Below are 144,179 nucleotides of genomic sequence, written 5' to 3' on the forward strand. Positions count from 1 at the left end.
TCAAAAACCCTACAGTATGCTCACTTCATTTCCACTAAGGTAAGAATTAGCGCAGTGCTCATTCTTACACAGTGAACCGAACATGAGCAGCACAGCAGCTCTGCACAGCCTAACCTTCACTGAGACTTAAAGTGCATTGACATTCAGGGATCCTTGGGAAACACCTGATGCTGATTTGAGCATAATCAGTATGCTGTTTTCACAGACACTTTGTGAAGTATTATGTCAGGTATGCAGCAGGAGACGGGCCTAAGTGCAGGAAGAGTGTTTATTAGCAGGTGTGATATTTACAAAAACAAAACACATACGAAACCAAAAGCAGAGTCATAAACATGGCTAGAAACAAATGTGATAGTGATAATAATAATAATAATAATAATAATAATAATAATAATAATAATAATACTTCCCAAAGCCTATCTGTCCTATGCATGTGCTGATTGCACTCAAATCAGCATCAGGTGTTTCCCATAATGACTGGGTCTTAAGTGCATGCACAACGTGCTCCGAAGGATCCCCGAATGTCAATGCACTTTAAAGGGGTACCAAATATAATATATACAGTTGCTGATGTGACAAAGTAACGTATTCTTAAGTATTCTATCAAATTTATTTACTAGAAAACAACGAAATATCTTGGTAATTGTAAATATAATAGTCTGTACGCTAAACGGCACAAGAGTCGCCATTTTTAAAAGACCGTGACGTCAGCCCTACCCACCGCACTAGGAGAGAAGCGTGTAATCATGTTTTGTAACTCAAAACACAAACGAAAGTAAAGTTTCTATTTTGGTTAGCTTTATTTGCTAACTGATGAATTAATCATAGAATACCATATATTTACCTTCTTCAGAGCACAGCCAGGTGAAGTAGAAGTAGCAGATACAAGCATCTCTTTCATCTGCAAAATCAATCAAATACACAACACTTACAATACTATTCCTATTCTTGCATATTACAACTTTTCAATGTGAGACGAGTCCTACCTCTTTCATTTTCGCTTCCTTTCGACGCTTTTTCAACCTCACAGAACGTGCAGAGAACTCGCTCGCTGCCGTCTCACTTGCACTTGGCCTATGACAAAATTCCGTTGGTACGGCATCATCCTTCAGAATTCGCCTGGGCTTCTTCCCTGGTTGTAGTCCAACGTATTTGGCAAATAAGTCCTCCTCATATGCCGAGGGCAGGAAATGTTTTGAACATAGCCTTGAAGCGCGTGATGGCTTGAAATCGCTTCTGCCGATCATACGTAGCCATGCTCGAACTCACTTGGTGTTTTTCAGCGGAAACGAGTGAAAAGACATGTCTGGAGGATCGTTATGCTTTCCATCGGTCCTGTTATTACACCCGAAAGCAACACACTGTGGCATTGTGTAGCCGATCACTTACAATTCATCCTACTTTCCGATTCACACGTGCTATTCCCAACCTCAATGAGCCAACACAACTGGGCACATACATAAGTCATGAGTGTTACGCAGAGAAAATGAACGTGCATTCTGATTGGATAAAATTAATATCATGGCGGGCTGTTCAAACTGCGGAAATAGTTTGCTCGAGCTACTTTCAAAACACTATAACTTTCCAACCTTAGAACAAAAAACTTTTGTAAGTCTTGAATAAGGTTCGTTAATGTGTGTTTTATTGTTATATTTACTCTATATATTGCCCTCTGTTCCCCTTTAAGTCTCAGTGAAGGTGGGGCTGTGCAGAGCCATTGTGTTGCTCATGTTCACTTCACTGTGTAAGAATAAGCACTGTGTGACAGTTGTGAAATTATTATTATTATTTTTTTTAATTCTTATCTTTGTGGAAATGAAGTGAGCACACCATAGAGTTTTTGACCTCTCTGTTCGACACCGAGTCCCACCAAATGTGTTTTCCCTATTTTCCCTCCAACGTTTAGAAATTTCTCTACTTTTTGTGACTACTGCCTCATAGTGGCTACTGCCTCGCTTTGCCTCTATGTCATCATGTTGTAAGAATGTAAGAATGAGTGTAATAATAGCGCACTGCGCATAAGCATTACAAGCAACAGAACAGCAAATCATGATCTCGTGATACAGTTGATCTCGCATTATCAAAAGTACACAAGAACGAGTGTCATCATGTTGTAAGAATGTAAGAATGAGTGTAACAATAGCAAACTTTCATAACCAGTCAGCACTTATCCTGATCAAGTTCAATTACCCATTTTACTTCTTCATAAACTTCGGAACTAATCAGAACTAGAAATGAAAGAAGAGAAACCTCGTTGTAACTTCATAGTATCGGAAGATAATCAGCAGATAAAAAGATAAACAAAATTCACCTCATGGTTCGCCAAGGCTACCGATTCGATATCGAGTAAGTGCTGTTTATTTGAAGAAAATTTACCTTTTGATGATCACAGCTTTTGTTTGGTTCTTCTGAAAGGTCAAATGAAAGGTTTTGTAAGATTTTTTGAGCTTTTTGGCAGATATATTGAGAAGCTGATATCAAACTTCTGCTATTCGCTTTAATTTTTTCATTTTAATTTTTATTTTACAGTCTTTACACTACACTTGTGAAACAAAATGTGCTCATTAGTACTAAATAATGCTTCTAAGACAATTCATGAACAAGTGCTTTCTTACTATTTTGAAAATAGATCTAGTTCACAGCACTGTATTTTGAGCAAAACACAGTCAACAAAATTGGTAACCAAAATACTACAAGCCCTGATGCTGCTCACAGCTTGGTGATGCTTGCAAGAGATGAAGTGAGTATCACTGATAACGTGTATATGTGCTATATTTAGTGGATGGACATGGAATAAGAAAACACTTTTATTTATAAACAGTAGCCACATGGACCCAAAGGGGACCTATTTTTTTCCCCCTGATGATGAATTACAAAATCTTCCCATACTGATCAATAACAACTAACTTGGCTGAATAAAGCACTACAAACGTGCCCCCTTGTCATGGCGGCGTAGTTACCATTGCTATGAGGGTCATGTGACAGTGCAAAGCGTCTATTATTGTATTTTTCTAATATATATATATATATATATATATATATATATATATATATGCCATGAGATACTAAATCAAGGTCATGAAATCGTAATGTGTGTGCAGATGTTGGTTATTTTAGCATACTTTTAATTACTCATTCATGTTGAAGTTGTTAACCCTTTGATGCAAAACATGGGTCAAAAGTGACCCGGCTGAGTTTTTATCTTCTATATCTTTGCAATAAATTAATTCCATCATTCAGTATTCAAGGTATTCCTCAATTAACTTGTTTTTGATCATCATACATCCTTATTTTATTTTTTCCTTTCTTACTTTTTGAATAAAAACCCTTTTTGTATCACTACCCTTCTAATGCACAACATGGGTCAAAAACGACCTGCATTCATTTTCCAGGTTATTTCATGTATGGCTGAGTGTTTCTATGATAGACTTTTGAAATAAATTCATTTTGTCATTTACTTTTCCAAATATGCAGTAAATATCTTGTTTTTGTTTAGCACAAATCATCATTTTTATTTTTCCTTTCTTAAGTTATGAACAAGCACAGCTTTTGTAATTCTACATCAAGTTTACACACATGGGTCAGAACCGACCCGCATGCATTTACTACAGCGTTTGGTGGGAACTGTGAATTGTGCTTGTGTCAGACATTTCACAGCTCAGCACAGCGCCCTTTGCCCATCTCATACACGCAAGTAATGTTTTTCAATTGTTCTAACGTTCTCATCTCATCATCTCTAGCCGCTTTATCCTTCTACAGGGTCGCAGGCAAGCTGGAGCCTATCCCAGCTGACTACGGGCGAAAGGCGGGGTACACCCTGGACAAGTCGCCAGGTCATCACAGGGCTGACACATAGACACAGACAACCATTCACACTCACATTCACACCTACGGTCAATTTAGAGTCACCAGTTAACCTAACCTGCATGTCTTTGGACTGTGGGGGAAACCGGAGCACCCGGAGGAAACCCACGCGGACACGGGGAGAACATGCAAACTCCACACAGAAAGGCCCTCGCCGGCCTCGAACCCAGGACCTTCTTGCTGTGAGGCGACAGCGCTAACCACTACACCACCGTGCCGCCCTGTTCTAACGTTACCTTAGAAAAAAATTGATTATGTTTAGGTTACCTTGAGAGTGAGTAGATTACTTGTCAGAAAGTCACAAGTAATTACTATTAGCTACCGAGCTGTTGACATATTCTACTTTAGTTAGCTAATTTTATTGTAGTTGGCTTAGCTAACGACATAGTTAATAAATAAATAAATAAATAACTGGCCCCATTCACTGCTAAAGTAATTACTTGAAACAAATTATTATTATAGTATTAAGACATTTAATTTTAAAATCGCACTTGGATGACCCATGTGTAGTAATATAAAAAGTATTTCTGTTAATAAAGTAGGAAAGAAAAAAATTAAATTAATGATTTGTGGTAATTAAAAACAAGATATTTAAAGAATACTTGGAATATTCAATCATAAAATAAATTGATTTCAAAAGATAGAGCAAAGAAAAATTCAGTCAGCATGAAATAACCTGGAAAATGAATGCGGGTCATTTTTGACCCATGTTGTGCATTAGAAGGGGTGTGCATATGTTTTGCATCAAAGGGTTAAATGAATAACACAGTTTAACAAATATAGATTTTTGTGATTTGATGGAAGGAAAGAAAGCATGCTCACTCATCAAACCCCGAGCTTCTCTTCTTATCCGTTAAAATTCGCTCCTTGCAGGATCATGTAAGCCATGTCTCTGATGAAGATGTCTTCTCTGATGTCCTCGGTGAAAGAAAAAAAGGAGATAATTAGTTAGTCATTAATTCATAATTAATGTCACATTTATGTATTTATTATTATATTCGTCCTAAAAGGAGTGTATTTACATGCAAGGTATACATTTCAACATGACATATTGTGGTTACATTAAACTATCAGGGCATGGTGTTGGATTTAATACTGCTGTTTGGTCGAGCCAATATCATGAAAGAAAAATAGGCTCAAGTCCAAGGTCAGAATCTCGCCTCTGTTTTCGGCAAACACCGTCCTGTGTGTGTGTGTGTGTGTGTGTGTGAGTGTGTCCTACATATCTAGTATTTGAGTAATCCTTAAGGCTGTTTTGGAATTAACTATCAAGGAAAGACAATGAGACAGAGAGACAAGTATGTTAATGAATAATGTGTGTGTGTGTGTGTGTGTGTGTGTGTGTGTGTGTGTGTGTGTGTGTGTGTGTCATAGCTTCATCAAGGCCTCATTACGGGCAGAAATCCAAAGGTGTGTTCCTCTGCCTGGTGCAGTTAAACCAAACTGTCCTCACCTGTCAATCATCAAGATGAACAGGAAGGTGCGGAGATAGTGTCAGACAGTGTACTCTGTGTGTGTGTGTGTGTGTGTGTGTGTGTGAGAGAGAGAGTGTGTATGTGAGAGAGAGAGCGAAAGAGAGAGAGCATGCACTTAATTCAAGCACAAGGTCTTTATTTATTTATTTTAATTTTGCATCGGTTTTACCATTTTATCTAGTATGCTCTCACATGGACAAAGTTATAATGATGTTCATGTTTTGATAAATGCAGTGACCTTGTATAAGTATTCACGCCCCTTAAATGTGTCCTCATATTGTTGTATTCCAACCAAGAAGACTTGACTGGGATTTTAGCCATATTAATTTATTTGAAAGTGCATTTTTTGTGACACTTTTTTAAAATGTTCTCCTCAGTTTGGTCACCTGACACTTCCCTCCCCGATCATACATTACATTAATGGCATTTAGCAGACACTTTTATCCAGAATGACATGCAACATATCCAGAGCAGCTTGGAGTTGGGGGTTACGTGCCTTGCTCAAAGGCGCTTCAGCCATTCCTGCTGGTCCAGGGAATCAAACTGGCAACCTTTTGGTCCTAAAGCTGCTTGCCCATACAACAGCTACAAACAAGTGAGGGTAAAGACTAACACATTTTTCCATAGTCATACCCAATGCCAGATAACTACATCTTTTCAAAATGCTGTATCACAGGACAGAGTAACACACTCTGTGGAAATCTCTATCCACCCTCTGCTGCATACATACACTTATAGACACTCATGATTGGCTTGTGATGCTGTGATCGACGGAGGAGAATGACTGTATCCCCCCCACACACACACACACACATACACCTCCCAACCAGAAAGATCAAGATTTGAACTTGCGATGTCCTGCTGATAAGGCCCCAATCTTTTGCTACAAATGTTAATTAAACAAAAACGGAGACATTTCTTGGCTGCAATTACAGATATTTCTTGATCAGTTTCGCACATCTGAACCCTGAAACAACTTCTATCTTCTGATTGTTCTCAGCAAAACTGCTCAAGCTCTGTCAAACTGGATGGAGATCATTTCCTGAATGGCAATTCCCAAGTCTTGCTGCAGATTCATAATCAGAATGAAGTCTGGGGCCATTCTGCAACATCGACCTTCATGGTTTGAACCACTCGAGTCTAACTTTGGCAGCACGCATAGATCCATTGTCCTGTTCACAGCTGAAGTTCTGCCTCAATCTCAAGTACAGTGCTCAGCGTAAATGAGTACAACCCCTTTGAAAAGTAACATTTTAAACAATATCTCAATGAACACAAACAATTTCCAAAATGTTGACAAGACAAAGTTTAATATAACATCTGTTTAACTTATAACATGAAAGTAAGGTTAATAATATAACTTAGATTACACATTTTTTTTCAGTTTTACTCAAATTAGGGTGGTGCAAAAATGAGTACACGCCACAACAAAAACTACCACATCTAGTACTTTGTATGGCCGCCATGATTTTTAATGACAGCACCAAGTCTTCTAGGCATGGAATGAACAAGTTGGCAACATTTTGCAACATCAATCTTTTTCCATTCTTCAACAATGACCTCTTTTAGTGACTGGATGCTGGATGGAGAGTGATGCTCAACTTGTCTCTTCAGAATTCCCCATAGGTGTTCGATTGGGTTCAGATCAGAAGACATACTTGGCCACTGAATCACTTTCACCCTAGTCTGGTTAACACCAGACCATATCACAAGTGAAATATGGTCTGGAATCCGCCTATTGAATTTCTCGTAGGGGAGGTGTGGTTTACGATTGTCAACGGCCGTTTATTGGACGTTGCGAATGTCTATCATTTGGCGTATACGTAGCCCATGGCCAGTCATGGCAGTTGTACCCGGTGACGTAGTTAGAGCGATGAAGAAGACGAAGAGGCGGAGAAGAGAAGGAAAGAGAAAGAGAAGGCAAAACAAAAATAGGAAAACAATGGCACCGAACGATTACTGCCAAACGCTGTTCTTTTTTTAAAACAAACTTTCGTTCTAATTCAGAAGTGTCTAAAGCTTGATTGAAAGTTTGGTTCGTATCGCTCGCCGCCATGTTAAATGTGATCCGTAAACAGTCCCAAATAAACTACAAGCTTCCGTTTGTCGAGTAGTACACGTCACCGTCTTTCCACCCCTCCCCACTCTCTGATTGGCTCCCTAACTCAGGCGAGCCTTTAGACCATAGTTTCCATGCTGTCTTTTCAGATCGGAATGATTGTGCAAAGCAGCATGGGATTTCCCAGGCTACTTTCACCCTGTTCTTCTTCAGAAATCCCACAGTGGCCTTAGATGTGTGTTTAGTCATGTTGGAAAAGTGCACAACGACCAAGGGCACGGAGTGATGGTAGCATCTTCTCTTTCAGTATAGAGCAATACGTCTGTGAATTCATGATGCCATCAATGAAATGCAGCTCCCCGACACCACCAGCACTCATGCAGCCCCACATAAGGACACTGCCGCTACCATGTTTCACTGTAGGCACCATGCATTTTTCTTTGTATTCCTCACCTTTGTGACGCCATACAGTTTTGAAGCCATCAGTTCCAAAAACATTTATCTTGGTCTCATCACTCCAGAGTATAGAGTCCCAGTAGTCTTCATCATGTCAGCATGGGCCCTGGCAAACTCTAGGCTGGCTTTTTTGTGCCTGGGCTTTTGGAGAGGCTTCTTTCATGGACAGCATCCATGCATGCCATTCCTCTGCAGTGTACACCGTATTGTGTCACGGGAAATAGTCACCCCAGTTTGGCTTTCTACTTCTTTAGATAACTGCAGTGAACTTGCATGCCGATTTTCTTCAACCCTTCTCATCAGAAGACACTCCTGTCGAGGTGTTAACTTCCATGGATGACCTGGATGTCTCTGTGAGATGGTTGCATTTCCAGCTTTCTTCAATTTTTGTACCACTTTTGCTACAGTATTCTGACTGATAAGTAAAGCTTTGCTGATCTTATTTTAGCCTTCACCTTTGTGGTGTAAAGAAATTATTTTCTTTCTCAGGTCTTGTGTCATTTCTCCTCCATGTGGTGCCATTGCTGACAGCATGAAATGGGAAGGGCTTTTCTTTCAGTAACACCCTTTTATAGTCAACTGTCTGGTGGACACCTGTGTAATGACTAATTAGACTCACCTGTGATTGCATTCTTGTTAAATTAGACATTTGTAGTCTACAATTGAGCTTTGCTCCAGAGACTTTCAGTGGGGTGTACTCATTTTTGCACCACCCTGTTAGGACTGGGACTGTTTTGGCCTCTAGAGGCCGCTGTTATTTCTTTTTCTGGTCATGTTTGTTTTGGCCTCTAGAGGTCACCACTGTGTTCTGTGTTTTGTTTTTATCTTATTGCCTGTTTCCTGCCCCGCCCTGTCCTTAATTAGTTTGTGTATTTATACCCCTGAGTTCAGTCCTCGGAGTCTTTGTGCTGTTATGTTTAGCTCCAGTTTCCTCTGTACCGTGTTCCTTGTCTTTTTTGTTTTGCACTTTGCTTTTCTTTTTTAACCTAGTATTTACTGTGTTTTTGGATCTTCTGAGCGTTGGTATTTTTGCCTTTTATTTTCTGTTTTTTTTGGCTTTTGTTTTGTACTTTGGATATTTCTTATTTTTCCCTTCATCTTCTGAGCGTTTTGGATTATTTTCGTTTGGACTGTATATATTGTAAATAAACCTTTTGATACTTTTCTACTTCTGCCTCATGCCTCTGCATTTGAGTCATCTCCCTGGTGGCCTAGTGGGGGTTTGCTGGATTATCACACCAGCGAACCAGGTTTGAATCCCAGCAAAACCCTAACAGAAAGGCTCTGTCATGACCGACTCAGCAGAGGCTGCTTCAACTGTCTACCTGGCCAACCTTCAGGGAATTATGGCAGCTTAGACACGCTTTGGAGTGTCCATGGACGTACGCTTACCAGCCAATGTGAGGCCCTTGCTCACCACGAGGAACTGCTTCAGCAAATTGGGAAAACCCTGACACCTGACAGCTGACACCTCTGCCTGCATCTCCTGATCCGGCTCCCGCTCCAGTGCCTCCTACCATGCTGTCTCCTTCACCTCGCGAACCCAGCGTTCCTGCACCACAGAGGTATGACGGCAAGCACAGTGAGTGCCGGGAGTTCCTTACCCAGTGCCAACTCACCTTTGAGCTCCAGCCTACCACCTACACTATGGATCACCGCAAGATTGCCTTTGTGATAACCTTGTTAGCTGGTAAGGCACGAGCTTGGGCAATGGCCATCTGGCAAAGACAGGGACCCGAGTGTTCTGACTTTAAGCTATTTACGGAGGAGATGCTTCGGGTCTTCGATCAGGCAGACATCAGTAAAGATGCAGCCAGGAAGCTCATGTCTGTCCGACAGGAGGGAAGCGTTGCAGACTACGCCATCTCGTTCCGGACCCTCACAGCAGTAAGTGGATGGAACGAGACTGCCCTGGTGTCAGCCTTCCACCATGGTCTGTCTGACCCCATCAAAGACGGTCTGGCTTCTATCGGATGCCCAAGTGACCTCGAAACTCTGATCTCACATTCTACTTGCCTTGACAACAGGATGAGAGAACGCCACCAAGTCCTGAGCCTCCCCGGCCTCCCTGCCTCTACCTGGAGCCTGTCTACCTCCTCCAGTGACTGTCCAGAGCCCATGCAAGTTGGCCGTACTCGTCTCTCCATAGCCGAGAGGGAGCGCAGAAGGAGGGACAAGTGCTGCATCTACTGTGGCAAGCCTGGTCACTTCTGAGCATCATGTCCCGAGCTCTTGGGAAAAGGACCGCCCCGTCCAGCCGAGGGAGGGTTGTGACGGGGCCTACCCTCTCTCCCGGACTCCCTGGCCAAGGAATCTACATCCCGGTCTCCATCTCCTGGGGTGAGTCCATCCACTCTTGTCAAGCCTTGTTAGACTCAGGGGCGGCTGGAAACTTTATGGATATCCACTTCACCCAAAGCATCAATGTCCCGACTGCGCCTCTTGAAGTCCCACTGTCTGTGTCTGCCCTCGATGGCCAAGTGTTAGGTGATGGAAGAGTCACCCAAGTTACTTCTCCAGTCTTCCTCCAGTCTCAAGGTCACAAGGAAGAAATATCCCTGCACCTGATTCCTTCACCTGAGTTCCCAGTTATTCTAGGTCTTCCTTGGCTTACCCGCCACAACCCTCGTATAGACTGGGTCACTAGCCAGGTTGTGGAGTGGGGTCCTGCTTGCTATGCCTCTTGTCTGCTCTCTAGCTCTCCTGTGTCTCCTGCCGAGCCTCCCAATCTCACCGAGTTATCTCAAGTTCCCACAGAGTACTGGGATCTCAAGGAAGTTTTCAGTAAGAGCAGGGCCGCTGTTCTCCCTCCGCACCATGCCTACGACTATGCCATCGACTTGCTCCCTGGGACTACCCCTCCTCGTGGCAGACTGTTTTCCCTCTCTCAGCCAGAACTCAAGGCCATGGAGGAGTACATCAAGGAGGCCTTGGCCTCTGGGTTCATTCGACCCTCCACCTCACCCGCTGGTGCCGGCTTCTTCTTTGTCGGCAAGAAGGATGGGGGGCTCCGGCCATGTATTGATTATAGGGGCCTGAACAAGATCACCGTGCGCAACCGCTATCCCCTTCCGCTGATGTCCACAGCATTCGACCTGCTCCAAGGCGCCACCATCTTCACCAAGTTGGACTTACGGAACGCATACCATCTCATCCGTATCCGACAAGGAGACGAGTGGAAGACCGCCTTTAACACCCCGTCAGGGCACTACGAGTACCAGGTCATGCCCTTCGGACTCACCAATGCACCAGCTGTTTTTCAGGCCCTTATCAACGACGTCTTGAGGGATATGATTAATCAATACGTTTTCATCTACCTCGACGACATCCTGATATTCTCCAAGACCTTACAGGAGCACCGCCACCATGTCCTCCAAGTCCTCCAGAGACTTTTACAGAATAATTTGTTTGCTAAAGCCCAGAAATGCGAGTTTCATGTCCCCGAGGTCTCCTTCCTGGGATTTATCGTACGAATGGGGCAACTCCAAATGGACCCAGCCAAGACCCTGGCCGTCCGGGACTGGCCTACTCCCAAGTCCGTTAAGGAGGTTCAGCGGTTCTTAGGATTCGCTAACTTCTACCGCAAGTTCATCAGGAACTTCAGCTCCATAGCAGCACCTATGTCGGACCTCACCAAAAGGACTGGTGGTTCCTATATCTGGTCCCCTCAGGCGGAAAAGGCATTTAATGACCTCAAACACTGCTTTTGCACGGCACCTATTCTGGTTCTCCCGGACACCTCCCAACCATTCATTGTGGAGGTGGACGCCTCGGACAGTGGTGTCGGCGTGGTGTTCTCTCAATGCTCGGAAGGGAAGCTGCACCCCTGCGCTTACTTCTCCCACCGCCTGAGCCCTGCGGAGTCCCGCTATGATGTGGGGGATCGGGAACTGCTAGCGGTTAAACGAGCCCTTGAGGAGTGGAGGCACTGGCTGGAGGGAGCGCAACATCCATTCCTGGTGTGGACGGACCATAAGAACCTGGAGTACCTCCAGCAAGCCAAGAGGCTGAACCCACGACAGGCTAGGTGGGCTTTGTTTTTCAGCCGATTCAATTTCACCCTATCATACCGCCCGGGCTCTAAGAACACAAAACCGGACGCACTCTCCAGGCTGTTCTCACCCAACAACAGGGAGAGTGAAGTTGGGCCTATCATCCCTGTATCCCAGATTGTGGCTCCTGTCTGCTGGGGTATTGAGGAGACCGTTCAACAAGCTCAACACCGGGACCCTGATCCTGGGACAGGGCCACCGGGCCTCCTGTACGTCCCTCATCAAGCCCGGGCCAAGGTTCTCCAGTGGGGTCACTCTTCCCCTCTCACCACCCACCCGGGAGCTCGGAGGACCCTGGACTTCCTGAAAAGATGCTTCTGGTGGCCTAACATGGAGAAGGAAGTAAGGTCATTCATCCTGTCCTGTGAGGGCTGCACCAGAACCAAGAACCCGCGACAGCGTCCCCAGGGTCTCCTGCATCCTCTGCCTATTCCCCGGTGTCCCTGGTCCCACGTGGCGGTTGACTTCATCACGGGGTCTCCCTGAGTCTCAAGGTAACACTGTCATTTTGGTCATTGTGGACAGATTCTCCAAGGCCTCCTGCTTTATACCACTGTGCAAACTCCTTTCTGCCCTTGACACTGCTAAATTGCTATTTCATCACGTCTTCCGAGTCTTTGGTCTTCCACAGGACATCGTCTCTGACCGGGGGCCGCAGTTCTCCTCCCGAGTGTGGCACGGCTTCTGCAAGCTCATCGGGGCCACTGCCAGCCTCTCCTCTGGGTTCCACCCACAGTCCAATGGCCAGACGGAGAGGCTCAACCAAGATCTGGAAACCACCCTGCGAGGCCTGGCTATGGATAACCCGACATCGTGGAGCACCTGGCTGCCATGGGCTGAGTACGCCCACAACACCCTGCAGTCATCAGCCACCAAGCTGTCGCCGTTCCAGTGCCAATTCGGGTTCCAGCCACCTCTGTTCCCGGACCAGGAGGAGGACGCTGGGGTGCCCTCGGTCAACCAATATGTGAGACGGTGTCGCAAGACCTGGAGCAAGGTCAGGAGGACACTCATCCAGACCTCCAGTACCAACCAGACTCAGGCCAACCACCATAGGAGACCTGGCCACACTTTCCGCCCTGGACAGCGGGTTTGGCTGTCCACCAAGGACCTTCCGCTGCGGGTGGAGAACCGCAAGCTTGCTCCTCGCTACATTGGCCCCTTCAAGGTTGTACGCAGAGTTAACCCTGTCTCCTACCGGCTCCAGTTACCATGTATGCTAAGGATTAACCCCACATTCCATGTTTCCCTGTTGCGGCCCGTACTGATGTCCACGTATGCCCCTGCCCCTAGGAACCCCCCGCCCCCCCGCATCTTCCAGGGTCAGACTGTTTTCACCGTGCGCCACCTGCTGGACTCCTGCCGGGTTCGCAGGGGTCTCCAATATCTTGTGGACTGGGAGGGCTATGGTCCTGAGGAGCGCTGCTGGGTCCCAGCTCGGGACATACTAGACAAAGAACTTTGTCGGGACTTCCATTCAGCCCATCCTGATCGTCCTGGGAACGTCGGGAAATGCTCCTGGGGGGGGGGTCCTGTTAGGACTGGGACTGTTTTGGCCTCTAGAGGCCGCTGTTATTTCTTTTTCTGGTCATGTTTGTTTTGGCCTCTAGAGGTCACCACTGTGTTCTGTGTTTTGTTTTTGTCTTATTGCCTGTTTCCTGCCCCGCCCTGTCCTTAATTAGTTTGTGTATTTATACCCCTGAGTTCAGTCCTCTTGTCACGGAGTCTTTGTGCTGTTATGTTTAGCTCCAGTTTCCTCTGTACCGTGTTCCTTGTCTTTTTTGTTTTGCACTTTGCTTTTCTTTTTGGACCTAGTATTTACTGTTTTTGGATCTTCTGAGCGTTGGTATTTTTGCCTTTTCTTTTCTGTTTTTTTGGCTTTTGTTTTGTACTTTGGATATTTCTTATTTTTCCCTTCATCTTCTGAGCGTTTTGGATTATTTTCGTTTGGACTGTATATATTGTAAATAAACCTTTTGATACTTTTCTACTTCTGCCTTACGCCTCTGCATTTCAGTCATCCCTCTGGTGGCCTAGTGGGGGTTTGCTGGATTATCACACCAGCAAACCAGGTTTGAATCTCAGCAAAATCCTAACACACCCTAATTTGAGTAAAACTGAAAAATGTGTAATCTAAGTTATATTATTAACCTTACTTTCATGTTATAAGTTAAACAGATGTTATATTAAACTTTGTCTTTTCAACATTTTGGAAATTGTTTGTGTTCATTGAGATATTGTTGTTCCTTTTCAAAGGAAGTGTACTCATTTACACTGAGCACTGTATCTTGCGGACTGGAACACATTTTCTGCCCTGAATTTGGTTCCATCCATCTCCCTCTCTCAACCCTGACTGGTTTCCCAGTCCAAACTGAGGAAAGGTATTTCCAAATGATGCTACCACTACCATGCTTCACACTAGGGATAGCGTTCTCAGGATGATCAGCAGTGTTGGATTTCCATCAAATGTGCCAAGGATAAAAAGTTCAATCTTGGCCTCATCTGACCAGAAAACCCTTTTTGAAAATATTTGCTGAGTCTTTAACATGCCTTTTGGAAAATGTTCTCTTCTTGTGACTCTTTGTGGAATCTCCTATTTATTCTTGTCTTCGAAACAGCTTCTCTCATCTGACCTGTGGATCTCTCGAGCTCCTTCAAAGATTCTCTTGGCATCTTTGTTGGTTGGTTCTCTGACTAACGCCCTCCTTACCTGGTCAGTGTGGATAGCCTCCTCTAGACAGCATCATAGTTATCGTCATGGGCAGTAGTCCAGGTTTATGTTTGACAGCTTAATTTTACTATGAACAATGTTTGGGATAATGTAGAGTTAGCTGGTCATTATCACAAAATAAGCCCTGACTGAGTGATTCAGGACCCCGACGCGAAGTAAGGTCACCCTGAAGGAGTTTATTTCACAATAAAGGCTGGCTCGCTGTACATTATCCCACTTATGACACGGCTACTTATGAAAGAAATCAATAATTTGACACGATATTGATTTAACAATGATGTTATTGATTCCACTAATTACGTGGTCCATAGCAATGGTCTGTTATCCAGAAATAAGAGACCACAGAATGCTGTAATTGACCAATCAACAAAGCCATGTAAAAGACGAAACAACATCAGTGAGCTCTCAGATCTTGGATCGTCTTATTTCACCCTGGTGTCAGTTCAGAGTCAGTTCTCTTGGCCAATGACTAGCTCTTGTGATTAAATACAGACTGCTCCTATGAGGCTATTAGCTCATGCTTGAATGGTTCTCAGTATAATGAGTGTAACTGTGAAGCCATCAGGAGTACTCAACAAAAGAAATGACTGCTTGCATGCCAGTGGCCAATAACGATTAGTTCACCATAGTGACTCATTCAAAAAGGCTGAATTCAAAAAGACACAAATAAAGTGCTCAGCATAAATGCATACACCCCCTTTGAAAAGTAACATTTTCAACAATATCTCAATGAACACAAACAATTTCCAAAATGATGAAAAGACAAAGTTTAATATAACATCTGTTTAACTTATAACGTGAAAGTAAGGTTAATAATATAACTTAGGCTACCGGTACATCCACACGACAACGGCAACAAGATTTTTCTTTTTTTAAATATCGCGTCCACATAGGCAACGGATCAGTAAAATTTCAGGCACATATGGGAACGCAACGCTTGCTGAAAATGATGCAATACACATGCCACACCTCTACGTGCGCTGTAAGACGGTCCCATCGGAGACACCAGAACAATAGAAGAAGTAGACGCATGCACATAAACCCCTTCTTCTGTAGCATTAGCCACATAAAGTTTTGATTATTAATCAGTAGCGTAAAACGAAAGACGTGGAAAGAGGAATGAATGGGGGTAGATGGAAGCCGGTATGCCAACATTCTGATATCCTCCAGTATTCTTTAATGGTCCTGAATAAATTGAATGCTACACGTTGATGGATTACTTTGTTCTTCTACGCCCTTTTTGAGGAATGTATTGTCGGACTTAAACCAACATCTGAAGAGGTGAGATCGCTCCTTTTTTTCCTATTTTTGCTGGCGGGACTGTTTTTGTTTTTGGAAAGCGCACGGGCGGTGCGCGGTTTGGTACTGCTTCCGCAGTGTTTGGACTAAAGACTCTGCCCTAAGGGCTATTCTCTCACTCTCTCTCTCTCTCTCTCACTTTGCACCATTACACAATAAATATTCACAGTGAAAATATTTTGTAAGTGCGTTTCATGAACCAAGTTATAGGATTTCTTGACAACTCGCATCGAGTTTGTTACACTTCTACCCGGTGTGAAGCACTGACAGTCATGTGGTTGTGACATCATCGTAAACAAATCCGTTCTACTCATCCAGACGATTTCGCAACGGTGCCGTTGCCAGATTTTTTCACTCTGGAACCCGTTCTCAAAAGATTTCGTTTCGGGGCACCCAAAACGCCGGTGCCATGTGGACGCCAGGACGAAACGATAAACAATTTTATCAGATTCACCTGAATCCATTGCCGTGTGGACAGGGCCTTAGATTACACATTTTTCAGTTTTACTCAAATTAGGGTGGAGCAAAAATGAGTACACCCCACAACAAAAACTACTACATCTAGTACTTTGTACAGCCTCCATGAGTTTTAGTGACAGCACCAAGTCTTCTAGGCATGGAATGAACAAGTTGGCGACATTTTGCAACATCAATCTTTTTCCATTCTTCAACAATGACCTCTTTTAGTGACTGGATGTAGTAGCTTTTGTTGTGGGGTGTACTTATTTTTGCACCACCCTAATTTGAGTAAAACTGAAAAATGTGTAATCTAAGTTATATTATTAACCTTACTTTCACGTTATAAGTTAAACAGATGTTATATTAAACTTTGTCTTGTCAACATTGGAAATTATTTGTGTTCATTGAAATATTGTTTAAAATGTTACTTTTCAAAGGGGGTGTACTCATTTACGGTGAGCACTGTAGATCTATTGCCCAGTTCTTGTGGTGTCTTCAAGCTATGGTTTGTGAATTCTGTGTTTCACCTGTATTTAATTATATGAAATATATCACTCCCTGGGCGGCACGGTGGTGTAGTGGTTAGTGCAGTCACCTCACAGCAAGAAGGTCTGGGTTTGAGCCCTGTGTCCATGTGGGTTTCCTCCGGGTGCTCTGGTTTCCCCCAAAGACATGCAGGTTAGGTTAGCTGGTGACTCTCAATTGACCATAGATGTGAATGGTTGTCTATATGTCAGCCTTGTGATGCCCTGGCGACTTGTCCAGGGTGTACCCTGCCTTTTGCCCGTAGTCAGCTGGGATAGGCTCCAGCTTGCCTGCGACCCTGTAGAACAGGATAAAGCGTCTCGAGATAATGAGATGAGATGAGATGTCACTCCCTAAAAGTGAAGCTTGTGATGAGTGTATAAGTGAAATATTTACAAGGGCACAAAATCATCCTGTATAGAATAATAATATGATATCACTATAAATGAACCACTGAATTGTGTCATGTCGTGTATTTCACCTCAATAAATCACTGCATTGTCTTGTAACAGTGAGACCAATAATGAGATACGCATCGCAGTTATGAATACATATTTATTCCTTGTTTTGACACCGCATGCCATCTGCCAGAAACAAAACATTTATTCTGGTGTGACTCTGTTGGGTGCCTGGTGGACAGCAGTAAACCAGCACTTTCACTTTACATCACTACTGTAGAGTTGCCATCCAATATTCTCACACATAAGAACTAATCGATATCAATATTGATCTGCAGTAGGTTTAGATTATTGTCAACTAAGGAAATATGCTCATATTGCTATTGAACTGTACAGTAACTGGTTGCTCTGGTTACAACAGACAACTGTCCAACAAGCTAATAGACTAATAAAACTGTTTTAACTTGTTTTATATTAAACTGTTGTGAATATTTTATGGAAAATGTGTGAGTACATAATCCCACATTATTTTTTAAACAGCAAACTAAAAATAAATTCTGGATAAAAACCCACCTATCTTATGGAAATAAAGATACAAATTTCATTGTCCAGTGGTCAAGTGTTTATAAGATACGTTACTTTGCACTTATGATGAGGTTCCCTGTGCTGGGACACGGACGTCATTTGTACATATGGTCACAAAAGACATCAGAAATCAAATTGATGCATTACCATTCTCTTAAGTATAGAGCTCCACTATTAATTTGTGTCTTGTGTTTATTTCTCATTTATCTTTTTCTGTCTGCCTGATTAATCCTCACCTCACCTCACTGCTTTGTGCTCTGTTGCACTTCTGCCACCTAACTCTATCCTTGGCCCCAACTCTAGCCTTTGCATTATCCTGAGATACCTGGCTAGCCTGTTTTTCCTGCCAATATCTATCTTGAAGTGTATGTATGGCTTCAGTAATGATGAGAGTTTTACATGGATGGGTCATTAGCCCATTACCCAACCAGAAACCTGGAGTGCCAGGTGCTGCAGTTCGTCTGGCCTTTCACTTGGAACCAGGCCAGGAAGATTGAACCTGCCAGGGATGTTAGCCCCAGCTGATAGCACTCAGAGGGTCACTAAGGCACACAAACCTCCCCACCACTATAAGGGGCAGCACTTTGGGAGGTTACCTGCTGCCTGTTTAATAAGAATGGTTAACCCCTCATGAGTCATATTTGAAACCAGTGTTGTAATCAAGTCACTAAACCTCAAATCCGAGTCTAGTCTCGAGTCCCCAGTGTTCAAGTCCGAGTCAAGTCCAAGTCATTAAAGAAAATTTCGAGTCGAGTCCGAGAACAAGACTTCATCTGTACCATTTGACGGTGGCTGTTGCTGCCTTTATGTGAACTGTCTCTGCTACTGTGTTGGACTAACATTACTGCTCAACTGCCCCATTTTAGTTTATAGGCTACAGATAAAAAGCTTGTTCATTGCTCAGCAAGCCCCACCCAATATCAACAGGGCAAATAACATGAGGGAGGGTTAACACGAGCTAGTTCATTGGGCAGCAAGCAAGCCCCACTATCAACAAAGCAATGAACATAGCGTGTCACTTCCTTCTTTGGGTGGAGTCTTGCCAAATGACGATTGAAGTTCGAGGTTGTCCCCATCATCTCCTCGATAGTTCTTCTACATATGGAACACATAGCAATGCAGTTGTTCCCACTGCACAAAAAGTCTGTAGAAGCAAAGCGGACAATCCTAGGCGCATTCTCTCCAGGCATTTTAGCACCATTAATGTTAGTTTGTTCCTGAACATGACGCATGAACAGATGAATGTGCATTCTGTTGGACAAAATTAGTATAAAAATTAATGTAGATATAAATATCTTATGCCAAATTATTATGGAATGTTGCAAAAAATAAAGAAAAAATCCGAGTCCTCATCTCCAGTTTACAAGTCTGAATGAAGTTAATGCACGAGTCCGAGTCCAAGTCCGAGTCATCAGTGCTCAAGTCCAAGTTAAAGCACAAGTCCTTAAAATTAGGGCACAAGTCAGACTCAAGTACTACAAGTCTGTTTGAAACAACAACATGAACTGGAACTTTCTAGGTATTCATTTGCACTCCCAGCTACCGTATTTCAGTCCTACAATTGAGACAATGTCAGTGTTATCCCAATAGAGATCTTGCAGTCACGTGACCGGAAAGTACACAGCTGCCATCTTGTCGGTAAAAAACACAGCTGAATACTGCTGCACTCGTGTACAGAATGGATCAATTTCAACCGACGGACTACACGGCTCATTTTTCTAATGAACAGATAACTAGATATATGTCTAAAATAAACGATCTACAGATTAGTGACCCTTATCAATTACCGGACGTAGTTTTCACGACCGTGTCAGTGGATTTTGAACTGCCAGAGGTGGAATACCCAGACATGTATAATTACCTCATTAACTTTCCATTGCTGTTCAGTGGTGAAGCACTGCGTGCTTATAAATCTCTGGACAGTTACCTTTACAGAAATTCAGGATTTGTCAGCGACTCAGATGTGGCATCTTGTAAACAAGAAAATAATCCTCATTGGACGGGTAAGTCACTTAAGTATTGAGTATAGCAAAAAAAAAAAAAGTATTGAGTATAGCACTGACCAGCCGATTATAGAATAGAATAAGGTAATTCCAGCTGTAATTCCAAATCGTCCGTCTTGTTTACCATGGATCTGGCATTGGAGAGGTAGAGGCTTAGCAGTGGAGGTTTGAGTGGCTGTTTTCTGAGCTTAGTCAACAGGCCGGCTCTGCCTGCAGCCTCGCTTTTGCTTCCGCTCCCGGCACCGCCTCCTTCGCTTTGCTTCCGATAACAATCCACGGAGACCCCGCTGGTCTCGCCATCTCGTCCGGAATGTTGTGCATGTGATGGAAATCGCTACAAACCGTTATTTTCTGCTGGAAACCAATGTCCAGTAAGTCCATATGGTTGTAGTGGATATTGAAGTCCGGTACAGATGAACAACACGCAAAAATACACACAAAAACTGTGCACAGGTAGGGAGAGCTTGTAGCCACACCCATTGTAGTAGAATTGTATATAGTAGGGTTTTCCAGAAGAAAAGGTAGAAGTAGAAGCAGAACCAGAAATAGAAGTAGAAGGCGGAAATATGGCGTTTGACCAACAAGATGGCGTCTGTCACAATCTGGATCGGCTGTGACGTCACATGCAAGTGCTCCATAGTCCTGTTTCTGGCTCTTCCTCAGTAGGGCATATAGACATAGACATACATTTAATTTAATTTAATATACATAAAAGAACAAAGTACAAACATTAGGTTAAAATCTGTGATATTGATAGAGTTAAGGACAGTAACTCTTTCTTTCTTTAGGGTTTGACCTTGTGTCGAGTTCATTTTCCTTTTTCTTCAGAAAGGCATGAAGAGGTGTCTTTATTATTGGCAAGCTAATTAGCCTTTGCAGTTTGTCAAGAATGATTAATTAAGCTTTTGCATTCACCCTTTCTGACTTTGATGCAAAGTTTAAACCTGCATGTGAACTGTAGAGACATACGCTTGAACGAAGTAAAGTACAGAAAGGACATTATGGCTTGAACAAAACAGACAAAAGAGTGTCCAGTAATCTGAGTACTTTAACTTTCTCTAATCCTTTTATTTAATGTGAAAATCTAACTGAAATTGAGACCAAACAAGGTTTTAATCTGTGGTGAACTTTTAACTTTTGCTTATGATGAAAGGATTGCATCAGTGTTTGTAAGCTCTGACAACATTTCAACAAGGTTTATAGCAATAGCTACATTTACAGTGTCTTGCAAAAGTATTCATCCCCCTTCATGCTTGTCCTGTTTTGTTATAAGATGGAATTAAAATGGATTTTTGGAAGGTTAGCACCAATTGATTTACACAGCATGCCTACCACTTTAAAGATGAAAATTGTTGTTTTATTGTGACACAAACAATAATTAAGATGAAAAAAAGAAAGCTGGAGTGTGCATCAATACTTTGTAGAGCCACCTTTTGCTGTAATTACAGCTGCAAGTCTCTTGGGGTATGTGTCTATTAGCTTCGCACATCTAGCAACTGGGATTTTTGCCCATTCCTCAAGGCAAAACTGCTCCAACTCCTTCAAGTTAGATGGGTTGTGTTGGTGTACAGCAATCTTCAAGTTATGCCACAGATTCTCAACTGGATTAAGGTATGGGCTTTGATTAGGCCATTCCAAGACATTTAAACATTTCCCTTTAAACCACTCCAGTGAAGCTTTAGCAGTATGTTTAGAGTCATTTTCCTGCTGGAACGTGAACCTTCATCCCAGTCTCAAACCTCTGGCTGACTCAAACAGGTTTTCCTCCAGAATTGCCCTGTATTTAGTGCCATGCATCTTTCCTTCAGTCCTGACCAGCTTTCCTGTCCCTGCAGATGAAAAATATCCCCACAGCATGATGCTGCCACAACCATGCTTCAATGTAGGAATGATGTTCTCAGGGTGTTGGGTTTGCACCATATATGGTATTTCCCATGATGGCCAAAAAGATCAATTTTAGTCTCATTTGACCAGAGACTCTTCTTCCGTGTTTGGGGAGTCTGCCACATGCTGTTGGGCAAACTCCAAACATGTTTCTTAAGCAATGACTTTTTTTTCTGGCCACTCTTCCATAAAGCCCCACTCTGTGGAGTGTGTGCCTTAAAGTGGTCCTATGGACAGATACCGGTACTCCCATCTCTGCTGTGGATCTCTGCATCTCCTTCAGTGTTATCTGTGGTGTCTTTGTTGCATCCTTGATTAATGCCCTCCTTATCTGGTCTGTGAGTTTTGGTGGGTGTGGCCTTCTCTTATCAGGTTTGTAGTGTTGACATACAGTTAGGTCCATATATATTTGGACACTGACACAAATTTTGTTTTTTTTTACCTGTTTACTGAAACATATTCAGGTTATAGTTATATAATGGACATGGACATAAAGTCCAGACTTTCAGCTTTCATTTGAGGGTATCCACATTAAAACTGGATGAAGGGTTTAGGAGTTTCAGCTCCTTAACATGTGCCACCCTGTTTTTAAAGGGACCAAAAGTAATTGGACAATTGACTCAAAGGCTATTTCATGGGCAGGTGTGGGAAATTCCTTTGTTATGTCATTCCCAATTAAGCAGATAAAAGGCCTGGAGTTGATTTGAGGTGTGGTGTTGCATTTGGAAGATTTTGCTGTGAAGAAAACATGCAGTCAAAGGAGCTCTCCATGCAGGTGAAACAAGCCATCCTTAAGCTGCAAAAACAGAAAAAAACCCATCCGAGAAATTGCTACAATATTAGGGGCAGCAAAATCTACAGTTTGGTACATCCTGAGAAAGAAAGAAAGAAAGAAAGAAAGAAAGAAAGAAAGAAAGAAAGAAAGAAAGAAAGAAAGAAAGCACTGGTGAACTCATCAATGCAAAAAGACCTGGACGCCCACAGAAGACAACAGTGGTGGATGATCGCAGAATAATTTCCATGGTGAAGAGAAACCCCTTCACAACAGCCAACCAAGTGAACAACACTCTCCAGGAGGTAGGCCTATCAATATCCAAATCTACCATAAAGAGAAGACTATATGAAAGTAAATACAGAGGGTTCACTCACTGCACAGTGCAAGCCACTCATAAGCCTCAAGAATAAAAAGGCTAGATTGGACTTTGCTAAAAAACATCTAAAAAAACCAGCACAGTTCTGGAAGAACATTCTTTGGACAGATGAAACCAAGATCAACCTCTACCAGAATGATGGAAAGAAAAAAGTATGGTGAAGGCGTGGTACAGCTCATGATCCAAAGCATACCACATCATCTGTAAAACACGGCAGAGGCAGTGTGATGGTTTGGGCATGCATGGCTGCCAGTGGCACTGGGTCACTAGTGTTTATTGATGATGTGACACAGGACAAAAGCAGCCGGATGAATTCTGAGGTATTCAGAGACATACTGTGTGCTCAAATCCAACCAAATGCAGCCAAACTGATTGGTCGGCGTTTCATAATACAGATGGACAACGACCCAAAACATAAAGCTAAAGCAACCCAGGAGTTTATAAAAGCAAAGAAGTGGAATATTCCTGAATGGCCAAGTCAGTCACCTGATCTCAACCCAATTGAGCATGCATTTCACTTGTTGAAGACTAAACTTCAGACCGAAAGGCCCACAAACAGACAGTAACTGAAAACCGCTGCAGTAAAGGCCTGGCACAGCATTAAAAAGGAGGAAACACAGCATCTGGTGATGTCCATGAGTTCAAGACTTCAGGCAGTCATTGCCAACAAAGGGTTTTCAACCAAGTATTAGAAATGAACATTTTATTTACAATTATTTAATTTATCCAATTACTTTTGAGCCCCTGAAATGAAGGGATTGTGTTTAAAAAATGCTTTAGTTCCTCACATTTTTATGCAATCATTTTGTTCAACCCACTGAATTAAAGCTGAAAGTCTGAACTTCAACTGCATCTGAATTGTTTTGTTCAAAATTCATTGTGGTTATGTACAGAACCAAAATTAGAAAAATGTTGTCTCTGTCCAAATATTCATGGACCTAACTGTATTCTGTCAATTTTGCTTTAATGGTGCTCTGTGGGATATGCTCTGTGGTTCTCATGTTGCTTGCTTAGTAGTGTTGCAGAGTCAGGGTCCTTCCAGAACAGGTTGAGTTATACAGACATCATGTGACAGATCATGTGACACCTTGATTGCACACAGGTGGATCTTAATCAACTAATTATGTGACTTATGAAGGGAATTGGTTGGACCAACTCTTCTTTAGGGGTTTCATATGAAAGTGGGTGAAGACCTATGCACACTCCATATACACTATATTGCCAAAAGTATTTGCTCACCCATCCAAATTATCGGAATCAGGTGTTCCAATCACTTCCATGGCCACAGGTGTATAAAATCAAGCACCTAGGCATGCAGACTGTTTTTACAGTTTGGAGCTGGCCCCTTCCTCTTCCAACATGACTGTGCACCAGTGCACAAAGCAAGGTCCATGAAGACATGGATGACAGAGTCTGGTGTGGATGAACTTGACAGGCCTGCACAGAGCCCTGACCTCAACCCAATAGAACACCTTCGGGATGAATTAGAGAGGAGACTGAGAGCCAGGCCTTCTTGTCCAACATCAGTGTGTGACCTCACAAATGCACTTCTGGAAGAATGGTTAAAAAATTCCCATAAACACACTCCTAAACCTTGTGGACAGCCTTCCCAGAAGAGTTGAAGCTGTTCTAGCTGCAAAGGGTGGACCAACGTCATATTGAACCCTATGGATTAGGAATGGGATGTCACTTAAGCTCATATGTGAGTCAAGGCAGGTGAGCAAATACTTTTGGCAATATAGTGCATGTTTTTTTTAATCTTAATTATTGTTTGTGTCACAATAAAACAACAATTTTCACCTTTAAAGTGGTAGGAATGTTATGTAAATCAAATGGTGCTAACCCCCCAAAATCAATTTTAATTCCAGCTTTCAATGCGACAATACAGGACAAACACCAAGGGAGATGAATCCTTTTGCAAGACACCATATTTACTACATTTTCCTCTGGAGGGCCACAAACAGTTCATCAGCTATACACATTCAGTTTGAGAAGATGAAAAGAGCCAGATGGCTAACTTTCACTTTTTTCGCAGTAGCTCTCCTCCGTTGTTGTTTTGTGGCACTGCCGGTGCTGGCTGATGAAGACAGTGTTTAGCACATGAGGCAAAAAGACACATGAATTCCAATCTGACTGTTCTGAGAGAAGCCATGGTCTAAAGGTTAGAGAAGCAGCTTTGGGACCAAAAGGTTGCTAGTTTGATTCCCTGGACCAGCAGGAATGGCTGAAGTGCCCTTGAGCAAGGCACCTAACCACCAACTGCTCCCCAGGGTGCTCTGGGTATGTTGTGCATCACTCTGAATAAGATTGTTTGCTAAATGCCTGTAATGTAATGTAATGTTCTCATTCATGTCACATGGCCAGGCACTGGATATGTATCCGAGTTAGGACCACATATGAAAATAACTCAAATCTGATTTGAAAAGATCATATTTCTGGATCGAGATAGCCCTGAAAACATCAAATCTGTGTCACATTAAGGCAAAATATCAGATTTGGGTCACTTCAGCCTGGACATGTGAACATAGACAAAGAGAGACTGGTCAGGTAATGAGCATTGGTTTCTGCTTTCATGTTAAATCTAAGTATTGTTCATACTAAGGTATAAGATACACTGATCAGCCACAACATTAAAACCACTGACAGGTGAAGTGACTAACATTGATTATCTCATTACAATAGCACCTGTTAAGGGGTGGGATATATTAGGCAGCAAGAGAGAGAACAGTCAGTTCTTGAAGTTAATGTGTTGAAAGCAGGAAATCTGGGCAAGCGTAAGGATATGAGTGACTTTGACAAGGGCAAAATTGTGATGGCTAGATGACTGGGTCTGAGGCTCTCCAAAATGGCACATCTTGTGGGGTGTTCCTGGAATGCAGTGGTTAGTGGTTCTCTTTCACACACACACACACACACACACACACACACACCGCACACACACACTCTGTCTGTCCCTCTGAGTTACATGTCGATCCTAAGAGAGAGATGCTGACCTATTCTGCTCCTCAAACCTGCCTGTTCCAACCTGGTGCCCTGCATCTGGCTGGAGTTTCATCACATTGCTCCTATGGAGAACAGCCCCATGTGGACAGTTGGGGGTCACACTTGGAGAATGGCTCTGGATGCTTGTAGTGGTGCTTTTGTGGCTGAGGACTACAGTTGACTTGCTAACTTTGGGACTGCAGTTGTCATGAACAGTTTTGCACTCAAGTTTCCATCAATGAACAGTTTATAACTTCAACAAAACAAACTTCATGTTAAAAGTATGATGAATTTCATGGTTTCACAGTTATACTTTGTGACTATATAGGACAATGTTATAGAAGTGAGATTTTCCTTGCCACCATTGCCACAGGCTTGCTCATCAGGGATAGATTAAGGATAAAATTAGCTCATGTTTAAAGTCTTTAATTTTCTGTAAAGCTGCTTTGTGACAAAGTCTATTGTTAAAAGTGCTATAAAAATAAACTTGACTTGACTTGAGTTAGTGCCTACCAAAAATGGTCCAAGAAAGGACAACTGGTGAACCGGGGACAGGGTCATGGATGTAAAAGGCTTGTTGATTCGCATGGGGCACGAAGGCTAGCCCATATGATCCAATCCCACAGAAGAGAACAAGTTAATACTGGCCAAAACAGAAAGGTTTCTGTACAGTAGCTCTTCTGAAGGATTGGACAATATGGTCCAGCTTTCATGGCCCATGTGAATCAGTGAGCCTTCGACAACCATGACCCTGTTGCTGATTCACCGGTTGTCCTTCCTTGGACTACTTTTGGTAGGCACTAACCACTGCATACTGGGAACACCCCACCAGATGTGCCATTTTGGAGATGCTCAGACCCAGTCATCTAACCATCACAATTTGGTCCTGGTCAAAGTTGCTCAGATCCTTATGCTTGCCCATTTTTCCTGCTTCCAACACATCAAGAACTGACTGTTCTATTGCTGCCTAATATATCCCACCCTTTGACAGGTGCCACTATAATGACATAATGTTATTCACTTCACCTGTGAGTAGTCATAATGTTATGCCTGATCGGTGTATATTACTTACAGTTGTGCTTGAAAGTTTGTGAACCCTTTAGAGTTTTCTATATTTCTGCATAAATATGACCTAAAACAACATCAGATATTCACACAAGTCCTAAAAGTAGAGAAAGAGAACCCAGTTAAACAAATGAGACAAAAATATTATACTTGGTCATTAATTTATTGAGGAAAATGATCCAATATTACATATCTGTGAGTGGCAAAAGTATGTGAACCTCTAGGATTAGCAGTTCATTTGAAGGTGAAATTAGAGTCAGGTGTTTTCAAACAATGGGATGAAAATCAGGTGTGAGTGGGCACCCTGTTTTATTTAAAGAACAGGGATCTATCAAAGTCGGATCTTCACAACAAGTTTGTGGAAGTGTATCATGACATGAACAAAGGAGATTTCTGAGGACCCCAGAAAAAGCATTGTTGATGCTCATCAGGCTGGAGAAGGTAACAAAACCATCAGTTCACAGTCAGACAGGTTGTGTACAAATGGAGGAAATTCAAGACGATTGTTACCCTCCCCAGGAGTGGTTGACCAACAAAGATCACTCCAAGAGCAAGGCATGTAATAGTTGGCGAGGTCACAAAGGACCCCAGGGTAACTTCTAAGCAACTGAAGGCCTCTCTCACATTGGCTAATGTTGATGTTCATGAGTCCACCATCAGAAGAACACTGAACAACAATGGTGTGCATGGCAGGGTGGCAAGGAGAAAGCCACTGCTGTCCAAGAAGAACATTGCTGCTCATCTGCAGTTTGCTAAAGAATACGTGGACAAGCCAGAAGGCTATTGGAAAAATGCTTTGTGGATGGGTGAGACCAAAATAGAACTTTTTCATTTAAATGAGAAGCATTATGTTTGGAGAAAGGAAAACACTGTATTCCAGCATAAGAACCTTATCCCATCTATGAAACATGGTGGTGGTAGTATCATGGTTTGGGCCTGTTTTGCTGCAACTGGGCCAGGACAGCTTGCCATCATTGATGGAACAATTCATTTTGAATTATACCAGGGAATTTGAAAGGAAAATGTCAGGACATCTGTCGATGAACTGAATCTCAAGAGAAGGTGGGTCATGCAGCAAGACAATGACCCTAAGGACACATTTCGTTCTACCAAAGAAGAATAAAGTTAATGTTTTGGAATGGCCAAGTCAAAGTCCTGACCTTAATCCAATTGAAATGTTGTGGAAGGACCTGAAGTGAGCAGTTCATGTGAGGACACCCACCAACATCCCAGAGTTGAAGCTGTTCTGTATGGAGGAATGGGCAAAAATTCCTCCAAGCCGGTGTGCAGGACTGATCAACAGTTACCGGAAATGTTTAGTTGCAGTTATTGCTGCACAAGGGGGTCACACCAGATACTGAAATCAAAGTTTCACATACTTTTGCCACTCACATATATGTAATATTGGATCATTTTCCTCAATAAATAAATGGCCAAGTATAATATTTTTGTCTCATTTGTTTAACTGGGTTCTCTTTATCTACTTTTAGGACTTGTGTGAAAATCTGATGTTGTTTTAGGTCATATTTAAAAATTCTAAAGGGTTCACAAACTTTCAAGCACCACCGTGTGTTACTGTTCATATATCAAACAAACATACAGTATTTCTGAATTAAAACATGAAAGGTGATGGAATGAGAAATATTCTGAAAGAAAGCAATGTTATTGTTTTTTATTTATTTAATTGGGCTTCGGGTGCTCCGGTTTCCCCCACAGTCCAAAGACATGCAGGTTAGGTTAACTGGTGACTCTAAATTGACCGTAGGTGTGAATGTGAGTGTGAATGGTTGTCTGTGTCTATGTGTCAGCCCTGTGATGACGTGGCGACTTGTCCAGGGTGTACCCCGCCTTTCGCCCGTAGTCACTTGGGATAGGCTCCAGCTTGCCTGCGACCCTGTAGAACAGGATAAAGCGGCTAGAGATAATGAGATGATGAGATAATTGGGCTTCCAATTTACACTTTTTTGCCTATATTCCTTGCTTTGTAGCTCCAGACAGGAGAAATCAATGGTAAGTACTTGGCAAAATCCGATGCTCAAATCCACCAAAGTGTCACTTTAAACAGCTCACTTATTGATGTGTTGTTTGTGCAGCTGCTTCGCTAGTCACTGTGCTTAATGCTTCTCTGCGTACACCTCAGGATGTGAATACTGAATAAACATCAATTACAATGTTTTGTACTTCACATTCTTAAATGTTGATGTTTCAGCCAGTGTAGGATACCTGATTTCTCACAGGGGTGATTTGTCTAAACATTTGACCTCTTTATCATTTTGGAATCAAAATTAGGAATCGATAAGGAGAAACAGAATAAGAATCTGTAAAATTCAAACAATACCCAACCCTACTCTCATGACTAGGTTATGTTACTGGAAATGTTTCAAAAAGTTGTAAAGACTCTTTATTGACATCTAGAATACTGAACATTATAACCACCAAATAACGCAAGAATGCACGTTGTGTATGTACAACTGGAATATTTTGGATGGGCGTCATCACTTCTGTTCATGTAGATACATTGGGCAAATCATGGAACTGAATTATTCTTGCCATCCGAAGTACGAGTCTGTGTCTTCATCTTGTCTTGGTTGTCTTGTCTTCAGCTCGTCTTGTCTTGTCTCGGTTTCTTGGTTTAGGTCAGAAGTACAGTCAAGTAGTCAAGGGGGGACCATTTAGCCAATTGGTACATGTGCGCACACTTACCAATCATTTCACACAAGCTTTTCTTTAACTCAAAATAAAAAAAATCACAGATATGGATTCAGCATATCACAGATTTGTAATCAGCCAATCCCAATTCCTTGACAGCAGCACAATGCATCAAATCATGCAGATACAAATCAAGAGCTTCAGTTAATGTTCACAATGTTCAAACATCAGAATGGGAAAAATTGTGATCTCAAAGTGTGACTTTCTTTCACTGTGGCATGGGTGTTGGTTTGAGCTAGATGGACTGGTTTGAGTATTTCAGAAACTGCTGATCTCCTGGGGTTTTCATACACAACAGTCTCTAGAGTTTACACAAAATGATGTGAAAAAAAAATACATCAAGTGAGTGAGAGATGGTTCTGTGGGTGGAAACAAACGCCTTGTTGATAAGAGAGGTCAGAGGAAAATGGCCAGATTGATTTGAGCTTTTTGGCCAGGAAGGATATAATAACTCATATAATCACTCTTCACAACCGTGGTGAGCAGAAAAGCATCTCAGTATGCAACAGCAGAAGAACACATTGGGTTCCACTCCCACAGCCAATAACAGGTATCTTAGAATCAACAAGAAGTTCCTATTAAAGTGGCCAGGGAGTGTACATGATTAATAAAATGGCCTCAACATATTGGAACTTTGCATTTATTTGTTTATAGAGCTATTTGTGTCTGTGCTTGCAATTTTAAAGTGACTAGACATTACTGTCTTGTGTTTTCATGTCTTTCTTTTGCCAAATGATTACCACAAATGACAACTTCTTGCCACACTCTTTAATGAGACTTAAGATAAAATAACACTGCCAACTTTAAAGCACAGGTCAATATAGCACACCTTCAAGCCCCAAATCTGAAGAGCCCCATTATTATTCCTTTAATCATCTCCTGTACTTTACACTCTTAAAGCAGCAAATAGAAATAATCCCACACTGTTCCTGCTAACGCTGACCACTGTATAATGTCTTGTTAAAGACTAAATACACAGCTTGGAGTGTTTTTATTCAGCCTTAAAAGTGTGTTTATGGATCAGAAAAAAAGGCCAAGTGCAAATTGATAAGTGCAAATAAAGGGAGATGGAGATGATGAGCCTTAAACAAAGAACCTAAAGACTGGAATGGAATAGTTCACTTCATTGCCAGCCATTTCCTGTGTAACACGAGAAAGGCATTTAACTGAAGCGATTCAGCTTGTTTATCAAAGCAAAGATGTGAATTAACATTATGCTTGGTTTGTCTAGCAGCAGAAGTGCAAATTCCAATCTGTTCCAAGACAGATGTGTTTGCAGCACATTGGGATAGTTTACAAACAGAAAATAGTAGAGATGAATTAACAGCTAATGCAAAAAAAAAGGTATGTGCTGCATAACCATGTGACCTTGCTTAGAAGTAGAAGAGGATATATATATTTTGTGAGTCATGGCTCATTGTATGACTCTTCTGAGTCTAAACATAGGATGTGAAAATCACTTAATTAGGCAGCTGGGCCATAGAAGGTTCACGCTGCACGCTGCATGCTGCACACTACACGCTACACGCGTGTAAAGAAAAGTGGACAAACGTAGCATGACTTGCTCTGGGCCATAGAACGGCGTTCACGTTGCACGCTGCACACTTCACGCGTGAAGCGTGAAATGAACATGCACACTTTTTTCTAGGCGTGAAGATGGAAATTCCAGTCAATGCATGCGGTCACCGCCGCGCCAGCCAATCAGAACGGGTCTAGGGAGATAACTCTATGCTTTCAGGGGAAAACTTCAGAAAAAATATAATTGAATGGTATAATTGAAAAATAGTTCTTCATCGGGATTGTCAAGCAGATTATAGAATGTTCGGTGAAATTCACCACGGGTTTCTCTCAGAAGGAAGTGTTCTCGGCTCCAAATTCTGTTCCTTTTTCTCTTCCTCTGTCTCAGTAAAAGCAGAATGAGGCAATCGTCGTCATCCGAAGAGTCCATATTGTTGGTTACTCGGTCAAAGTAGAACAGACGCAACACGTGAACATCCAAGCATGAAGTTTAATGGCCCAGGGTCCGGTTCTTCACGTGAACGTGTAGCGTGTAGCGTGCAGCATGCAGCGTGCAGCGTGAACCTTCTATGGCCCAGCAGCCTTACTCACTTATGCTTAAAGGACCCATGGCATGGTGGTTTGTTGATGCTTTAAACGGGATCGTGGAGGCTTCCGGATGTTATATCCGCAGCCTTTCTCGAAATGAACCCTCAGAACATAGATATAGCCTCCTGGAAGAAAGCCCCATTTCAGCCCTTTTCCCAGTGCATCGTTTTGCTAATGAGAAGCATGGAGGCGGGGAAGGGTAGAGGGTGGGGGCGTGCCATGGGGGGAGGGGCTGCCGTCTGCCTCCCAAGCCGGCTGAGAGCGCTCCTCGTCGGGCACGGCCAGGCGGGCGAATGCCCTGGTCCATCCGCCCTGTCTAAAAAAATGGTACAATTCGAGCCCATGGTAAAACTGGGACTTTGTTGGGTTTTTTTCAGCCTGAGGCCCATGGTAAAACTGAGCAGTTTTACCATGGAGGAGTGGGGACTTTGCCGTTTCCTCCCCCCAACTCACCCCTGGGAGAACCGCTGCCTCCACGGGCGGCCGGTGCCGCTAGATGGCCGCCCGCGCGACCTCGGCTCCCGACAAAAGATTGGATCTAGGGCTGACTTTCAATGGATCGCAGCGATGGAGCTGCTCTGCCACTCACGACACCCCGGCCCAGAATCAGGGAAAAATACAGCGCGCTGACGTCATTAAGGTGCGACGCGAGGAAATAAAATAAATTCAACAAATGTTTGGGTTTTTACTGAACAAACAAACAAATAAAATGAACGAGTGACTTAAAAAAAAGAATGTGGGTGTCTTTGTAAAAACTGTTTTGATTGGCTATTATAACAGAGGTAGCGCATAGTACCTGGCTAACTGCAGGAAGCGGTTAGCTGCACAGCTAATGTAGCCATTGCAAATGCACCGATTTTAAAACATGGCAAAACGACTTAACAGTTATACACTTACTTGTTGGGTGTTTGTGGCTGATGCGGCAGGGATGCTTAGTACGGACCCAGGCTTCAGTGACAGTTGATGTGCAAAACCTGCCCTGTACTGTCCCAAGTTGTGGAAACATTCCTCAGGAAAATGCTTCCGACAAACACTGTCTTAGGTAGACTCGACGGCGTATTATTGAAGTAAATAAAATTAAGCCACTGCGTCTTCAGGGGCTCTCCTATCGGCAGTAAAAACAGACTCTTTTCTGTGTTGTCACATCCATGTACAGCGCAATTTCCATGTTTCGCTCGCTTAGGTGATGCCATGTTGTTGTGTCCTCTATGGTCTCCTCACTACAACTGGGCAGGGCAATCCATACGGTGGGTGGGAATCCAGAGTGGGGGCGTGGGGATCATCTCCCTTGCTGACGCAGTAAAGGGAAGAGCTTATCAACGCGCCATTTTGACGCGCCATTCTCAAATGTTGGGCATAGTTTGGTTTACACATTATGAAATTTCTAGCCACTGGGTGACTTAAGAAGGTCAGAGGAACTCATTTTAACGTTAAAAAACCTCAGAAAGTGAAAATTTCATGCCATGGGACCTTTAATGGACTTAATGTACTGAGGAATGAGTTATGTATGTGTTAGTTAGTTAGCTCCTTAAGCCCTGGGATGGTCAAAGGGCTACAAGTTCTCTCCATCTTTCTCTGTCAGCTGCAAGAGACTCTACTGAACGCCACTGAATGTTCTATCTATCTATCTATCTATCTATCTATCTATCTATCTATCTATCTATCTATCTATCCATCCATCCTTCGGCCTCGGCCGAGATGCCCACACAACCCTTCACCACACCTCTCTATCAGCTGTTGCGTTTGGCAGGTCATTCGCATCTATCCCAGTATCCTTCAATATAGACACAGGGAAGGTGAGTTTTCTTGACCTTACTGGTCGGTGACCCGGGCTCCACAACAAGAGGCAAGATATCGGTTCATCCCTAGCATGGAACCAATGCCTGGCAAAGAGCACCCTTCTGTGTTTAAGTCTTAGGGAGACAGGTGGTAAGTCCCAATAAATTTCCTCTCGGGTAGCCTAAGCAGACCAGTGGATACTTTGAACGTGGCGTAGTAGGTTAGTATAGGTTCCATCTAGTCGCTGCTGTTGTTTGACTGTCAGCATCCAGGTCTCAACTCCATAAAGGAGGATAGGCTCTATGACAGATCTGAACAGGTCAATTTTCAGATTGTTTTCCAGGCTAGAGTGCCATATCTTGTCAAGGGCAATACAGGCTTTCCAGGCCAGAGCTGAATGTTACTGTACATCTGAGATCTTCTTTAAATGTCTTTTTTGAACATCCTCTGGGGTTTTTTCCACCTTTTGGAGTCCAGATGAGTGCAGTTTTTGATGGTCTGCTGTTTGGAAGTCTTAAAATATGGCCAGCAAAGTATAGTCTCCATTTTTTAACAATGTCCTACAAGTCCCTCGTGTTTGTGCGCCTAAAAACTACTTCCTTGGTGATGTGTTCTGTCCAGTGTTTCCCAAGAAATTTTCGAAGGCACCTCCTATGAAGCACATTTAACTTCTGAACCATTTTCTCTGTCATTTTCCAAGTTTCACCAGCATAGATTGCTGTAGGTACAACTATTGCAAGATACAGTCTAACTTTGGTAGATATACCAAAGATTTGGATGACCATACTGATTGTAGTCAGTTAAAAGCTGTGGTTGCTTTACCAACTGTCACTGCATCTCCATTTTTTGAAAAGTTACTCCCTAGATATGTGAACTGGTCTACTTCTTCAACTGGTGTTCCATCTATTAATATAGGTGTACTGTATCTTCATTCATACTGATCTTCTGAACTTTCATTTTTCCTACACTGATGTGAAGACCAACCTTCTCTGCATTTTCCTTTAGGCTACTAGTTATTATCTGTAGCTCTTGACACTGCTTGGCTAGGGCCCTGTTTACATTAGTTCGAATCAGCGGATCATCAGATTAACGTTTTTAAAACGATTCGCGTACACACAGCAACGCCAATACACGATTCGCATGCACACAGCAACGCCAATACACGGATACGCTAATCACATGACTAATTAAACGGCACGTCACATGATCCTAGTGCATATCGGGCATGCGCAAGTCACTCACCACTTGCAAGTGGAAGGATGGCAAGCGAACACCTTCTCCAGCAGATAAACACACCTGGCTGTGATGTTCATGTTCTCACTGAGTTTAAGCGCCTGAAGGAGGTTGAAATGTGTAAATAAACCTCAGTGCAGCTCAGCGCTTCCTCCTGTGCTCCAAATCACTCCACCCTGAACAGCGAGTGCCCTCTGGAGGGTGCGCACTCCGGCCCTGCGCAGCTCACAGAGCGCGAGAGTGAAGCGCACGAGCAGTGATTCGGGACTGAGCCACTGTGTGTGTGATCCCAACGCCAGCGAATCAGGAAGGTGGATGTCACAGTGACGTTGTCCAATGACGACGTCAGCTAGAGCTCAGCACAGCGTATCCGCGTATCCTCAATGTTTACACAGCACCGGACCAGACACGAACTGGATTGAATACGTGGGCTCTGGCGGATTCCCGTTTCCCGGCGTTTTAATGTGAACGGACAGTGCATCCACGAAGAAAACGAGACAGATACGGTCTAATGTAAACTTGGCCTAAGAGAGCAATGTCAGCTGCAAAATCCAAATCTGTCAAGCACCCATTGTTCCATTCTATACCACCCCTTTACAATACAAAGTCACCTACCAAGAGGAATTGGAAGAGAGGGGCCATACACCATTGACACACCTCTGACCCTATTTCAGAAAAGTCCATTGTGCCAGAAGAAGTTTTAACACAGCAACTGGTATTTTGTTATAGTGCTTTAAAGATGTCAATATACTGCTGTGGAATACCAGAGATAAGAAGGATGTTTCACAGTGAAGGACGGTGGACAGTGTAAAATGCTTTTTTTATGTATGTGTAGTATCATCGCGCGTCCTTTGGTCGCTTGCAAAAGAGGGTATGGAGTAGCTATACCATAACTTTATCTACAAAGGTAGCTGTATATCGAGCCATCATCCTGAGTACCCTACTCTATGGAGCTGAATGCTGGACAACATACTGCCGCCACCTCAAGCAGCTTGAAGCCTTCCAGGAATGTTGTCTCAGAAAGATATTGAAAATATCTTGGAATGAGAAAGTGTCAAATCTTGAGGTGTTACTGTATGTAAAGCAAACTGCTCATTTGTTGAAAGTGTCATCATCAAGTGACAACTTCAATGGATGGGGCACCAAGTCCATATGGAGGATCATAGAATTCCAAAACACCTGTTCTATGGTGAATTAGCTTGTGGCGAGCACGGAGTCGGAAGGCCCAGAAAGTGCTATCAAGATTCTGTGGAAGATTCTCTCAAGAAATGCGGCATTACTGCCTGTGATCTAAAAGCAGAAACCCGGCCGTGATGGAAAGCCACCATCCGAGAGGGGGTATCCACTTTTGAGGAAAATAGAACATACCAGATAAATCAGGCCTGCCTAAGGAGAAAGGCACCAGAAACTGCTGACACCCCCTTCAGATGCAACATGTGCTCAAGGCTGTGTGCATCGGCTGCTGGCCTCACTGCCCACACTTGCACTATCCATCAGTAGTCTCATCTCATCTCATTATCTCTAGCCGTTTTATCCTGTTCTACAGGGTCACAGGCATGCTGGAGCCTATCCCAGCTGACTATGGGGGAAAGGCGGGGTACACCCTGGACAAGTTGCCAGGTCATCACAGGGCTGACACATAGACACAGACAACCATTCACACTCACATTCACACCTACGGTCAATTTAGAGTCACCAGTTAACCTGACCTGCATGTCTTTGGACTGTGGGGAAAACCAGAGCACCTGGAGGAAACCCACGCGGACACGGGGAGAACATGCAAACTCCGCACAGAAAGGCCCTCGCCGGCCACGGGGCTCGAACCCGGACCTTCTTGCTGTGAGGCAACAGCGCTAACTACACCACCGTGCGACCCCCCATCAGTAGTCAGCATTGAAATTACGACATGACGTCCATGACATGACATGATGACTATGAGTACCGTCCCTTTAAATAATTATTATTTTTTTCTATCAGTAAGCAAAGCAGATGAGTCAGCTTATCTTTTAAACCAGTGGCACATTTTCTTTACATGATTTTATTCTTTACTTGCCCAGCCTGCTCAAGACTGCTGTCTGTTCTGGTTCCCCATTGGTGGAATGACCTTCCCACTGAGGTCAGAACTGCCGACTCCTTCAAATACAGACTGAAGAATCACCTCTTCAGGCGGCACCTTTCCCCTTTTTCCCTGCCCACTGTGTAACTGTGTTTCAGTCTAGACCAACCCAGGCTGTGTACTGTCTAGCCTGGGGTTAGCTGTTTTGAGTTCTCTATTTAGTTGTACTTTAAATATAGTGGTGCTTGAAAGTTTGTGAACCCTTTAGAATTTTCTATATTTCTGCATAAATATGACCTAAAACATCATCAGATTTTCACACAAGTCCTAAAAGTAGATAAAGAGAACCCAGTTAAACAAATGAGGCAAAAATATGATACTTGGTGTAAAGAAGCTGGAGCAGACCACAGTGTAGGATACAAGTCCACTGGATGTTTATTTACCAGGTGTGTTCCTTCGTGGATAACAGGCAATATATAAATTAACACCTGGGGTCGCCACCTAGTGGCTTCTTCCAACTGTGGCCTATCTGATTTAAAGTGATAGTGTCACAACTCTACATCCCCTTTCTTTCAGATCAGCACAACACAAAACACTGCACACAAAAGTTTAAAACATATGTGACAACTACTGGATAAACAAAACACTGCACTGCACACAAAAGTTTAAAACATATGTGACAACTACTGGATAAACAAAACACTGCACACAAAAGTTTAAAACGTGACAATTACACTGCACACAAAAGTTTAAAACATATGTAACAACTCCTGGATAAAAAGACAATAATGACTCAGTGCCTACTGATAATTAATGCCTATCAGCATAACATGATAAGGCACTAACAATAACATAGGTTCAGCAACAGCAATTACGCAGAATCAGCACACATGGAATCACAATGTTCAGGATATGGGTGGGTTATTCAGTGACATAGTCCTGATATCACTGGCTAGGTTGGCTGAGTCTTCCTGCACGTGTCACTACTGGTTGCCTGCCAGATGAATCACCCGTAGAGACCACCTGAGTGGCACGGGTGGTGTAGGTGGTGGTGCATCATCGTGGTCAGTGTTGGGGTCAGATGGTGCTGAAGAGGGCATTAGTGGCATGTCTTCTTCTGTGATGGCTTGTGTCGGTTCATCAACACGAAGGAGATGTCTTCTGTTCCTGATGTACGTGGCACCTTGTGATGTTATTGTGTAGCTGTTAGGTTCCAGAGCCGGGCCCTGCACTCTTGCTACCCGGTCAAAACCACATGCAGTCTGCACCCTGACTGTTTGACCTGTGTTTAATGCAGGGAGGCACTGGGCAGTGCGGTCATAATATGCTTCCCCCGTCATTCTATGTTTTGTGATGGTGGCAGTGACATTTGTTTGGATGGCTGGCTGCAACATTGCTTTAGTCGCTGGCAAGAAAGTTCTGGTCCTCCTTGATAGTAGACACTGAGCAGGAGACAGAAGTCCAGCACGGGGGATGTTGCAAGCATGCAGGAGGGTTGCTTGAATGTCTGTGCGATCACAACAGCACTTCTCCAGAAGGTGCTTTGCTGATCGGACTGGTCACTCAGCAAGGCCGTTGGATTGAGGGTACTGTAGACTACTACGGATGTGTTTAAAGTCCCAAGCATGTGCAAAGTCTACAAAGTCCTTACCTGTGAACTGAGTCCCATTATCAGTCATAAGAGTGTGAGGGACTCCATGTGTTGCAAAGTGTCGCTTTAATTTCGCAATCACTGTGGTGCTTTTCAAGTTTAGCAGGTAGTCTAGCTCAAACCACCCTGAGTAAGAGTCCACCAGTACTAAGTGCATTTTGTCTTGCCATTCAAATATGTCAGCTGCAGTGAATGACCACGGCAACTCAGGAATATCGTGGAGGAGCAGGGGTTCCTTTGTGTGGTGGGGTGTCAGAGCGTTGCAGGCAGCGCAATGAGATACCTCCCTCTCAATGTCTACATACATTGATGGCCAATACATTGTCTCTCTGGCCCTGTGTTTAGTAGCTTCAACTCCAGAGTGGCCCTGGTGCAGCTGTGTGACGTAAAACCTCAGTAACAATGCAGGTATGATGAGCAGGGGCGGTCCTGGGGGCGGTCCGACCGGGCAGCTGCCTGGGGCGGCATTGCGGGGGGGGCAGCATGAGCGCGGGCGCGAAAAAAAAAAACGGTCCCCCCCCAAAAAAAGGTCCCCCCCAAAAAAAAACCCGAAAAAAAAACAAGACGGGCAGGGTGTGTGTGAACATTTTGGATGGGGAAGCCCAATACCAAATTACACAGGTGACATCATCAGTGTGTGTGTGTGTGCCTAACTTGTCGTAGCCCCATAATATGCACAATCCCGCCAGCGGAACGTTGTACTAGTCATCAAAAAGACTTTACTACCATAGTACTACACTACTATGACATTACACAGAGTCTTAAGTAATACATTACGACTTGATCATTGCCACTCTGGTAACAGCAAATTTATAACGGGCCGTGTCCGCGACGTACAACACACGACGAGAAATGTTTAAACGACCATGTAAAGCTGTTAACATTCTGTTGGCTAATACAGAGCCCAACACAGGGGGGCAGCACGAACGCGGGCGCGAAAAAAAAAACGGTCCCAAAAAAAAAACGGTCCCCAAAAAAAAAACCCCGAAAAAAAAAACAAGACAGGCGGGGGGGGGGGGGGGGGTTGGGCGCCAGCAGGGGGTTTCGCCCGGGGAGTAAATCACTCTAGGATCGCCACTGATGATGAGTGTTTGTCCACGCAGTATAAGCCCATTGTCAACAGTCAGCTTTTCTTTCATAGAAAAGAAGGGACGCAGTACATGAGGCACTTCCTTGCACTTCTTTGGCCAACCCTGCATGATGATATCAGAGAGCTGTTGGCAGATGAGATCATTCTTCACAGCATCCCTGAGTTCATCTATGTGATGAGAGGAGAGAACCTGAACGGTCATAACCTCCAAGAGATCATCAGTAAGTGAGGGCTCAGTCACAGGCAAGAGTGCACGTGATAAGGCATCCGCAACATACAGTTCTTTCCTACATTTGTATGTCACATCAAGGTTGTAGCGATGTAGTTTCAACATCATACCTTGCAGGTGAGGTGACGCAGTGTGTAGAGGTTTCCTCAGAATGGTTATTAATGGTTGATGGTCTGTTTCAGCCATGACAGGGCGGCCATAGATGAAATCATGGAACTTCATCGCAAACACCAGTGCCAACATCTCTTTTTCAATCTGAGCGTACCTGGACTCAGTCGGAGTTAAAGCTCGTGATGCGAACGCCACAGGCCTCCCTTGTTGGAGGCACACTGCACCTAGCCCATGTTGTGAAGCGTCCGCTGATATGACCACTGGCCTTGAGGCATCAAAAAACTGCAGGACCGGTGGGTTTGTTACAGCTTGTTTCAGCTTGTTGAATGCTGCATCATGTGCTTCATGCCAATTCCATTCAACATCCTGGTGTATCAGCTGTCTCAAAGGGCCAGTGAATTCACTGTACTGAGGGATGAACTTTGAGAGATAATTTGTCATGCCTAGGAACTGCTGTAGAGCATGCTTATCCTGTGGTTTCGCCATGTCACAGACCACTTTGGTTTTCTCAGGGTCTGGCTTAACACCGTCAGCAGTTAGTAGATGGCCCACATATTGGACAGAGCTGACTCTGAATTTACATTTATCTGGGTTTAGTTTTAAGTTGATGGTACGGATTCTGTTCAAGACTTGTTTCAGGCGATCATCATGTTCTTGTAGTGTACGCCCCAGATCAGAATGTCATCCACCACAATCTCACAAGGCTGTCGAGTGAATAGTTGTTCCATTACATTTTGAAAAACTTTGCTGCCTGTACAGATGCCATATGGCATTCTGAGGAACCTGTATCGACCATAAGGTGACATAAACGTTGTGAGTGTTGAGGAGGCTATCATCCAGGGGGATTTGCCAAAACCCACATTTTGTATCCAGGATGCTGAAAACCTTAGCACCCGGCATATCTGCAATGATCTGATCAATTGATTTCAGAGTGTGACGTGGTCTGATCAGGGCCTTGTTATGGTGCACTGGGTCAACCCAAATTCAAACAGTTCCGTCTTTTTTTTTGTGGCTGCAACCATGGCCGACACCCATTCTGTGGCATCATTTACTGGTGTTATGACACCCAGGGCAGTCATCCGATCTAGCTCTGCTTTGACCTTTTATTTCATGGCAATTGGAACTTTGCATGGTGCACATACTGTGGGAACAACAGTGTGATCCAGTCTCATATGATAGAGTACGGGTAGTTTACCCATTGAATTGGTGTCAAAAAGGTCTTGGTATTCACGCAGCTCTAATGTATCTTGTTGTAAAGTATGGACATCAGGTCCGAGATGTATGAGTCCCATGTTAACACTATCTTGTAGCCCCAATAGTGGCTTCACATGTTTGTTAACAATATGAAATTTGAACTGATCCTGCATGCAGTCCAAAATCACTGTTCCCTCTGTGTTTATTGTTTCACCACCATATGCGACTAGGTTAACTCTCTCTGCTGTGTTTACAGAAATTGTATGGTCAATATCATGCAGAATGTGTTTGGCCAGCATATTACATTTGGCACCAGTGTCTACTTTAACTTTCAATTGGCCAAGTCCATTTTTTAGTTTCAGCGTGGTGAAGATTTCTCCCTTGTTGGTGGGTAAGTGAACAGTGTCACAATAAAAAGTATCACCAGAAACCCTATCCGTTTCAGTGGTCAGCTCATTTACCCTGCCTGTCACTCATTTCCGGATCTGATATGTGGCTTTCGATCGCGCTGCAGACTGTAGGCCTAACGGTGTTAAGCGGCAACATTTGGCAAAATGGTTAAGTTTACCACAATTATTGCATTGTTTGTTAAATGCGGAGCATTTACTGTGCTCAGGGGAGTGTTGGCCGTTGCAGTTGCCAGAACTGGGCTTTAGAATTGCACACGCTTCGGCGTCTTTTTTAAGCACCCTTGAGCTTTTCTCAGAATGTTCATGAAGCATACACGTGCTAACTACCAATTCCAGGGTGAGATTCTTCTCACGTAATAGTTGCTTGCGAACGTAATCACTTTCTATGCCACAAACAATTCGATCCCTGATTAACTCATCACAGAGTATACCAAAGTCACACTTCTTAGCTAATATTTTCAAAGTAGAGACGTAAGTCTGAACTGACTCACCAGATTTTTGGCTAGCAGTGTTAAAAGCATGGCTGTCCATGATGAAATTTTTTGCTGGCAAGCACAAATCTGCAAACTTTTTCAGCAATACCTCCGGATCTTCGTGACTTTCCTCTTCTCCAAAGATAAATGATTCTGATTTTTCAACAGCCTCAGGGCCAGTGAGGTTCAGTAGCGTGTAAGCTTGCACTTTCTTGGATTTGTCCACCAGTCCCGCGTTGCAATATATCCTCCATTCCTTTTCAAACTTTCGCCAGTTGTCGGCAACATTGTCATCAAAAACCAAGGGGTCAATACGACGCAGTCCATGAGCCATATCTGCGCACTTCTGACACCATGTAAAGAAGCTGGAGCAGACCACAGTGTATGATACAAGTCCACTGGATGTTTATTTACCAAGTGTGTTCCTTCATGCATAACAGGCAATATATAAATCAACACCTGGGGTCGCCACCTAGTGGTGTCTTCCAACTGTGGCCTATCTGATTTAAAGTGATAGTGTCACAACTCTACACTTGGTCATTTATTTGTTGAGGAAAATGATCCAATATTACATATCTGTGAGTGGCAAAAGTATATGAACCTCTAGGATTAGCAGTTAGTTTGAAGGTGAAATTAGAGTCAGTTGTTTTCAATGAGTGGGATGACAATCAGGTGTGAGTGGGTGCCCTGTTTTATTTAAAGAACAGGGATCTATCAAAGTCTGATCTTCACGACACATTTTTGTGGATGTGTATCATGGCACAAACAAAGGAGCTTTCTGAGGACCTCAGAAAAAGCGTTGTTGATGCTCATCAGGCTGGAAAAGGTTACAAAACCATTTCTAAAGAGTTTAGACTCCACCAATCCACAGTCAGACAGACTGTGTACAAATGGAAGAAATTCAGGATCATTGGTACGCTCCCCAGGAGTGGTCGACCAACAAAGATCACTCCGAGAGCAAGGCATGTAATAGTTGGCGAGGTCACAAAGGACCCCAGGGTAACTTCTAAGCAACTGAAGGCCTCCCTCACATTGGCTAATGTTAATGTTCATGAGTCCACCATCAGGAGAACACTGAACAACAATGGTGTGCATGGCAGGGTGGCAAGGAGAAAGCCACTACCCTCCACAAAGAACATTGCTGATCATCTGTAGTTTCCTAAAGATCACGTGGAAAAGCCAGAAGGCTATTGGAAAAATGTTTTGTGGATGGATGAGACCAAAATAGAATTTTTTGGTTTAAATGAGAAGTGTTAAGTTTGGAGAAAGGAAAACACTGCATTCCAGCATAAGAACCTTATCCCATCTATGAAACATGGTGGTGGTAGTATCATGGTTTGGGCCTGTTTTCTGCATCTGTGCCAGGACAGCTTGCCATTATTGATGGAACAATGAATTCTGAATTATACCAGTGAATTTGAAAGGAAAATGTCAGGACATCTGTCCATGAACTGAATCTCAAGAGAAGGTGGGTCATGCAGCAAGACAACTACCCTAATCACACAAGTTGTTCTACCAAAGAATGGTTAAAGAAGAATAAAGTTAATGTTTTGGAATGGCCAAGTCAAAGTCCTGACCTTAATCCAATCAAAATGTTGTGGAAGGACATGAAGCAAGCAGTTCATGTGAGGACACCCACCAACATCCCAGAGTTGAAGCTGTTCTGTACAGAGGAATGGGCTAAAATTCCTCCAAGCCGGTGTGCAGGACTGATCAACAGTTACCGCAAACGTTTAGTTGCAGTTATTGCTGCAGAAGGGGGTCACACCAGATACTGAAACCAAAGGTTCACATACTTTTGCCACTCACAGATAAGTAATATTGGATCATTTTCCTCAATAAATAAATAAATGACCAAGTATAATATTTTGTCTCATTTGTTTAACTGGGTTCTCTTTATCTATTTTTAGGACTTGTGTGAAAATCTGATGTTTTAGGTCATATTTATGCAGAAATATAGAAAATTCTAAAGGGTTCACAAACTTTCAAGCACCACTGTAGTTGGTTTGTTTCTTGGCTGTTTGAGTATTGGTACTTCAACAACATATTACACTAGGTATTACTGTCACTTGTTCAGTTGGCACTAAGACTTTCTTGTCTAGAAGTTCAGCACTTTGTGTACCTGACTTTTGCACGAGTACGTCACTCTGGATAAGAGCATCTGCTAAATGCCATGTAATGTACATGACAGCACATTGAATTAACAAATATATTGGCATCATTTTATGAATTAAGTCAATCACAATAATAAAATTTCCTGCCTTGATTTAGTATCTCATGGCTTGATTTTGTCCATGAGCAACTGTTGAAACACAATTTCCTATAAAATACTAAAATGCAAAATAATAGGATGCACTGGATCAAGTGCTATTTTATAAGCTGTGGTGGGTTTTTTTGTTTGTTTGTTTGTTTTGGGGTTTTTTTTTAACCCAAATTTAAAGCATCATGTTTGTTATTTAAGGTGTTTTTTGGGAAGTTGCTACAAAGCCTTAGCTTGCCTTGGATGCTTATAATCAGTAAAATCTGTCAATCTTTAAGGTGTGAACTGCATGTGGTTGTTTGTAATGATCTGAATGGGCTGCTTAGAAAATTGACTTGACCAGCTGCATAACATATGGAGCCTCCTCAGGGTCATGGTGGGGGACTTTTTTTTCAAGCTACTTTTTCATTAATGAGCAATACTTTTGTGTTCTTTCACGTTTGTGTTAATCCGAACCCTAACCCTTATTGCAAGGGAATGCAAAAGTATTGTGAGAGAACACAAAAGTAGCTCAAAAAAAAAAAATCCCCACCATGACCCATCGGGGGCTCCATAGTATCCTGGCTCTGAATACACATACAGTGGTGCTTGAAAGTTTGTGAACCCTTTAGAATTTTCTATATTTCTGCATAAATATGACCTAAAACATCATCAGATTTTCACACAAGTCCTAAAAGTAGATAAAGAGAACCCAGTTAAACAAATGAGGCAAAAATATTATACTTGGTCATTTATTTATTGAGGAAAATGATCCAATATTACATATCTGTGAGTGGCAAAAGTATGTGAACCTCTAAGATTAGCAGTTAATTTGAACGTGAAATTAGAGTCAGATGTTTTCAATCAATGGGATGACAATCAGGTGTGAGTGGGTGCCCTGTTTTATTTAAAGAACAGGGATCTATCAAAGTCTGATCTTCACAACACATGTTTGTGGAAGTGTATCATGTCACGAACAAAGGAGATTTCTGAGGACCTCAGAAAAAGCGTTGTTGATGCTCATCAGGCTGGAAAAGGTTACAAGACCGTCTCTAAAGAGTTTGGACTCCACCAATCCACAGTCAGACAGATTGTGTACAAATGGAAGAAATTCAAGACCATTGTTACCCTCCCCAGGAGTGGTCGACCAACAAAGATCACTCCAAGAGCAAGGCGTGTAATAGTCAGCAAGGTCACAAAGGACCCCAGGGTAACTTCTAAGCAACTGAATGCATCTCTCACATTGGCTAATGTTAATGTTCATGAGTCCACCATCAGGAGAACACTGAACAACAGTGATGTGCATGGCAGGGTTGCAAGGAGAAAGCCACTGCTCTCCAAAAAGAACATTGCTGCTCGTCTGCAACTTGCAGACAAACTGTGGACAAGCCAGAAGGCTATTGGAAAAATGTTTTGTGGATGGATGAGACCAAAATAGAAATTTTTCGTTTAAATGAGAAGCATTATGTTTGGAGAAAGGAAAACACTGTATTCCAGCATAATAACCTTATCCCATCTGTGAAACATGGTGGTGATAGTATCATGGTTTGGGCCTGTTTTGCTGCATCTAGGCCAGGGTGGCTTGCCATCATTGATGGAACAATGAATTCTGAATTATACCAGTGAATTCTAAAGGAAAATGTCAGGACATCTGTCCATGAACTGAATCTCAAGAGAAGGTGGGTCATGCAGCAAGACAACGACCCTAAGCACACAAGTCATTCTACCAAAGAATGGTTAAAGAAGAATAAAGTTAATGTTTTGGAATGGCTAAGTCAAAGTCCTGACCTTAATCCAATGGAAATGTTGTGGAAGGACCTGAAGCGAGCAGTTCACGTGAGGAAACCCACCAACATCCCAGAGTTGAAGCTGTTCTGTATGGAGGAATGGGCTAAAATTCCTCCAAGCCGGTGTGCAGGACTGATAAACAGTTACCGGAAATGTTTAGCTGCAGTTATTGCTGCACAAGGGGGTCACACCAGATACTGAAAGCAAAGGTTCACATACTTTTGCCACTCACAGATATGTAATATTGGATCATTTTCCTCAATAAATAAATGACCAAGTATAATATTTTTGCCTCATTTGTTTAACTGGGTTCTCTTTATCCACTTTTAGGACTTGTGTGAAAATTTGATGATGTTTTGGGTCATATTTATGCAGGAATATAGAAAATTCTAAAGGGTTCACAAACTTTCAGGCACCACTGTAACTTTGTGGGTTTTGCTCTTTTATTAAGTTCATGGATCTATTTATATCCTGCATCTTTGTTGTGAACATATTTTTGAATCTCTTTGCACTGGCGGCTCTGACAACAGCTAATCTCAGTGTATCTTATTTGCAGGAAATATCCTCACAAGGATTTCCATATTGCTGCTATGCCGATGACACTCAACTCATCCTCTCCTTTCCTTCCTTAGATGCTCATGTTTCTGCACTGATCTCATCAGTATGTCTGGCAGACATCTTGTCATGGATGGCAGCTCATCAACTGAAGCTAAACCCCAGCAAGACCGAGCTGCTGTATATCCCCCAAGATGCATCCTCATGTCAGCATGTCAAGGTCTTGTGATCTACATGGACAACACTCCGATCACACCATCTAACACTTCACACAACTTCAGGTTAACCATGGACAACCAACTGTCTGTCTGTCTTCACATCACTAGCCTGATTCTGTAAAGGTTTCTCCTTTCCAATCGCCATTTCTATCCAAGGATGGCACTCATGTGCTTGTTCAGTCCCTTTTGTTCATCTTGAAACCGCAGTACTATTGCTTGCTCCTGGCAAGTCTGCATTTGATCCAGAAAGTAGGTGCACTTCTTTACAACCTCCCCAAGTTTTCATAGCTACACTTCCTCCACTGACTTCCTGTAGCTGCCTGCATCAGACTTAACACTTTTGCTTGCCTCCAAAGCCAAAAATCAACCAGCATCTACCAACATTATCAGATCCACCTTCCTTCAAGGTACGAGGAAGGCATGACTTAAGACTTGTCTTTGTCCTGGCACGCAGTTGGTGAAGCAAACCCCCCCCAGCTATCTGAATATCCGAGACACTGACTGTCCTGAAACAAAGATTGAATACCTATGACTTCATCAAGCACTTAATTTAGTGTTGAATTAATCTCTAAAAAGATCTCTTGTGTTTTTTCTTCTCATTCTGTACTAACCTTCTCCAATAGATGTTTTTTGCTTGATAGTCCTCTCAATCCTTGATCTAGTGACCTCGCATGAGGATGTGTTTTTGGTGACTTCTATAAGTCACTCTGGACAAGGATGCCTTAAATGGAAATGTTTTATTGGCTCATATTGGGGCACCACAGTGAACCCAATATCTTTTGACTGACAGAATTGAGCCCGAGTCTCAGAGTTATGATAAGATCTGATTGTGAAGAGTTAAGAATAAAACAAATATTTTTCGTGAAATTTTTTTGTAAATAATTGGCCATTTCTTAGGATTGGTTTTTAACACCAATTTCCCATGAAAGTTCATTCTAAAATATTTCTGTCATATTTTTACATACCAGTGAACCATGTCTTTTGATTTTTACACAGGATATATTATCCTGGAGTGATATGAGAAAAGAGAATTATTTTCACAAAAAACATTTTCACTTACACATTTAGACAAAGCTGTTTTTCAGGGTCAGCCTCAGAAAAGCTGCTGTTTTCTGTCTTGCATCACAGTTGTGGTGTGCTAAAGGAAATAAAAAAAAGACTTTGGAAAGTTAATCTCTTTGTGTAGAGTCATTAAAGAGAAGGTCTCTGGCCTTGTCTTTTAAATTAGCTTATTATTTTTTCTCTTTATTTCACTGTTCCCAAGTACATGCACTCAAGATTGCTCTATTTTATCCATTATTTCACCTGAAAGACCAATTAGAGACAATGAGATGTGATAGATACACGAGGCACAACAGAAAATTGCCAGTGTTTTCATTCTCTCATACACTAGCCTCTTTAAAATTCTTTTTTTTTTCTCTAGGCACTGTATTAAAGTGTTATATAGGAGATTTAGTATGGTGTAAAAGTGATAACAAAGGATTAATCTGATTAATTAGTAATTAACATACAAAAAAGAAATTGGAATGGCAATTACAGTCATAGGAAAGAAATATGAATGCAAACAAGTTTTTAATTAATTAGCTTTGCCGGAATGCTAATGTAATAGTCTAACAATTGTGACATGAATTAAATATTTACTGACTATCACATTCATATGTCCTTGTTAAAGATCCCATTTGAGATTGCTCATTGCTGTTAAAATAAGCTCCACTCTTCTGGAAAGGCTAGATATTAGGGTGTGGCTGTTCTGATTTGGGTTCATTCATGACATTACATTACATTAAAGGCATTTAGCAGACACTCTTTTCCAGAGTGACATACAACATACCCAGAGCAGCATGGGGAGCAGATGGGAGTTAGGTGCTTTGCTCAAGGGCACTTCAGACATTCCTACTGGTCCAGAGAATTGAACCAGCAACCACTTGGTTACCATGAATTGAACCCAGCAACCATTCAGTTCACCGAGAAGACCATTAGTGAGATCAGGTGTTGATGTTGGGATCTTGAGATGTTGAGGAGGCTCCAGTTCCATTTCATCCCAAAGGTGTTTAGTGGTGTTGAGTTCAGTCAGGGTTCTGTGCAAGAACACTCGAGTTCTTCCACTCCAACGTTAACACACCATGTCTTCATGGAGCTCGCTTTGTGCACAGGAGCATTGTCATGCTGGAACAGGTTTGGACCTCTTCACTCCATCCATCATCCATAACTGCTTATCCTGTGCAGGGCCACAGACAAGCTGGAGCCTGTCCCAGCTGACTATGGGCGAGAGGCAGGGTACACCCTGGACAAGTCACCAAATCATTGCAGGGCTGACACATAGAGACAAACAGCACTCACATCTATGGTAAATTTAGAGCCACTAATTAGCCTAACCTGCATGTCTTTGGGGGAAACCCATGCAGACATGGGGAGAACATGCAAACTCCACACGGAAAGGCCACTGTTGGCCACTGGGCTCAAACCTCTTGTTGTGAGGCGACAGTGCTAACCACTACACCACCATGCCACCCTCTCTTTGTTCCATCCATCCATTATCTGTAGCCGCTTATCCTGTTCTACAGGGTCGCAGGTAAGCTGGAGCCTATCCCAGCTGATTATGGGCAAGAGCTAGGGTACACCCTGGACAAGTTGCCAGGTCATCCCAGGGCTGACACAGAGACAAACAGCCATTCATACTCACATTCACACCTACGATCAATTGAGAGCCACCAATTAGCCTAACCTGCATGTCTTTGGACTGTGGGGGAAACCAGAGCACCCAGAGGAAACCCACACCGACACGAGAAGAACATGCAAACTTCACACAGAAAGGCCCTTGCCAGCCACTGGGCTCGAACCCAGGACCTTCTTGCTGTGAGGCGACAGTGCTAACCACTACACCACCATGCTGTCCTCTCTTTCTTCCAGTTGATGGAAATTGTAACAATACAGCCTACAGAGATTCTGTACAATTGTGTCCTCCCAACTTTGTGGTAACAGTTTAGGAAAGAACCAGACATGCATGGGTGTGATGGTCAGATGTCCACATACAATGCTTTTGACCATATAGTGTATGTCTAGAAGGAACAATTCTACAGCATATTTATACCCTGGTATGTCTGTGATACTTTGTGAAGTCTTCTGTTTGAGTTACTTTAATCCAGGCCTTGTTTCCATGCACTTCCGAGTTTTGACCTCATTTTAATTATGATTATGGATTGCCCTATGTTCTGCCTGTCTGTCATCTTTTGGCTTCCACTTAGATCTCTGATTATGATTACCAGTTTGCCCTAGATAAAACTACCGCTGAGTTTGAGTTTATGCACTTGCTCCTTGCCTGGCTCTGCCACACATTACAGGTCTCAAAGTACTGTGTGTGTGTGTGTGTGTGTGTGTGAGGGGGTTATGAAAACCCATTGCATGCCTCTGTGAAAGATAAACAAATCAAAATTTTCCAAAATTGTCTCATTGACACTTTAAGAAACAATAAATATAAATCCATAAAATTTACTTTGTAACCTTTGTCATATAGCCAAGTTGGATGCAGGTGCAGGAAATTTATTAAATAATAGACAAAAAAGTATGTCAAAACAAGGACATGATGACAAAAACTCAGAAAACACATTATATTAAAGGCATTCTTATCCAGATGACATACAGCATACCCAGAACAACCTGGGGAGCAGGTGGATGTTAGGTGCCTTACTCAAGGGCACTTCAGCTACAGTATTCTTGCTGGTCCAGGGAATCAAACCAGCAACATTTTGGTTCCAAAGCTGCTTCTCTAACCATTAGTCCATGGCTTCCTCATGATATAAAGTATGCAACATCCAAATGAGTACAATACAATGTTGCACTCAGCACTCTGAAAATTCCAAGTCAATGTTCTTGAGTTGCAGCATGGTATTGTAGTGGTTAGCACTGTTGCCTCACAGTAAAAAGGTCTTGGGTTTGAGCTCAGTGGCTGATGAGGGCCTTTCTGTGTGGAGTTTGCATGGTCTGCCTGGGTTTCCTCTAGGAGCTCTGGGTCCCCCCCAGTCCAAAGACATGCAGGTTAGGCTAATTGGTGGCTCTAAATTGCATGTGAATGGTTGTTTTTCTTTATGTGTTAGCCTGCAATGACCTGGCAACTTGTTCAGGGTGTACCCCACCTCTCGCCCATAGTTAGCAGGGATAGGTTCCAGCTTGCCTGCAACCCTGTACAGGATAAGTGGCTACAGATAATGGATGGGTGGATGGATGTTCTTGAGTTCCGATCTCATCATTGTTATTACTCTTTGAGGTTTAACCGCATGAGTCTGAGGACTCTGACCAACTGTAATAGTCATGAACCCATCGTTTGACTTCAGAGCATACCCTTTTCAGTCTAAGAAGCTGCCTTCTATCTCCGAAGCTTCTTCTATCCCACATCCATTTCCATTGTTCTTATGAGCCTTGTCCATATATCCAGCTGTTGTCTCTTCCCTTTGCTTGCCATAGGAACCATGAACAATGTCTGTTTGTTTTTGTAGTGTTTTGTCAATTCAGACACAATGGCCTAACCACACTAGATGTTGTCTTTCTTGGTATTCAAGGTCTGTTGTTGTGCCAGCCAGTCTGTGTCTGTCTTCATTGGAATAATATATGAAGGTATAGTCCCAGTTCCCTGCTCCACTCTCAGCTTCAGACCTGCCTATGGGTGGTGCATTGCATCATTTGAAGCCTCCTTGTACCATTTTCCATTGCAGATGTACCCACTGAACCTTTAACTTGTCCATAATGCCAGTATTCAAATCCCACATGGCTGAGTTCTACATCAACCTTGATCTAATGAAGGCAACCATGTCCTTCCCTTTTGTCTTGAGCTTCACTCGGTAGTCTCTGTGCCCTTTTTTCAATTCTGTGAATTTTCCTATGGCTGATGCAATGCTATGTTGGACAAATTTCTTGGGGTCAAAATGGGGAAATATGATACCAATGTATTTAAATGATACCTCAGTGGAATTAGTGATGTTAACATTGTCAAGTTTAACCAGACTTTTAGATCTTGTATCATCCTCATTTCCATTGAAGATCATCGTTTCTGTTTTCTTTTGGCTGACCGTGAGTCCTTACCTTCTGTAGAGCCTGTCTGTTATCTCCAAACCTCGCTGCAAGGCCTCCTTACTTCAGAAAATGATCTGAAAGTGAGCAGACGTGTGCTTCAGTTCAGAAAACATGGATGTCCAGAGCAAGGTCAAATATGTACAGTGTTGCTTGAAAGTTTGTGAACCCTTTAGAATTTTCAATATTTCTGCATGAATATGACCTAAAACATCGTCAGATTTTCACACAAGTCGTAAAAGTAGATAAAGAGAACCCAGTTAAACAAATGAGACAAAAGTATTGTACTTGGTCATTTATTTATTGAGGAAAATGATCCAATATTACATATCTGTGAGTGCCAAAAGTATGTGAACCTCTAAGATTAGCAGTTCAATTGAAGTTGAAATTAGAGTCAGCTGTTTTCAATCAGTGGGATGACAATCAGGTGTGAGTGGGCACCCTGTTTTATTTAAAGAACAGGTATCTATCAAAGTCTGATCTTCACAACACATGTTTGTGGAAGTGAATGAATGAATGAATGAACCCTTTATTGTCACTAGTCACAAGTACCAGCAAAATTAGCCGTCAACCTGTCCGTACATATACATACATACACATAATTAACCAGGGGCGCAGATACATTTTTTGAACTGGGGGGGGACAAAGCTGCCAGCAAACCAACCCCACCCCCACCCCCAACATGTGTTGTGCGAGGAATATACTCTGATGCCCTCAGGGCGGCGACATTACTCAGCTAAGACAAAAAAAAATCACTCCTTCATCCCTGCAACCGTTAGCTTAGGCCTACTAATAAATAAAGAGGAGGAATAGAGCACACCTGTGATGTCTGGTGCTCTCATGTGCTATTTACCACTGACACGACAGGATGTCATGTGGGTTGAATGTGTGTGTGTGTGTGTGTGTGTGTGTGTTAAACTGTTAAACATAGCGAGAGGCTGGGCTACGTGTGTGTGTGTAAAGTGTAAACCAGTGCATCCTGACTTTCTAACTATGCCTGTGTGTTGCGTGAGCGGCAGTCAGTCAACAACTCTTCGCAAAGTTTCCTTATGAAACAATATGCTCGCTGAAATTATGGCAGGGAACACCAGATTAAACATTAAAACTGCCTTCTGAGCACTATATCTACAGGCTACCACCGAAAGAAGGAGGCTACCAGAAAGGCATCTCTACTCCGTATGATTTTACTTTCACTATGACATTATTTTGAACAGACTATCAAAAAAATTGCAAGGTGATATGATAAAGTAAGGCACAGTTTACTTACAGTCGTTGTTTTTTGAAAAAAATGATGCAATCGTTTTCTGCCTTTTTTGGTTTGGCACCCTTCATCATGCCGTGTTGGGGTCCTGAACTAGGAGCTGTCCCCGATATGCCTGTCAAATTTGTTGTGGGTAACCATAGCAACCAAGCTCGAGCTCGCAACCTGTGCAGTCTGCGCAGCTCAACCAACCGAATATCAGTCTTTGTTTTGTTTTATGTGAGTTGTTGCAACTATGTACAGTATTTGTGTTTCGTTAAATCAGTTGTATACATAGTACTGTCCAACTTCTATCTGTGGATATGTTGTTACAGTGTTTGTAACCAGAAAATACCATGCAATGCCTTATCAACTGGTATTGTTAACAATGGCTAGAACTGGTTTTGATAATTGCTGGTATTGGAATGGGGCACTTTGAACAAGTTATGTTGACATGCCGTAATGAAACAGAGATGAACTTGACTGATTTGTGTATAACCACGTACGGTATGATGAAAGCCATAGCCTAATGGTTAGAGAAGTAGCATTGGGACTAAAGGGTTACTGGTTCAATTCCCTAGACCAGCAAAAACAGCTGAGGTGCCCTTGAGCAAGGCACTTAATCCCAAGCTGCTCTGGGATGTTGTCTGTTTCTCTGGATAAGAGCATCTGCTAAATGCTTGTAATATGATGCATTGTAGTTGGAATGAAGTCTTTCAATGCAATTGCCTCCTTTCTCATGCTTGCAACATTTATGACCAAACTTGAAAATGCTCGATGTTCAAGACTTTAATTTGTCATTGAGCAGTTGCCTGAACAATGAAATTTAGCCAGCATGGCCACAAAGGTGCAAGAGAGCATATAAAAAGCATTCATAATAAATACAACAACATACTAAGTAGAAGTAATACTAGTGTAACCATACTGAGGTGCTACTAAGCATGTAACAATTTCACCTACTAATTGCCTTAGTGCAGGCTGTTCACATGAAGGAACAATTGGGACTGATGCAAACTGTAACAGATGTTTATTAACATACAGTAGCCACAACACATACAATAACAATAAACAAAAACAAATATTGGCCTACTGATACTCATGCACAGGTCTAGCACTGCAGACACACACTAGCCTCAAATAAATATATTGCACATGACCCTGAGCCAATAAATAGACAAACACAAACAGACAAATCAACAAACAGGTAGACTAACAAGTAAACAAACACAAACACCAAACAAACACAGGCAAGCTGCTGGAGCTGGGCGTGTTGGGCCACTTTATGGCTCACCTATTAACTACAGGCCCACAAGCTAACCAGACAACCCCACGTATGGGACACTGAAAAACCGGCTACTACTTAACAGAAAAACAAGAAAATAACAACAAAAATAAAAAAAACACTCCAAGGAAAAACAGTGACTGTGGCTCCTAAAATGGTCCGCCTCAAAACTACAGAAATGTGCGCACACCGGCTTCCTTTCCGTCAGCTGCTGACACTTCCTTCTTTGGATTAAAAGCGGCGTAATTAATAACTGGTGGAATATTCCAACGATGTTTAAACAGTGTAGTGCAGGAAGGGTTAACGCGAGCGTCCGTGACTCTATGCAGTGTCTACCAACACACAAGAGCAGAGGAACGGGTCAATGATGCAGCAACCATCCAGTATATTAAACCATGACGAAAGAAAAGTCACACTTACATCAACTGCGATCCAGACACTTTCTGTACTATTCCGGAGAAACTCCGGTAAGACAATGTAGGCACGTCTTGAAGACTCCCGTGAGACAATATAGGCACGTAGTATGTGGCTTAATGATCAATAAGCCACAAATCACCTCGCATTCTCGCAATGCTGACAAAATGTCCTGATTACACGGCCCGCACCGAAAACACACAACCTCTCAACTACACCGCACCACCATTTAAAAAGGGATATCACCTGTACCACCCAATTACGCTCGGTACACAATTAGTTCACGCCCCAGAGGTACAAATGGCACCTCCTACTTGACACTTCAAGTCTGCCCGCTACATTCACCCCCCGCTTTAACCGTCACCATCCCGGTGACAGCACAACCCACTATGTCCACGGCCTGAACGCAGCAGTGATAGTACTAGCTATTGAGTGTGCTGCCGGCCCCTCATCACGATCACCCTGCCTGATGGTAGTACATGGGAGGTTATGGGGATTGGGGTGGTAGCCTGCCGTTGCCCTAGTAGTCCTCCTAAGCACTGGCATATTGTCAGGCATCATAGTGGTCTCATCTTCCTGCCGTGCAATTTCAGTATCCTCTTCGATGGCAGGATCAATCACGCCTGTTTGTCTTAGAACAGGGGACTGGGGGTCAGCAGAAGTAATCCCAGATACAGGCTGCGTGTCTACATAGGGTGGATTGACTGCAACCAGCAATACAAGGTCACCGTCCTCTTCCACACTGCCCTTTGGAGCTTCGATTCCAAGGTCGAGCACTTCAGATGTAGGGGGCAGATCCCCTGCTGTTGCTGTATTTGACGATGGCTCAATCAGAAGTGGGCGCAACTCCTGACGATGAATGTTCCGTTCTGGCCCCAATTGATCCCTCGGCCTGATTTTATACAATGTGCCCACCTCATCTAAGCACCTTACGACTTCGTAGAACGTGCCGTCCCAATGGTCTTGGATCTTATGACGTCCAGGTAAGTGTGACCGTCGGTACACTAAAGTACCTGGAGGTAATATGGGCAAGGGAATTGTTTGGTGTCTGGCTCTATCGGCTGCCGCTGCCTCCAAACGAGCCCGGGCCTGCCGATACACTTCAGAGAGGTGTTTGCGATGCTCAGCAACCCATTGCTCAGTTGTCAGTTCATGTGATGGATCTATGTTACCCAGCAGTAAGTCAACTGGAAGGGTAGGCTTACGGCCGAACATCAATTCATATGGCGAAAACCCCGTGGACTGATGTACTGTGGTGTTATAGGCAAACAACACCTGTGGCAGATGGAACGGCCACCTCCTTTTCTTCTCTGGAGGCAAAGTGCGAAGTAAATCGTGTAATGTCCGATTAAATCTCTCGCACTGCCCGTTTCCCTCCGGATGATACGGGCTTGTGCGGGATTTCTGTATACCATACAGCTGACACAGACGCTGAAAAAGCTCTCCTTCAAAATTCCGGCCTTGATCAGTATGAATGCGTTGGGGAACCCCGTAAATATAAAACCATTGCTCTGTAAGAATTCGAGCAACAGTAGCTGCTTTTTGGTCTACTGTAGGGTACGCCTGAGAGAACTTAGAAAACACATCGGTTATAACCAGAAGATTTTCCTTCCCATCACTGGACTTGTCCAGCAAGGTAAAATCAATGGCCAAAATTTCAAGGGGCCTGAAGGCCAACAGGCTTCCCATGAATGTCCGGAGCTTAGGTTGCACAGCCTTCGCCTCCAAACACCGTGTGCATTTATGGCACCACCGCTCAATATCCTTCCGCATAAATGGCCAGTAACAGCATTGGCGGACAAGAGTGGTAGTTCGTTCCACCCCTTGGTGGCCATGATTATCATGCAAGGCAGTAAGAACCTCTGTTTGCAGTTGCTGAGGCAACAATACCTGCAACACTACTTCCCGACTACCCGGCACATGGCTCTTACGATATAACACACCCTCTTGTTCCTGCACACTGGACCACTGACGCACCAATTCAGCAACTGCAGGTGACTCCTTGGCCCTCTCCGGCGCAGTGGGAGGCCTACCCTGCCTCCAGTACACAAGAAAAGCCCCAAGAACTGGGTCATTGGACTGGAGTACTTTAAGATCTGCCCGAGTGTGTACCGGGGAAGCATCTATGGCATGGATGTTTGCTACAGGAGTAGACTGAGCATCCATGGTCATCGCTCTCATTTCTGTTGGAACCTCAAACCCTGGAACAACAGATGACACCTGATCAGGAACTGGAGGTGCAGGCAAGCGAGAAAGAACATCGGCATTCCGATTACACACACCTGGAAGGTACTTGATTTTAAAATCAAACAAGGCCAACTGGGCAGCCCAACGCTGCTCCACAGCGCCCAGTTTGGCCATCTGCAGATAGCAAAGAGGATTGTTGTCAGTCAAGATGGTAAATTTTGCACCCAGAAGGTAATCCCTATACTTCTCGGTAACTGCCCATTTCAAGGCTAACAACTCGAGTTTCATTGCCGAGTAGTTGGTCATATTACGTTCTGGTGGCCGCAGTCCCCTACTTGCGTAAGCAATAGGCCGCCGAAGACCCCCCTCCTGCTCTTGGGATAGAATGGCTCCCAGCCCCAACCCACTTGCATCTATCTCAAGTACGAAAGGCTTGCTGAAATCAGCATAACCAAGAACCGGTGCACCAATCAACATCTTCTTCAAGGTGGTAAAAGCCTGCTCACAACCCCAGTCCCAATGATTTCGCAGGGAAATACCCGGCCCCACCCTTTTCTTCTTTGGGCCTGGCTGCAGCTTTGCCACAAGCTTGTGCAGAGGGGCTGCATACCTAGCAAATCCCTCTACAAAGCGTTGATAGTATGACGCAAACCCAAGAAAGGATCGGAGTTCTGTTACTGTCACCGGGGTTTTCCAATCCCTTACCACACTAATCTTATCGGGGTCTGTCGCCACACCGGATGCAGAGATGACATGTCCCAAGAATTTCATCTTTGATTGAAAGAAGTGACACTTCTCCAGTTTTAACTTCAGACCCTGCTGAGCCAACCTCCCTAGCACCAATTCAAGACGTTCTAAATGCTGCTCAAAAGTACAGGAGAACACCACGACATCATCTAAATAGAGGAGAAGAGAATGAAAACGTTGATCGCCAAAAATTCTTTCCATAAGTCGTTGGAAGGTTCCGGGAGCATTGCACAACCCAAATGGCATACGCTGGAATTCAAAAAGACCAAATGGGGTGCAAAATGCCGTCTTTGCCCGGTCCCTCTCCAACACAGACACCTGATTATACCCGCTTGCCAGGTCAAGGGTAGAAAACAAACAGGCACCTGTAAGGGCATCCAAAGATTCCTCTATTCGAGGCAAGGGAAAGGCATCTTTTCGTGTCTTCGCATTTAATTGTCTGTAGTCGACACAAAGACGTATAGACCCATCCTTCTTCTGCACAACAACGACAGGTGAAGAATAGGGGCTACAACTTGGCCTCACTATGCCTTGATCTAATAGTCCCTGAATGTGTGCCTTAACGACCTCATACTGTGACGGTGGAAGCCGGCGATATCGTTGCCGTACTGGTGCATCATCCACTAGATTGATCTCGTGTTCAATTAGAGACGTACAGCCCAAGTCCCCATCCCCAGAACTAAACGCTACGCGATATTTCTGAAGCAGGGACTTGGCCTGCTGCTCTTGTAAGTCTGTCAAGTTAGGCCAAGAAAGGTCAGCAAGACCAGGTATCTGAGGGGAAGTGACTTCCATTGATTGTATTAAGACAGAGGTGCCCTCTTCCTCCTGGAAGCAAACAGATGATGTCGCTGGACACACATCAACCATGTGTAATTGCCCTAGGATGGTGCGTGGTCTTATCCATCAGTCTTGATGGCCCACATTGACAACTGGAACCTGAACAGTGCCATCGCCCATGGCCACCAAAGAACTTGGGATAATCAAGTCGGGTGGCAATTGCCATTCTTGCTCGCTGGGCTCAAAAAATGCCGAGGCCACAAGGGGATAGAGCCCCTGTCTGCATGTCACAGACACAAATTTCAAGGACCCTGCAGGAACATAAACTGATGGCCCCGGGGGAATGGATACCTTGCCTAAATGTCCAGAGCCAGACAGATCTTCGTAGCTTTGACATGCTAATAAAACATGTTTCCACACAGAAGGGACTGAGGACATAGAAGGAGAAGCAAATAAGCCAGAGCCCTCTTGACAGAACATTTCTTGCAAGCAGCACCGGAGAATGTTCATCCCAACCAACCCTGGGACCGTGCTCTTCTTCTCCCGGGTTGCCATGTCTGAGGTGTCTTGGACCACAAGAATGCCCATTGAGGGAATTACCTTTCCCAAAACCTCCACGTCCAGTTCTAAATAACCTTGATAAGGAATATCAAGACCATTGGCTGCCTTTAATTGCAGCCATCCGCATGATCACAGCTGTTCCTGTCCCAGAACCTGAAAATGTTCCTTAAAAAATGTCTTGGTGATGGTAGAGACCATTGAACCTGTGTCAACCAAGCAGGTCACCATTACTCCCCCCATTTTAACATCCGCCACAGGACATTGGCCAATCAGTCCACGGTGAGAGGTTGATTTACTCAAAGAAGGACCTGAGCCTGACAAACCCCCATCTAGTGCTAGGCTCCAAACACTAGAGGGCGCTAGTTTCCCTGTTGCCCACTTGGAGGAGCACTGATGTTATTTCGCGCCCCTGGCCCAGAGTCTCTGCGTGCCCCCTGCGCCGGTTGCCGCCCACCTCCTCCCACTGGACACTCCCTTACCATGTGGCCAGCCTGTTCACAACGTAGGCAAACAGGCTGCCCAGTGGGTGTAAAACGATACCGGCGAGATTGAAAATTTGGCCTATTATTTGAGGCAGAGGGTCCAGATCCAGAGGATAAGTGCTTCAGAATGCTATCTAACTGAAGTTGTTGTTTACGCAAACATTCCTTGACCTCAGCAAGATCATCATTTGGTTTGGCTACCACTGCCTGGGTCATAGCACCCCACTCACCTGCTGCCCCTGAACTCGCATCACAAGAAAAAGCTCTTGCGCGTACTAGACGGGCTCCGTCCCCCTCTTCAGCCCACCGAAATGCTTCTTTCTGCACTTCAAAGAAAGTAGCATCAGGCTTCAGCCTGAGAAACTGTTTAAGCTCCCTGCGCAACATTTTGTCTCTCACGTATTCTACAAATTGATCACGCAAGACAACATTCGAGTTAGAGATGGCATTTACATTCCTTCGCTGCACTATTTCCATGAGAGCCATTAAAGAATGAGAAAACTCACGTAGAGATTCCCCTTCCCGCTGATGACACTGAAAAAACTTTTGTTGGGCCTCAATATAAGAGTGGAAACAGCCGAAGGTCTCAAGCAATATTGTGAAAATTCTCTCGGGGTCAGTCCTATCACCGGCTGGACGGAGCTTTATCTCCATCTTAGCCTCCCCATCAAGAAGATCATGAAGAAAATATGCTTGTTCACTGGGGGACATATGTCGCAATTGTAGGCATTTACGTGCCTCTTCAACCCATTCCTCCACAGGGAGGCCCTCTGGGCCTAAACTGCCCGAAAATCTAGGATATTTATGTTCCCTTGGCACATAAACATACCTCACACCAGATGAACTTGCCTCCTGCTGGCTGGCTAATTGTGGTTGCCTTATCTGTTGTCCCTGGCCTGATGTCTCTCCTTGTTCTGCCGCCCCTACATTTCCCTGACGAAGCTGTTCATTATCGGCATGTGCCTGTCGCAACTGCTCTGTTAGGCGCCTAACCTGCTCTTCCAGCTCCTGTGACATAGTGGACCAAAATGCACAAAAAAATTATTGGTTAAATCAAACAAAAAAATCAAATACTTATCGTGTACCGTTAATCAGCCTCCTTCTACAGCCACTGTTTTTCCTTCATTCAACTTCACCACAATATAGAAACAAAAATTAAGAGGAAAAAAAAAAAAACTTTACCTCAGCCCCAATAGATCCTGCCGACTACGCCAAATGTAACCATACTGAGGTGCTACTAAGCATGTAACAATTTCACCTACTAATTGCCTTAGTACAGGCTGTTCACATGAAGGAACAATTGGGACTGATGCAAACTGTAACAGATGTTTATTAACATACAGTAGCCACAACACATACAATAACAATAAACAAAAACAAATATTGGCCTACTGATACTCATGCACAGGTCTAGCACTGCAGACACACACTAGCCTCAAATAAATATATTGCACATGACCCTGAGCCAATAAATAGACAAACACAAACAGACAAATCAACAAACAGGTAGACTAACAAGTAAACAAACACAAACACCAAACAAACACAGGCAAGCTGCTGGAGCTGGGCGTGTTGGGCCACTTTATGGCTCACCTATTAACTACAGGCCCACAAGCTAACCAGACAACCCCACGTATGGGACACTGAAAAACCGGCTACTACTTAACAGAAAAACAAGAAAATAACAACAAAAATTAAAAAAAACACTCCAAGGAAAAACAGTGACTGTGGCTCCTAAAATGGTCCGCCTCAAAACTACAGAAATGTGCGCACACCGGCTTCCTTTCCGTCAGCTGCTGACACTTCCTTCTTTGGATTAAAAGCGGCGTAATTAATAACTGGTGGAATATTCCAACGATGTTTAAACAGTGTAGTGCAGGAAGGGTTAACGCGAGCGTCCGTGACTCTATGCAGTGTCTACCAACACACAAGAGCAGAGGAACGGGTCAATGATGCAGCAACCATCCAGTATATTAAACCATGACGAAAGAAAAGTCACACTTACATCAACTGCGATCCAGACACTTTCTGTACTATTCCGGAGAAACTCCGGTAAGACAATGTAGGCACGTCTTGAAGACTCCCGTGACACAATATAGGCACGTAGTATGTGGCTTAATGATCAATAAGCCACAAATCACCTCGCATTCTCGCAATGCTGACAAAATGTCCTGATTACACGGCCCGCACCGAAAACACACAACCTCTCAACTACACCGCACCACCATTTAAAAAGGGATATCATCTGTACCACCCAATTACGCTCGGCACACAATTAGTTCACGCCCCAGAGGTACAAATGGCACCTCCTACTCGACACTTCAAGTCTGCCCGCTACACTAGTAATAATAATAAAAGAAATAAGAATAGAGGTCAGCAGGTAGATATTGCACATTAGTATTGCACATGATATGGGCATGATCAGTAGCAGCAGTGTGGTGACCTACACACACTCACACATGATCAATCAATAGTGGTAGTATGGTGTCCCACACTCACTCATAGCAGCCTGTAAAAACAGTTTATTTTTTTAAGTGCATTTAAAGTTCTGACTGCCCAAGGGAAGAAGCTGTTCTTGAATCTGTTGGTTTTACATCTAAAGGAACTGAACTTTTTCCCAGAGGGCAGCATGCTAAACAGGTGATGGTTGGGATGAAAGTGGTCTTTTATGATCACCTTGGCTCTGGTGAGACACCTGGAGCTGGTGATTGCGTCCAGGGAGGGGAGTGGACAACCAATCACCCTCTCTGCAGTTCTAGTGACCCTCTGTAGCCTCTTTCTGTCGGCCACTGTGCAGCCAGCGTACCACACTGGGATGGCATGCACCAGCACGCTCTCAATTGTGGCCCGATAGAATGAGACCAACAAGTCGGTCTGCAGCCTGTTCCATGTCAGGACCCTCAGGAAATGGAGGCGCTGCTGGGCTTTCTTTACTAGGGCAGTTGTATTAGCCGCCCAAGACAGGTCCCCAGAGATGTGGGTCCCCAGGAATTTAAAGGTGGGCACTCTCTCCACTGTGTCACCTTTTATGCGGGGGGGTGTCCTCTTACAGAAGTCCATGACCACCTCCTTGGTCTTTCTGGTGTTAAGTGTGAGGTTGTTGCTGTCACACCACTCTGTCAGTCTCTGGACCTCATCTCTATAAGCAGTGTCATCATTCTTTGTGATGAGTCCTACCAGAGTGGTGTCATCAGTGAATTTTATAATGATGTTACAGGGGTGTGTAGGTGTGCAGTCATATGTGTATATGGTATACAGGAGAGGGCCTGTGGAGAGCCAGTGCTGAGTGTCAGGGTGGATGAGCTCCTGTTACCAATCCTGACAGACTGTGGGCGGTCGGTGAGGAAATCTTTGATCCAGGTGCACGTGGTGGGGGGGGGGGAAGTCCAGGTTGACCAGCTTGGCTATGAGGATATCTGGAATGCTGGTGTTAAAGGCTGAGCTGAAGTTGATGAAGAGCATTCTTACAGAGGTCCCAGGATTCTCCACGTGGTGCAGGGCAGTGTGGAGGGCAGTGGAGATGGCATCCTCAGTAGACCTGTTCGCTTTATAGGCAAACTGGTGGGGGTCAAAGCTAGGGGGGGAAGCAATTTTTGATGTGTTTTAGGACCAGCTTTTTGAAGCATTTTGCCACCACAGGTGTTAGTGCAATGGGTCTATAGTCATTGAGACTACTAATGGTGGAGGACTTAGGGACGGGAACTATGAATTGACGGGAACAATTTCAGGCAGTGGGGGACGGTGGTTAGTGACAGAGAGAGATTAAATAACCTGGTGAACACGGGAGACAGCTGGTCAGTGCAGGCCTTAAGTACACTGCCAGGTATACCATCTGGGCCAGCAGCTTTCCTCTGGTTCACTGCCCTGAACACACTGCTGACCTGGTGTTCCTGGAGGGTAAGTGTGTGTGGACTGGGCTCAGGAGAGGCTATGGACAGAGGTGTGTGTGTGGTAGGGATGTTTACAGTCTTCTCAAAGTGAGCGAAGAAGTGGTTTAGCTCTTCAGCTAGAGAGAAGTCTATGTTTCCTGTGCTTATCCCATTGCCTTTATAGTTGGTGATATGTTTCAGGCCCTCCCATACCTGCCTGGGGTTGTTGTCTGAGAGGTGGTCGGACAACTTATTTGCAAGCTTTGCCTCTCTGATGGCCTTTTTTAGATCTGTCCTAGCTATGCTGTACTGTGCCCGGTCCCCAGATTTATATGCAGAGTTGAGTACTCTTAACAGTGACTGGACCTTGCCCGTCATCCAAGGTTTGCTGTTGGAGTAAACACAGACCCACTTTTCCGTTGTGACAGTATCCATGCAGTGCGTGATGTAACTTAGCACTGTATCTGTATGGGTCTGCAGGTTGTCGTGTTCAAAGACACTTCATTCTGTGTGGGCAAAACAGTCCTGCAGCTGGGCCAGGGCCTCATCAAACAGGGTGTTAATGGTTCTAGTGGTAGGCTTTGACCTCTTCCTAAGTGGTGTGTATGCCAGGATGAGAAGCAGGGAGATATGGTCCGACATGCCCAGATGGGGAAGAGGTACAGATCTGTAGGCTAGCTCGATATTTGTATAAACATGATCCAAGGTGTTGTTCCCTCTCGTGGGGCATTTCGCATGTTGAACAATCTTTACTTCAACTTGAGATTCATTTTTTTTAGAACTAGAGTAGAAAATGTCAAAATCAAACCTTGTGAACGGTTTCCCCAGACCACCACACAAATATAAACGGGAAAGCAATCTTACCAATGATTGTGGGTGTGGTCAGGGCGGAGCTGAGTCAAGACAAGACCAAGGAGAAATGAAACATTTTTTTTTTCAAAATGTTACACAACATTGTTGATTGTTTATGGTTAAATACCAATAGCAGACTTTGACTTGGACACTTTTTTTTTTTGGCAGTTGTCTTCTATCCTGTTCAGAGATTCTTCTATCTCTGTTTTGCACACACACACACACACACACACACACACACACACACACACACACACACACACACACAGTCATTGTGAAGACAGAATAACTGCTTACTGAATTATTAAATATGTGTATGGAGATAAAGTGCTGAATAAACTGTCCGTAAAGTGCTGTGCCTTATCTGTCTGCATTCTCTCTCTCTCTCTCTCTCTCTCTCTCTCTCTCTGTTTTCTCTCCTTTATTCCCTCACTCCACTCCTCCTTCCACAGTGAAAGTGTTTACCCTTGAGAAGACAAAGCGAGAGCCTGAAGCAGATGGCCCTGCCGAATGTCTGCCCAGTGAGCTGTAAAGAGAATTAAAGCAGAACTTCAGCATTTGTTCTGGTGAAAGGTAGAAAATTAAAGGCACATAACATCATAAGGACAAAGAAATGAACAATATTCTGTATATGCTGTAACATATGCTCAATAACAAACACAATCTATGGGCAATTTTATATCCTGTATACTCTAACTGATCTGCATAAATTTGTGTTCAAACCGAAAGACGTTCAACTTGGACATTACATTTCTGTTGTCTGTATTTGCACGGATCAGCATTTTTACTTTTATTGCACAATGAGTGTTGAGATAAAATGCTGCTAGCTTCTCCTCCAAGGGTATGTTGGTAATAAATAAATAAATAAATAAATAAATGATAGAGTAAATAATCCATGTCGTTCATGTACAGACTCGGGGGGGGGGTCCTCTTAATTTCTATGTACCTATATTTTATCCCCAGAAATTGAGAAGGGACATGAAAGAAAATCATAAATAAAATGCAAATTAATGTGCATTAAAAGTGAAAAAGTTCAAGGAAAAAAAATAATAAGAAAGAAAAGTAAAAAGTGAAAATAAAAATAAGAAAAGAGAAAATAAATAATTATTGCTTCCATAATGCTTTATGATTTTTATTTTAAAAAGTTTAAATGCTTTATTTATTTATTTATTTATTTAAAATCTCCTAGTAATCCTTATCCTCCATACCAGCTATGGAGCCCAACATATTTTCTTCAGTATTCACTTACAAAATAGCCAGAATCAATTCACTTCACTTCAATCTGGTTAATGAACTACACTGAAAAAAAAATATTTATCAGAGTTATTTCACATTAAATTAAACATGTTTAATGAATGGGTACCTTCAGCAAAAAAAAAGTCGCGAGGTAAAGAATGGCAGGTTTTATGTACGACACCCTCATTTTTTTAACTGTGTATAATTTTTTGGTTTTATTATTTTGCTACAATTCCTTTCTTACCAGACTTCACATTCATTTTATGCTTTTTTTTATTTTTATTTTTTGTTCTATATCGTCTTATGAGTTCATGATCGATTTGACAATTTTTGTTCAATTTTTATGTTTCTGTTTGGTTTTCTGTCTTTAGTCTTGCCTCATTATTTCTCTCCTTCCATTTTTATTCATGCCTTTTATGTATTGAATTGTATTTGGCTCAACTGTAAAGTGCTTTGGGTCAACTCCTGTTGGTTTTAAATCCTCTGGAGAAATAAAGTGACTTGACTTGACTCATTAGATAAAAATACTGTGTGTACATTTACACACACATGCACACACACACACACACATATATATATATATATATATATATATATATATATATATATATATATATATATATATATATATAGGTTTTTTTTCGGTATCTAAAAGCTACCTAAGGCCTTAATCACTTTTAGAGTCCTCACGTTACAATACCTGAATATTCACTGTAATGGTAGTATTTATAGTATTATTAAATCATAGTCATAAAATAAATCTGGCATCAGCTGATTATTGTAAATTTGATCAGAGTAAAAACATCAAATCATTGTCATAATTAAAAGATCTCATGTCAACTGTACAAAGTAATGGTGAGTGCAGAAGAGAAGTGAAGAGAGAGAGAGAGAGTGTAAGCAGGTTGGAATGGATGGAGGAGAGTGTCAAGAGTGATTTGTGATAGAGGGATACCAGCAAGAGTGAAAGGGAAAGTGTAAAAGACACTAGTAAAAGCAGCGATGCTGTATGGTTTGGAGACAAAAAGACAGGAGGCTGAACTGGAGGTAGCAGAGTTGAAGATGTTGAGATTTTCACTGGGAGTCATCATCATCATCATCATCGTTCGTATAAACTGACCAGGAGTCACAGTGGGAGGTCGGGGCGAAAGAGCCAGTTGACAGTGGGGCCATCAAGAGTCTTTAGCCCCAGGATTCCATTGGGGGCACCGAAGACAGGACAGGGTTTGAGTAGGTGGCTCACAGTTTGGGGGGCACTACAGGAGCAGTTCTCAGAAGCTGCCACGCCAATGGTGTAGAAGAAGGCCTGAGTTTTCCCCAACCAGTGTGAAAATGATTCAGCCTGACCCAGGCAGGGCATGGGATGGAGTGCCCAGCAGGTTTAGTGGAGGGCTCAGGGGTGTAATTGTGCAAGGTGGAATTAGCACCCTCCCATTCCTTGCACCACTGGTCCATGACCCAATTGGGGGTGAGGGGGGTGCTGTTCTCAAGCTCTGCAGCACATGCAGCAAAGTGCTTGTGGTTAAGGAGTGGTTGAGTATTAACTTTGCTGATATTTGGCACCAGGCTGACCAGGATATGGGATTTCTCTGCAAGTTTGAGAACCAGGTGGTTCCTTCGGATGCTGGCAGACAGGATGCCTGCAACAACAGGCAGCATAGCAAAGTTGGACAGAGTATATTCAAGGGACCGGACATGTAGGATGTCTTGGAGACAAAGTGAGAGAGGCGAGATTGAGATAGTTTGGACACCTACAGAGGAGAGATCCAGGGAAAATTGGGGAAAAGGATGCTGGAGATGGAGATGGACTTGGCAGGAAGAAAGAAAAGAGGAAGCACAAAGATGCGATTTATGGATGTGGTGAAGGAGGACATGGGGACGTGGTGTTGGTGTGACCAAAGAAGATACGGAGGACAGGAGGAGATGGAGGGATGTTATCCACTGCGGTGACGACTAACTGGAACAGATGAAAGAAGAAGAAGTAATAAAAAATAAAGATTCAATGTTACTACATTGAAGATGACATTTTATTTTATTTTATTTTATTTTATTTTATTTTATTTAACCAGGAAAAGTCCCATCGAGTTACAATAACTCTTCTCCCAGGGAGACCTGGCCAAGACTGGTGGCAAAAAGTTTCAAAATACATAAAAAAACAAGACAAAGTTACATACTACACCACAAATCCCATACTATACATACTAAAACACAAACAAGGCATTACACTTAATATGACAAATAACAAGCTGTCTGAAGATGACAATAATAATGCATTAAACCCTGGAAGAGTGTAAGTCACTTATAAGGCAGTATATTTTAAATAATTCAATTTCAAAACCCAGACACAATAAAGTCGACACTTCAGACGCCAAAAGCTTCATCATCATCATCATCGGCGATGTCTGTCTGAGACACTGGAGACAGACGAGAATCCTCTCACTTGATTCGATTCGACTGCCCAGATTTATCCTCACCTTGATTTAAAATGCAAACAAAACGCTTCATTTTTCCCCCAGCTGTATAAAGTAAGATCCGAGGACGAGATGAGAATCCAGAAGGAAATGCAACCTCAGCTTCATACACACTCTTATTATTTGTGTGTGTGGGTGTGCATGTGATTTTTTTTTTCTGATTATATTGTTTTGAAGATACACAGCATATTAGAAACATCATTAATCATCCTGCTGTATGTACCACTCTCTTTCCTCCTAACAGAAACATTGTGTTTATTTATTCACCACTGTGCTTCCATCCTCACATTTACGCTAATTAAATCCTTCCCGATGTTCAGTTTGTTTGCTTTGAAAGCAGTTTCTTGTGCTGTTGTGACGGGATTCTGATTCACGTGCCTGTCAATGGGGGTGCGTGTTTGTTTATACGGCGAAGGTGCCATGTATTTTTAATGTGCATTCTCCATATTAAAAAGCAATAAACATGATATCGCACACAAAGCGAACACTCAGTTTCGTTTACAAGGAGGATGTCCTCCTGCTTCAGATAAACGAGGGTCAGGGGAAGGATATAACTGAGAGCCCAAAATGGCTCTGTAGCTCGAATGCTTAGAATGTTTTATTGTGATCTGATTTAGTCTTGTGGATCTGATTACATGGGTGGAGGAATTATTATAATTATTCTATCCACATGCACTGGATATGAGCAATCACATGCTCTGATTGGCTATTCTACTACTAGTATATCAGCTCATATACCATGAGTAGAGAAAAACAAAATGGTGGAGCATTTTGCTGAACCAACTGAGGACGAAATGAAAACTCTACTCAAAAACAAAATCCCCCCAAAATTAAATAAAGTTACAAAATATGGAATACAAATATTTGATGGTAAGAACGTATCTTTTTAAAAATTTTCAGTAATAATAATAATTATTATTATTATCACATTTTTCACAAATCGCTACTGTCATTTTGACGGTTTGTTTACATTCTAAGCAGAAATGAATTTGTCTGACATTTTGTGTAAAGTTTTAATTTATCGATTTTGCAAAAAAAAATAAAAATGCTCTGTTTCTCAAAATCCAGTGAATGTGGATAGAATAAAACAGCTATTCCACTCAATCGAATCATGCACAGCTTAGAGCCAATTTGGTACTACATGCCTCAATTTCGTGGAATAGTTGTTAATTATATAACATCATTGTTTAATTCTGGATTCTGATTGGTCAGAAACAAATCTGACAGTAGATTATGTTCATGAGCTCATTCTGATACGTTATGGTTTCTATAATAACTGTTAAATCACAGGTATTTGTACAATGACTGCGTCAAATAAACATTAACATTAAACATGTGTAATTGTTGATATGGTGATATTTTATGGAAGAAAATGTTTAACATTTATGGAAGGAGTCGCCAGTGTCAGTGTTTTGTAACAGTCTGAGGTAAAGCTGTAACTTCAACTCTAGTTTTCCAACATCTTCAGGTCAGAAGAGCTTACACTTTCTCTGTAATGTAAATCATTGAGTGTTTGTTTTATTTTTGCTTGGTTTTTTTACCACACAAAATCCTGATTTTGTCATGGCCGACACATTTCCAGCATTGAATATAAATGTCAGGAATGATGAACGGGTCTTGTAGTGTGATACAATTGAAGAAAAGTGATGTGGAATCTGGGACGCCCGATGAAACCCTGACAAAAATCTAGCATGTCAGATTTTCAGGCCATCCGGCTGTTGGCCAGGCCAGATGAGCTTCTGTGATCATGCGTCATCCGTCCGCATTCGTCCATCATCGTTGTCCGTCCACAATTTAAAAAAAATCACGAATCCTCCTATAAGATTGATTGGATTTCAATCAAACTCATAAACAATGTTCCCCAGGTGGGTGGGCATAAAAGTTGTCAGATGGTGGTGCCACCTGTCATAAAATCATAAGATTTTATGACCGTCTGAAATTTTTGGGTGACTCATCACAATCAACGCTACTCTTTGAAACTCACCCAGAAGACTCTAAAGACATATTCCAATCAGAGTTGTGCACCAGGTGGCGCCACTTGCCATTGATGAGGCTACATAGGTGTCACGTGCAATTTCACAAAAATCTCTACTCCTCCGACAGGAGTGATCAGATTTTGATTAAACTCATACTGAATGTTCCCCAGGTTGGTATGTATAAAAGTTGTCAAGACTGTAGTGCCACCTGCCATATTTAACATTTTATAGGCATTTGAAAATTTTGGGTGAATTGTCACACCAAACGCTACTGTTCGTAAACTGCGAGGATATTTTTACTGAAACTCACCCAGAAGATTCTAAAGACATATTCCAACAAGAGTTGTACACCAGGTGGTGCCACCCACCATGGATGCGGCAACACAGTGGTCATATGCAATTTCACAAAAATCGCTACTCCTCCCACAGGATTGATCGGAATTTCAAACTCACAACAACAACAGTGGCTGGTATGAGCTACAGTCTCATTGAGGCTATTTTTTATGTCTTCTTGCCTAGTTTGACATCTCATACAATGTGTTCCTTCAGAGCCACGATCAACAATTTCTTGACCCTCCTCCTCCCTGAAGACACGTGAACGATGATTGGTCAAGGTCAAACTTGCAGCATTTCCAGTCTCTCAATCAAGACTTGACAATTCATGGCACTATGATTGTCTAATCTGGCACACTGACCTTCATGAAAGATAAAAATGTCACATAGTCTGATCCAAGCATTAAACATTTCAGAGGATTGATCATTAAGATCCCTGACACTGTAACCTACAGTGGTGCTTGAAAGTTTGTGAACCCTTTCGAATTTTCTATATTTCTGCTTAAATATGACCTAAAACATCATCAGATTTTCACACAAGTCCTAAAAGTAGATAAAGAGAACCCAGTTAAAGAAATGAGACAAAAATATTAGATTGGTCATTTATTTATTGAGGAAAATGATACAATATTACATATCTGTGAGTGGCAAAAGTATGTGAACATTTGCTTTCAGTATCTGGTGTGACCCCCTTGTGCAGCAATAACTGCAACTAAACATTTCCGGTAACTGTTGCTCAGTCCTGCACACCAGCTTGGAGGAAATTTAGCCCATTCCTCTGTACAGAACAGCTTCAACTCTGGGATGTTGGTGGGTTTCCTCATATGAACTGCTCGCTTCAGGTCCTTCCACAACATTTCAATTGGATTAAGGTCAGGACTTTGATTTGGCCATTCCAAAACATTAACTTTATTCTTCTTTAACCATTCTTTGGTAGAACGACTTGTGTGCTTAGGGTCGTTATCTTGCTGCATGACCCACCTTTCTCTTGAGATTCAGTTCATGGACAGATGTCCTGATATTTTCCTTTAGAATTTGCTGGTATAATTCAGAATTCATTGTTCCATCAATGATGGCAAGCCATCCTGGCCCAGATGCAGCAAAACAGGCCCAAACCATGATACTACTACCACCATGTTTCACAGATGGGATAAGGTTCTTATGCTGGAATGCAGTGTTTTCCTTTCTCAAAACATAACACTTCTCATTTAAACCGAAAAGTTCTATTTTGGTCTCATCCGTCCACAAAACATTTTTCCAATAGCCTTCTGGCTTGTCCACATGATCTTTAGCAAACTGCAGACGAGCAGCAATGTTCTTTTTGGAGAGTAGTGGCTTTCTCCTTGCCATCCTGCCATGCACACCATTGTTGTTCAGTGTTCTCCTGATGGTGGACTCATGAACCTTAACATTAGCCAATGTGAGAGAGGCCTTCAGTTGCTTAGAAGTTACCCTGGGGTCCTTTGTGACCTCGCCGACTATTACATGCCTTGCTCTTGGAGTGATCTTTGTTGGTCGACCATTCCTGGGGAGGGTAACAATGGTCTTGAATTTCCTCCATTTGTACACAATCTGTCTGACTGTGGATTGGTGGAGTCCAAACTCTTTAGAGATGGTTTTATAACCTTTTCCAGCCTGATGAGCATCAACAACACTTTTTCTGAGGTCCTCAGAAATCTCCTTTGTTCGTGCTGTGATACACTTCCACAAACGTGTTGTGAAGCTCAGACTTTGATAGATCCCTGTTCTTTAAATAAAACAGGGTGCTCACTCACACCTCATTGTCATCCCATTGATTGAAAACACCTGACTCTAATTTCACTTTCAAATTAACTGCTAATCCTAGAGATTCACATACTTTTGCCACTCACAGATATGTAATATTGGATCATTTTCCTCAATAAATAAATGACCAAGTATAATATTTTTGTCTCATTTCTTTAACTGGGTTCTCTTTATCTACTTTTACGACTTGTGTGAAAATCTGATGATGTTTTAGGTCATATTAATGCCGAAATATAGAAAATTCTAAAGGATTCACAAACTTTCAAGCACCACTGTATAATCTATAAGCTACTGAGATATTAATGGCCGATTAGAAAAAATAGTGGAGTTCTGCTCTGGGTTACAGAAATCCACTGTAAAGCCAGAAGAAGCTCCAGCGTCCCAAAATTGTGTCTTCTTCTTTCATCAGGCAAATAAAATTTGATTCAGCAAAAATGTTGAATTTAAATTGGTATTACACTCCAGAGCAAAGTGATACAGGCTGGTGTCAGATGATAATAAGGACTGAGCATCAACTTCCCCATATTGGAAATGTAACAAGATTCCACTGAGTTATTGATGATCATCGTGTTATGTCCATAGTGTCATTTTTCATCATAATGCATTTGGACCTACATGATTTCCATCCACATGTCTTTCAGTTTGCTATTCAGTGGGTTTTTTTTCAATTTCTAAATCATTTTCCCCATAAAATATCTTACCGGTATATATATATATATATATATTTTTTTTTTTTTTAACTGATTTGACATAAGAAGGCATTTTATTTACCTAGTACCACCACTAATACATAAACATAAACTGAACATAAAAATTCAAGTGCATACTGGAGCAGTGAGCCAATTATTCTTGAACATATGGGTCCCGGGACTCGCGACTTGAGAATTTATGATAATTGCACCAGGTGAACTGACAAAGACTGAACTTAAAACATGTGTTAAAATTAGCACTGTATAGAATCTGAGTTGCACCACAAACACGACAAAGATCCATCATAATTACTGCATTATTTTTTTTTTCAAATCAACAGGAAACACTACATTGATGATTTTTGTGTTGCAATTCTCACATTTATCATTTATAGAGACATGTATTGCAATGTTATAACACACCAACATCAACCAACTCTAGGAAGAAATCATAAATATCAAATAAATTCAAGTCAAGTTTATTTGTAGAGTGTTTTAACAACAGAGATCGTCATAAAGCAGCTTTACCAAAAAATTGAAGACTTTAAACATGAGCTAATTTTATTCCTAATCTATCCACAATGAGCAAGCCTGTGGCAATGGTGGCAAGGAAAAACTCCCTCAGACAACACAAGGAAGAAACCTCGAGAGGAACCAGGCTTAAACGGGTACCCATCCCCATTTGGGTGATAAAATATACACTTTAAAAAAAAAAAACATGGGTGTCTGTTACATGAACCTAAGTCTAACATGTAACGGGTGACATTTAGGTCACTCAACAAAATTGTTTCTGGCTAAGTTAATGCATTTTACTTGGGTGGAAATACTTTCCATAATTTTATTACGTTCACTGAGCAAGTTATTTTTTTGAGTGTAGTGTGATCATCAATAACTCGCTTCTATAAGTGTGTCCTCTATAGTCACAAAGTATAACTGTGTAACCAGGAAAATCATTAGAGTTTTAACATGAAGTCTGTTTTGTTGACATCATAAACTGTTCATTGATGAAATCTTGAGTGCAAAACTGTCCACGACAACCGCAGTCCTAAAGTTAGCAAGTCAGCTGTAGTCCTTAGCCATAGATGCATTACTGTAAGTGTCCAGAGCCATCTTCCAAGTGCGACTTTCAACTGTCCATATGGCCATGTGGTCATCCTCCACAGGAGCAACATGATGAGTCTCCAGTCAGACATAGGGCATCAGGATGGATCAAGCGAATCAAGTGCATCTGAGACCTGATTTTTTTTTTTTCAGGGAATTATAAACATGCCCCCCATGCCAGGGCCTGATCTTCCCAGGCTGTCTCCTGTCCCAGTACTAACCAGGCCATTAAGTGCAGCACCAATCTATGTTTCTATAGCCCTTGGCCTCTCACCTATTACATAGCTAGGGTTACAGTGTGTGTGTGGGGGGGGGCTGGTTCTCTGGTAACTGCATGAATTTGAGTCCCTATTCCCATCTATATTGTGGCATGCCTCGTCAGATGTCAGGAGGTACCATTTTGATGATGGTCTTTGCTATGACCTGACAACAAGTAGAACTTACAATCTCCTGGTCAAGACGCAGACACACTAACCACCAGGCTAGTTCATGGTATTGTAATAATGGCAGATTTTAGTCTCTTTAAACAGAATCCTGGTGAGGTTCTTCCCTTGGTGGGGTTCTTCAGGTTGGTGAGGGCACAGCTATCTTACTGAGGTCCTAGAACATTTGATTGAGGTGGTCTCAATCTGGTTGCAATTGAACTCTGAATTGAGTCACCTGCAGGAAGTGAATCATAGGCCCTGTTTACACCTGGCTTTACTGTACATCCTGGGTGATCAGGTCACAAGTGGACAACTCTAAGTACAGGTGTGAACAGGGTCAAATGCTTCCCAAAGACTACATTTGGATGTGGTCTGAACCACATATGGACACATTCTTTTAACCATGTGTATGCAAATGTGAATGACCTCTTAATCAACTGATATCCTCAGTGGAAATGGAAGTACATACTCGTTCACACGCTGGCCACATCATATTAAAGTGCTACAACAAGCAACAACTGTATTGTTTTGATTCCTTCTTCAGGGACGTGTGCTCTATACCCTTCCTCTTCACTCTGTACACCACAGACTTTCAGAACAGGTCAGATCGCTGCCACAATTAAGAAATTTTCTGGTGATTCTGTAGTGGTCAGGTGCATCCGGGATGGACAGTAAGAGGAGTACAGGGACCTGGTGAATAACTTCATGATGTGGTGCAGGAAGAACTAACAGGTTCCCATCTGGAAGCATCATCAATGTGGTTCAGACCAAGGAGATGGTGATGGAGTACAGGAGGGAGAGGACCACAACCAACCCCATGACCATCATGGGTCAGGACGGTCACCTGGTTGACACCAACAGATACCTTGGTGTCCACCTGGACTAGAAGGTCAACTCGGAAGTTATGTACTGTATAGGAAATGGATAAGCAGACTATTATTTCTGAAGAATCTCAGGTCTTTTCATGTTTGGAGCAAGATGTTTGAGATCTTCTAGCAGTCTGTTGTAGCCAGTGCAGTCTTGCTTGCAGCTGTAGGATGGGGACGTGGCAACAGAGCTGGATTTTTTTTTTTTTAAAGAACCTCAACAAATGGATCAAGAAGGCTGTTTCGGTCTTGGACTGCTCTCTGGATGGTTTTGAAATGATGGTAGAAAAGAGAATACTCAATAAAACTACAGCTATTCTGGACAATAAATAGCATCCCCTCCATGATCTACTGGTTAAACAGCAGGGCTCCTTTAGTAGAAGACTCATTCAGCTTTGTTGTACAAAAGAGCATTACTGGAGGTCATTTGTACCAACAGCGATCACACCGGACACCTCATTGAACAAAATGACAAAGTAAATTGTGTGCATGAACAATTTCATCAACTCTGGGGTTGTTTTGGAAAAATCCAGTATTATGTCAATTCACCAACCATCCAGTCCAATCCAATCCAATCCAATCCAATCCAATCCAATCCAATCCAATCCAATCCAATCCAATCAATTCCATGAATCCATGTACAACCCCAATTCCAAAAAAAAAAAAGTTGGGATGCTGTGTAAACTGTAAATAAAAACAGAATTCAATAATTTGCAAATCATGGAAACCCTATATTTCATTGAAAATGATACAAAGACAATATATCAAATGTTAAAACTGAGAATTTTTTTATAAGCTCATTTTGAATTTGATGTCAGCAACAGCTTTCAAAAAAAAGTTGGGACAGGGGCATGTTTACCACTGTGTTTCATCACCTCTACTTTTAACAGCACTCTGTAAACTTTTGGGAACTCAAGAGACCAAGTGCTGTAGTTTTGAAAGATAAATGTTGTCCCATTCTTGCCTGATATCCAATTTTAGTTGCTCAACAGTTTGGGATCTCATTTGTCATATTTTGCACTCCATAATGAGCCAAATGTTTTAAATAGGAGACATGTCTGGACTGCAGCAGGCCAGTTTAACACCCCAACTCTTTTACTACAGAGCCATGCAGTTTTATTATGTGAAGAAAGTGGTTTGGCATTGTCTTGCGAAAAGAAGGAAGGCCTTCCCTGAAAAATATGTCATCTGGATGGCAGCATATTGCGCTGAAACATATATCATTCAGCATTAATGATGCCTTCCCAGATGTACAAGCTACCCATGTCATGTGCACTAATGCCCCCTCATTCCATCTCACATGCTGGCTTTTGAACTGTGTGCTGATAACAAGCCGGATGGTCCCTCTCCACTTTAACCTGGAGGATGTGATGTCCATGAGTTCTAAAAATAATTTCTACTTTTGATTCATCAGACCTCGGGACAGTTTTCCACTTCACCTCAGTCCATCGTAAAAGAGCTCGGGCTCAGAGAAGGCGGTAGGGTTTCTGGATATTGTTTATATCTGGTTTTAACTTGCATTTGTGGATGCAGTAATGAACTGTTTTCACAGATGATAGTTTTCTGAAGTGTTCCTGAGCCCATATAGTGATTTCCACTCCAGACACATGTCTGCTTTTAATGCAGTGTCGCCTGAGGGCCTGAAGATCACAGGCATCCAATGTCAGTTTTCAGCCTTGTCTCTTGCATACAGAGATTTCTCCAGATTCTCTGAATCTTTTAATGATATTATGTACCATAGATGATGTGATCCATAAATTCTTTGCAGTTTTACATTGAGGAATGTTATTCTTAAATTGTTGCACTGTTTCCTCACTCAGTCTTTCACAGAGCTGTGAACCCATCCCCATCTTTACTTCCGAGAGACTCCGCCTCTCAGGGATGCTCTTTTTATACACAATCATGTTACTGACCTGTTGCCAATTAACCAAATGATTTTATTTATTTATTTATTTATTTATTTATTTTTAGCATTACACAACTTTTTCAGTTTTTTGTTGCACCTGTCCCAACTTTTCTGAAACATGTTGCTGGCATCAAGTCGCCAGGTCATCACAGGGCTGACACATAGATACAGACAACCATTCACACCTACGGTCAATTTAGAGTCACCAATTAACCTAACCTGCATGTCTTTGGACTGTGGGGGAAACCGGAGCACCTGGAGGAAACCCATGCAGACACGGGAAGAACATGCAAACTCCGCACAGAAAGGCCCTCGCCGGCCACGGGGCTCGAACCCGGACCTTCTTATTGTGAGGCGACAGCGCTAACCACTACACCACCGTGCCGCCCTCTAAATATCATTTCTTAAGTAAAATTTTGAAACTTACCTGCGTTTGACTGCCTCCTGAAAAAACCACCTAGAACTCTTCTGATCAGCCCAAATTGAGACACAGGTTACATACAGTACGTCCTCTCCTGAGCAGTAGGTGAGAATGCGGAGAGTTTCACTGCTTGGTTCAGATGTTGCTGAGTCTGATGGCAAACTTCACCACATCACAAAGTAGGCTACAGGCCATGGACTTAACACCCACCACTTTCGTTGCCCTCTCCAGCTCCTCTTTTGTTTCTTTCCGGAAGTCGTTATGTTTATTTTGTTCTTGCCCTTGTCAAACAGTGCTGGGTTTTGAGACACAAGCTGAATAAGAGGCTCTGCTAAGCCTGCACCCATTTCCACAAACTGCTCCCTGATTGGTTGAATGTGTTCCTTTTGCAAATTAAATGTTAGAAAAATAAAACCTGCTGTGAAAAAAAAAATAAACGTCACTTTTTTGCAAATGGACATTCATCTTTGAAGTTAAGATGTTCATTTACAGGATAGTCTTTCAAAAAAAAAATTTGGATGAAAAAATTGTCATAATAAATCTCACTATAGACCCCTTCGCATGTTTGTAAACAAACCGACCGTTGCCAGGATGCGCACGCAGCCTGGACCCAGAAACAATGGCGCTGCCCATAGACCGGCATTATGAGCTGTCAGATTATGCCAAACAATTGTCGTTACAAGATCGAGAATGCTACATAAATAAGTTAACTCTAACAAATGGACATCGCCTGCCGGATCCGTATTTAATTAAAGAGTGGACGGATGATGTTAGTAAGTTCCCAGGTATACAATGGCCAGATATATACTCGTACCTTATTGACAAGACTTCAGTGTACACCCACGAAAAACTTCGTGCCTACAAGTCTTTAGACGCATATGATTATGTTATGTGCGGGCATGTACAACTTGATTAACAATGGGACATTCATATTCATTTTGTTTTAATCAAATTATGCCAGTGATGTGATGGCAATGTGGCTTTAGCTACAACAGCAAATACCAACACTAAACAGCAATTTGCAGGAGGTAATGGCATGAAAGGAATGATAGTGTAAAGAGTGCAGCTAAGAGAAATCAGAGCTGCGTAAAAAGCGAGAGGCAGAGAGCAGAAATGAAACTGAACGGGGCGGGAGCTAGGTTAGAGCAGTCAACGTAAGTTGGCATTTAGAGTGAGGGCACACAATTTTACCTTTCCATCCTTGCTTTAAAATTGTGATTTTCGGCATACACAAATAATGATGGCACAAAATCTGGACTGCTTGAGTCAAGCGAGACCTCTCCTACAAACAAAATTGCATGCAAAGCTAAGTTAACATGCTAACAATATTCATTACATTGTGTAACTATGACCCAGCTAATCAGACAAACGTTACCAAAGTATTTTGCTACATCAATAAACGAAGACTAGAAAGAATAAAAAAGAAAGATTTAATAAATAGCCTGATCTTACCTGTGATGAAGTGGGCACTGCAAACCCACACATTTTTGATAGTGCTTTCATCCCAGTCTACACGTTTGATGGCTTGTAGCCATAGACGTCGGCAATTTTTTTGGAATGGGTGAGATCCTGCTGGAATTCTGAACATTTTAACCCCATCACTGCTACGATTCTGACACCCGAAAAAACAACAACTAGGCATTTCTGAGTCTTTTTTGGGTCCAGGCTGCGCGCGCAATTTCCGCTTACGTATTAATGACGTTTACTGCGAAGGGGTCTATATGCATAAAGATCTTTACACTCTATGCTTGTGATATATATTTAACAGTTATTACATGAAGTCGAGTCATACGGTACCGTACAGTACATGAGCTGATAGCCGATGAGGCGCATAGCACCAAGTTGGCTATAAGCCATGTACGACAAGATTGAGTGGAATAACCGTTTTATTCTATCCACATTCAGTGGATTTGGAGAAATTGAGCATTTTTATTTTTTGCAAATTCAATAAATAAAAACTTTATAGAAAACGTTTGACAAAATAATTTCTGTGTAGAATGTAAACAAGCTGGTGAAATGACAGGAGCAATTTGTGAAAAATGCTATAATCATAATTCTTAAAAAATAAAAAGATATGTTCTTACCATCAAATGCTTTTATTGCATATTTTGTTGCTTTTTTTGGATTTTGGGGGGAATTTGTTTTCAAGTAGTTTTTATTTCACCCTTGATTGGTTCAGCAACATGCTCCGCCATTTTGTTTTTCTCTACTCATGGTATATGAGCTGATAGCCTAGTAGTTGAGTAGCCAATCAGAGTGCACGATTGCTCATATCCACTGAATGTGGATAGAATAATTATTCTTACTTTGTTTAATTTATAATTTGAGTTACTTTTAGTATACTTCCGACTATCAATGCTGATGTACAGTTGTGTTCAGAAGTTTGCATACAATGACATGAATGTCATCTTGGATATGAATGTCATGGCAATATTTGGGCTTTATGTAATTAAAATAAACAAAAAAAACTAGAATTTGTGCACAATTTTCTTTGGGTTTTCTGAAATTAACACAGGGTCAAAGGTATTTATACAGGGTCAAATATTTACATACAGCACACCAAATATTTGGGTAAAATGTCTCTTCGCAAGATCCACCTTGATCAAACATTTTTTTGTTTACGATGAACAAACTTCTGGCAGAATTCTGGTTGGATATTTCATGACTCTTCATGGTAGAATTGTTAGAGTTCAATTATTTATTTATTTTCCTTGGCATGGACTCGACTTAAAAACAAGGTCCAAAAATTTTCAATAGAGTTTAAGTCAGGACTTGTTTTAAGCTTAATCTTAGCCTACTTTATCCTCCACAACTAGTTCTGATGTGTGTTTGGGTTCATTGTCCTGTTGTAACTCCCAATCATGTTCAAGTTTCCAATGGTTTGAGGTTATGCTGAAGAATTCTGAGGTAGTCCTCATTCTTGATTATTCCATCCACTTTGTGCAATGAACCAGTTCCACTGGCACTAAAACAGCCCCAGATCATGATGATCCTACCACCACCAGCTGATACAGTATTCCTCTGTACATGGTGGTCATTGTGGCCAAAAAACTCAATCTTTGTCTCATCTGACCATACAGCTTTCCTCCAGAAGGCTTTTTCTTTGTCCATGTGGTCAGTTGCAAACTTTAGTTAAGCTTTAAGGTATCAATCTTGGAGCAGAAGGTTATTTCTTGGACAGCAGCCTCTAAGTCCATTGTGATATAAAACTCACTGAACTGTAGACAGTGATCCATCAGCTTCCAGTTCTTGGCAGGGCTGTGCCATGGTGGTTCTTGGGTTATTCCTGACCATCTGAACCAATTTCCTTTCAGCTGAGGGTGACAGTTTGGGTTTTCTTGAAGCAAAGTGGCTTGGCAAAGTGACTACACCTCACAATAACTTTCATACAATTGTTTAAACTGATCTTGGGATCTGCAGTTGTTTAGAAATGGCTCTAAGAGACATTCCGGAGTTGTGTACATCTGTGATCCTCTTTCTCAGGTCTGCACTGAGCTCCTCGGACTTTCCCATTTTAGGGCCAATTTATGCTGACAACCCAGTCCTCGCAGATGGCGTCGCAGATGGCGTCTGCAAAGCCCCCCCCCTTTGCAGACGCTCTGCGCGCACCTCCCAAAAATTGTGACCACCGCAGACAGCCTCGCAGACAGCATCGCAGACAAGAGGGCTCTGATTGGTCCACTCTACATCCGCTGTACACGCACTTCCGCTTCCCTACTTTCCCAGTTTGTTTTGTTTTCACGACCGCCATTTTTAAAAACACGAGCGAAGATGGAGCAGCACGAAGAGCGGTTGATCGAGGAAGTGAGGAAGTACGTACATCTATACGACTCCAGTTCTAGTCATTATAAGTAATCAGAGGATAAACACTCCACTAACCACACCCACCAACTACTCCTAGCGATTTCGCGACTTCGCGCCCCCTTGCGTTGTGGCGGTGAATAACATCGCGCACGCCTATTACTCCCCGCTCAACGATAAATTACAACTGTCTGCGAAAAGCTATCTGTGAAAGCCTTGTCGCAAGAGCATGCAGAGGCCTTTACTGTGTGTTGGTCAATCCAATGAATGCTGTAAACAAATCCTTTTTATGAAGGCACAGAGAAGCTACCAGCTGTAGTCAATCATGACCACTAACAGAAAGTTAAGAGACCTCGGCCTTGGCAAGATAAGAGGCATTTTGGAAGTTTCAGCACCTCTGGATTAATAATCTAAGTGAGCATGTAAATTTTTGACCCTGTATTTAGAATTTTGACCCTGTGGTGATTTCAGAAAACCCAAAGAAAGTTGTGGACCAAATTCTTTTTTTTTTAAAGATGTATGCTGTACAGTCATTCTGCCACAGAAAAAAAGAACAGTTCAGAGAAATCATTGAAAGCCCAAATATTGCCATGACGTTCATATCCAAGATGACATTCACGTCACTGTATGTAAACTTCTGACCACAACTGTAAGTAGGTAAACTTTTGTCTGAGATGAATACAGTGATCTATCTATCTATCTATCTATCTATCTATCTATCTATCTATCTATCTATCTGTGATACCTGTCTCAAATGTTACAGTCAGAAAAATAATGACCAATCAGGTTTGAGAATTCAGCTCCATTGTGGTACAAAATGGTTTAAACCACTTATTTATGTAATTATTTAATTGTTAATTTTGTGCTGGCTTTGTGTTCGATGTACTTAGTTTAATTTTGTGATTTCTATACACAGTTTGTTTTTGTTGACCTTTTTCCATAGCCAAATTTCTGACCAATGCAAAAAAAAAAAATTCAAGGACATTTTCAGCTCAGGCATTTTTAAATAACCTGTTTAATTCAACACATAAAACCAAATATCACTTGTCCAGGGTGTACCCCGCCTTTCACCCGTAGTCAGCTGGGATAGGCTCCAGCTTGCCTGCGACCCTGTAGAACAGGATAAAGCGGCTAGAGATAACGAGACGAGAAACCAAATATCAAACAAACCAATTTTCACTCCAATTCAAACTGACTGGATTCATGTGTGAAAGCACAGTAAGTCAGATCCAGTTTTCAGGTGGATGTGATGTAAAAGAAATGAATCGTGGCTCAATCCTTTCTCAGCTCCAGAACTTGGAATTCATAACCATTTAAAATGCAAAATCAGCCCAGAAAAATGACTGAACATAGAAGAAAAAAATATGTGGATGATGGCACAAGGGAGAAGGAAAGGAGTGTAAATGTGTGGTGATGTTTAACAGGGAGGAACTGTAGGAATTTAACAGAGATGAATTGTCTCGGGTGTGATAAGAACTCCTGTAATAGAACATGTCATAAATCACAGTTCATCACTGACAAAGGTTCAGCTGCTCACACGTGGCCTTTATAATGAGAAATTTCCAACTGACCAAAATACAAGACAGTTATTTATTTATTTTTACAGAAGTGTTGCACATCAGTAGGGCATAACTGATGAGTCTGTCTATTAGAACGATAATGATCTCGACAGTGTTATCAGTTATCTCAGGTTGTAATTCAGAGTGAATGTTTGAACATAGCAAATCTAAAAGTAGAAGGGAACACGGTAGAGTCCATACCTCCAACAAGGTGCATGTTATCAACATCAAAATCAAATCACTTGAACGTAGGATAATACTGAATCTATCCACCAAATTTCACCCCAATCCGTTCACTACTTTTTTTTTTAAATTACATTGGGAAGACTAAGAAAATCCTGGATCCACATACATGTCTGGATTTGCATCAAAATCTATTCAATTGGGGCGGCACGGTGGTGTAGTGGTTAGCGCTGTTGCCTCACAGCAAGAAGGTCCAGGTTCGAGCCCCGTGGCCGGCGAGGGCCTTTCTGTGCGGAGTTTGCATGTTCTCCCCGTGCCCGCATGGGTCCCCTCCGGGTGCTCCGGTTTCCCCCACAGTCCAAAGACATGCAGGTTAGGTTAACTGGTGACTCTAAATTGAGCGTAGGTGTGAATGTGAGTGTGAATGGTTGTCTGTGTCTATGTGTCAGCCCTGTGATGACCTGGCGACTTGTCCAGGGTGTACCCAGCCTTTCACCCGTAGTCAGCTGGGATAGGCTCCAGCTTGCCTGCGACCCTGTAGAACAGGATAAAGTGGCTAGAGATAATGAGATGAGATGAGATGAGATGAGATCTATTCAATTGTTCCTTGGCCCTGTCAGCCTTGCGATGACCTGGCAACTTGTCCAGGGTGTACCCCGCCTTTCGCCCGTAGTCAGCTGGGATAGGCTCCAGCTTGCCTGCGACCCTGTAGAACAGGATAAGCGGCTACAGATAATGGATGGATGGATGGATGTTCCTTGGCCCATGGACCACCTTTCTTCCAAATTTCATCAAAATCCATTTACTACTTTGTGAGTTACATTAGGAACAGACAAACAAATAAACAATGGAGGTGAATTTGGTGAAGGTAAATGTCTATCCAATTATAGACGCAAACAGAGAGAATAAGACTCGAGAATTTATGTAACCATTTACAAACTAAAAAAAAAGATTATTATTATTATTATTATTATTATTAATAATAATAATAATAATAATAATATTTTACATACTGTAGCATCTTTCTCACACCTGAGGTTGCTTTACAGTTACAAAAACAAAACAGGAAGAAAAAAAAAGTCCACCAAAAGTGGTGAGGCTGGAACTCCAGTGGTGTTGTTGCTAAGAGTCCCACCAAAAGACACACACAGTTACAGTCGTGGTCAGAAGTTTACATACAGTGACATGAATGTCATCTTGGATATGAATGTCACAGCAATGGGCTTTCAGTGATTTCTCTGAACTGTTCTGTTTCTGTGGCAGAATGATTGTACAGCATACATCTTTAATTAAAAAATAAAATAGAATTCGGTGCACAATTTTCTTTGGGTTTTCTGAAATCAACACAGGGTCAAAAGTATACATACATGGTCAAAAATTTACATACAGCACACCTAATATTTGTGTAAAATGTCTCTTTGCAAGATTCACCTTGACCAAACATTTTTGTTTACCATGAACAAGCTTTTGGCAGAATTCTGATTGGATATTTCATGACTCTTCATGGTAGACTTGGTAGAGTTCAATTATTATTATTATTTTTTTTTTTGGCATGAACTCGACTTATAAGCACGGTCCATACATTTTCAACAGGGTTGAAGTCAGGACTTGTTTTAAGCTTAATGTTAGCCTGCTTTATCCTCCACAACCAGCTCTGATGCATGTTTGGGTTTATTGTCCTGTTGTAACTCCCAAGTCGTGTTCAAGTTTCTGATGGTTTATGCTGAAGAATTCTGAGGTAGTCCTCCTTCTTCATTATTCCATCCATTTTGTGCAATGAACCAGTTCCACTGGCAGCAAAACAGCCCCAGAGCATGATGATCCCACCACCACCACCTGCTGGTACAGTGACTACGTTTACATGCACGTCCAAATTGAGCTGCTGTTGGTAATTGAGCAAAGGGTCCCAGCAGGGGTGCCAGAGAAATCCAACCCTACATGCACAAGTGAAATCGGGCTATTGTGCAAGGTGCATTGTGCACCCAAGCCACACGTGGCGCTACACGCCCCATTGTGTTGGTACACTTCCAGTTGTCGTCATGAAGAAGAGCTATAGTGTTGCCAGATACTGCTGACGTTTTCCAGCCCAAAACATGTTCAATTCCGCTAAAATGCACTTAAAACCCCCAATCTGGCAACACTAGCAGTTCCGTGTTCAAGCTGTTAGGCTTGCTCTAACAGACTATGGCTACAAACTGTCCGGCGCAGACCACTGTTTTGTAAGACAACTTATTTTGCACAATAATATTTTTCTAAAGTCCATTTCTTGCTTACAAAAAAATATATTTTTTTTTTTGCTTACAATTTAACTTATGTCTTAATAAACACACAAAAAGTTCAATTGTTTTGTTTTTATTGACATTCTTCAGATGTTGGACATATATATATATATATATATATATATATATATATATATATATATATATATACACACACACACACACACACACAAATACAATGACTTGTTTATATACACAATTCACAGCTATGCAACAGCTGTACAGATGTATTTGGTGATACAGTAAGTGAGCTAAATTTTAACAGTGCAAACAATGCCACAAAAAGAAAAGATTCATGCCGTTGTCATGATTCGTTGTCATGCCGACCGAGGCTGTTGTGTTTCCCGCTTGTGGTCTCGTCACTCGTCACTTCTGGAAGTAGCTCGACAACTAGCTCGATAGGGTATACATGCGCAAAGTAGCTCGGCAGAAATCGCATAAACTAGGTCGTGTAGCTCGATTCCGAGAAATCAAGTTCGGTTCAATTTCAGCCGAATTAAGGTGTATACATGGCATTTTGAACTTCGATTTCAGTCGAGCAATGGCAGAAATTCGATTCTCTCTATGTGCATGTAAACGTAGTGAGTGTCCCTCTGTACATGGTGATCATTGTGGCCAAACAAATCAATCTTTGTTTAATCTGACCATACAGCTTCCCTCCCGAAGGCTTTTTCTTTGTCCATATGGTCAGTTGCAAACTTTAGTTAAACTTGAAGGTATCAATTTTGGAGAAGGGGGTTATTTTTTGGATAGCAGCCTCTGAGTCTATGATGATTTAAAACTCACTGAACTGTAGACAGTGATCCATCAGCTTCCAGTTCAAGGCAGGGCTGTGCCATGGTGGTTCTTGGGTTATTCCTGACCATCTGAACCAATTTCCTTTCAGCTGAGGGTGACAGTTTGGGTTTTCTTGAAGCAAAGTGGCTTGCAAAGTGACTCCACCTCACAATAACTTTAATACAATTGTTTGAACTGATCTTGGGATCTGCAGTTGTTTAGAAATGACTCCAAGAGACATTCTGGAATTGTGTACATCTGTGATCATATTTCTCAGATCTGCACTAAGCTCCTTGGACTTTCCCACTTTACTGTGTGTTGGTCAATCCAATGAGTGCTGTAAACAAATCCTTTTTATGAAGGCACAGAGAAGTTACCAGCTGTAGTCAATCATGATCACTAACAGGGAGTTAAGAGACCTCGGCCTTGGCAAGATAAGAGACATTTTGGAAATTTCAGCACCTCTGAATTAATAATCTAAGTGAGCATATGTAAATTTTTTATCCTGTATGTATAATTTTGACCCTGTGTTGATATCAGAAAACCCAAAGAAAATTGTGCGCCGGATTCTAGTGTTTTTTTTTTAAATATGTATGCTGTACAATCATTCTGCCACAGAAAAAAGAACAGTTCAGAGAAATCATTGAAAGCCCAAATATTGCCATGACATTCATACCCAAGATGACATTCATGTCACTGTATGTAAACTTCTGACTGCAACTGTATGTCCCACTCCACCTGCACAGCCTCTGCAATGTCACCGGGCAAAAGCGCTCAGAACACCACACCATGGATCCACAAAGTGAGCACAGAAACATCTCTGCACAGAGTGCTGGGTAACCCTGATTTTGAAGAAAGCAACAAGCACCATAGCGAGTCCATAGCAAGCAGAACACACATCACTCCTGATGGACCGAGGCCTGAGGAAACTGACACTCAAGACAGGGTCTGAAACTACACCACACCTGGTGAACAAGAAGACCAAATCAGCGAAACATTCAAACAGAGAACAAACATCAAAACATACAAACGCAGAAAGAAAGAGAAAAGAAAAATCTCTGGTACACTTGGTTCAACTGGAAACAAAGAGTTGAAACATTAATGTTAATATAACCTTCAAGTTCAAAACGCATGCTGACATTTTCACTGTGTCAGATCTGAGTTGTGGCAAAAACACCAAAAGTTCAACATAATTACTGAATACGAATGTTTTTTCATCATCAGTTACACAATCATCAACAGGAAAAACTACGCTGATGATCTACATTGCATTATAGAGATATTTATCACAATATTATAACAGTTATAAACTAACATCGACCAACTCCAGGAAGAAATCGGAAATAATGTCAGATATAAAGTGCGCCTGAGACCTGAAAAATATAGGAACAATGTATTGTGAATGGGTGGCACTGTGGTGTAGTGGTTAGCACTGTCACCTCACAGTAAGAAGGTTCTGGGTTTGAGCCCAGCGGGTGATGATGGCCTTTCTGTGCGGAGTTTGCATGTTCTCCCCGTGTCCCCGTTTCCTCCGGGTGCTCCGGTTTCCCCCACAGTCCAAAGACATGCAGGTTAGGTTAACTGGTGTCTCTAAATTGACCATAGGTGTGAATGGTTGTTTGTCTCTATATGTCAGCCCTGTGATGACCTGATGATTTGTCCAGGGTGTACCCCACCTCTCACCCATAGTCAGCTGGGATAGGCTCCAGCTTGCCTGCGACCCTGCACAGGATAAGTGGTTACGGATAATGGATGGATGGAAATCAGATTAATGTCAATTATTATTAGTAGTAAAGATGACATCCTTTACAGTTTAGCCATAGAACATTTGTGATCTATTGCTATGGTGATGAGAGACACTAAAGCAGCAGTCAATAAAATTTACTTCTGGTCGGGGTTTACTTTCACTTCACTCAACTTGAATGTGAAGCCGTAAGCCTCGGTCTTGTGAGCCAACAGAAAACAAGTGGGTGGGACTGTGAGCTCATTGATCATTAACAACAATAGATAATCTGTTTATTATTCATTCACATTCACAAAAGACTGTTTTCTTTCAGTTGGTCAGCAGAACAAAATTAACCAAATAAAGTAGTGAGATAATATTACTGCAAAAATCCAAAATGGAGTTTTCATGACTACCTGTGATTACTATCAACCGATATTAAGGATGCAGGAAGTAGGGGAAGTGGGGGTGCTGTGGGTGCTGCCATATTCTTTTAACTGCAACTGCTAACATGCTACATGTTCTGGATACATAGAACAAATAAATATTGTATCTTAAAGGTAGACAGCATTTCGATTTCATAAAATCAGTGAAATTTAGTTCCTTCTGAAATTCAGTCATTGTGATATATGTTTATTTCTGTAATATCTCACAAAATATCAGGCCATTCTGTGGCTGGGAAGTTATTTAATTTGAGTGGATTCCCGAGCAAATAATGTGCATGAAACCACTCACGTCACGCAGCCAAGCAGACAGAGGAAGTCCGTGTGCGCATGCGCAGGTTTACCTTTGACCGTGTACTGACAGTTCCATCATTGTAACGTGCCATAATAATTTGGCATAAGATATTTATATCAACGTTAATTTTTGTACTAATTTCATAAAAGAGTGTCACACTTGCATGCCTTGGCGCATGCATCAGATAGATTCTCGGGTGCGTTCCGGACGGTGTGCGCCATAAACAACTCGCACCTGCATAGGATTAAGGCGCAATCAGCGCACCGATATAAAAACTGTGAAAACGCACTTACTTTGCGAAGTATTGAGCTGCATTGCTGACACATTGCCAAGCCTTATTTCCTTGTTTGGTTTTCTGATCCCTGATTTCCTGTTTCTCGTCTTTGATTCTGCTGAGTCTACGATAGCCTGTTTGTGTCTCAATCGACCTATTGCCTGTTTCACCGTTTTACGATTTTGCCTGCTGTTCTGGATTGCTTACCTGTCTTCACTTGTATTCATAAACACACCTTCTACACTTCAATCCATCTCCCACCCATCTCTGACAAAATACTTCACACTCCTTGCCAAAAAGAAGCACATTCACCTGTTCATACGTCATGTTCAGGAACAAATTAATGTTAATGGCGCTAAAACAGACACCCTCAAATGGTGCGGTTGGAGTCTTATTCTCGACTCAGACTCGGATCAATAGTGGACTCGACTCAAAACATTTTTTTAATGACTTGGACTCAAACACTGGGGACTCGAGACTGGACTCGTTCTCGAGGTTTAGTGACTTGACGACAACACTGGTACATGAGACTACTATTTTTAATTTATTTTTTTTAAACGAAAGGGTCGTCTCACACCAAATATTGACTTTTTTCATTTATTACAGCTTACTGATTCCTGTTTCTAGTATTTTTTTTTTTAATGTTGAAACATTTAATTATTTTTAAGTCATTTTTGGTCGACAGCATATCTTTACATGTGCCTAAAACCTTTGCACAGTACTATTTGTTATTATCGGAACTCCTGTAATAGCCACGTTGTTCAAGAAAACTTAAAATTTGAGTTCTCATTTTGTTAAAAGAACAATGATTTGACTCTTATTGCACGTATGTTGTTTAAAATTCCAGCACCAGATCCCAGTTCACCAGGAAGGAAAATAATGTGGCTAAAATCTAGCATGGTATTGGTTTATTCACCAGAACTCATACGCTGTGGACTCCATGGTACCCCCATGTGATGAGTATATCTGCGTAGAACCAAAAAAAAAAAATCAATAAATAAAAAAGGCTGATTGGATCAAAGTGAAAGAAATTGAACTCGGATAAGTGTACACAAAAGGAGGGGGGTTTTAAAGAAAAAATAAGATTTTTTGCATTTCAATCCAGTATACATCAGAATTTGTTCATTTTCTTTTTATTTATTTATTTATTTATTTATTTATGGTAAATCTCTCTCTCTCTGCGTGATTTATTTGTTGGCAATGTTGACACTTTTATAAATACTAGATCGGCACCTACAATTATCAACACCTTAACGATCTTTTGGCCGTTGCAAAAGTAGAAAAGACTTTCAATACGTAAGCTGTGCATGAATAATTACTCAAAGTTCCACTGGAAAAAAAAAAATTAGTTGATTCCTGATTACTTCACGTATCAGATCCCGTGACACCATTCCGCAAGTATTGACACCTTTGTCTTATCGACACCGTTCCACAATTATCGACACCCAGGTGATTATTTATTAAAAAATCACTGGTATGTGGTATTAAGTTAACAGAACATAATATTTATTTAAATGTTGTTTTAAAAGACTTATATTTAGTAGAAAATATATTTTATATAACTATATCGATGTTGGTGTTTACGTAGGAAGTAATTCTAATGTGTGTAAACAAATGAACTGATAATGTTTAACCTGTGTCAGAAAATCTTTTTGTTCCACTTTCTATGTATTTTCATAGATCACATTTTGTTAATCATTCACTGTTTGTATTAATTTCTAGTTTTGTGGTTTACCAATAAATGTCAACAGGCGAAAATCCAGGTCAAAGGTCGCATGTCATTCCTCGAACCAAAATATAAAATGTTTACTGATATTGTAATATGTGGTAGATATTTACAATAAACTGCAAAGAAAAAAAATCTGAATGGAATAGAAAAATCTGAATATTTCAAGCATGTAATTTTTTATATGCCAGGGATTTAATTCTGGTCTAATTCTATTTATTGCAATAGGAGTCCAAATACTCTATAAGCATTCCATTCTGTTATGAATCAGAAAAAAATATATATTATAAATCACAGCACTTTTATTTTTTTAAAGTACTTCATCTACTTCAACAACGTTACACAAAGATCGATCCATAACAGTTGTAAAGGTCACTTAATTCCACAGGGTGTTGATAATGGTGGACACCAGTGAAAGTGATCGTTATTATCGACACCTCACTAGATGCAAAATGGCGACTGTCAAATGAAAGAGGAAGAAACAAAGTAGGTTTCGACGAGGAGATCATGAAATATCGGTGAATTTGATGGGTAAAAACATGTCCATGATCTTTCCACAATGCTTACCTGCGATGACAACATCCAGGTTTTCTTCAAATTGCTGATCATGCAAACAAAAAAAAAAAAACCCTCCATCTCTGGTAACGAGCTGTGTCATCAGACGACAAGGTTAAAGAGCGGGGGGGGGGGGGTGTCTTCTGGTTGATTAATTAACCAATAATAACTGTTGTAACTGAAACTCACCTTTGTAAGATTGTTTTTTATTGGTAAATCTGAAAAGGTGTCGATAATTATGGACTGTCAATAATTGTATCCACTGCTCTACTTGTATTACGGCATGTTGAAGTAATTCCACACCAGTGTTTCCACTTGTTTCCAATGTTACCCCAAATCCCACACTGAGAACACAAAGTGATGCTCACTATTTGGACAGTTCACTAGTTGGACACCTGTCCAACACACTCATATGTCCTTGTTAAACATCCTGTTCCAGATTTATTCCTTTTTTGCTGTGATAACCTCCACTCTTCTCTTCTGCGAAGTCTTTCCACTAGATTTCGGGGCGTGGCTACAGGGATTTGTGTTCATTCAGTTTGCCGACAAGAACTTTAGTTAGATCAGGTACTGATATTGGGATGATGAGATGTTGAGGAGGCTCTGGTTCCAGTTCCAGTTCCACTTCATCCCAAAGGTGTTCAGTGGAGTTGAGTTCTGGAGGTCAGGGTTCTGTTCAAGACACTCGAGTTCTTCCAGTTCAACTTTCACACACCATGTCTTCATGGAGCTCGCTTTGCGTACAGGAGCATCGTGATGCCAGAACAGGTTTGGACATCTTCGTAATTTTACAGCTATGTAGCAACACAAACTTATCTGTCGGTGTGAAAAACCATCACGGTAATGAAAACTGTAAGGAAGCACAGGTTCTTTGATAGACTTACATCCTTTTGATCATTATGACATCTTTGATATTTGTTGAATGAAACTGCAGAAGATCACAAAGCTTCAAGCTGAGATCACAGAGTCAGACTTTTTTATTCGTTTCAGGCTCTGAGTTTAAAATGAAGCCAGAGATGATTTGTCAGTTTTCGGTGAATTTTGATTCGGGGGTATAAATAATAACAAAGAATTGAAAAATAAAGCATATGGTTAATTTAAAAGCAAAGGTGTATGTTTCCTATCTGTGTATGCTCTGTAATGTAATGCAAAAAAAAAAAACTGATTTGAATTGAATTAATACATTTCAAAATCAGAGGATTTATGACTATGTTGAAAATCACATATTTAACACTTTACAGTTCAAGTGTCTTTAGAAACTAATTTGAAGTGCATATAAACATGACCCATTGAATGTTCACATATTATTCCAGCTGAGTTAATCCTGAAAGCATCACTATGCAGCCAGTTTGAATCAAAGTGAAGAAAGCTGATGAAATTTGAACAAATACAGTATCAGGTCATGTGACAACCTCGACCTTAGACCTCACGGGACATGAAATCAGGTTGTAGCATTAAAAAAAAAACCAACCCTGTCGAAGTGCTGTGGTCATGAAAATACACTCATACTCATATACATGGCTTGCCCTCGTTCCTATCAAATTGAGCTCTGAATTGTGTGTGAAATTCACAGGCTGCTTCTCTCACAGTCATTAAGCTGCTGGCCAATCAAACACTCCATGTGGAAGAGGATTCGGTTTGGCTGAGAGACACCATCAGGGATGGATTGTAACGGGGAAATGGCCGTAGTGGACCGTACGGATGCCAACATCATGATGTGTTCAGCATGCTCATCCAACAGACTGCTGGATTGGAGCACAAATCCAAATTGGTCCATACAATGCAGAGTGTCTAATTTCCATTTTTTTTGGATGACCGTTATGGGGCGCTTGTGCCCAAATATTTGGAACTGAACGGAACAATGTGGCATTTCACCGTTCCCATGGAGCCAGAGCCTGTTTTTTTTTTTTCTCCAATCCAAGTCCATGGTTTTTATTTTACGCTCATTACTTTTTAATCCTACAGAATAATTCTATGTAAAATAAGAGCATGGAATGTTCCGGGATGCAACAGAGTGCCTGAACATCTGGGCGAAGATGTTTCATGAACAAGATACCACTTATAACAAACAGCTAAGCAAAATGCATAATTAATTCTTCCATATTCAAGCAAATAAAGCTGTTTTTCATATGCTCATATTGTATATTTGTAACCTCTGACCCATGTTTTTTTTTTTTTTTTCAGAATATTTATGTTATGTACCGGTACAAAATTTACTGGTTGATATGGTACAGAGTGAAGCTTTAATGTGTAATCATAATCAGAGATGGACAATACTTGAGTATTTGTACTTCATTTCACATGTTGGAACTTTACTGAAGCATTACTGAAATGAATACTTGAACTTATACATAATTACATTTCCAAATAAAAAAAGTAACCTTTTTTTACAGCTTAGCATTTTAAAGGTCTAAATAAAATTGTCATTAGGAATCACAAAAGGTCTTGTTTTTTCAGCTTATGACAGTATGCTGTGCACCGATCAGCCATCACATTAAAACCACTGAGAGGTGAAGAAGGGAATAACATTGATTATCACATTACAATGGCACCTGCCAAGGGGTGGGATATATTAGGCAGCAAGCGAGAGAACAGTCAGTTCTTGAAGTTGATGTGTTGGAAGCAGGAAAAATGGGCACACATAAGTGAGATACTTTGACAAGGGCCAAATTGTGATGACTAGATGACTGGGTCTGAGCATCTCCAAAATGGAACATTTTGTGGGGTGTTCCTGGTATGCAGTGGTTAGTACCTACCAAAAGTGGTCCAAGGATCCAAAGGACAACTGGTGAACTGGCGACAGGGTCATGGGTGTCGAAGGCTCATTGATTCGCATGGGGCATAAATAGCCCATATGATCCAATCCCGAAGAACAGAAGAGCTCCTGTAGCACAAACTGCTGAAAAAGTTAATGCTGGCTAAAACAGAAAGGCTGAATGAATGTAAAGTAAACATGAAACAGCACATCTGGTGGGACACCTGCCTGCTTCAGTACTTGACTCTGTGGTTGATCTTTGTTAATAAGGTAAGCAAAGTGGTCATCATATGTTAGATCTCATCTAATCTGGATGAGGCCTTAAAAGATTCCACTCTCCACATCTTGACCATGCAGGAGAAGAGTGAGGGGATCTCTTGAAAGGATCTTCTAAATATCTGCTTCAGGTGCCAATATTGGGGAAGCCATGGTCTCAAGGTTAGAGAAGCAGCTTTAGAACCAAAAGGTTGCCAGTTTGACTCCCTGGAACAGCAGGAATGGCTAAAGTGCCCTTGAGCAAGGCACCTAGCCCCCAACTGATCCTGGGGCTTGATAAGAGTGTCTGCTAAATTCCTGTAATGTAAAGTTGCAGGCTGAATTTTACTATGAAACGCTCCCGTTAACTGTTCAAACAAAGTAATGTCATAGATATGCATACGTACAGAGCTCCACACCAGAAGGCAACATCTGATCTTCATGGAAGCCACAAAATGAAGAGAGCATAATAAGCACTCTCAGGGGAACTCCAGAGGGAACAGGTTTGATGTCTTCCCATCAGAGGTTTCCATCAGGTTAACCACAAATACATGGAGATACCGAGTGAGGCTAATGTGGATAAAAGCTGCTCATGATCTATAATGTCAAAAGCCTTGGAAAAAAATCTATAAAGATATTATATGCATCAAATTTAAGTACTACATGAGCCTTGGACAACATGCATTAAGGCAGAGACAGTGGATCTATTCTCCATAAAGTCATGTTGAGAGCCTTTAATACTTTAATAACACATTCTCTTTCGAACAAAAAAAGATGTTTTTCGACATGGATGTCTGTCGAAAATTCTCAGGGAACTGTGGTCTGATTTTCTTTGGCACTGAACAAATGACTGACCACTAACCAGGAAAGTCAAGTCAAGTCAAGTCAAGTCAAGTCAAGTCAAATTAAGTCAGTTTATCTGGATAGCACGTTTAACATTAGATATTATTACAAAGCCGCTTGACAGAAAAAATAAAGATTTTAAACATCAAGTCAAGGTCCCTTCCACACCAGGATCTGGTCTTCCCAGGCTGTCTCCTGTCACAGTATTAACTAGCTCTTTGAGGCACATGGGTGTGGTGCTGATCTCCACAGCCCCCAGCCTCTCACCTAGGGTTACAGTGGGGGGCTAGTCCTCTGGTAACTGCAAGAGTTTCCCTACTCATATCCCTATTGCAGCATGCCTTACCAGATGGCAGTAGGTACCACTTTTACGATGGTCTTTGGTATGATCCTACCATGAGTAGAACTCACGATCGCCCAGTCAAGAGGCGGACACACTAACCACTAGGCCAGCTCATGGTGGTTTTAAAATTAGGAAGTAATAAATTTATCTAGAATGAGCAAGCCTGTGGTGATGGTGGTGAGGAAAACCTCCCTGAGACGAAATGAGGAACAAACCTTGAGCGGAACCAGACTCAAAAGGGAACCCATCCTCATCTGGGTGATAACAGATACAGTAGCATGATTATAAATAACTCGCTTCTATGTGTGTCCTATATAGTCATAACGTATAACTGTGTAACCAGGAAATTCATTATAGTTCTAACATGAAGTCGAGTTTGTTGAAGTTATCAACTGTTCATTGATGGAGCCTTGAGTGCAAACTGTTCATTGCAACTGCAGTCCTAAAGGTGATTGCAGTCCTAAACCATCATACCAAAACTGTCAGTGTCCAGATCCATCTTCTAAGTATCCTTTGACTGTCCATATGAGGCCATCCTCCACAGAAGTGAAGATGAGACTCCAGCCAGAAGTAGGGCATGAGGATGGATCAGCTTTCAAAATTAACACAGTCTTTCAAGTACATACATGTCAACCCCTACGGATTTTCCGTATTCCCTACGAATTTTGGCATTTTAAAAATGGTACAGGCGTAGTGGTATTCAACTACGGATTTTTCTACATTTTCATCTTAAAATTATTTTGATTTATTACCATCAAAAATATCGTCATGAAATACGAAAATGCATGGGAGCCGCCATTTTCTACATTTAGAATTACTCAACCGGTACTTCTGCTAGTACCAACAAGCCATTCCGAATGTCTGAGCATGCGCAATTGTGATTTTCCTGCACACCGAGCAGGAAATAACAGCACATGTAGCATAACAATAGACAGGTCAAGAGGTCAAGATGTCGGCGCCACCGAAGAAAAAATTCAAAACATCTAAAACTGGAGGTCGCTTTCTTCCCGAATGGACAGAAACATTCAATGGAATAATTATCGCTTCCAAAATGGGTGCTGAGTATGTCAACTGCACAATTTGTTGTAGAGATGTGAAAGTGTTTGCCTCTGGAATTTATGACGTGAGGGAACACATGAAATCTCAAATGCATGTGAAGAATGCAAACCAGAAAAAAGTGACAGCTGTCAATTAATTTCTTCATGCAAAAGCCAACAATGGTTGTATCTGACACTATCTTAAAATCAGAAGTGGCATTTTGCAATTTCATTGCTCAACACAACCTCCCGATGTCCGTTGCAGACCATTTCACGGAACTCGTCCCTACACTATTTCCAGATAGTGATCTAGCAAAGAAATTCAGCTGTAAACGGACCAAGGCAACTCAGATTATAAAACGAAGTCTAGCACCAGAGGCCACTTCTCCAGTGATAGATCATTGTAAGACTATGCCCTTTTCTGTAACGATTGATGAAAGCAATGATAAAAAGAGTGACAAGAGACTGGCAGTGCTTGTCTGAATTTTTGATGTGAATGTTGGGGCTCGATCCAGAATTTTAGACATGTCAATGTGTAACATTGGTACAGCAGAGTCAGTTTTCAAAACTTTGGATGAAGTATTACAGTAAGTATGTTGTGTCCATTTCATGTTATGTCCACTAAATTTTGTTGAACTGATATAGGGTTAAGAAAACACTGACTGTTGTTTAATTGAGTGTTAACAGTACATACCGTATGGATGTACAGAAATAAACCAGTGCATATATTAGGTAAGATCTGATACATTTTTTTATGCATTACTATGGATTTGGTATGGAAATTATGGATTTCTTTACCAGGGAGTACAGGTGAGAGCCGTGAGGGGTTGACATGTATGCAAGTAAAGGTTGGACAGTAAAATCAAGTAAAGATGTGTCGCATTAGATGGCTTTTTAATTTAGCTAGCTTCTTAAATTTTGGTATTTTGGTCTTTGCTATGGATTATTGATGAAAATCAAACGGTTTGGTGGCAAAGTTTTCCCGAGCTTTGGGAAGTATTTCCAAACCCATCGGCGAGTACTCACGAATTAGTTTGCCAACATAAACATTGCCACCAAATTTCAGTGCATGCATTGAAATTTTTTGTGATGTTTTTGGTCACTCATGAGGTGGAGACACACCAAAAAACAACTTACAAAGCTCAGAGAACATTCGCTGTGCATTGCATGATTGGTGGTGATGCTACCAATTCTTCATTGCCAAGTATTCGCAAACCTATCATGAGCTGTAATGTGACCAGGGCCTTAGAGAACTGTGAGCTAACCTTGAATTCATTACAAATGGAGAATTTAAAGTGCTTACAGCAGCATGATAGCAAGACTAGAAAATGAGAAAATGACATCATAAGCTTCTGTTAAACTGGTTTTGCTATATGCTGAATAATTTGTCACTCTGTCCAGTTTTTCAGGATCTCCAACTCCCAGAATTCCCTATTCATAACAACACCCACTTTCCTGGTTTTTTTCCACCTACAATCAATCTAACTCTACTTTGATTGATCTCGGCTTTTACTCATTATATCCTAATCAGTAAATACACACACTTTTACACCCTCAGTTCTTTGCTAAGTTATGTGTCCTGTCCAGTTTGTATCCGTGTATGAGTCAACTTTCATTTTATCATTTTTCCTCTCCAGTTTGACTTACAGTGGATATAAAGTGTACATACCAGGTTAAAATGATAGGTTTTTCTGATGTAAAAAAAAAAAGAGACTAGGATAAATAATTTCAAAACTTTTCCCATGTTTAATGTGACCTATAACCTGTACAATTCAATTGAAAAACAAACAAATCTGTTAGGGGGAAAAACATAAAAAATAAAAAACGTACAATAAGATGGTTGCATAAGTGTGCACACCCTTAAACTAATACTTTGTTGAAACACCTTTTGATTTAATTACAACATTCAGTCTTTTTGGGTCGAAGTCTATCAGCCTGCCACACCTAGACTTGGCAATATTTGCCCACTCTTCCTTGCAAAAGCGCTCCAAATCTGTCAGATTGCGAGGGCATCTCTTGTGCACAGCCCTCTTCAGGTCACCCCACAGATTTTCAATTGGATTTAGGTCTGGGCTCTGGCTGAGTCATTATTTTGTTGATTTTGATTTATGCTTGGGGTCACTGTCGTGCTGAAAGATGAAATTCCTCTTCATCTTCAGCTTTCTAGCAGACACCTGAAGGTTTTGGGCCAGAATTGACTGGTATTTAGAACTGTTCATAATTCCTTCCACCTTGACTAAAGCCCCTGTTCCAGCTGAAGAAAAACAACCTCAAAACATGATGCTGCCACCACCATGCTTCACCCTGGGTATGGTGTTCTTTTGGTGATGCACAGTGTTGTTTTTGTACTGAAAATACCTTTTGGAATTGTGGCCAGAAAGTTCAACCATGTTTTCATCAGACCATAACCCATTTTCCCACATGCTTTTGGGAGAGTTGATGTATTTTTTTTTTTTTTTGCAAAATTTAGCTGGGCCTGGATGTTTTTCTTTGACCCTACCTCATAGTCCAGACATATGGAGAATACGGGAGATTGTTGTCACATGTAGTACACAACCAGTACTTGCCAGAAATTCCTGCAGCTCCTTCAGTGTTGCTGTAGGCCTCTCGGCAGCCTCCCTGACCAGTTTTCATCTTGTCTTTTCATCAATTTTGGAGTGATGTCCAGTTCTCGGTAACATCACTGTTGTCCCATATTTTCTCCACTTCTTGATGACGGTCTTCACTGTGCTCCATGGTATATCTAATGCCGTGGAAATGTTTTTGTACCCTTCTCCTGACTGATACCTTTCAACAATGAGATCCCTTTGATGCTTTGTAAGCTCACATGGCTTTTGCTGGAGGATGCAACTGAGGAAATGTCTGAACTTTATTTGGGGTAAATCAGAGTCATTTTAATTGATGGCAGGTGTGAACCCAAAAAGACTGCTGTAATTAAATCAAAAGGTGCTTCAACAAAGTATTAGTTTAAGGGTGTGCACACTTATGAATCCAGCTTATTGTATGTTTTTTTTTTAAATGTTTTTCCCCAAACAGATTTGTTTGTTTTTCAATTGAATTGTACAGGTTATAGGTCATATTAAAGGTGGGAAAAATTTTGAAATTATTTATCATGGTCTCGTTTTTTTTTTTTTACATCAGAAAAAACTGATCATTTTAACGGCGTGTGTACACTTTTTATATCCACTGTATAAGCCCCTTACAAAAGGAGCAGGACACTCTGCTCGCCTACAGTCTCACATATTTTCCCTCCAGTGTAATTGTTTTTGACGTTGATTTCTAAACTCTGAGTAAAAATTCATCTGGTGATTGGACACACCAATTTCCAAACCACAGGATATCTGTTTCATCCATTTCACCTCTGCGAAGTGCTGCACTAACACAAATAACAGCACCACACTGAATAGCGATCACATCAAAGAAATCTGCACTTCACATCACTTCACATCACATCACAGCTGCTGGTAAGTCTCGGAGATTTCAGCATCTGTTCAGGAGGTGGGTTTCCATTAACCTGCTTAATGTGCAATTAGAAATTGTGAACTAAAAAAATGTGTTAGGGTTTTGCTGGGATTCGAACCTGGTTCGTTGGTGTGATAATCCAGCAAACCCCCACTAGGCCACCAGGGGGATGACTCAAATGCAGAGGCGTGAGGCAGAAGTAGAAAAAGAATCAAAAGGTTTATTTAAACTATATACACTATATACAGGGCAAAACAAAAGACAAAGAAAAACCAAAGAGTATAATCCAAAAGAAAAGCAAAGTGCAAAAATACAAAAGCTAAGAAGATCAAAAAACACAGTACAAAGGAAACTGGAGATAAACATAACAGCACAAAGACTCCGTGACAAGAGGACTGAACTCAGGGGTATAAATAGACAAACTAATTAAGGACACAGGTGAAGATAATTAGGCAATTAACACAAACACAAAACACAGGAACAGTGGCGGCCTCTAGAGGCCAAAATAAACACGACATGAAAAGGAAATAACAGCGGCCTCTAGAGGCCAAAACAGTCCTAGTCCTAACAGGACCCCCCCCTCTAGGAGCGTCTCCTGACGTTCCCAGGGCGATCCGGATGGGCCGAATGGAAGTCCCGACATAGTTCTTTATCAAGGACATCCCGAGCAGGAACCCAGCAGCGCTCCTCAGGACCATAGCCCTCCCAGTCCACCAGATATTGCAACCCGCCGCGGACCCGGCGGGAGTCAAGCAGGCGATTCACAGTGAACACAGTCTGCCCCTGGAAGATGCGGGGGGGTGGGGGGTTCCTAGGAGCAGGGGCATACGTAGATGTCAGTACGGGCCGTAACAGGGAAACATGGAAAGTGGGGTTGATCCTCAGAGTCCGGGGCAACTGGAGCCGGTAGGAGACAGGGTTCACCCTGCACGCCACCTTGAAGGGGCCAATGTAGCGAGGAGCAAGCTTGCGGTTCTCCACCCGCAGTGGAAGGTCCTTAGTGGACAGCCAAACACGCTGCCCAGGGCGGAAAGCGTGTGCAGGTCTTCTATGGCGGTTGGCCTGAGTCTGGTTGGTTCTGGAGGTCTGTATGAGGGTCTTCCTGACCTTGCTCCAGGTCTTGCGACACCGTCTCACATATTGGTTGACCGAGGGCACCCCCGCGTCCTCCTCCTGGTCCGGGAACAGAGGTGGCTGGAACCCGAATTGGCACTGGAATGGCGACAGCTTGGTGGCCGATGACTGCAGGGTGTTGTGGGCGTACTCCGCCCATGGCAGCCAGGTGCTCCACGATGTCGGGTTATCCATAGCCAGGCCTCGCAGGGTGGTTTCCAGGTCCTGGTTGAGCCTCTCCGTCTGACCATTGGACTGTGGGTGAAACCCAGAGGAGAGGCTGGCAGTGGCTCCGATGACCTTGCAGAACCCGTGCCACACTCGGGAGGAGAACTGGGGCCCTCGGTCTGAGACGATGTCCTGTGGAAGACCAAAGACTCGGAAGACATGATTAAACAAAAGTTTCGCAGTTTCAAGAGCAGAGGGGAGTTTGCACAGTGGTATGAAGCGGCAGGCCTTGGAGAATCTGTCAACTAAGACCAAAATGACCGTGTTACCTTGTGACTCAGGGAGACCCGTGATAAAGTCGACTGCCACGTGGGACCAGGGACGCCGGGGAATGGTCAGAGGATGCAGGAGACCCTGGGGACGCTGTCGTGGGTTCTTGGTTCTGGTGCAAACCTCACAGGACAGGACAAATGACCTTACTTCCTTCTCCATGTTAGGCCACCAGAAGCGTCTTTTCAGGAAGTCCAGGGTCCTCCGAGCTCCCGGGTGGGCGGTGAGAGGGGAAGAGTGACCCCACTGGAGAACCTTGGCCCGGGCTTGATGTGGGACGTACAAGAGGCCTGGTGGCCCCGTCCCAGGACCGGGGTCCTGGCGTTGGGCTCGTCGGACAGCCTCCTCAATACCCCAGCGGACAGGGGCCACAATCCGGGACACAGGGATAATAGGCCCGACTTCATTCTCCCTGTTAGTGGCAGAGAACAGTCTGGACAGTGCGTCAGGTTTGGTGTTCTTGGAGCCGGGGCGGTATGAGAGGGTGAAGTCAAACCGACTGAAAAACAGGGCCCACCTAGCCTGTCGAGGGTTCAGTCTCTTGGCTTGCTGGAGGTACTCCAGGTTCTTGTGGTCAGTCCAAACCAGGAATGGATGTTGTGCTCCCTCCAGCCAGTGCCTCCACTCCTCAAGGGCCAGTTTGACCGCTAGCAGTTCTCGATCCCCCACATCGTACCGGGACTCAGCAGGACTCAGGCGGTGGGAGAAGTAAGCGCAGGGGTGCAGCTTTCCTTCCGAACGTTGAGAGAGCACCGCGCCGACACCACTGTCCGAGGCGTCCACCTCCACGATGAATGGTTGGGAGGTGTCCGGGAGAACCAGAATGGGTGCCGTGCAGAAGCGGTCCTTGAGGTCTTTGAACGCCTTTTCTGCCTGAGGAGACCAGCCATAAGATCCACCTGTCCCTTTGGTGAGGTCTGACATGGGTGCTGCCACAGAACTGAAGTTCCTGATGAACTTGCGGTAGAAGTTAGCGAATCCTAAGAACCGCTGAACCTCCTTAACGGACTTGGGAGTAGGCCAGTCCCGGACGGCCAGGGTCTTGGCAGGGTCCATTTGGAGTTGGCCTGTCCGTACAATAAATCCCAGAAAGGAGACCTCGGGAACATGAAATTCGCATTTCTGGGCCTTGGCGAACAGATTGTTCTGTAGCAGCCTCTGGAGAACCTGGCGGACATGGTGGCGGTGCTCCTGCACGGTCTTGGAAAAGATAAGGATGTCGTCGAGGTAGACAAAAACGTATAGGTTAATCATGTCCCTTAAGACGTCGTTGATTAGGGCCTGAAAAACAGCTGGTGCGTTGGTGAGTCCGAAGGGCATCACCTGGTATTCGTAGTGCCCAGATGGGGTGTTAAAGGCAGTCTTCCACTCGTCTCCCTGTCGGATACGGATGAGGTGGTATGCGTTCCGTAGGTCCAACTTGGTGAAGACGGTGGCGCCTTGGAGCAGGTCGAAAGCTGTGGACATCAGCGGAAGGGGATATCGGTTGCGCACAGTGATCTTATTCAGGCCCCTGTAATCAATACATGGTCGGAGCCCCCCATCCTTCTTGCCGACAAAGAAGAAGCCGGCTCCAGCAGGTGAAGTGGAGGGTCGAATAAACCCAGAGACCAGGGCATCTTTGAGGTATTCCTCCATGGCCTTGCGTTCTGGCTGAGAGAGTGAAAACAGTCTGCCACGAGGAGGGGTAGTCCCAGGGAGCAAGTCGATGGCACAGTCGTAGGCCCGGTGCGGAGGAAGAACGGCGGCCCTGCTCTTGCTGAATACCTCCTTGAGATCCCAGTACTCTGTGGGAACTTGAGATAACTCGGTGAGATCAGGGGGCTCGGCAGGAGACACAGGAGAGCTAGAGAGCAGACAAGAGGCATGGCATGCAGGGCCCCATTCCACAACCTGGCTTGTAACCCAGTCTATGCGAGGGTTGTGGCGAGTAAGCCAAGGAAGGCCTAGAATAACTGGGAACTCAGGTGAAGGAATCAGGTGCAGGGATATTTCTTCCTTGTGACCTTGAGACTGGAGGAAAACTGGAGAAGTAACTTGGGTGACTCTTCCATCACCTAACGCTTGGCCATCGAGGGCAGACACAGACAGTGGGACTTCAAGAGGTGCAGTCGGAATATTGATGCTTTGGGCGAAGTGAATATCCATAAAGTTCCCAGCCGCCCCTGAGTCTATCAAAGCTTGACAAGAGTGGACAAACTCACCCCAGGAGATGGAGACCGGGATGTAGATTCCTTGGCCAGGGAGTCCGGGAGAGAGGGTAGGCCCCGTCACAACCCTCCCTCGGCTGGACGGGGCGGTCCTTTTCCCAAGAGTTCGGGACATGATGCTCGGAAGTGACCAGGCTTGCCACAGTAGATGCAGCACTTGTCCCTCCTTCTGCGCTCCCTCTCAGATGCGGAGAGGCGAGTACGACCCACTTGCATGGGTTCTGGACAGTCACTGAAGGAGGTAGACGGTCTCCAGGTAGAGGTAGGGAGGCTGGGGGGGCTCAAGGCTTGGTGGCGTTCTCTCATCCTGTTGTCCAGACGAATAGCATGTGAGATGAGGGTTTCGAGGTCACTTGGGCATCCAATAGAGGCCAGACCGTCCTTGATGGGGTCAGACAGACCATGGTGGAAGGCTGACACCAGGGCAGTCTCGTTCCATCCACTTACTGCTGCGAGTGTTCGGAACGAGATGGCGTAATCTGCGACGCTTCCTCCTTGCCGGATGGACATGAGCTTTCGGGCTGCGTCGGTACTGATGTCTGCCTGATCGAAGACCCGAAGCATCTCTTCAGAAAACAGCTGGAAATCAAAGCACTCAGGTCCCTGTCTTTGCCAGATAGCAGTAGCCCAGGCTCGCGCCTTACCAGCTAATAAGGTGATCACAAAGGCAATCTTGCGGCGATCCGTAGTGTAGGTGGTAGGCTGAAGCTCAAAGGTGAGTTGACACTGGGTAAGGAACTCTCGGCACTCACTGTGCTTGCCGTCATACCTCTGTGGTGCAGGAAGGCTGGGTTCGCGAGGTGAAGAAGGCAGCATTGCAGGAGGCACTGGAGCAGGAGTGGGAGCTGGAGCAGGAGTGGGAGCTGGATCAGGAGCAGGAGATGCAGGCAGAGATGTCAGCTGTGCCAGGGTTTTCCCAATTTGCTGAAGCAGTTCCTCGTGGCGAGCGAGGGCCTCACGTTGGCTGGTGAGCGTACGTCCATGAGCGTCCATGGTCGCTCCGAAGCGTGTCAAAGCTGCCATAATTCCCTGAAGGTTAGCCGGGTAGACAGTTGAAGCAGCCTCTGCTGAGTCGGTCATGACGGAGTCTTTCTGTTAGGGTTTTGCTGGGATTCGAACCTGGTTCGTTGGTGTGATAATCCAGCAAACCCCCACTAGGCCACCAGGGGGATGACTCAAATGCAGAGGCGTGAGGCGGAAGTAGAAAAAGAATCAAAAGGTTTATTTAAACTATATACACTATATACAGGGCAAAACAAAAGACAAAGAAAAACCAAAGAGTATAATCCAAAAGAAAAGCAAAGTGCAAAAATACAAAAGCTAAGAAGATCAAAAAACACAGTACAAAGGAAACTGGAGATAAACATAACAGCACAAAGACTCCGTGACAAGAGGACTGAACTCAGGGGTATAAATAGACAAACTAATTAAGGACACAGGTGAAGATAATTAGGCAATTAACACAAACACAAAACACAGGAACAGTGGCGGCCTCTAGAGGCCAAAATAAACACGACATGAAAAGGAAATAACAGCGGCCTCTAGAGGCCAAAACAGTCCTAGTCCTAACAAAATGAGTCGTGGAATCATGTGAATAAAAAAAAAAAACACGATCAACTGTGAGCTACTGCTCACTTATGTATCTCCCCGCTCTCACTTATATCAGAATGCAAGCAATTGAAGGCATAGGACACTTATTATGAATGTTGCCTTCAACAAATAATTAACCCTGAAACAAGTAAGTAAAGAGCAGTGTCTCCCCAGGTTTTTCAAATAGCATCCTGGTAAATGGTCATTTTGAAATAGCATTTTGCTTCTTAAAATCATGTCAAAATACACCCTATATGTTTCGTAAATACATTAAGTTGGTAAACAGGAAGTCGATGTGCTACAGACTTGAAAATGGTATACACGGTATAGAACCCCAAGTTGAAGCTCGGTACCAAATATCAAGCAGTTGTGATTTGTACTTGCTGAGAAAAGTGTGTCAAATTTTTGTAAATCCATGCTATATGTTTCATAAATACATTCAGTCGGTAAACAGGAAGTTGATGTGCAACAGACCTGAAAACGGTATACACAGTATAGAACCCCAAGCTGAAGCTCGGTGCCAAGTACTAAGTGGCTATGATTTGTGGTTGCTGAGAAAAAGGGTGTTTCAGATGGATGGAAATACGAAGATATCAACAGACTCACAGAGGTAAACCAGCTCCAACATGGCAAAAAAGTTTATACACTCACAGTGTGGAAAAAAAGGAATTTTAAACAGACTGTCACGGGACAGGCAAGTTTGAAATGTTGTATGTCTGTCCAAATTTCAGCCTGTCCAAATGACAGGCCAAAGGCCCGGAACAATGTGGCCGGGGGTCTGGGACCAGGGTCTTTAAATGCCTGGAGATGGCTTCTCAGCTATTTCCAGGCACATTTTTGTGATCTTCAAAGGCCAAATTACACTAGACATTAGTTTCTAATTATACTACAAATTGAATATAATTTACAAGAAAATGTCAGGCGATTCAAGAAAAACATGCTTAAAGTTCTACGCAAGAAAACAGTAGCACACACAGGTCAGTTCCATGTCTAGAAAAAAGTATGGGGGGCAAGGACATTCCAGGTGGTTACAATTTACTGGTACTCATATACAGTGCTCAGCATAAATGAGTACACCCTCTTTGAAAAGTAACATTTTAAACAATATCTCAATGAACACAAACAATTTCCAAAATGTTGACAAGACAAAGTTTAATATAACATCTGTTTAATTTATAATGTGAAAGTAAGGTTAATAATATAACTTAGATTACACATTTTTTCAGTTTTACTCAAATTAGGGTGGTGCAAAAATGAGTACACCCCACAACAAAAACTACTACATCTAGTACTTTGTATGGCCTCCATGATTTTTAATGACAGCACCAAGTCTTCTAGGCATGGAATGAACAAGTTGGCGACATTTTGCAATATCAATCTTTTTCCATTCTTCAACAATGACCTCTTTTAGTGACTGGATGCTGGATGGAGAGTGATGCTCAACTTGTCTCTTCAGAATTCCCCAAAGAAAATAATTTCTTTACACCACAAAGGTGAAGGCTACAAGAAGATCAGCAAAGCTTTACTTATCAGTCAGAATACTGTAGCAAAAGTGGTACAAAAATTTAAGAAAGATGGAACTGCAACCATCTCACAGAGACATCCAGGTCATCCACAGAAGTTAACACTTCGACAGGAGTGTCTTCTGACGAGAAGGGTTGAAGAAAATCGGTATGCAAGTTCACTGCAGTTATCTAAAGAAGTAGAAAGCCAAACTGGGGTGACTATTTCCCGTGACACAATACGGCGTACACTGCAGAGGAATGGCATGCATGGATGCTGTCCACGAAAGAAGCCTCTCCTAAAGCCCAGGCACAAAAAAGCCCGCCTAGAGTTTGCCAGGGCCCATGCTGACAAAGATGAAGACTACGGGGACTCTATACTCTGGAGTGATGAAACCAAGATAAATGTTTTTGGAACTGATGGCTTCAAAACTGTTTGGTGTCGCAAAGGTGAGGAATACAAAGAAAAATGCATGGTGCCTACAGTGAAACACGGTGGTGGCAGTGTCCTTATGTGGGGCTGCATGAGTGCTGCTGGTGTCGGGGAGCTGCATTTCATTGATGGCATCACAGGCGTATGATGAATTCACAGGCGTATTGCTCTATATTGAAAGAGAAGATGCTACCATCACTCCGTGCCCTTGGTCATTGTGCACGTTTCCAACATGACTAAACACACATCTAAGGCCGCTGTTGGATTTCTGAAGAAGAACAGGGTGAAAGTGATTCACTGGCCAAGTATGTCTCCTGATCTGAACCCAATCGAACACCTATGTGGAATTCTGAAGAGACAAGTTGAGCATCACTCTCCATCCAGCATCCAATCATTAAAAGAGGTCATTGTTGAAGAATGGAAAAAGATTGATGTTGCAAAATGTCGCCAACTTGTTCATTCCATGCCTAGAAGACTTGGTGCTGTCATTAAAAATCATGGAGGCCATACAAAGTACTAGATGTAGTAGTTTTTGTTGTGGGGTGTACTCATTTTTGCACCACCCTAATTTGAGTAAAACTGAAAAAATGTGTAATCTAAGTTATATTATTAACCTTACTTTCATGTTATAAGTTAAACAGATGTTATATTAAACTTTGGCTTTGTTTGTGTTCATTGAGATCTCATCTCATTATCTCTAGCCGCTTTATCCTTCTACAGGGTCACAGGCAAGCTGGAGCCTATCCCAGCTGACTACGGGCAAAAGGCAGGGTACACCCTGGACAAGTCGCCAGGTCATCACAGGGCTGACACATAGACACAGACAACCATTCACACTCTCATTCACACCTACGGTCAATTTAGAGTCACCAGTTAACCTAACCTGCATGTCTTTGGACTGTGGGGGAAACCGGAGCACCCGGAGGAAACCCACGCAGAGAACATGCAAACTCCACACAGAAAGGCCCTCGCCGGCCCCGGGGCTCGAACCCAGGACCTTCTTGCTGTGAGGCGACAGCGCTAACCACTACACCACCATGCCGCCTTGTTCATTGAGATATTGTTTAAAATGTTACTTTTCAAAGGGGGTGTACTCATTTACGCTGAGCACTGTATAGGTACTATAATAGCATTTATGAAACATTATTTTTAAAAGAAACCTTTATTCATCACATGCACACTTCAAGTACAGTGAAATTCATCCTCTGCATTTAACCCATCTGAAGCAGTGAACACACACTCAGAGCAGTGGGCAGCCACACCAGAGCACCCAGGGAGCAGGTACCTTGCTCAAGGGCACCTCAGCCCAAGGCTGCCCCATGTCAACCTAACTGCATGTCTTTGGATTGTGGAGGAAACCAGAGCACCCAGACAGCATGCAAACTCCACACAGAAAGGCCCTCACCAGCTGCTGGGTTCAAACCCGGAACCTTCTTGCTGTGAGGCAACCATGCTAACCACTACACCACCATGCCGCCAACAATGACAAATTTTTTTTATACTATGTTTATAATAAGTCTGTAAGAACTTTAGTCATTAACAACAGCGTTGTAGTTGAGTCACTAAACCTCGAGTCTGAGTCTAGTCTCGAGTCCCCAGTATTCAAGTCCAAGTCAAGTCCAGGTCTCATCTCATCTCATTATCTCTAGCCGCTTTATCCTGTTCTACAGGGTCGCAGGCAAGCTGGAGCCTATCCCAGCTGACTACGGGCGAAAGGCGGGGTACACCCTGGACAAGTCGCCAGGTCATCACAGGGCTGACACATAGACACAGAAAACCATTCACACTCACACCTACGCTCAATTTAGAGTCACCAGTTAACCTAACCTGCATGTCTTTGGACTGTGGGGGAAACCGGAGCACCCGGAGGAAACCCACGCGGAAATGGGGAGAACATGCAAATTCCGCACAGAAAGGCCCTCGCCGGCCACAGGGCTCGAACCCGGACCTTCTTGCTGTGAGGCGACAGTGCTAACCACTATACCACCGTGCCGCCCCAAGTCCAGGTCATTTGAGAAAACTTCAAGTTGAGTCGAGTCCGAGAACAAGACTTCATCCGCACCATTTGATGGTGTCTGTTGCTGCCTTTATGTGAAACCGTCTCTGTTAGTGTTGTACTAATGTTACTGCTCGACTGCCCCATTTTAGTTAACAGGCTACAGATAAAAAGCTTGTTCATCGCTTAGCAAGCCCCGTCCACTATCAAAAGGGCAAATAACATGAGAGAGGGTTAACACTAGCTAGTTCATTGCTCAGCAAGCCCCGCCCACTATCAACAGAGTAATGAACATAATGTGTCACTTCCTTCTCTGGGTGGAGTCTTGCCAAATGACGATTGAAGTTCGAGGTTGTCCCTGTCATTTCCTTGATAGTTCTTCTACATATGGAACACATAGCAGTGCATTTTTTCCCACTGCACGAGAAGTCTGTATAAACAAAGCGGACAATCCTAGGGGCGTTCTCTCCAGGCATTTTAGCGCCATTAACGTTAGTTTGTTCCTGAACATGACGTATGAACTGGTGAATGTGCATTCTCTTGGACAAAATTAGTATAAAAATTAATGTAGCTATAAATACCTTATGTCAAATGATTATGGCATGTTCCAAAAAATTTAAAAAAAAAATCAGAGTCCTCATCTCCAATTTACGAGTCTGAATGAAGTTAATGCATGAGTCCGAGTCCAAGTCCGAGTTACGAGTCCTTCTTACATAATAGAGTTAAAATTTTGAGGACAAGATTGTAACTTTGTAAAAAAAAAAAAAAGGTTTTTAAAATGATTCAAAACTAGACATGGTAATATCATTTGGCATTCAGACTCAAATCTGCTGGACTAGAACTTTGAAAAGAGAAGGAAACACTGCAGCTAATATTCAATAAATCATTCTTATAATAGATTATATGGAGTCAAATATTAAAGCTAGACAGCCTTTCAATTTCATCAAATCGGTGAAATTTAGTTCCATCTGAAATGTGGTCATTGTGATATATGTTTATTTCTGTAATATCTCACAAAATATCAGGTCATTCTGTGGCTGGGAAGTTATTTAATTTGAGGGGATTCAAGCAAATAATGTGCATGAAATCGTTTGGTTCGCACAGCCAAGCAGAGGAAGTGTGTGTGTGTGTGTGTGTGTGCATGCGCAGGTTTACCTTTGACTGCGCACTGACAGTTCCATCATTCTATCGCTAAATGAACAGCTGATCACACTGAGGTGCTCGCTGACCGCCGATATTTATTAGTTTGGTCCTGCGTTTCCTTTCCTTCATATATAATATAATGTCTTAAGCCAGTATCTCACTGGGCTGCGACAGCTTGCGACAAATTGCGAACGTCATTCGCGAGAGAGTTTCAAAAGTGTCTTGAAACATTCACGAGGCTTCTCAATTTCCTCGCATGAGTCGCAAAGTGTTGCTCCTTCGTCGCTGAAGTTTTGAACATGTTCAAAAAATTTGCGCGACAAAATTTCTCTCAAAATAGCCGCAAATGCGTTGCAAAGCCATCACGAACCCTTCTCAAGTCAGTTTCTGTGAGACAGGAAATGCGAGTGTATCTCACTGGGCTGCGACAGCCTGCGACTAGTTGGAGACACAACAATTGCGGTAAAATATGCGAATATCAATTCAGTGTGATTCCAAGTGAAAATTTGCATATTTTATCGCAATTGTTGTGTCTCCAACTAGTCGCAGGCTGTCGCAGCCCAGTGAAATACTACCCTTATCTTCTCGCTTTCCATGACTGTAGTCGGTCTTTCATGTTTCATTCACACACTCACGTCCTCCATTTTTCTCTCCTGTTTCAAATTTGTATCCCACAATGCCTTGCATGAACGGGTAAAGCCCACCATGTGATGCATGGCGTAGTATTTTGAATTGGGTCATGGTGAAGCAGGAAAAAATAACAGAGAATTTAGTGCCACATGGCCTTAAATTCATTATTTGTTCTGTTTAAAAAAAAACGAATAAAATTGGAAGTCTGTGATTCAAATACAGTATCTTTCGGTCCACTAAACAAAAATAATTGAATGTCGGGGAAAATTCTTTTTATGACCTACACTTGAAAATCTGAAAGGCAGTCTAGCTTTAAGTAAAAAATTATGAAATACAGCAAGATCAGAATAATGAGAACTTGATGGGATTTTTCAAAATAATAAGAATATTTAGTATAAATACACAGGTGATTATAGGAAATCACGCAAACTGATTGGTCGAGAAATTCGGACTATTTTTCGATAAACACCTCAAGCGACTCGGCAAAATGGCAGCCAATCGCTTCGTCACTGTAAGTGAGGAAGAATTACAAATGATGAAAGAAAATGCTGTTCCTAAAAGCACTAAAGATGCCATGAAGTTTGGTCTAAAACTATTCAAAGGTAAGGTGGAATTGTGATTTATTTGATCGATTTCAAAATAAAGTATTTTATGTGACTCGGTGCAGATAAGTGAGAAGTCTGCGCCATACCTTTATTACATTTGCATTTCGCTTTTTAAGTTTGAAATGAATTATTTTTAATATGATTTTTATTATTTTTTAAATAATCACCTGTGTATTTCTACTCAAACAATTATCCACCTCAGGCTCAGTGAATATCAGTGATTATGATACATATGGGCCACTTTTTCCATGGAGTAAAAACATCTATTTTTTTCCCTTCTAGCGGGTTTATTGATGGCATGCAATATTGTTATCATATCACTTATCTTCCATGCATTACGACACTCTCCCTAATGGAGAATGAGCATGCAATATTGTTATAATATTGCACGTTTTCAAGACACCACGACATCACACATCAGAGCTCATGCAAAAATCCAATGACAAAATTTTGCTGCTGCGCATGCGCACAATCATTTCTTTGTCAGCCAGGAGAGAGAGAAGATGGGGTTAATTCAGTGCTCGGATTAAGCAGTAGATAAATAAACTGAGAACTGAAACTAGAGACACGCTGAACACCTGAAAGGCTACCAAAACTTCATTAGATATTCTTCACGCATATTTACAAGAGAAAAACATACCAACAGACATCAAAAAACTGGAAAAGAGAGCAATTGCAGAAATTTTGTCAAAGTTCTACTTGAAGGTGAGGAAAAGTGATGGAGACTTTTACAAGAAGACTTCACTCAGCAAAACCCTTTAGTTTTGAATGACTGCAATGTAACAATTAACTATGACCAAAAGTAACTTTGAACTTTAACCATCAACCTGGATATAGCTTATATATAAGTTGGGTTGTTGTTGTTCAGGCTTTTTGGATTTGTACCATTTTTATTGTTAGAACTTTGACTTTGTACAGTATATTGGATTGACAAAACATTGAATTACATTCGATCAGAATCAGCATTCAATATTGGTAAGTTACCCCCCTGTTCTTAACTTTTGGTAAAATCTATCATTGTTCCATCGAATGTGTATAATAATAATAATAATAATAATAATAATAATAATATTGACTGGCTTATATACTGTATATTCCATTCAGCTACTCGTCTTCGACTCGTTCAATATCATGCTAACTGAATGGAATATATCTTATATACCACTCAACGCCAGCCAATATTATTGAAATAGTAACCTCAACCTCGACTTTGTCTCGATTATTATTCACCAATATTCACTTCACCTTTGGCCAATAATTGTTAAATAGCATGTCATAGCATGTCACCTTCAGCATGTGAGTCACAGTTTCTGTATTCATCTAACATTTCATTTAAAAGATAAGAATGGCTTCACAATTTCATTTTGTAGTGTTGAGATTAAGCAAAATTGAGACAAAAACAAGGAAGGACATCTTCTGTATTGCTGCCTGCTATTAATTGTTTGTTCATTGTGCTCTGATTGACAAAGTGTTTTATGGGTTTTTTTGGCAGAAAACTGCTGGTGATTTGATGGAAAGATTTATCACTGTGGAGGCTTGTTCATTTTGTGTGTGTGTATGTGTGTGTTATTGATTGAGAATCCTGGGCAGTTGAGGCCCAGCGAGTTTCTCTGGATCCTGACAGAAATTCATACAATATTTCAAAACCATTTACAACTCCTCCGCAATGCAACGCCTCTGCTTTTTGTTCCTCTACATGGTGGTCGACCCTCGATTCCAAGCTTTCTTTTTTCCCCAAAACAACCTGTCTCAGTAGACTCTCAGATCCATTCCTTGAGTGTCATCCTCATTCATTTCTAAGTGACACACCAAAAAAAAAAACGGTTCCTAGCAAACAGGAAAGCGCCAGCGTGAGGGTTTTTTGTTTGAAAGCGCAAACCTGCTCGATGGTTACTGGAGCAATCGGAGGCGATTCTAGCTCTTTGATCAGGTCATCGAAGCCTTACAAGATTAATAATGTATCCGCACAAACAGGAAATCAGGATTGTGCAGCTTGCACAAATCAGAGCGTTTTATCCCGAAGCAGACTGCATTACACACGATTAAAGCGATGCTGTGCCTCGAATGCTCCCGACACCCTTAAAACTTTTACCACAATGCATTATTCATGACACCCTGGAACGTGATAATGCATTCTCACACACTTATTCCTGGGTGAGTTATGGGCAAATTTTAAATGTTGCATAATCAGACCCTGGGACAAGGACATTAAGGACAGTATGTGTGTGAGGCTGTCAGGTAAGCAGGCGACAGACATGTGTAAGGACAGTTTAGAGAGTTTATTCAAGCAATCAGGCAGACTAATCCAAAACTTCAGACAAAGGCAGAATCAATAGGCAGGGAAGGTGCAGGTGAGGAACAAACAGAATATCAAAGGCAACAGCAAAAGAGCAAAATCCAAGAAACCAGGTAAACAGTACAAACTCAAAAGGCTTGGAAAAGTCAGAACAACAGTTACTGAGAGGTTACTTCACAAAGAAGCTGTGAAAACTAAAGTCCTTAAATAGTGTGAGGTGAGATTGTGAAATCAGTAATCAGGTGACTGTGAGTGGTAAAGTGTCTGTCTGCATGTTCAGTGTTGGAGTCAGTCCATGGTGGCCATGTTTCACGGCTGCTATGAATTCTGGGTAATGGTGTCATGAGTGCCGGGGGGGTGCAAATGTGACAGACCCACCCTGCCCACCCCCACAGTGTTCACTCTGGAAGCTTTTCCTTGGGTGGCCCCAGGGGCAAGGGCAAGGGCTTGAAAACCAGGATGCCTAGTGTGGAATTCTTGACATAGGAGTGGGCCCAAGATGTCTTGTGCAGGGACCCAACAACATTCCTTGGATATGTTCGTCAAAGTCCCTCCCATTCCACCAGATACTCTAGCTAACCCTCCTTGTGACTAGAGATCAGTATAGCAGGATGGTGGTGTAGTGGTTCACACTGTCGTCTCACAGCAAGAAGGTTCTGGGTTTGAACCCAGTGGCTGACAGGGCCTTTCTGTTCTCCAACCTGTTATCTGGATGTTCCAGTTTCCCTCAAAGACATGCAGATTAGGTAAAATACCCAGGTCCTGGGGTTGTACAAGACAGTGAATACTTAGTGCAGGTCCCAAGCCCAGATAGATTAGGGAGGGTTGCATCAGGAAGGGCATTCAAAGTAAAACCTATGCCAAATCTGAAGGCCCAGTGTGAGATTAATGTGAGTTAAACTGGTTAATACCCTTCTGAAAATAAAGTCCTGTTAGCATGTTGACTGGTTGTCCGTCAATGGTGAGTTTGAGGGAACACTAGAGTCTCAGGGACCTGAGGTTTCAGGGATGAGATGTGGAAGTGCATGTTGCATTGTTGAAGCACCTTGAGTGTCCTGCACTGAGTGTCCTACAACCATGTATTTTCTTGATGTCTTTGGAGGATTGCTAAACTTGATCACCTGGATTGTATTGGGGGTTTCCTTTCTGTAACGGTCAGTGTAGTGTGTGTTTCTTTGAGGTACCTGTTGGAAGTTTTGATGGACACTTTCCTACACTTGTTCACTGCGTTTAAACCACTCATCAACTGTGGATACATCGGTGGGTGAAGCGTCCCATGTAAAGAATGGAAGTTGATATCTGAGAATACGTTGGAATGATGTAAGATGAGTGGCAAAGTGACACAATGAGTTCTGGATGTATTCAACCCATGGCAGGAATTGTGAGTCCTCTTGGTTTTTGGTGCAGAAGGTTCTGAGGAGGCACCCGATCTCTTGATTGGCTCTTTCCACCTGTATGTCAGACTGTGGGTGGAATCTGATGTGAGGTTTACAGAAATCTCAGCCTGTTCATGAAACTAGACCATTGTTACTCTCCCCAGGAGTGATCAACCAACAAAGATCACTCCAAGAGCAAGGCATATAATGGTCAGCAAGGTCACAAAGGACCCCAGGGTAACTTCTAAGCAACTGAAGGCCTCACTCACATTGGTTAATGTTAATGTTCATGAGTTCAGCATCACGAGAACACTGAACAACAATGGTGTGCATGGCAGGGTTGCAAATAGAAAGCCACTGCTCTCCAAAAAGAGCATTGCTGCTCATCTGCAGTTTGCTACAGATCACATGGACAAGACAGAAGGCTATTGGAAAATGTTTTGTGGACAGATGAGACCAAAATAGAATTTTTTGGTTTAAATGAGATGCGTTATGTTTGGAGAAAGAAAAACGCTACATTCCAGCATAAGAACCTTATCCCATCTGTGAAGCATGGTGGTGATAGTATCATGGTTTGGGCCTGTTTTGCTGCATCTGGGCCAGGATGGCTTGCCATCATTGATAGAACAATGAATTCTGAATTATACCAGCGAATTCTAAAGGAAAATGTCAGGACATCTGTCCATGAACTGAATCTCAAGAGAAGGTGGGTCATGCAGCAAGACAATGAACCTAATCACACAAATTGTTCTACCAAAGAATGGTTAAAGAAAAATAAAGTTAATGTTTTGGAATGGCCAAGTCAAAGTCCTGACCTTAATCCAATCGAAATGTTGTGGAAGGACCTGAAGCGAGCAGTTCATGTGAGGAAACCCACCAACATCCCAGAGTTGAAGCTGTTTTGTACGGAGGAATGGACTAAAATTCCTCCAAGCCGGTGTGCAGGACTGATCAACAGTTACCAGAAACGTTTAGTTGCAGTTATTGCTGCACAAGGGGGTCACACCAGATACTGAAAGCAAAGGTTCACATACTTTTGCCACTCACAGATATGTAATCTTGGTTCATTTTCCTCAATAAATAAATGACCAAGTATAATATTTTTGTCTCATTTGTTTAACTGGGTTCTCTTTATCTACATTTAGGACTTGTGTGAAAATCTGATGATGTTGTAGGTCATATTTATGCAGAAATATAGAGAATTCTAAAGGGTTCACAAACTTTCAAGCACCACTGTATCTATCTATCTATCTATTTATTTTCTTTCCCAAAATGGACAGATGGGGAGAGTTGGGACAGTTCATCATGTTACAGGTCTATCTATCTATCTATCTATCTATCTATCTATCTATCTATCTATCTATCTATCTATCTATCTATCTATCTTCTTTCCCAGAAATTGACAGATGGGGAGAATTGGGACAGTTCATCATGTTCATTTTTTTTTTTTTTTGCTTTTTTTGTGGTTTACAAATATAAAATTGTTTAAAGTGTTGTTAATTGTTTAAAATGATGTTTAAAATGTGGGCGTGTCCCTGCATACGGATGAAACTTAATCCAATCCTTCTTGAGAATGGAACTGTTTTGTTGAGTCAGGTTTTGGGTAAACTGGCATTTTTCTGTTGCCGTATCAGCATTGTGTGTTCATATAGTTCAGATGGTACAGGTTTTTATAACAAATAAAACTTAATCATCTAGGATTAAGCTAGGTATTTTATTTTTGTCCTCAGTCTCCCAATATAATGTCCCATGTCTCCCCTCAATGTTTCATATCTCCCTGCAAAAAATAATGACAGAAAAAGTGAAGCCTGAAGGCTGGTATATGTGACAAGCTGAGAAACTATTGCTGTGATGAGAGGGTAGAGTAAATACTCTCTAATGCATCATGAATGTCACACTACCTGCAAAGAATTTCACACAATCTACAAAAGATGGAAACTCATCCCAAGTCTTCCTGCTCTCACTTACATTGTTACTATAGAAATGAAAACATATTTGAAAAAAGCATTCGAATAAACCTGTGATTTTTTAAATTAATCAACACCCTTCTGACCAATCAGAATACAGAATTCAGCAGCAAAAGGCAGTGCCCAGCAAACACAAAACGTTTATAAAACGTTTCATTTGGGTTGCATTAAGGTTAGGTTTTATTAAACGTTTATGAAACGTTTATGAAACGTTGGTGAAAATTTAATAAAGTCATATTTGCTGACCCGTGGCACATTTTTTATCATCTCTTGGTATTTTTAGATATTAAGATGTCATAATGATTGTATTACAATTATCAAAATAATCAGTAATGAGTAACGTTTTATTGACGTTTTATAAACATTATCTTTAAAACGTTTCATTCACAACGTTTATGAAACGTTTATAAAACGTTATACATATTCGGAGACTTCTGGCTAAAACAGATAATATTAAAATTTCTACAATTAATTGTGTGATTATAAACACTACATGATGACATGTTTTTAAAAAGTATCAAAAAACATGGAAATAATTTTATGGAAAATAAGTGGTTGTATAAACGTTTAATAAACGTTGAAAAAAAACCTTCGATCTAGTTAAATATTTTTTAGATGTAGATCTAGATAGATAGATAAATCATTAAATGTGTGGCTCTAGTCTCGTAATTATCAAGTATGGTTTGAATAATTTGGATAGACGACCATTCGTCGTTTTATATTTGCTAAAATACACGCCCTTTTGGCCCTGGCATTTTGTTCGCTGGTTCCCTGCGCCTGCGCGACCTACGTCTTTGCGCAGGCGCAGGGACCGGAAGTAGCGCCATTTTGAGCGTGTTGCTGTTGGGACAAGATTGAGAAGGCCGGGTCCACTTAGAAGTTATCTTAGAAAATCTCCTTCATCGAAGGCTTTGCTCGAAGGCCAAACAACTTATTTGATTTAATTTGCTTTTTTATTTCAACTTTTAACTGATTTTACGCATTTGCTATGATTACGTTAACTTTAATGTTTTGGTTCTTAGTAGCAAGGCTTCTTTAATAAATTTAGATACATTTTTAAAATCTTTATCATTTTTGCTGTTCATGAGGGCTTTATATGTAAATGTGTATGTAAATATGTAAATTGTCTATGTAAAAAAACTCTGCTCTCAAATTGGTTTTGTTGAACTTGCAAAGAGGAATGAAATAAACTTAAGTGCAATAACAAAAATGTGTTGTTATATTATAAGTTTAACAGGTATTAACATGTTTCTAATACCGACTAGTGGCCTAGTGGTAGCGTGTCCGCCTCTCGATCGGGAAATCATGAGTTCTATTCACGGTCGGGTCATACCAAAGACCATCATAAAAATGGTACCTACTATCATCTGGCAAGGCACGCTGCAATACAGATGTGCATGGGGAGTCAAACTCTGGTGGTTACCAGAGGACTAGCCCCCCACTGTAACCCTAGCTATGTAATAGGCGAGAGGCCGAGGGCTATGGAAACGGAGATCGGCGCCACCCGATGCGCCACCATACAGGTCGGGCCTGGTTAGTACTTGAGTGGGAGACTGCCTAGGAATACCAGGTACTGTAAGCGGCGTGGGAAGGACTTTGATTTTGATTGATTTAACATGTTTCTAATAACGTTTCTAAAACATTAAAGAAACGTTTTACGATTGTTTTTAAATGGTTTTAAGAAACGTTTATACAATGGTTTAAAAAACGTTTCTGAAACGTTTCCAGAATGTTGTATGATGGTTTCCAGAATGTTTTTCAAACGTTTATAAAACAAAAAAATTGTCCAAAAATTTTTCGTTTTATAAACGTTATTTTGTAACGTTTCTGAAACGTTAGCCAAACGTTTATACAACGTTATATAAACGTTTTTGTGTTTGCTGGGTGTATAGGGTGGGTGATGGATAACCTGGGGGTACGTGATCTTTGAAACATCATTACAGTGGCGAACATTGCATAAATAAAGAAAGAAAAAAAAAAACACTGAAATGTGCAGGAGGTGGGACCTGGACCTGGACTGAGAAACACTGCTCTCGAGCATGATACACACCCATACAGTCTGCAAAAGAAAGAAAGAAAGAAAGAAAGAAAGAAAGAAAGAAAGAAAGAAAGAAAGAAAGAAAGAAAGAAAGAAAGAAAATCCTGGTTAAGGATAAAACAGGAAATAGTTTGCATATATATAAGTGATGTGTTTCCATGAGATCTGACTTAAAGGAAGTTCTGAAATGTAAAATTTCCTTCAGTGTCAAACAGCTGAGCTCAGCAGAGTAGCTTCCATATCCGTGCCTTCAAACCCAGAAGCTTTTGAAAAGCTCGAGTCCATTAATTACACCAAATTAATATTCAGAAGCTTCAGTACAAAGCACTGAGGTCCTGAATAAATACTGTCAGCGTCGCTCTTTGCTTTCATCCCTGCGGTTTGCTTATAAATCACAGGACGAAATGCCATGTAATTCAATTTGGGTTTAATTTGCACAGACGTGTCTCAAAATGGAAAGGTCGGCCTTTTCGCGGTGAGCACCGTCCGTTTTATATTCCGGATAAGGAAATGGGCGTAATGGTCCGAGATTGATTTCTTTGAGATTACAGATTGATTCTGCCTCCGCTGTGGCTTGATGGGGTTTCAGTCCCCTGCATAAACACTGTGTTTATTATCTGTGAGCCTAATTTGATGTTGAATGGGTTCCCTCTCCTCATACAGAGTAGTTTACAGGGTGTGATGTGATGGAATAAAATGGGACGAGAGAGTTTAAAGTCTTTTACTCTCTTTTTCTCTCTTGTGGTAATACACACAAACATCAATGAATGTGCATCTTTAGAAAGAAGAAATGTCATCTACAACCCCGATTCCAAAAAAGTTGGGACAAAGTACAAATTGTAAATAAAAACGGAATGCAATAATTTACAAATCTCAAAAACTGATATTGTATTCACAATAGAAGATAGACAACATATCACATGTTGAAAGTGAGACATTTTGAAATTTCATGCCAAATATTGGCTCATTTGAAATTTCATGACAGCAACACATCTCAAAAAAGTTGGGACAGGGGCAATAAGAGGCTGGAAAAGTTAAAGGTACAAAAAAGGAACAGCTGGAGGACCAAATTGCAACTCATTAGGTCAATTGGCAATAGGTCATTAACATGAGTGGGTATAAAAAGAGCATCTTGGAGTGGCAGTGGCTCTCAGAAGTAAAGATGGGAAGAGGATCACCAATCCCCCTAATTCTGCGCCGACAAATAGTGGAGCAATATCAGAAAGGAGTTCGACAGTGTAAAATTGCAAAGAGTTTGAACATATCATCATCTACAGTGCATAATATCATCAAAAGATTCAGAGAATCTGGAAGAATCTCTGTGCGTAAGGGTCAAGGCCGGAAAACCATACTGGGTGCCCATGATCTTCGGGCCCTTAGACGGCACTGCATCACATACGGGCATGCTTCTGTATTGGAAATCACAAAATGGGCTCAGGAATATTTCCAGAGAACATTATCTGTGAACACAATTCACCGTGCCATCCGCCATTGCCAGCTAAAACTCTATAGTTCAAAGAAGAAGCCGTATCTAAACACGATCCAGAAGCGCAGACATCTTCTCTGGGCCAAGGCTCATTTAAAATGGACTGTGGCAAAGTGGAAAACTGTTCTGTGGTCAGACAAATCAAAATTTGAAGTTCTTTATGGAAATCAGGGACGCCGTGTCATTCGGACTAAAGAGGAGAAGGACGACCCAAGTTGTTATCAGTGCTCAGTTCAGAAGCCTGCATCTCTGATGGTATGGGGTTGCATTAGTGTGTGTGGCATGGGCAGCTTACACATCTGGAAAGACACCATCAATGCTGAAAGGTATATCCAGGTTCTAGAGCAACATATGCTCCCATCCAGACGACGTCTCTTTCAGGGAAGACCTTGCATTTTCCAACATGACAATGCCAAACCACATACTGCATCAATTACAGCATCATGGCTGCGTAGAAGAAGGGTCTGGGTACTGAACTGGCCAGCCTGCAGTCCAGATCTTTCACCCATAGAAAACATTTGGCGCATCATAAAACGGAAGATACGACAAAAAAGACCTAAGACAGTTGAGCAACTAGAATCCTACATTAGACAAGAATGGCTTAACATTCCTATCCCTAAACTTGAGCAACTTGTCTCCTCAGTCCCCAGACATTTACAGACTGTTGTAAAGAGAAAAAGTAAACACTCACAGTGGTAAACATGGCCTTGTCCCAACTTTTTTGAGATGTGTTGTTGTCATGACATTTAAAATCACCTAATTTTTCTCTTTAAATGATACATTTTCTCAGTTTAAACATTTGATATGTCATCTATGTTCTATTCTGAATAAATTATGGAATTTTGAAACTTCCACATCATTGCATTCCGTTTTTATTTACAATTTGTACTTTGTCCCAACTTTTTTGGAATCAGGGTTGTATTTTGTCAGGGTTCTGAGTGAGGATATTATCATTTCAACTTTTTGATAGATTTTATTTGAGACGTTAAAATATTTAGCTTCACAGAGTCATCACTAATTTGCATTTGCAACTGAAAAAATGTCAGTTAAAATGTTGCAATGTCGCTTGCTGCCATCACTCCAATCACACGTCAGTGTCTCGTCTCATGCATATATAGAAAATAAATGGTTGCTCATGACTTTGTTGCTTGCTGGTGTCAAAACATGGGCAGTGGTTAAGTCTTTGGACTGCTATTGGAAGGTTGTGAGTTTAAATCTCAACACCACCAAGAACTGATGTAGTCAAGACCACCTAAACCAAGACCAAAGTGTATAAAGACCAAGACTTTGAGGGGTTGAGATCAAGTCGAGACCAAGACCAAAGCAGGGCAAGACCGAGTCAAGACCAGAACCAGACCAGTGGGTGTGAATAGGAATGGGGGAGGGGTGATGGAAAATAACATGAAACAAAATTAAAATTAGTCCTCTTATTGGTTGCACTTGAAGCAGGAAATTGTACATCAAATCACAGTAACAATCTTACCAAATAAATCGGACTATGCGGAACCAATTTAGTGAAATCCCCACAGCTGTGGTCTTGACTGGTCTTGAAATAAAATCCTGAGTCCTCTATGCCTGAGATACCGCAAGCTGGCCTAGTGGTTAGTGTGTCTGCCTCTCAATCAGGAAATTATGAGTTCTACTCATGGTCAGGTCATACTAAAGACCATCATAAAAATGGTACCTACTGCTGTCTGGCAAGGCATGCTGCAATAAGTGACTTGCAACCATGTGATCAAAATGTATGATGTCATGAATGCCCACCATGATGGTGGATATACAAAGCAATGAGGATGGGGGCTGCTGAAAGCTTGTCTGTAAACAATTCTGAATTTTCTCAGTGTTACCACGATTTGAATGGTCAAGCAAATATTTGATACAAAAAGAAGATAGATATGTGTGGTTTTGACCCATATTATTGAAAAAAGTCAGACTTTTCTGAAGATAAGACACTTCTACCGACCATCAAGTACCCAGATATCGCGTTCTATCTGGTTTGGTTGCCAAAGAATCAAGTCTGACCTCGGACGAAACATACACTACCGTTCAAAAGTTTGGGGTCACCCAGACAATTTTGTGTTTTCCATGAAAAGTCACACTTTTATTTACCACCATAAGTTGTAAAATGAATAGAAAATATAGTCAAGACGTTTTTCTGGCCATTTTGAGCATTTAATCGACACCACAAATGTGATGCTCCAGAAACTCAATTTGCTCAAAGGAAGGTCAGTTTTATAGCTTCTCTAAAGAGCTAAACTGTTTTCAGCTGTGCTAACATGATTGTACAAGGGTTTTCTAATCATCCATTAGCCTTCTGAGGCAATGAGCAAACACATTGTGCCATTAGAACACTGGAGTGATAGTTGCTGGAAATGGGCCTCTATACACCTATGGAGATATTGCACCAAAAACCAGACATTTGCAGCTAGAATAGTCATTTACCACATTAGCAATGTATAGAGTGTATTTCTGATTAGTTTAAAGCGATCTTCATTGAAAAGAACAGTGCTTTTCTTTCAAAAATAAGGACATTTCAAAGTGACCCCAAACTTTTGAACGGCAGTGTAGCCCATTTTCTGAGTGGGTGCCCAGTCTGGATTCTTTCTAATCTCATGATCTCTAGCCGCTTTATCCTGTTCTACAGGGTCGCAGGAAAGCTGGAGCCTATCCCAGCTGACTATGGGCAAAAGGCGGAATGCACCCTGGACAAGTCGCCAGGTCATCACAGGGCTGACACATAGACAACCATTCACATCTACAGTCAATTTAGAGTTGCCAGTTAACCTAACCCACATGTCTTTGGACTGTGGGGGAACCCAGAGCACACCTACACGGACACAGGGAGAACATGCAAACTCCTCACAGAAAGGCCCTCGCTGCCCACAGGGCTTGAACCCAGACCTTCTTGCTGTGAGGCGACAGCGCTAACCACTACACCACTGTGCCACCCCTGGATTGTTTCTATCGTATAATTTTGCTGGCGCTCCTAGAAGCGAAATGGTAATACACATGTTAAAATTATAACAACGACCGAGTGAACCACAACAAGTGAATGCTCATTTTATAGCAAAATTCTAGCAACACGAAATAAAATTCTTCCATGATGTTATCAAGAAAGCTTTTGAATCTCATCTGAGAAATTGATTACTGTAAACACGAGCTGTTTTTGTTTTAGCTTCTGTTAAATCAGCCCTGCCGATGTTGTTCAGCCGTGCTCGTCTCCTCTCCATACTAAGCCTCAGAGTTTCCTTGCCCTCTTTCCAAATCACAGACAGAATTCGAAAAAATCGGAATGTGCCATGGTCACGGGTACTGTTGTGACCATACAGCACAAAGATATGGCATAGCTAAAATAATGTTTAAAGCAGTGGAAAAACAAAGAGAGTTGTGTACGCCTGACTATGTTTTGTATGGAATGTTGCTTGACCCTGCATTTGTATATCCACCAACATGGCCGACACCCGGGTTTCTATTTTGCTTTGAAATCACTTGCAAGTCAAGGATACAGATGCGAGTGGGGAGTCAAACTCTCACGGTTACCACAGGACTTGCCCCCTTTGTAACCCTAGCTGTATAGTCGAGAGGTCGAGGGCTATAGAAGTGGAGATTAGTTAGTACTGGGATGGGAAACTGCCTGGGAAAACCAGGTCCTGGCACAGGAGGGACTTTGACTTCCATGCCTGAGACTGAGACAGGACCTAGTAAAAATAATCAATTCCAAGAGGAGACCGAGACCTTCAAAAAGTGGTCTTGAGACTGGTCTCGAGTACTACAACACTACCACCAAGCTACCTTTTGGGTCCTCAGAGGTTGGACCTTTAGGCCTCAAGTTCTCACTTTTAATCCAGTCTCAATTGTAAGTTTTGTAACTTTGGATATAATGTGACATTTTATTTGGAAATGTAAAACCAGGCTACACTGACTCCTCTCGGATCCTTCTGGAAATTCTCAGGGGTGCTTGAACTAGAACTGGCATCCTACAACCCACAAAAATTTGACCACTGGTTGTGTTTCCAGCTTCCAAAATAATATCATGATAGAGAGTCTGAAATCTCATTACTATTTCCAAAAACCTGCTCCTTTCTCATGATTCTTCATAATCTCTTCATCATCTAGCCTTCATGCATCACTTTCTACTCTCCAGAAAAGAGGAATCACTTGTGTTTTGGCAAAACCAGACTCGGACACTTGAATGCATTTACATGAAAAAGTATAAGTAGAAAAAAAGCAAAACAAAATATTTACTCCTACATGTATTTGTTAGGATTTTAAATGAGACCAAATCCAAGCTGACTTTAAGGATAAAGTGCCTCATGGTGGCTCTTGGACACTCCAGGGATTTAAGCTCACATTCTTCTGGTCATGATGTAGAAGCTGAAAAAAAAAATGTTTGGAGGGGAAAAAAGTCCTGAGGCCTGCAATCCTGCTGCTTCAGAACAACGTAGCCAGCATGCTCGAAGCTGTGTTCATGACTCTCTTCTTAGAGTTACTGCCAAAAAAAAGTACCGAACCCAGGCGCCCTATTTCTACCCAAGGGTGAAATTGCCTATTTGTAATTTCCATTACAACCTGGTCTTGAAAAATGATTTTTATCATCCGGAGGAGAGAGATTTCTCTCTCTCTCTCTCTCTCTCTCACACTTCCTCTACTTCGCGCTCATTTTGACAACGTGCCGTTTGATGAAATGTCCTCTCTTCATTTTTTTTTGTTCCCCCTTATCCTCTTGCTCACTTTTCTTGTTGTTGATGGATGAACGAGTGCCTCGGTATTGGAGTGGGCAGTCCCACACTGCCCTTTGGCTTTGTTCGGTTTGTTCAAAGCGACATGAGGCTTGTGACAGAAGATTTCACTTTGCCTTCCTGTGCAACTCGAATCACGTACTTCACAAATGATTTACCTGAGTCATGTCTTTACATTCAGGGAGATATTCTTACCTGAACTGTGGTTAAATAGTGGACGCTTTTTCTACTCTGGAGTCATAGACTGCTTTACATCGCAGAATGGGCGGAGCTACTAAAAAGAATGGGGGTGTGCGGTGAAAGCTTTTAAAATGTCAGATACATCAAGTGTCATTAATTTGGGATCCATGTATTTTGGAACTGGTGGTTTTTTTGACCCCTGCCAGGTTTGTGCAGGTTTTATGATTACCTGGCAGCCCTGGATGTGAGTCAGAGTACCTTGATGTCATCTGTCTCTGATGTTCATGCTCTTAACAATGTGAAATATCATACATGACTCGATTTGTCGATTTGAAAGCTTATAAATTAGTTGGGGGAGGGGCTAGTGTTCGTATCTCCGTCAGTGGCCCTAGCATGTCCAAGTACACACACATTCTGAAGAAGGTGTGGTTAGAAGATTTAGGCCTGGGATTTTTACTGGGATTCTTTTAGACCTGAAGGTTTGATGTGACTAATGAATATTTAATAGAATTTTTTAATTGAATATAAAATTTAATCGAAGTATTCTAGTGGCTTTGTAAAGGCTCATTAGCGATTAAACGAAGCTGCCTGTAAATGTTTATATGATGACTTAGAACGTGTCAGCATTAAAGGCCCTTAAACCTGAGAACATTTCGTTTCTGGTGTGTGTGTGTGTGTGTGTGTGTGCACTTATCCTTATATAACCTGATCCACTTCATATCCGATATCTATGTTTTTTTTATATATATAGATTACTCTAATTGATCATATTGTGGTACATTTTGAGTATATTTCTTGTTTGTTTGTTTGTTTGTTTGTTTGTTTGTTTGTTTGTTTGTTTGTTTGTTTGTTTGTTTGTGGCATAAATACTTTGGACACATTTGATTAAGCAAAAATACAATAAATTAAATCAAATACATTGAATAAAATACATAGTTGTTTCAAAAATATACAGTTGTAGAATGTTATTATTATTATTATTATTATTATTATTATTATTAACCACTGTTTATTTCCTTACTGTGTAGTTTCAAGATGGATTATTGTTTATCCGTTGTATTCACTGGACCTCATTATTTTGTTTTAATACCACTAAAAAAGTCTTAAAGGTCTTCTGAAATGTAAAGAAACAAACAAAAAACAAAGAAATAAATATGAACAAATGTCACCATGTAGCCGCGCACTGGAATGTTATGACGGCGGCCATCTTGTGCACATTTTTCTTTTTTTTTTTTTAAACTCAGCATTCTTTAGTATGACTCCGCCCCCAAGGAATCAAAACCTACAATCAAAGAGATTCATGGTGCCACAAAAGTAAGCTGCTCGTCACCCCCCTCATCAGGGGTGAGTGTACAGTTTCGGTGGCTAAGGCGGTACTGCCACCCCGGCGCCACCAGCAGCATAATGCCACCAGAGAGTATCTTATTAATCCAGGCCATCAGCTTGGCTTCTTTCTTTGGACCTTTGACCATATCCAGCTTGAAGACTTTTCTGCTGCTCTTTGAAGTCCTTTAGAGGCAGCTTTTATGGCATGAGAACCCAAACCAAGTTGGGACATTAAAGATGTCATGGTACGCCCAAGGAAACCATGACAGCCAACTTCAACTGGACAAATCAAGCACAACCAGCCATTATCTTCACAGCCATGCACAGCTCTTCATACATACCATGTCCTCTTTCACTCAAAGGCCTCTTCCATTTTTTCTTCCCAAGGAACAGTCAACTCAATCAAGTGTACACAACTTGATGAGTCCAACCACAGAATTACATCTCGATGTTCGTTAGCAGTGGCTGTGTGTACCAGAAAAAAAACATAGCCTCAATGAGGCTGGAGCTCATGCCAGCCACTGTTGTTGTGTATGAGTTTGAAATCCAATCAATCCTCTGGGAGGAGTAGCGATTTTTGTGAAATTGCATATGACCCCTGTGTAGCTGTATCCATGGCGGGTGGCACCACCTGGTGAACAATTCTTGGTTTTATGTCTTTAGAGTCTACTGGTGGCTCAGTGAAAATCCCCCAGCAGTTTACAAACAGTAGTGTTTGGTGTGATGAGTCACCCAAAAATTTCAGACACCCATAAAATTGTAAACATGACAGGTGGCGCCACCATCTTGACAACTTTTATGCACACCCACCTGGGGAACATTGTATGTGAGTTTGATCAAAATCCAATCGATCCTATAGGAGGAGTAGCAATTTTTGTAAGTTGTGGACGTACGATGGATGGACGACGAGTGAATAACCAGGTTCTCACCAAGATCTATCGAGACCTACTGGTCCTGAGCACCTTTAAGCACTCTTGATTGTTTCACCAACTTCCTACTGTGGGTTGGCCTCTCACCCTCCCTGAAGAATAATATCCGCTGCTGTGCTGTTTCTCCTGGCTTCTTGTTGACATTCTCACATTGCTTCCTCACAGTATCTCCAAGCGCTGACAACACCTGGTCATGGTGCCACATAGAGAGGCGTAGGAGTTGTTTACATGCAGACAACATATGGCGAAGTGTACCTTTTTCAACACTGCAGCACGGACACAGGTCAGACTCAGAATAACCCCATAACTGAAGGTTTACTAGTGATGGAAGGAGATCCTAGACAGAGCACAGAAGAAATGCTCCTGCAGGTTGATCCATTGACCAAAGTTCTGGCCATGACACGGCTCAAGATTCAGCAGCATCCCACCTGAGCCATGCACCCTTCTTTGCATGACCTGCTGCAGTTGTAAGACATGCTTCTTCCTCAAAAGTTTGGAGCCCAGTTAAAACCATTTCCTGGTGCCTGAGTAAGTCCTCACTTATTTACAACATATTCTCATTGGTTCCTGACTTTCGGAAATCTGTATTTCGATTGTGAAGTTTAGTTTAAATACTGTATGGATGAACTATTTCGGGAAAGCTGTCGGCATGTATCTATGGAAAAGACAATTGTGTTTACGCTCCTTTAGTTATTTACTTTTAAAGAAATAAAGGGCCAAATCTGGTGCCAAAAGTATCTCAGGATCCATCAGTATCAATCCATTACATTTTACTTTGAAATTTGATTTTTGGCCAAAATGTTACATGTTACACACTCACACTCACACACACACACGGGCAAAAAATTTTCCTTTGCGGTAAAATGATACGATTGGATAACTTTCAAGCTCTGGAACGTAAAAGCTCTGAGGTTCCTGTGGACTTTTTTTCAGCTTTCTCTCCTGATCCCTTTCCTGTCACAGTCTAACAGAGGGATGAAAGATCCGATGTCTGGAATATTACTGAGGTGAATTTGAAGCTTGAGCATGAAAACTCATAACTCCCTCCATCTCTCTCTCTCTCTCTCTCTCTCTCCTGTTGATGGGGAACGCTTTAATAATTTAGTATGGCCTTAAACTAATCTATTCCAAGCACCCAGTCAGAATTTTTATTGAGCAAATGCGACGATAATCGAATGGAATCATTTACTCACCGCCACTGAATGGCGTGAGACTTTACTTATTCACGCCTTCAGACGGGGATTAAACCTGGCAACCGCACTGTTTGGGAAAGTAATTGATGAGGGTGAAAATACGTTCAAAGGGAAATTGTATTTACTCAGCAGCCAAAGTCATTGCACTGGCATGTGTGTTAATACAGTTAATGTGGAAAGGTGTGTGTGTGTGTGTGTGTGTGTATCATTTTTACTGTCCTTTTTTTTTCCCCTTATCCTTGTTTACAATATGACCAGGACAATTTGAAAATGTTTTTTAAAGGTTCATTCATTCATTCCAGGGGTGCGGATCCGATGTCAGGATTGGGGGGGGGCACAAAAGTGATTTTTTTTTTTTTTGCCCGTATGCAACTCATACCATGCAGAGATGGAATGCAGAGTCAGAAATATATTTGTCAAACATTATTTGTTCCACCATTTCTATCTAAAATGTGAAGAATGTGAAGTCTGAAAATACATTGTACAATTTTGAATAAGTTAGGGGATTTTTATTGGGGGGGGAAACAATTCATGTTTTTCAGAAATTGGGGGGGGGGGGGGGGCATGTCCCCCCGTCCCCCCCGGGAACTGCACCCATGATTCATTCATTCATTTACAACCCCGATTCCAAAAAAGTTGGGACAAAGTACAAATTGTAAATAAAAATGGAATGCAATGATGTGGAAGTTTCAAAATTCCATATTTTATTCAGAATAGAACATAGATGACATATCAAATGTTTAAACTGAGAAAATGTATCATTTAAAGAGAAAAATTAGGTGATTTTAAATTTCATGACAACAACACATCTCAAAAAAGTTGGGACAAGGCCATGTTTACCACTGTGAGACATCCCCTTTTCTCTTTACAACAGTCTGTAAACGCCTGGGGACTGAGGAGACAAGTTGCTCAAGTTTAGGGATAGGAATGTTAACCCATTCTTGTCTAATGTAGGATTCTAGTTGCTCAACTGTCTTAGGTCTTTTTTGTCGTATCTTCCATTTTATGATGCGCCAAATGTTTTCTATGGGTGAAAGATCTGGACTGCAGGCTGGCCAGTTCAGTACCCGGACCCTTCTTCTACGCAGCCATGATGCTGTAATTGATGCAGTATGTGGTTTGGCATTGTCATGTTGGAAAATGCAAGGTCTTCCCTGAAAGAGACATCATCTGGATGGGAGCATACAGTGGTGCTCGAAAGTTTGTGAACCCTTTAGAATTTTCTATATTTCTGCATAAATATGACCTAAAACATCATCAGATTTTCACACAAGTCCTAAAAGTAGATAAAGAGAACCCAGTTAAACAAATAAGACTAAAATATTACACTTGGTCATTTATTTATTGAGGAAAATGATCCAATATTACATATCTGTGAGTGGCAAAAGTATGTGAACCTTTGCTTTCAGTATCTGGTGTGACCCCCTTGTGCAGCAATAACTGCAACTAAACGTTTCTGGTAACTGTGGATCAGTCCTGCACACCGGCTTGGAGGAATTTTAGCCCATTCCTCTGTACAGAACAGCTTCAACTCTGGGATGTTGGTGGGTTTCCTCACATGAACTGCTCGCTTCAGGTCCTTCCACAACATTTCGATTGGATTAAGGTCAGGACTTTGACTTGGCCATTCCAAAACATTAACTTTATTCTTCTTTAACCATTCTTTGGTAGAACGACTTGTGTGCTTGGGGTCGTTGTCTTGCTGCATGACCCACCTTCTCTTGAGATTCAGTTCATGGACAAATGTCCTGACATTTTCCTTTAGAATTCGCTGGTATAATTCAGAATTCATTGTTCCATCAATGATGGCAAGCCATCCTGGCCCAGATGCAGCAAAACAGGCCCAAACCATGATACTACCACCACCATGTTTCACAGATGGGATAAGGTTCTTTTGCTGGAATGCAGTGTTTTCCTTTCTCCAAACATAATGCTTCTCATTTAAACCAAAAAGTTCTATTTTGGTCTCATCCGTCCACAAAACATTTTTCCCATAGCCTTCTGGCTTGTCCAAGTGATCTTTATCAAACTGCAGACGAGCAGTAATATTCTTTTTGGACAGCAGTGGCTTTCTCCTTCCAAACTTGCCTTGCACACCATTGTTGTTCAGTGTTCTCCTGATGGTGACCTCATGAACATTAATATTAACCAATGTGAGAGAGACCTTCGGTTGCTTAGAAGTTACCCTGGGGTCCTTTGTGACCTCGCCGACTATTACACGTCTTGCTCTTGGAGTGATCTTTGTTGGTCGACCACTCCTGGGGAGGTAATAATGGTCTTGAATTTCCTCCATTTGTACACAATCTGTCTGACTGTGGATTGGTGGAGTCCAAACTCTTTAGAGATGGTTTTGTAACCTTTTCCAGCCTGATGAGCATCAACAACGCTTTTACTGAGGTCCTCAGAAATCTCCTTTGTTCATGCCATGATACACTTCCACAAACATGTGTTATGAAGATCAGACTTTGATAGATCCCTGTTCTTTAAATAAAACAGGGTGCCCACTCACACCTGATTGTCATCCCATTGCTTGAAAACACCTGACTCTATTTTCACCTTCAAATCAACTGCTAATCCTAAAGGTTCACATACTTTTGCCACTCACAGATATGTAATATTGGATCATTTTCCTCAATAAATAAATGATCAAGTATAATATTTTTGTCTCATTTGTTTAACTGGGTTCTCTTTATCTACTTTTAGGACTTGTGTGAAAATCTGATGATGTTTTAGGTCATATTTATGCAGAAATATATAAAATTCTAAAGGGTTCACAAACTTTCAAGCACCACTGTATGTTGCTCTAGAACCTGGATATACCTTTCAGCATTGATGGTGTCTTTCCAGATGTGTAAGCTGCCCATTCCACATGCACTAATGCAACCCCATACCATCAGAGATGCAGGCTTCTGAACTGAGCGCTTATAACAACTTGGGTCGTCCTTCTCCTCTTTAGTCCGAATGACACGGCGTCCCTGATTTCCATAAAGAACTTCAAATTTTGATTCATTTGACCACAGAACAGTTTTCCACTTTGCCACAGTCCATTTTAAATGAGCCTTGGCCCAGAGAAGACGTCTGTGCTTCTGGATCATGTTTAGATACGGCTTCTTCTTTGAACTATAGAGTTTTAGCTGGCAACGGCGGATGGCACGGTGAATTGTGTTCACAGATAATGTTCTCTGGAAATATTCCTGAGCCCATTTTGTGATTTCCAATACAGAAGCATGCCTGTATGTGATGCAGTGCCATCTAAGGGCCCGAAGATCACGGGCACCCAGTATGGTTTTCCGGCCTTGACCCTGACGCACAGAGATTCTTCCAGATTCTCTGAATCTTTTGATGATATTATGCACTGTAGATGATGATATGTTCAAACTCTTTGCAATTTTACACTGTCGAACTCCCTTCTGATATTGTTCCACTATTTGTCGGCGCAGAATTAGGGGGATTGGTGATCCTCTTCCCATCTTTACTTCTGAGAGCCGCTGCCACTCCAAGATGCTCTTTTTATACCCAGTCATGTTAATGACCTATTGCCAATTGACCTAATGAGTTGCAATTTGGTCCTCCAGCTGTTCCTTTTTTGTACCTTTAACTTTTCCAGCCTCTTATTGCCCCTGTCCCAACTTTTCTGAGATGTGTTGCTGTCATGAAATTTCAAATGAGCCAGTATTTGGCATGAAATTTCAAAATGTCTCACTTTCGACATTTGATATGTTGTCTATGTTCGATTGTGAATACAATATCAGTTTTTGAGATTTGTAAATTATTGCATTCCGTTTTTATTTACAATTTTTACTTTGTCCCAAGTTTTTTGGAATCGGGGTTGTATTTGCTTAGTCATTTATTTGTTCATTTGTCTGTTTTTAGGTTTATTTATTTATTTATTTTTTTCTTTATCATTCATGTTTTCATTTCTCTGGTTCAGGTTTATTTATTTATTTTATTTATTTTATTTGCTTAGGCATTCATTTGTTCATTTGTCTGTTTTGCGATTTATTTATTTATTTATTTATTTGCTTCATCATTTATTTGTTCATTGGTCTGTTTTAGGTCTATCTATCTATCTATCTATCTATCTATCTATCTATCTATCTATCTATCTATTTATTTTTGTTTGCTGAGGCATTTATTTTTTTCATGTGTCCATGTTTAGATTTATTTATTTATTTATTTATTCATTGAGAATTGCTTGTTCATGTGTTTGTTCATTTGTCTATTTGTTTGTTTGTTTGTGTCGTCATTTGTTTGTTCATTTGTGTGTTTTTAGGTTTATCTATCTATCTGTCTATCTATCTATGTATCTATTTTTATTTGCTGAGGCATTTTTTTTTTTTTTCATTTGTCTGTTTTTAGATTTATTTATTTATTTATTTATTTATTGTAATATATTCTTATCCAGGCGGCACGGTCGTGTAGTGGTTAGCGCTGTCGCCTCATAGCAAGAAGGTCCTGGGTTCGAGCCCCGGGGCCGGCGAGGGCCTTTCTGTGTGGAGTTTGCATGTTCTCCCCGTGTCCGCGTGGGTTTCCTCCGGGTGCTCCGGTTTCCCCCACAGTCCAAAGACATGCAGGTTAGGTTAACTGATGGCTCTAAATTGACCGTAGGTGTGAATGTGAGTGTGAATGGTTGTCTGTGCCTATGTGTCAGCCCTGTGATGACCTGGCGACTTGTCCAGGGTGTACCCCGCCTTTCACCCGTAGTCAGCTGTGATAGGCTCCAGCTTGCCTGCGACCCTGTAGAACAGGATAAAGCGGCTAGAGATAATGAGATGAGATGAGATATTCTTATCCATGGTTTAAGTATGGTTACATCAATTTGAAGGGTAAAATAGTTTCACAAAAATGTCTTGTTTGTTTGATTGATTATTTTCTTTCTCATACTGTCTTATCTTTGGTTTAAATATAGTTGCCCTGATTTAAAGGGTAAGAAAATAAATTTTCTTTCTTTCCTTGTGTGTGTGTTTTGTTTGTTTTGTTTTAATATATTTGTCATACTTCAAAATATACAAATGGAATTACAACAAGGTTTAGTCAGTTAGTTAGTTATTTAGTTTGTGAGTTATTAGTTAGTTATTTTGTTCGTTAGTTCGTTAGTTATTAGTTTTGATGATGCTTTTGTATCCTTCGTTTAAATATAGTTACCATAATCGGAAGAATAAAATGACATCACTAAAAGGTTTTTTCCTTTTTTTTTATAATTGCAATTTGAGTGCATTTTAGAGATTCTGAAAAGCACACCATATGTTTCTCTGTCTGGGTGCGGACGTGGGCGTGAGTGGTGAGAACGGAAGCACTGAAATGTGGCACGGACGTGGAGACTGAATTATTGATGAAGTAGATGGTGGAGGTGTAGAGGAAAGCTGGCAGTACCACTACAGGCTCAAGGATGTTTAAAGCCACAAACACACATGCAGATAAACTACACAGTGTGTATATATATATATATATATATATATATATATATATATATATATATATATATATATAGTGTCTTGCAAAAGTATTCATCCCCCTTGGTGTTTGTCCTGTTTTGTCGCATTACAAAATGGAATTAAAATGGATTTTTGGAGGGTTAGCACCATTTGATTTACACAACATGCCTACCACTTTAAAGGTGAAAATTGTTGTTTTATTGTGACATAAACAATAATTAAGATTAAAAAAAAAGAAAGCTGGAGTGTGCATAGGTACCACCCCCCTCCCCCCCCCCCAAAAAAAAAGTCAGTACTTTGTAGAGCTGCAATTCCAGCTGCAAGTCTTTTGTGATATGTCTCTATTAGCTTAGCACATCTAGCCACTGGGATTTTTTCCCATTCCTCAAGGCAAAACTGCTCCAACTCCTTCAAGTCAGATGGGTTGCGTTGGTGTACAGCAATCTTCAAGTTATGCTACAGATTCTCAATTGGATCGAGGTCTGGGCTTTGACTAGGCCATTCCAAGACATTTAAATGTTTCCCTTTGTGTAAAGTGTAGCTTTAGCAGTATGTTTAGGGTCATTGTCCTGCTGGAATGTGAACCTTCATCCCAGTCTCAAACCACTGGCCGACTCAAACAGGTTTTCCTCCAGAATTGCCCTGTATTTAGTGCCATCCATCTTTCCTTCAGTCCTGACCAGCTTTGCTGTCTCTGTAGATGAAAAACATCCCCACAGCATGATGCTGCCACCATCATGCTTCACTGAAGGAATAGGGTTCTCAGGGTGTTGGGTTTGCGTCATACATGGCATTTCCCATGATGACCAAAAAGATCAATTTTAGTCTCATCTGACCAGAGGATCTTCTTCCATGTGCTTGGGGAGTCTGCCACATGCTGTTGGGCAAACTCCAAATGTGTTTTCTTATGCAATGACTTTTTTCAGGCCACTCTTCCAGAAAGCCCCTCTCTGTGGAGTGTATGGCTTAAAATGGTCCTATGGACAGATACTCCCATCTCTGCTGTGGATCTTTGCAGCTCCTTCAGTGTTATCTTTGGTGTCTTTGTTGCATCTCTGAGTAATGCCCTCCTTGCCCGGTCTGTGAGTTTTGGTGGGCGGCCTTCTTTTGTCAGGTTTGTAGTGGTGACATATTCTTTCCATTTTGCTATAATGGATTTAATGGTGCTCTGCGGGATATCCAAAGTTTGGGATATTTTTTTTTCTAACCCAACCCTTATCTGTACTTCTCCACAACTTTGTCTCTGACCTGTTTGGAGGCTCCTTGGTTCTCAGGTTACTTGCTTAGTAGTGTAGCAGAGTCAGGGTCCTTCCAGAACAGGTTGATTTAAACAGACATCATGTGACAGATCATGTGACACTTTGACTGCACACAGGTGGATCTTAATCAACTAATTATGTGACTTATGAAGTGAATTAGTTGGACCAGCTCTTATTTAGGGGTTTCATATGAAAGGGGGTGAATACCTATACACGTTCCAGATTTTTTTTTTCTTCTTAATTATTGTTCATGTCACAATAAAACAACAAATTTCACCTTTAAAGTGGTAGGCATGTTGTGTCAACCACATAATGCTAACTCTCCCCAAAAATCAATTTTAATTCCAGCTTGCAATGCAACAAAACAGGACAAACACTAAGGGGGATTAATATATATATATATATATATATATATATATATATATATATATATATATATATATACAAAACAACAATTCACACACTTTAATATTTCACTGGCCCAACTTTAGCATTGATTTGATTCTAGCACATTCACTGTGGTACTTTTTCAGTGAACTTATGCAACATCACATTTGTTTCCATCCAGACTTGCATTAATTGTTCACTGAGCTCTTGTCTTAATGACAGGAGAGTCAGCCCACTCTGTAAAGTCTTCTCCAGCATCCCAAACACTTTCAGTGGGGTTAAGGTCCAGACTCTGTGGTGCCCAATTAATTAGGGAAAATGATTCCTTATGCTCCCTGAGCCACTCTTTCACAATCTGAGCTGTAATTTTATCCCCATGTTATCAGGGAAAGAAAAATCTATTGATGTCATTCAGGACATTGTCAGCTGACTTCATTTTATTGCCCCATAAAGTTGCTGAGGGTCAATCTGGACTCATCAGAGCACATGACCTTTTTCCATTGCTCCAGAGTCTGGACTGGCTAAAACAGAAAGGTCCCAGCATTACGTTTTGCAGCAGTTTGTGCTACAGTAGCTCTTCTGTTCTTTGGGATTGGACCATATGGGCTAATCTTTGTGCCGCATGCGTATCAATGAGCCTTTGACACCCATGACCCTGTTGCCAGCTCACCGGTTGTCCTTTGGATCCTTGGACCACTTTTGTTCGGTACTTACCACTGTATACCGGGAACACCACACAAGATATGCCATTTTGGAGATGCTCAGACCCAGTCATCTCACCACCACAATTTGTCAAAGTCACTCAGATCCTTACGCTTGCCCATTTTTCCTGCTTCCAACACATCAACTTCAAGAACTGACTCCTTGCAATATATCCCACCCCTTGACAGATGCCATTGTGATGAGATAATCAATGTTATTCTCTTCACCTCTCAGTTTTTTTTTTATATTATGGCTGATCAGTGTGTATACTTATACTTTTGTCATCTTGTCTCATTATCTGTAGCTGCTTTATCCTGTTCTACAGGGTCGCAGGCAAGCTGGAGCCTATCCCAGCTGACTATGGGCGAAAGGCGGGGTACACCCTGGACAAGTCGCCAGGTCATCACAGGGCTGACACATAGACACAGACAACCATTCACACTCACATTTACACCTACGCTCAATTTAGAGTCACCAGTTAACCTAACCTGCATGTCTTTGGACTGTGGGGGAAACCGGAGCACGTGGAGGAAACCCACGCGGACACGGGGAGAACATGCAAACTCCGCACAGAAAGGCCCTCGCCTCGCCTTTCTATACTTTTGTCAGATAATATTAAAATCCCATCCGTATAAATGTCCTGCTTTCAGATAACTTGGACCACTCCGACATCTCAGCATGTGCAAGCAGCTTCTGGCTTCAGTTTGTATTTTCCTCTTGTGTATTTTGCATCCCTGGCACAAGTATCAGTCTTTTTGGGTCTGTGCCCATTACTGCCCATCAAAGCATTTCATCCAAACTGCTGATCTGTTGTGTCATAACAAAACGCTGTCCTCTTTCCCAGACTAATTGGAGTAGCTCGGGCTGTTTTTTTTTTGTTTGTTTTATCCAGCTCTCCTGACAGCTGACGTAACATCTTTTTTCTGTAATATATTTTCATTATCCAAGCCACTTCACTGATCCTGCCAGTCGTCCGAACTTAGAGGAGCCCCAGCAGGCAGATGTTATTGAGGTTGGAGCAATTTCAGCTATGAGCTGTGTTCATTTAAAAGGAAAAAAATCCCTCAATGGCCACTACTGTTTAATTTTTCTGACATTTTGTCATTCACTTCCTCTTGCTAGTTCATCAGTTTACCTCAAGATGGGCTGTGAACTAGCAAGTAGCTATTCTCTGAATCTTGTTTGTTGAATAACTAAGCTAGCTACCAAAGCTAACCAGCATGCTATATGTACCAGCTAACAGCTTAACCATATAAACTTATTAAGCACAATAGTATCGCCAATCAACATTCAAATACATTTTACAAGGTTGGAGGAAACCAAAGAACCTGGAGGAAACCCACTATAAAATTACAACTCCGATTCCAAAAAAGTTGGGACAAAGTACAAATTGTAAATAAAAATGGAATGCAATAATTTACAAATCCCAAAAACTGATATTGTATTCACAATAGAACATAGACAACATATCAAATGTCGAAAGTGAGACATTTTGAAATTTCATGCCAAATATTGGCTCATTTGAAATTTCATGACAGCAACACATCTCAAAAAAGTTGGGACAGGGGCAATAAGAGGCTGGAAAAGTTAAAGGTACAAAAAAGGAACAGCTGGAGGACCAAATTGCAACTCATTAGGTCAATTGGCAATAGGTCATTAACATGACTGGGTATAAAAAGAGCATATTGGAGTGGCAGCGGCTCTCAGAAGTAAAGATGGGAAGAGGATCACCAATCCCCCTAATTCTGCGCCGACAAATAGTGGCGCAATATCAGAAAGGAGTTCGACAGTGTAAAATTGCAAAGAGTTTGAACATATCATCATCTACAGTGCATAATATCATCAAAAGATTCAGAGAATCTGGAAGAATCTCTGTGCGTAAGGGTCAAGGCCAGAAAACCATACTGGGTGCCCGTGATCTTCGGGCCCTTAGACGGCACTGCATCACAAACAGGCATGCTTCTGTATTGGAAATCACAAAATGGGCTCAGGAATATTTCCAGAGAACATTATCTGTGAACACAATTCACCATGCCATCCACCGGTGCCAGCTAAAACTCTATAGTTCAAAGAAGAAGCCGTATCTAAACATGATTCAGAAGCGCAGACATCTTCTCTGGGCCAAGGCTCATTTAAAATGGACTGTGGCAAAGTGGAAAACTGTTCTGTGGTCAGACAAATCAAAATTTGAAGTTCTTTATGGAAATCAGGGAAGCCGTGTCATTCAGACTAAAGAGGAGAAGGACAACCCAAGTTGTTATCAGCGCTCAGTTCAGAAGCCTGCATCTCTGATGGTATGGGGTTGCATTAGTGCGTGTGGCATGGGCAGCTTACACATCTGGAAAGACACCATCAATGCTGAAAGGTATATCCAGGTTCTAGAGCAACATATGCTCCCATCCAGACGACGTCTCTTTCAGGGAAGACCTTGCATTTTCCAACATGACAATGCCAAACCACATACTGCATCAATTACAGCATCATGGCTGCATAGAAGAAGGGTCCGGGTACTGAACTGGCCAGCCTGCAGTCTCCAGATCTTTCACCCATAGAAAACATTTGGCGCATCATAAAACAGAAGATATGACAAAAAAGACCTAAGACGGTTGAGCAACTAGAATCCTACATTAGACAAGAATGGGTTAACATTCCTATCCCTAAACTTGAGCAACTTGTCTCCTCAGTCCCCAGACGTTTACAGACTGTTGTAAAGAGAAAAGGGGATGTCTCACAGTGGTAAACATGGCCTTGTTCCAACTTTTTTGAGATGTGTTGTTGTCATGAAATTTAAAATAACCTAATTTTTCTCTTTAAATGATACATTTTCTCAGTTTAAACATTTGATATGTCATCTATGTTCTATTCTGAATAAAATATGGAATTTTGAAACTTCCACATCATTGCATTCCATTTTTATTTACAATGTGTACTTTGTCCCAACTTTTTTGGAATCGGGGTTGTATTAGAATGTGAAAATCCACATAGACAGTAACTTAAGCTCAGGCTCGAACCAGGGATTGTAGATTGTGCTGAGAAATATTAAATTAGCCAACTTTCACACGAACACAAACAGATCAGTTTATTCCATTGTGTTTATCAAAACACTTCTGAATGGAATTACCAATTGATCATTCCCTTAAATGTCCAAAATAAGGAGTGTGGAGGGCAGCTACCTTTCAAATCATGCAGACTTTCTCAATCAGAAATGCTCACTGCAACACGGCGATGACCTTGAATTATCTGATATCTCAAATAAAACACAAAAGAACAGCAAATGTTAGGGTCTGAATATTGTTCATTATTCTATCCACATTCACTGGATATGAGCAATCGCACACTCTAAGTGGCTACTCTACTACTAGGATATCAGCTTATTTACCATGAGTAGAGAAAAACAAAATGACGGACCGTGTTGCTGAACCAACCGGGGACAAAATAAAAACTATACTTGAAAACAAAACCCCAAAAATACAAAAACAAAGCAACAAATTATGGAATAAGAGTATTTGATGGTAAGAACGTAACTTTTTTTTTCAAGAATTATTCTTATCACATTTTTCACAAATTGCTCCTGTCATTTCACCAGTTTGTTTGCCTTCTAAGTGGAAATGATTTTGTCGGACGTTTTGTATAAAATTTTTATTTGTTGAATTTGCAAAAATAAAAAAATTTAAAAAATGCTCCGTTTCTCAAAATCCAGTGAATGTGGATAAAATAAAACAGTTATTCCACTCAATCTCGTCGTACACGGCATTTAGACAATTCGGTGCTACGTGCCTCATTGGCTATCAGCTCATGTATGACTTGATTGTGTGGAATAACTGTTAAATATCCAAAGACAGATGTTTATGTAGCTTGTATGTAGCTCATTATCATGTTTCTGTATGGACTGGCAATGCAGTTTTCTGTTTATTCCTGATTTTATTTTTTTTAAAAAAAGCAGTATAAATCTTCTTCACTTTACAGGCATTTAGCAGATGCTCTTACCCAGACCAACATACAACACACCCAGAGGAGCAGTTATGGGTTAGGTGCCTTGCTCAAGGGCACTTCAGCCATTCCTGCAGGTCCAGGGAATCAAACCAGCAATGTTTTGGTCCTAAAGTTGCTTTGCTAACCATTACACCATGGCTTCCTCTAGCTTGGTCTTCTGGCTGTTCCCATTTGGGGTCACCACAGCAGATTGTCCTTCCCATATTTGATTTGGCATAAATGGCATACCAGATGCCCTTCCTGATGCAACCATCCCCAATCTATCCAGGCTTGGGACTGGCACAAAGTACCGTATGCACTGGCTTGTGCAATGTCTTTTGAACAGTGGGAAGAAACTGGAGCACCCAGAGGAAACCCATGGGGGCAATATCCAAATTTCACACCGAAAGACGCCCCGCTTGGCTATGAGGTTCAAACCTGGAACCTTCTTGCTGTGAGGCGACAGTGCTAACCACTGCACCACCATGCCACCCTCATAATACAGTACAAATACTTTATATATTAAAAAAAAAAAAATCCAACACAAAAGTACTGCTTGCTCCACCAGTCCTTGGCAGAATTTACCAAAGTGATGGTTCTGGTACAGATGGGGTGTTTGGCTGTGATTGCACTTTATTTACAATTTTTTGAGGAGCCATTAGAGATCACGGTGTTCTAAACTGAGGAGGAAATAATGATTCATAAATCATACTGAGGATCACTTCAGAAATAAGAACATGCAGAACTCTCGGAAAATAGAACATGATTTAGCACTGCTGTTGCTGATGAAATTATAGCATCCTGTACATTAATGCATATTAAATGGTACAGCAAGTGCAATAAGTACTTACATCATATATCATCGCCATCCAAAGTTTTCGAATTTAATACTAGATTTCCAGCTATTGCTGCATTCAATCAGGTTTTTACCCAGAGTGACCAGGCATTGCTCTGAATAGGTTGAAGAACCACAAATGGACTTTCACAACATTTTTCATTTAGCCCATAGCTATTTAAGTGTCATGTGCTTCTCAAAGCACAAACAGGACATGCCATCTTCACAAATTTATTAGAAAATGATCATAAACATGATATATTTGTTTGCATTTCTTTTGGTGTTAACACACGTAACATAGAGCAAGCTAGTTTGCTAGTTGCTATTATAAATTAGCAACCACTTTTTCGCAAGGTCAGTTACCAGGTGACTAGGGCTGGGCAGCACACTAAAGCTTTGACTTGCCCTTCGGTGGTTAGACAGGGTTTATTCACCACTAACTGTTTTAAAAGAACTCTTTATTAAGCCTCTGGGAACTGAGGGTATTTTCTGGCACTCTAATGATTCTGGCATGTTCTGATTTTGTTGTCAATTTCAACAAAACTAAGCAGTAGTTTCAAAGTAATATGACTTTTTTGTATTCAGCTACAATAATATCCATGTAATATGTATGTCATGATTGTACTTACAAAAAAAGAGATAAATGAAGATGTAAAAAGCAGTTTTAGAACTGTGTTGGAATGTGTGAAAAAAAAACAAAAAAACATGACTTTACTGGTGGGCGGCATGGTGGTGTAGTGGTTAGCGCTGTCGCCTCACAGCAAGAAGGTCCGGGTTCGAGTCCCGTGGCCAGCGAGGGCCTTTCTGTGCGGAGTTTGCATGTTCTCCCCGTGTCCGCGTGGGTTTCCTCCGGGTGCTCCGGTTTCCCCCACAGTCCAAAGACATGCAGGTTAGGTTAACTGGTGACTCTAAATTGACCGTAGGTGTGAATGTGAGTGTGAATGGTTGTCTGTGTCTATGTGTCAGCCCTGTGATGACCTGGCGACTTGTCCAGGGTGTACCCCGCCTTTCGCCCGTAGTCAGCTGGGATAGGCTCCAGCTTGCCTGCGACCCTGTAGAACAGGATAAAGTGGCTAGAGATAATGAGATGAGATGACTTTACTGATTGTGACAAACTGTTTTGGTCACTTGACGTGATTCCGTTCAGTCTTAGGAATGGATCAAGCACAAAAATTTAAATCTGCTCCATTGATTTGGACAATTAACTGGCCATCAAAAAATATATTTCCTATTGTTTTGGGATAAAGGGTTGGCAGTAGGAGGGGTATTCAATGAGAAAAGTGAAAACCCCTCCCACTGCTAACTCTTAATCCCATCAGGTCAAGTCAGAATGGGTAAGGTAATGTTTTTTTCAGACAATGTAACACAATTCTAAAACTGCTTTTTTCAACATCTTCATTTATCTGGCATTTGACCTTATTTTGGTACAGTGGTGCTTGAACGTTTGTGAACCCTTTCGAATTTTCTATATTTCTGCATAAATATGACCTAAAACATCATCAGATTTTCACACAAGTCCTAAAAGTAGATAAAGAGAACCCAGTTAAACAAATGAGACAAAAATATTATACTTGGTCATTTATTTATTGAGGAAAATTATCCAATATTACATATCTGTGAGTGGCAAAAGTATGTGAACGTTTGCTTTCAGTATCTGGTGTGACCCCCTTGTGCAGCAATAACTGCAACTAAACGTTTGCAGTAACTGTTGATCAGTCCTGCACACCGGCTTGGAGGAATTTTAGCCCGTTCCTCCGTACAGAACAGCTTAAAATCTGGGATGTTGGTGGGTTTCCTCACATGAACTGCTCGCTTCAGGTCCTTCCACAATATTTCAATTGGATTAAGGTCAGGACATTAACATTACATTAACTTACATCCAAAACATTAACTTTATTCTTCTTTAACCATTCTTTGGTAGAACGACTTGTGTGCTTAGGGTCGTTGTCTTGCTGCATGACCCACCTTCTCTTGAGATTCAGTTCATGGACAGATGTCCTGACATTTTCCTTCAGAATTCGCTGGTATAATTCAGAATTCATTGTTCCATCAATGATGGCAAGCCGTCCTGGCCCACATGCAGCAAAACAGGCCCAAACCATGATACTACCACCACCATGCTTCACAGATGGAATAAGGTTTTTATGCTGGAATGCAGTATTTTCCTTTCTCCAAACATAACACTTCTCATTTAAACCAAAAAGTTCTATTTTGGTCTCATCTGTCCACAAAACATTTTTCCAATAGCCTTCTGGCTTTTCCACGTGATCTTTAGCAAGCTGCAGATGAGCAGCAATGTTCTTTTTGGAGAGCAGTGGCTTTCTCCTTGCAACCCTGCCATGCACACCATTGTTGTTCAGTGTTCTCGTGATGGTGTACTCATGAACATTGACTTTAGCCAATGTGAGAGAGGCCTTCAGTTGCTTAGAATTTACCCTGGGTTCCTTACTGACTTCGCCGACTATTACACGTCTTGCTCTTGGAGTGATCTTTTTTGGTTGACCACTCCTGGGGAG

The sequence above is a fragment of the Neoarius graeffei genome, chromosome 13 (genome assembly GCF_027579695.1).
Source record: "Neoarius graeffei isolate fNeoGra1 chromosome 13, fNeoGra1.pri, whole genome shotgun sequence".
Taxonomy (NCBI): Eukaryota; Metazoa; Chordata; class Actinopteri; order Siluriformes; family Ariidae; genus Neoarius; species Neoarius graeffei.